Source organism: Heterodontus francisci, chromosome 35 (assembly GCF_036365525.1).
Source record: "Heterodontus francisci isolate sHetFra1 chromosome 35, sHetFra1.hap1, whole genome shotgun sequence".
In the NCBI taxonomy this organism is placed as follows: domain Eukaryota; kingdom Metazoa; phylum Chordata; class Chondrichthyes; order Heterodontiformes; family Heterodontidae; genus Heterodontus; species Heterodontus francisci.
The window spans coordinates 47,296,945-47,438,800 of record NC_090405.1 but is presented as its reverse complement, the minus strand read 5'-3'; the positions used below and the strand labels follow the sequence as shown (position 1 = coordinate 47,438,800).

General features: G+C 44.0%; 2 protein-coding genes across 6 annotated transcripts; both read right to left on the bottom strand.

Annotated features, from left to right (window-relative positions):
- Positions 1-61,880: 61,880 nt before the first annotated feature.
- LOC137350659 (sorbitol dehydrogenase-like) lies at positions 61,881-90,556 on the bottom strand. Of its 5 annotated transcripts, none has more exons than XM_068015468.1 (10): positions 90,471-90,556; positions 83,467-83,629; positions 79,750-79,783; positions 78,718-78,882; positions 77,546-77,705; positions 74,204-74,322; positions 70,633-70,698; positions 69,573-69,754; positions 64,881-65,002; positions 61,881-62,626 (listed from the first exon to the last, which is right to left on the bottom strand). In XM_068015468.1, the coding sequence occupies exons 2-10, from the start codon at positions 83,521-83,523 to the stop codon at positions 62,461-62,463; spliced, it is 1,071 nt and encodes a 356-aa protein (XP_067871569.1). In that variant the 5' UTR covers positions 83,524-83,629; positions 90,471-90,556; the 3' UTR covers positions 61,881-62,460. The 5 variants fall into 5 exon arrangements, with proteins under 5 accessions (XP_067871569.1, XP_067871572.1, XP_067871571.1 ...); XM_068015471.1 differs by lacking the exon at positions 90,471-90,556 and adding an exon at positions 85,656-85,737; XM_068015470.1 differs by lacking the exon at positions 90,471-90,556 and adding an exon at positions 84,362-84,453.
- A 3,399-nt stretch (positions 90,557-93,955) lies between these two features.
- LOC137350538 (sorbitol dehydrogenase-like) lies at positions 93,956-116,259 on the bottom strand. The gene is made up of 9 exons (XM_068015198.1): positions 116,209-116,259; positions 114,973-115,006; positions 113,474-113,638; positions 112,683-112,842; positions 110,884-111,002; positions 108,834-108,899; positions 102,943-103,121; positions 97,772-97,893; positions 93,956-94,262 (listed from the first exon to the last, which is right to left on the bottom strand). The coding sequence occupies exons 1-9, from the start codon at positions 116,257-116,259 to the stop codon at positions 93,956-93,958; spliced, it is 1,203 nt and encodes a 400-aa protein (XP_067871299.1).
- Between the last annotated feature and the right edge of the window lie 25,597 nt (positions 116,260-141,856).

Genomic DNA, 141,856 nt, shown 5'->3' with positions numbered 1-141,856 from the left:
AGTGTTAGTGCTGTGTGTTCTATGAAATCGAGAGTGTTAGTGCTGTGTGTTCTATGAAATCGAGAGTGTTAGTGCTGTGCGTTCTCTGAAATCGAGAGTGTTAGTGCTGTGTGTTCTCTGAAATCGAGAGTGTTAGTGCTGTGTGTTCTCTGAAATCGAGAGTGTTAGTGCTGTGTGTTCTCTGAAATCGAGAGTGTTAGTGCTGTGTGTTCTCTGAAATCGAGAGTGTTAGTGCTGTGCGATCTCTGAAATCGAGAGTGTTAGACTGAGCGTTCTATGAAATCGAGAGAGTTAGTGTTGTGCGTTTTCTGAAATCGAGAGTGTTAGTGCTGTGTGTTCTCTGAAATCGAGAGTGTTAGTGCTGTGTGTTCTCTGAAATCGAGAGTGTTAGTGCTGTGTGTTCTCTGCAATTGAAAGTGTTAGTGTTGGGTGCTCTCTGAAATCGAGAATGTTAGTGCTGTGCCTTCTCTGAAATCGAGAGTGTTAGTGCTGGGTGATCTCTGAAATCGAGAGTGTTAGTGCTGGGTGCTCTCTGAAATCGAGAGTGTTAGTGCTGGGTGCTCTCTGAAATCGAGAGTGTTAGTGCTGGGTGCTCTCTGAAATCGAGAGTGTCAGCGCTGTGCGATATCTGAAATCGAGAGTGTTAGTGCTGCTCATTCTCTGAAATCGAGAGTATTAGTGCTGTGCGATCTCAGAAATCGAGAGTGTTTGTGCTGTGCATTCTCTGAAATCGAGAGTGTTAGTGCTGTGTGTTCTCTGAAATCGAGAGTGTTAGTGCTGTGTGTTCTCTGAAATCGAGAGTGTTAGTGCTCTGTGTTCCATGAAATCGAGATTGCTAGTGCTGTGTGTTCTCTGAAATCGAGAGTGTTAGTGCTGTGTGTTCTCTGAAATCGAGAGTGTTAGTGCTGTGTGTTCTCTGAAATCGAGAGTGTTAGTGCTGTGCGATCTCTGAAATCCAGAGTGTTAGGCTGAGCATTCTATGAAATCGAGAGAGTTATTGTTATGCGTTTTCTGTAATCGAGAGTGTTAGTGCTGTCTGTTCACTGAAATCAAGAGTGTTAGTTCTAAGTGTTCTCTGCAATCGAGAGTGTTAGTGCTCTGTGTTCCATGAAATCGAGAGTGCTAGTGCTGTGTGTTCTCTGAAATCGAGAGTGTTAGTGCTGTGTGTTCTCTGAAATCGAGAGTGTTAGTGCTGTGTGTTCTCTGAAATCCAGAGTGTTAGGCTGAGCATTCTATGAAATCGAGAGAGTTATTGTTATGCGTTTTCTGTAATCGAGAGTGTTAGTGCTGTCTGTTCACTGAAATCAAGAGTGTTAGTTCTAAGTGTTCTCTGCAATCGAGAGTGCTAGTGCTGTGTGTTCTCTGAAATCGAGTGTTAGTGCTGTGTGTTCTCTGAAATCGAGAGTGTTAGTGCTGTGTGTTCTCTGAAATAGAGAGTGTTAGTGCTTTGTGTTCTCTGAAATCGAGAGTGTTAGTGCTGTGTGTTCTATGAAATCGAGAGTGTTAGTGCTGTGTGTTCTCTGAAATCGAGAGTGTTAGTGCTGTGTGTTCTCTGAAATCGAGAGTGTTAGTGCTTTGTGTTCTCTGAAATCGAGAGTGTTAGTGCTGTGTGTTCTATGAAATCGAGAGTGTTAGTGCTGTGTGTTCTCTGAAATCGAGAGTGTTAGTGCTGTGTGTTCTATGAAATCGAGAGTGTTAGTGCTGTGTGTTCTATGAAATCGAGAGTGTTAGTGCTGTGCGTTCTCTGAAATCGAGAGTGTTAGTGCTGTGTGTTCTCTGAAATCGAGAGTGTTAGTGCTGTGTGTTCTCTGAAATCGAGAGTGTTAGTGCTGTGTGTTCTCTGAAATCGAGAGTGTTAGTGCTGTGTGTTCTCTGAAATCGAGAGTGTTAGTGCTGTGCGATCTCTGAAATCGAGAGTGTTAGACTGAGCGTTCTATGAAATCGAGAGAGTTAGTGTTGTGCGTTTTCTGAAATCGAGAGTGTTAGTGCTGTGTGTTCTCTGAAATCGAGAGTGTTAGTGCTGTGTGTTCTCTGAAATCGAGAGTGTTAGTGCTGTGTGTTCTCTGAAATCGAGAGTGTTAGTGCTGTGTGTTCTCTGAAATCGAGAGTGTTTGTGCTGTGTGTTATCTGAAATCGAGAGTGTTAGTGCTGTGTGTTCTCTGAAATCGAGAGTGTTAGTGCTGTGTGTTCTCTGAAATCGAGAGTGTTAGTGCTGTGTGTTCTCTGAAATCGAGAGTGTTAGTGCTGTGTGTTCTCTGAAATCGAGAGTGTTAGTGCTGTGTGTTCTCTGAAATCGAGAGTGTTAGTGCTGTGTGTTCTATGAAATCGAGAGTGTTTGTGCTGTGCGTTCTCTGAAATCGAGAGTGTTAGTGCTGTGTGTTCTCTGAAATCGAGAGTGTTAGTGCTGTGTGTTCTCTGAAATCGAGAGTGTTAGTGCTGTGTGTTCTCTGAAATCGAGAGTGTTAGTGCTGTGTGTTCTCTGAAATCGAGAGTGTTAGTGCTGTGTGTTCTCTGAAATCGAGAGTGTTAGTGCTCTGTGTTCCATGAAATCGAGAGTGCTAGTGCTGTGTGTTCTCTGAAATCGAGAGTGTTAGTGCTGTGTGTTCTCTGAAATCGAGAGTGTTAGTGCTGTGTGTTCTCTGAAATCGAGAGTGTCAGCGCTGTGCGATATCTGAAATCGAGAATGTTAGTGCTGTGCGTTCTCTGAAATCGAGAGTGTCAGCGCAGTGCGATATCTGAAATCGAGAGTGTGAGTGCTGCGCGTTCTCTGAAATCGAGAGTATTAGTGCTGTGCGATCTCAGAAATCGAGAGTTTTTGTGCTGTGCATTCTCTGAAATCGAGAGTGTTAGTGCTGCGTGTTCTCTGAAATCGAGAGCGTTAGTGCTGTGTTTTCTCTGAAATCAAGAGTGTTAGTGCTGTGTTTTCTCTGAAATCGAAAGTGTTAGTGCTGTGCGATCTCTGAAATTGAGAGTGTTAGTGCTGTGTGATCTCTGAAATGGAGAGTGTTAGTGCTGAGTGCTCTCTGAAATCGAGAGTGTTAGTGCTGTGTGTTCCATGAAATCGAGAGTGCTAATGCTGTGTGTTCTCTGCAATTGAAAGTGTTAGTGTTGGGTGCTCTCTGAAATCGAGAATGTTAGTGCTGTGCCTTCTCTGAAATCGAGAGTGTTAGTGCTGGGTGATCTCTGAAATCGAGAGTGTTAGTGCTGGGTGCTCTCTGAAATCGAGAGTGTTAGTGCTGGGTGCTCTCTGAAATCGAGAGTGTTAGTGCTGGGTGCTCTCTGAAATCGAGAGTGTCAGCGCTGTGCGATATCTGAAATCGAGAGTGTTAGTGCTGCTCATTCTCTGAAATCGAGAGTATTAGTGCTGTGCGATCTCAGAAATCGAGAGTGTTTGTGCTGTACATTCTCTGAAATCGAGAGTGTTAGTGCTGTGTTTTCTCTGAAATCGAGAGTGTTAGTGAAGTCTGTTCTCTGAAATCGAAAGTGTCAGCGCTGTGCCATCTCTGAAATCCAGAGTGTTAGGCTGAGCATTCTATGAAATCGAGAGAGTTATTGTTATGCGTTTTCTGTAATCGAGAGTGTTAGTGCTGTCTGTTCACTGAAATCAAGAGTGTTAGTGCTATGTGTTCTCTGCAATCGAGAGTGTTAGTGCTGTTTGTTCTATGAAATCGAGAGTGTTAGTGCTGTGTGTTCTCTGCAATCGAAAGTGTTAGTGCTGTGCGATCTCTGAAATCGAAAGTGTTAGTGCTCTGCGTTCTCTGAAATCGAGAGTGTTAGTGCTGTTTGTCCTCTGAAATCGAGAGTGTTAGGCTGAGCGTTCTATGAAATCAAGAGTGTTCGTGTTGTGTTTTCACTGAAATCGAGAGTGTTAGTGCTGTGTGTCCTCTGAAATCGAGAGTGTTAGTGAAGTCTGTTCTCTGAAATCGAGAGTGTTAGTGCTGTGTGCACTCTGAAATCGAGAGTGTTAGTGCTGTGTGTCCTCTGAAATCGAGAGTGTTAGTGAAGTCTGTTCTCTGAAATCAAGAGTGTTAGTGCTGTGTGCACTCTGAAATTGAGAGTGTTAGTGCTGTGTGTTCTCTGAAATCAAGAGTGTTAGTGCTGTGTGTTCTCTGAAATCGAGAGTGTTTGTGCTGTGTTTTCTCTGAAATAGAGAGTGTTAGTGAAGTCTGTTCTCTGAAATCAAGAGTGTTAGTGCTGTGTGCACTCTGAAATCGAGAGTGTTAGTGCTGTGTGTTCTCTGAAATCAAGAGTGTTAGTGCTGTGTGTTCTCTGAAATTGAGGGTATTAGTGCTGTGCAATCTCTGAAATCGAGAGTGTTTGTGCTGTGCATTCTCTGAAATCGAGAGTGTTAGTGCTGCGTGTTCTCTGAAATCGAGAGTGTTAGTGCTGTGTTTTCTCTGAAATCGAGAGTGTTAGTGAAGTCTGTTCTCTGAAATCGAAAGTGTCAGCGCTGTGCGATCTCTGAAATCCAGAGTGTTAGGCTGAGCATTCTATGAAATCGAGAGAGTTATTGTTATGCGTTTTCTGTAATCGAGAGTGTTAGTGCTGTCTGTTCACTGAAATCAAGAGTGTTAGTGCTATGTGTTCTCTGCAATCGAGAGTGTTAGTGCTGTGTGTTCTCTGAAATCGAGTGTTAGTGCTGTGTGTTCTCTGAAATCGAGAGTGTTAGTGCTGTGTGTTCTCTGAAATAGAGAGTGTTAGTGCCGTGTGTTCTCAGAAATCGAGAGTGTTAGTGCTGTGTGTTCTATGAAATCGAGAGTGTTAGTGCTGTGTGTTCTATGAAATCGAGAGTGTTTGTGCTGTGCGTTCTCTGAAATCGAGAGTGTTAGTGCTGTGTGTTCTCTGAAATCGAGAGTGTTAGTGCTGTGTGTTCTCTGAAATCGAGAGTGTTAGTGCTGTGTGTTCTCTGAAATCGAGAGTGTTAGTGCTGTGTGTTCTCTGAAATCGAGAGTGTTAGTGCTGTGCGATCTCTGAAATCGAGAGTGTTAGACTGAGCGTTCTATGAAATCGAGAGAGTTAGTGTTGTGCGTTTTCTGAAATCGAGAGTGTTTGTGCTGTGTGTTCTCTGAAATCGAGAGTGTTAGTGCTGTGTGTTCTCTGAAATCGAGAGTGTTAGTGCTGTGTGTTCTCTGAAATCGAGAGTGTTAGTGCTGTGTGTTCTCTGAAATCGAGAGTGTTAGTGCTGTGTGTTCCATGAAATCGAGAGTGCTAGTGCTGTGTGTTCTCTGAAATCGAGAGTGTTAGTGCTGTGTGTTCTCTGAAATCGAGAGTGTCAGCGCTGTGCGATATCTGAAATCGAGAATGTTAGTGCTGTGCGTTCTCTGAAATCGAGAGTGTCAGCGCAGTGCGATATCTGAAATCGAGAGTGTGAGTGCTGCGCGTTCTCTGAAATCGAGAGTATTAGTGCTGTGCGATCTCAGAAATCGAGAGTTTTTGTGCTGTGCATTCTCTGAAATCGAGAGTGTTAGTGCTGCGTGTTCTCTGAAATCGAGAGCGTTAGTGCTGTGTTTTCTCTGAAATCAAGAGTGTTAGTGCTGTGTTTTCTCTGAAATCGAAAGTGTTAGTGCTGTGCGATCTCTGAAAATGAGAGTGTTAGTGCTGTGTGATCTCTGAAATGGAGAGTGTTAGTGCTGAGTGCTCTCTGAAATCGAGAGTGTTAGTGCTGTGTGTTCCATGAAATCGAGAGTGCTAATGCTGTGTGTTCTCTGCAATTGAAAGTGTTAGTGTTGGGTGCTCTCTGAAATCGAGAATGTTAGTGCTGTGCGTTCTCTGAAATCGAGAGTGTTAGTGCTGGGTGATCTCTGAAATGGAGAGTGTTAGTGCTGAGTGCTCTCTGAAATCGAGAGTGTTAGTGCTGTGTGTTCCATGAAATCGAGAGTGCTAATGCTGTGTGTTCTCTGCAATCGAGAATGTTAGTGCTGTGCCTTCTCTGAAATCGAGAGTGTTAGTGCTGGGTGATCTCTGAAATCGAGAGTGTTAGTGCTGGGTGCTCTCTGAAATCGAGAGTGTTAGTGCTGGGTGCTCTCTGAAATCGAGAGTGTTCGTGCTGGGTGCTCTCTGAAATCGAGAGTGTCAGCGCTGTGCGATATCTGAAATCGAGAGTGTTAGTGCTGCTCATTCTCTGAAATCGAGAGTATTAGTGCTGTGCGATCTCAGAAATCGAGAGTGTTTGTGCTGTGCATTCTCTGAAATCGAGAGTGTTAGTGCTGTGTGTTCTCTGAAATCGAGTGTTAGTGAAGTCTGTTCTCTGAAATCGAAAGTGTCAGCGCTGTGCGATCTCTGAAATCCAGAGTGTTAGGCTGAGCATTCTATGAAATCGAGAGAGTTATTGTTATGCGTTTTCTGTAATCGAGAGTGTTAGTGCTGTCTGTTCACTGAAATCAAGAGTGTTAGTGCTATGTGTTCTCTGCAATCGAGAGTGTTAGTGCTGTGTGTTCTCTGAAATCGAGAGTGTTAGTGCTGTGTGTTCTCTGAAATCGAGAGTGTTAGTGCCGTGTGTTCTCTGAAATAGAGAGTGTTAGTGCTGTGTGTTCTCTGAAATCGAGAGTGTTAGTGCTGTGTGTTCTATGAAATCGAGAGTGTTAGTGCTGTGTGTTCTATGAAATCGAGAGTGTTTGTGCTGTGCGTTCTCTGAAATCGAGAGTGTTAGTGCTGTGTGTTCTCTGAAATCGAGAGTGTTAGTGCTGTGTGTTCTCTGAAATCGAAAGTGTTAGTGCTGTGTGTTCTCTGAAATCGAGAGTGTTAGTGCTGTGTGTTCTCTGAAATCGAGAGTGTTAGTGCTGTGCGATCTCTGAAATCGAGAGTGTTAGACTGAGCGTTCTATGAAATCGAGAGAGTTAGTGTTGTGCGTTTTCTGAAATCGAGAGTGTTAGTGCTGTGTGTTCTCTGAAATCGAGAGTGTTAGTGCTGTGTGTTCTCTGAAATCTAGAGTGTTAGTGCTGTGTGTTCTCTGAAATCGAGAGTGTTAGTGCTGTGTGTTCCATGAAATCGAGAGTGCTAGTGCTGTGTGTTCTCTGAAATCGAGAGTGTTAGTGCTGTGTGTTCTCTGAAATCGAGAGTGTTAGTGCTGTGTGTTCCATGAAATCGAGAGTGTTAGTGCTGTGTGTTCTATGAAATCGAGAGTGCTAATGCTGTGTGTTCTCTGCAATTGAAAGTGTTAGTGTTGGGTGCTCTCTGAAATCGAGAATGTTAGTGCTGTGCGTTCTCTGAAATCGAGAGTGTTAGTGCTGGGTGATCTCTGAAATGGAGAGTGTTAGTGCTGAGTGCTCTCTGAAATCGAGAGTGTTAGTGCTGTGTGTTCCATGAAATCGAGAGTGCTAATGCTGTGTGTTCTCTGCAATTGAAAGTGTTAGTGTTGTGTGCTCTCTGAAATCGAGAATGTTAGTGCTGTGCGTTCTCTGAAATCGAGAGTGTTAGTGCTGGGTGATCTCTGAAATCGAGAGTGTTAGTGCTGGGTGCTCTCTGAAATCGAGAGTGTTAGTGCTGGGTGCTCTCTGAAATCGAGAGTGTTAGTGCTGGGTGCTCTCTGAAATCGAGAGTGTCAGCGCTGTGCGATATCTGAAATCGAGAGTGTTAGTGCTGCTCATTCTCTGAAATCGAGAGTATTAGTGCTGTGCGATCTCAGAAATCGAGAGTGTTTGTGCTGTGCATTCTCTGAAATCGAGAGTGTTGGTGCTGCTCATTCTCTGAAATCGAGAGTATTAGAGCTGTGCGATCTCAGAAATCGAGAGTGTATGTGCTGTGCATTCTCTGAAATCGAGAGTGTTAGTGCTGTGTTTTCTCTGAAATCGAGAGTGTTAGTGAAGTCTGTTCTCTGAAATCGAAAGTGTCAGCGCTGTGCGATCTCTGAAATCCAGAGTGTTAGGCTGAGCATTCTATGAAATCGAGAGAGTTATTGTTATGCGTTTTCTGTAATCGAGAGTGTTAGTGCTGTCTGTTCACTGAAATCAAGAGTGTTAGTGCTATGTGTTCTCTGCAATCGAGAGTGTTAGTGCTGTGTGTTCTCTGAAATCGAGTGTTAGTGCTGTGTGTTCTCTGAAATCGAGAGTGTTAGTGCTGTGTGTTCTCTGAAATAGAGAGTGTTAGTGCTGTGTGTTCTATGAAATCGAGAGTGTTAGTGCTGTGTGTTCTATGAAATCGAGAGTGTTTGTGCTGTGCGTTCTCTGAAATCGAGAGTGTTAGTGCTGTGTGTTCTCTGAAATCGAGAGTGTTAGTGCTGTGTGTTCTCTGAAATCGAGAGTGTTAGTGCTGTGTGTTCTCTGAAATCGAGAGTGTTAGTGCTGTGTGTTCCATGAAATCGAGAGTGTTAGTGCTGTGTGTTCTCTGAAATCGAGAGTGTTAGTGCTGTGTGTTCCATGAAATCGAGAGTGCTAGTGCTGTGTGTTCTCTGAAATCGAGAGTGTTAGTGCTGTGTGTTCTCTGAAATCGAGAGTGTTAGTGCTGTGTGTTCACTGAAATCGAGAGTGTCAGCGCTGTGCGACATCTGAAATCGAGAATGTTAGTGCTGTGCGTTCTCTGAAATCGAGAGTGTCAGCGCAGTGCGATATCTGAAATCGAGAGTGTGAGTGCTGCGCGTTCTCTGAAATCGAGAGTATTAGTGCTGTGCGATCTCAGAAATCGAGAGTTTTTGTGCTGTGCATTCTCTGAAATCGAGACTGTTAGTGCTGCGTGTTCTCTGAAATCGAGAGCGTTAGTGCTGTGTTTTCTCTGAAATCAAGAGTGTTAGTGCTGTGTTTTCTCTGAAATCGAAAGTGTTAGTGCTGTGCGATCTCTGAAATTGAGAGTGTTAGTGCTGTGTGATCTCTGAAATGGAGAGTGTTAGTGCTGTGTGTTCTCTGAAATCGAGAGTGTTAGTGCTGTGCGATCTCTGAAATCGAGAGTGTTAGACTGAGCGTTCTATGAAATCGAGAGAGTTAGTGTTGTGCGTTTTCTGAAATCGAGAGTGTTTGTGCTGTGTGTTCTCTGAAATCGAGAGTGTTAGTGCTGTGTGTTCTCTGAAATCGAGAGTGTTAGTGCTGTGTGTTCTCTGAAATCGAGAGTGTTAGTGCTGTGTGTTCTCTGAAATCGAGAGTGTTAGTGCTGTGTGTTCCATGAAATCGAGAGTGCTAGTGCTGTGTGTTCTCTGAAATCGAGAGTGTTAGTGCTGTGTGTTCTCTGAAATCGAGAGTGTCAGCGCTGTGCGATATCTGAAATCGAGAATGTTAGTGCTGTGCGTTCTCTGAAATCGAGAGTGTCAGCGCAGTGCGATATCTGAAATCGAGAGTGTGAGTGCTGCGCATTCTCTGAAATCGAGAGTATTAGTGCTGTGCGATCTCAGAAATCGAGAGTTTTTGTGCTGTGCATTCTCTGAAATCGAGAGTGTTAGTGCTGCGTGTTCTCTGAAATCGAGAGCGTTAGTGCTGTGTTTTCTCTGAAATCAAGAGTGTTAGTGCTGTGTTTTCTCTGAAATCGAAAGTGTTAGTGCTGTGCGATCTCTGAAATTGAGAGTGTTAGTGCTGTGTGATCTCTGAAATGGAGAGTGTTAGTGCTGAGTGCTCTCTGAAATCGAGAGTGTTAGTGCTGTGTGTTCCATGAAATCGAGAGTGCTAATGCTGTGTGTTCTCTGCAATTGAAAGTGTTAGTGTTGGGTGCTCTCTGAAATCGAGAATGTTAGTGCTGTGCGTTCTCTGAAATCGAGAGTGTTAGTGCTGGGTGATCTCTGAAATGGAGAGTGTTAGTGCTGAGTGCTCTCTGAAATCGAGAGTGTTAGTGCTGTGTGTTCCATGAAATCGAGAGTGCTAATGCTGTGTGTTCTCTGCAATCGAGAATGTTAGTGCTGTGCCTTCTCTGAAATCGAGAGTGTTAGTGCTGTCTGTTCACTGAAATCAAGAGTGTTAGTGCTATGTGTTCTCTGCAATCGAGAGTGTTAGTGCTGTGTGTTCTCTGAAATCGAGTGTTAGTGCTGTGTGTTCTCTGAAATCGAGAGTGTTAGTGCTGTGTGTTCTCTGAAATAGAGAGTGTTAGTGCTGTGTGTTCTATGAAATCGAGAGTGTTAGTGCTGTGTGTTCTATGAAATCGAGAGTGTTTGTGCTGTGCGTTCTCTGAAATCGAGAGTGTTAGTGCTGTGTGTTCTCTGAAATCGAGAGTGTTAGTGCTGTGTGTTCTCTGAAATCGAGAGTGTTAGTGCTGTGTGTTCTCTGAAATCGAGAGTGTTAGTGCTGTGTGTTCCATGAAATCGAGAGTGTTAGTGCTGTGTGTTCTCTGAAATCGAGAGTGTTAGTGCTGTGTGTTCCATGAAATCGAGAGTGCTAGTGCTGTGTGTTCTCTGAAATCGAGAGTGTTAGTGCTGTGTGTTCTCTGAAATCGAGAGTGTTAGTGCTGTGTGTTCTCTGAAATCGAGAGTGTCAGCGCTGTGCGACATCTGAAATCGAGAATGTTAGTGCTGTGCGTTCTCTGAAATCGAGAGTGTCAGCGCAGTGCGATATCTGAAATCGAGAGTGTGAGTGCTGCGCGTTCTCTGAAATCGAGAGTATTAGTGCTGTGCGATCTCAGAAATCGAGAGTTTTTGTGCTGTGCATTCTCTGAAATCGAGACTGTTAGTGCTGCGTGTTCTCTGAAATCGAGAGCGTTAGTGCTGTGTTTTCTCTGAAATCAAGAGTGTTAGTGCTGTGTTTTCTCTGAAATCGAAAGTGTTAGTGCTGTGCGATCTCTGAAATTGAGAGTGTTAGTGCTGTGTGATCTCTGAAATGGAGAGTGTTAGTGCTGTGTGTTCTCTGAAATCGAGAGTGTTAGTGCTGTGCGATCTCTGAAATCGAGAGTGTTAGACTGAGCGTTCTATGAAATCGAGAGAGTTAGTGTTGTGCGTTTTCTGAAATCGAGAGTGTTTGTGCTGTGTGTTCTCTGAAATCGAGAGTGTTAGTGCTGTGTGTTCTCTGAAATCGAGAGTGTTAGTGCTGTGTGTTCTCTGAAATCGAGAGTGTTAGTGCTGTGTGTTCTCTGAAATCGAGAGTGTTAGTGCTGTGTGTTCCATGAAATCGAGAGTGCTAGTGCTGTGTGTTCTCTGAAATCGAGAGTGTTAGTGCTGTGTGTTCTCTGAAATCGAGAGTGTCAGCGCTGTGCGATATCTGAAATCGAGAATGTTAGTGCTGTGCGTTCTCTGAAATCGAGAGTGTCAGCGCAGTGCGATATCTGAAATCGAGAGTGTGAGTGCTGCGCGTTCTCTGAAATCGAGAGTATTAGTGCTGTGCGATCTCAGAAATCGAGAGTTTTTGTGCTGTGCATTCTCTGAAATCGAGAGTGTTAGTGCTGCGTGTTCTCTGAAATCGAGAGCGTTAGTGCTGTGTTTTCTCTGAAATCAAGAGTGTTAGTGCTGTGTTTTCTCTGAAATCGAAAGTGTTAGTGCTGTGCGATCTCTGAAATTGAGAGTGTTAGTGCTGTGTGATCTCTGAAATGGAGAGTGTTAGTGCTGAGTGCTCTCTGAAATCGAGAGTGTTAGTGCTGTGTGTTCCATGAAATCGAGAGTGCTAATGCTGTGTGTTCTCTGCAATTGAAAGTGTTAGTGTTGGGTGCTCTCTGAAATCGAGAATGTTAGTGCTGTGCGTTCTCTGAAATCGAGAGTGTTAGTGCTGGGTGATCTCTGAAATGGAGAGTGTTCGTGCTGGGTGCTCTCTGAAATCGAGAGTGTTAGTGCTGTGTGTTCCATGAAATCGAGAGTGTTAGTGCTGCTCATTCTCTGAAATCGAGAGTATTAGTGCTGTGCGATCTCAGAAATCGAGAGTGTTTGTGCTGTGCATTCTCTGAAATCGAGAGTGTTAGTGCTGTGTGTTCTCTGAAATCGAGTGTTAGTGAAGTCTGTTCTCTGAAATCGAAAGTGTCAGCGCTGTGCGATCTCTGAAATCCAGAGTGTTAGGCTGAGCATTCTATGAAATCGAGAGAGTTATTGTTATGCGTTTTCTGTAATCGAGAGTGTTAGTGCTGTCTGTTCACTGAAATCAAGAGTGTTAGTGCTATGTGTTCTCTGCAATCGAGAGTGTTAGTGCTGTGTGTTCTCTGAAATCGAGAGTGTTAGTGCTGTGTGTTCTCTGAAATCGAGAGTGTTAGTGCCGTGTGTTCTCTGAAATAGAGAGTGTTAGTGCTGTGTGTTCTCTGAAATCGAGAGTGTTAGTGCTGTGTGTTCTATGAAATCGAGAGTGTTAGTGCTGTGTGTTCTATGAAATCGAGAGTGTTTGTGCTGTGCGTTCTCTGAAATCGAGAGTGTTAGTGCTGTGTGTTCTCTGAAATCGAGAGTGTTAGTGCTGTGTGTTCTCTGAAATCGAGAGTGTTAGTGCTGTGTGTTCTCTGAAATCGAGAGTGTTAGTGCTGTGTGTTCTCTGAAATCGAGAGTGTTAGTGCTGTGCGATCTCTGAAATCGAGAGTGTTAGACTGAGCGTTCTATGAAATCGAGAGAGTTAGTGTTGTGCGTTTTCTGAAATCGAGAGTGTTAGTGCTGTGTGTTCTCTGAAATCGAGAGTGTTAGTGCTGTGTGTTCTCTGAAATCTAGAGTGTTAGTGCTGTGTGTTCTCTGAAATCGAGAGTGTTAGTGCTGTGTGTTCCATGAAATCGAGAGTGCTAGTGCTGTGTGTTCTCTGAAATCGAGAGTGTTAGTGCTGTGTGTTCTCTGAAATCGAGAGTGTTAGTGCTGTGTGTTCCATGAAATCGAGAGTGTTAGTGCTGTGTGTTCTATGAAATCGAGAGTGCTAATGCTGTGTGTTCTCTGCAATTGAAAGTGTTAGTGTTGGGTGCTCTCTGAAATCGAGAATGTTAGTGCTGTGCGTTCTCTGAAATCGAGAGTGTTAGTGCTGGGTGATCTCTGAAATGGAGAGTGTTAGTGCTGAGTGCTCTCTGAAATCGAGAGTGTTAGTGCTGTGTGTTCCATGAAATCGAGAGTGCTAATGCTGTGTGTTCTCTGCAATTGAAAGTGTTAGTGTTGGGTGCTCTCTGAAATCGAGAATGTTAGTGCTGTGCGTTCTCTGAAATCGAGAGTGTTAGTGCTGGGTGATCTCTGAAATCGAGAGTGTTAGTGCTGGGTGCTCTCTGAAATCGAGAGTGTTAGTGCTGGGTGCTCTCTGAAATCGAGAGTGTTAGTGCTGGGTGCTCTCTGAAATCGAGAGTGTCAGCGCTGTGCGATATCTGAAATCGAGAGTGTTAGTGCTGCTCATTCTCTGAAATCGAGAGTATTAGTGCTGTGCGATCTCAGAAATCGAGAGTGTTTGTGCTGTGCATTCTCTGAAATCGAGAGTGTTGGTGCTGCTCATTCTCTGAAATCGAGAGTATTAGAGCTGTGCGATCTCAGAAATCGAGAGTGTATGTGCTGTGCATTCTCTGAAATCGAGAGTGTTAGTGCTGTGTTTTCTCTGAAATCGAGAGTGTTAGTGAAGTCTGTTCTCTGAAATCGAAAGTGTCAGCGCTGTGCGATCTCTGAAATCCAGAGTGTTAGGCTGAGCATTCTATGAAATCGAGAGAGTTATTGTTATGCGTTTTCTGTAATCGAGAGTGTTAGTGCTGTCTGTTCACTGAAATCAAGAGTGTTAGTGCTATGTGTTCTCTGAAATCGAGAGTGTTAGTGCTGTGTGTTCTCTGAAATCGAGAGTGTTAGTGCTGTGTGTTCTCTGAAATAGAGAGTGTTAGTGCTGTGTGTTCTATGAAATCGAGAGTGTTAGTGCTGTGTGTTCTATGAAATCGAGAGTGTTTGTGCTGTGCGTTCTCTGAAATCGAGAGTGTTAGTGCTGTGTGTTCTCTGAAATCGAGAGTGTTAGTGCTGTGTGTTCTCTGAAATCGAGAGTGTTAGTGCTGTGTGTTCCATGAAATCGAGAGTGTTAGTGCTGTGTGTTCTCTGAAATCGAGAGTGTTAGTGCTGTGTGTTCCATGAAATCGAGAGTGCTAGTGCTGTGTGTTCTCTGAAATCGAGAGTGTTAGTGCTGTGTGTTCTCTGAAATCGAGAGTGTTAGTGCTGTGTGTTCTCTGAAATCGAGAGTGTCAGCGCTGTGCGACATCTGAAATCGAGAATGTTAGTGCCGTGCGTTCTCTGAAATCGAGAGTGTCAGCGCAGTGCGATATCTGAAATCGAGAGTGTGAGTGCTGCGCGTTCTCTGAAATCGAGAGTATTAGTGCTGTGCGATCTCAGAAATCGAGAGTTTTTGTGCTGTGCATTCTCTGAAATCGAGACTGTTAGTGCTGCGTGTTCTCTGAAATCGAGAGCGTTAGTGCTGTGTTTTCTCTGAAATCAAGAGTGTTAGTGCTGTGTTTTCTCTGAAATCGAAAGTGTTAGTGCTGTGCGATCTCTGAAATTGAGAGTGTTAGTGCTGTGTGATCTCTGAAATGGAGAGTGTTAGTGCTGAGTGCTCTCTGAAATCGAGAGTGTTAGTGCTGTGTGTTCCATGAAATCGAGAGTGCTAATGCTGTGTGTTCTCTGCAATTGAAAGTGTTAGTGTTGGGTGCTCTCTGAAATCGAGAATGTTAGTGCTGTGCGTTTTCTGAAATCGAGAGTGTTAGTGCTGGGTGATCTCTGAAATCGAGAGTGTTAGTGCTGGGTGCTCTCTGAAATCGAGAGTGTTAGTGCTGGGTGCTCTCTGAAATCGAGAGTGTTAGTGCTGGGTGCTCTCTGAAATCGAGAGTGTCAGCGCTGTGCGATATCTGAAATCGAGAGTGTTAGTGCTGCTCATTCTCTGAAATCGAGAGTATTAGTGCTGTGCGATCTCAGAAATCGAGAGTGTTTGTGCTGTGCATTCTCTGAAATCGAGAGTGTTAGTGCTGTGTGTTCTCTGAAATCGAGTGTTAGTGAAGTCTGTTCTCTGAAATCGAAAGTGTCAGCGCTGTGCGATCTCTGAAATCCAGAGTGTTAGGCTGAGCATTCTATGAAATCGAGAGAGTTATTGTTATGCGTTTTCTGTAATCGAGAGTGTTAGTGCTGTCTGTTCACTGAAATCAAGAGTGTTAGTGCTATGTGTTCTCTGCAATCGAGAGTGTTAGTGCTGTGTGTTCTCTGAAATCGAGAGTGTTAGTGCTGTGTGTTCTCTGAAATCGAGAGTGTTAGTGCCGTGTGTTCTCTGAAATAGAGAGTGTTAGTGCTGTGTGTTCTCTGAAATCGAGAGTGTTAGTGCTGTGTGTTCTATGAAATCGAGAGTGTTAGTGCTGTGTGTTCTATGAAATCGAGAGTGTTTGTGCTGTGCGTTCTCTGAAATCGAGAGTGTTAGTGCTGTGTGTTCTCTGAAATCGAGAGTGTTAGTGCTGTGTGTTCTCTGAAATCGAGAGTGTTAGTGCTGTGTGTTCTCTGAAATCGAGAGTGTTAGTGCTGTGTGTTCTCTGAAATCGAGAGTGTTAGTGCTGTGCGATCTCTGAAATCGAGAGTGTTAGACTGAGCGTTCTATGAAATCGAGAGAGTTAGTGTTGTGCGTTTTCTGAAATCGAGAGTGTTAGTGCTGTGTGTTCTCTGAAATCGAGAGTGTTAGTGCTGTGTGTTCTCTGAAATCTAGAGTGTTAGTGCTGTGTGTTCTCTGAAATCGAGAGTGTTAGTGCTGTGTGTTCCATGAAATCGAGAGTGCTAGTGCTGTGTGTTCTCTGAAATCGAGAGTGTTAGTGCTGTGTGTTCTCTGAAATCGAGAGTGTTAGTGCTGTGTGTTCCATGAAATCGAGAGTGTTAGTGCTGTGTGTTCTATGAAATCGAGAGTGCTAATGCTGTGTGTTCTCTGCAATTGAAAGTGTTAGTGTTGGGTGCTCTCTGAAATCGAGAATGTTAGTGCTGTGCGTTCTCTGAAATCGAGAGTGTTAGTGCTGGGTGATCTCTGAAATGGAGAGTGTTAGTGCTGAGTGCTCTCTGAAATCGAGAGTGTTAGTGCTGTGTGTTCCATGAAATCGAGAGTGCTAATGCTGTGTGTTCTCTGCAATTGAAAGTGTTAGTGTTGGGTGCTCTCTGAAATCGAGAATGTTAGTGCTGTGCGTTCTCTGAAATCGAGAGTGTTAGTGCTGGGTGATCTCTGAAATCGAGAGTGTTAGTGCTGGGTGCTCTCTGAAATCGAGAGTGTTAGTGCTGGGTGCTCTCTGAAATCGAGAGTGTTAGTGCTGGGTGCTCTCTGAAATCGAGAGTGTCAGCGCTGTGCGATATCTGAAATCGAGAGTGTTAGTGCTGCTCATTCTCTGAAATCGAGAGTATTAGTGCTGTGCGATCTCAGAAATCGAGAGTGTTTGTGCTGTGCATTCTCTGAAATCGAGAGTGTTGGTGCTGCTCATTCTCTGAAATCGAGAGTATTAGAGCTGTGCGATCTCAGAAATCGAGAGTGTATGTGCTGTGCATTCTCTGAAATCGAGAGTGTTAGTGCTGTGTTTTCTCTGAAATCGAGAGTGTTAGTGAAGTCTGTTCTCTGAAATCGAAAGTGTCAGCGCTGTGCGATCTCTGAAATCCAGAGTGTTAGGCTGAGCATTCTATGAAATCGAGAGAGTTATTGTTATGCGTTTTCTGTAATCGAGAGTGTTAGTGCTGTCTGTTCACTGAAATCAAGAGTGTTAGTGCTATGTGTTCTCTGCAATCGAGAGTGTTAGTGCTGTGTGTTCTCTGAAATCGAGTGTTAGTGCTGTGTGTTCTCTGAAATCGAGAGTGTTAGTGCTGTGTGTTCTCTGAAATAGAGAGTGTTAGTGCTGTGTGTTCTATGAAATCGAGAGTGTTAGTGCTGTGTGTTCTATGAAATCGAGAGTGTTTGTGCTGTGCGTTCTCTGAAATCGAGAGTGTTAGTGCTGTGTGTTCTCTGAAATCGAGAGTGTTAGTGCTGTGTGTTCTCTGAAATCGAGAGTGTTAGTGCTGTGTGTTCTCTGAAATCGAGAGTGTTAGTGCTGTGTGTTCCATGAAATCGAGAGTGTTAGTGCTGTGTGTTCTCTGAAATCGAGAGTGTTAGTGCTGTGTGTTCCATGAAATCGAGAGTGCTAGTGCTGTGTGTTCTCTGAAATCGAGAGTGTTAGTGCTGTGTGTTCTCTGAAATCGAGAGTGTTAGTGCTGTGTGTTCTCTGAAATCGAGAGTGTCAGCGCTGTGCGACATCTGAAATCGAGAATGTTAGTGCTGTGCGTTCTCTGAAATCGAGAGTGTCAGCGCAGTGCGATATCTGAAATCGAGAGTGTGAGTGCTGCGCGTTCTCTGAAATCGAGAGTATTAGTGCTGTGCGATCTCAGAAATCGAGAGTTTTTGTGCTGTGCATTCTCTGAAATCGAGACTGTTAGTGCTGCGTGTTCTCTGAAATCGAGAGCGTTAGTGCTGTGTTTTCTCTGAAATCAAGAGTGTTAGTGCTGTGTTTTCTCTGAAATCGAAAGTGTTAGTGCTGTGCGATCTCTGAAATTGAGAGTGTTAGTGCTGTGTGATCTCTGAAATGGAGAGTGTTAGTGCTGTGTGTTCTCTGAAATCGAGAGTGTTAGTGCTGTGCGATCTCTGAAATCGAGAGTGTTAGACTGAGCGTTCTATGAAATCGAGAGAGTTAGTGTTGTGCGTTTTCTGAAATCGAGAGTGTTTGTGCTGTGTGTTCTCTGAAATCGAGAGTGTTAGTGCTGTGTGTTCTCTGAAATCGAGAGTGTTAGTGCTGTGTGTTCTCTGAAATCGAGAGTGTTAGTGCTGTGTGTTCTCTGAAATCGAGAGTGTTAGTGCCGTGTGTTCTCTGAAATAGAGAGTGTTAGTGCTGTGTGTTCTCTGAAATCGAGAGTGTTAGTGCTGTGTGTTCTATGAAATCGAGAGTGTTAGTGCTGTGTGTTCTATGAAATCGAGAGTGTTTGTGCTGTGCGTTCTCTGAAATCGAGAGTGTTAGTGCTGTGTGTTCTCTGAAATCGAGAGTGTTAGTGCTGTGTGTTCTCTGAAATCGAGAGTGTTAGTGCTGTGTGTTCTCTGAAATCGAGAGTGTTAGTGCTGTGCGATCTCTGAAATCGAGAGTGTTAGACTGAGCGTTCTATGAAATCGAGAGAGTTAGTGTTGTGCGTTTTCTGAAATCGAGAGTGTTAGTGCTGTGTGTTCTCTGAAATCGAGAGTGTTAGTGCTGTGTGTTCTCTGAAATCTAGAGTGTTAGTGCTGTGTGTTCTCTGAAATCGAGAGTGTTAGTGCTGTGTGTTCCATGAAATCGAGAGTGCTAGTGCTGTGTGTTCTCTGAAATCGAGAGTGTTAGTGCTGTGTGTTCTCTGAAATCGAGAGTGTTAGTGCTGTGTGTTCCATGAAATCGAGAGTGTTAGTGCTGTGTGTTCTATGAAATCGAGAGTGCTAATGCTGTGTGTTCTCTGCAATTGAAAGTGTTAGTGTTGGGTGCTCTCTGAAATCGAGAATGTTAGTGCTGTGCGTTCTCTGAAATCGAGAGTGTTAGTGCTGGGTGATCTCTGAAATGGAGAGTGTTAGTGCTGAGTGCTCTCTGAAATCGAGAGTGTTAGTGCTGTGTGTTCCATGAAATCGAGAGTGCTAATGCTGTGTGTTCTCTGCAATTGAAAGTGTTAGTGTTGGGTGCTCTCTGAAATCGAGAATGTTAGTGCTGTGCGTTCTCTGAAATCGAGAGTGTTAGTGCTGGGTGATCTCTGAAATCGAGAGTGTTAGTGCTGGGTGCTCTCTGAAATCGAGAGTGTTAGTGCTGGGTGCTCTCTGAAATCGAGAGTGTTAGTGCTGGGTGCTCTCTGAAATCGAGAGTGTCAGCGCTGTGCGATATCTGAAATCGAGAGTGTTAGTGCTGCTCATTCTCTGAAATCGAGAGTATTAGTGCTGTGCGATCTCAGAAATCGAGAGTGTTTGTGCTGTGCATTCTCTGAAATCGAGAGTGTTGGTGCTGCTCATTCTCTGAAATCGAGAGTATTAGAGCTGTGCGATCTCAGAAATCGAGAGTGTATGTGCTGTGCATTCTCTGAAATCGAGAGTGTTAGTGCTGTGTTTTCTCTGAAATCGAGAGTGTTAGTGAAGTCTGTTCTCTGAAATCGAAAGTGTCAGCGCTGTGCGATCTCTGAAATCCAGAGTGTTAGGCTGAGCATTCTATGAAATCGAGAGAGTTATTGTTATGCGTTTTCTGTAATCGAGAGTGTTAGTGCTGTCTGTTCACTGAAATCAAGAGTGTTAGTGCTATGTGTTCTCTGCAATCGAGAGTGTTAGTGCTGTGTGTTCTCTGAAATCGAGTGTTAGTGCTGTGTGTTCTCTGAAATCGAGAGTGTTAGTGCTGTGTGTTCTCTGAAATAGAGAGTGTTAGTGCTGTGTGTTCTATGAAATCGAGAGTGTTAGTGCTGTGTGTTCTATGAAATCGAGAGTGTTTGTGCTGTGCGTTCTCTGAAATCGAGAGTGTTAGTGCTGTGTGTTCTCTGAAATCGAGAGTGTTAGTGCTGTGTGTTCTCTGAAATCGAGAGTGTTAGTGCTGTGTGTTCTCTGAAATCGAGAGTGTTAGTGCTGTGTGTTCCATGAAATCGAGAGTGTTAGTGCTGTGTGTTCTCTGAAATCGAGAGTGTTAGTGCTGTGTGTTCCATGAAATCGAGAGTGCTAGTGCTGTGTGTTCTCTGAAATCGAGAGTGTTAGTGCTGTGTGTTCTCTGAAATCGAGAGTGTTAGTGCTGTGTGTTCTCTGAAATCGAGAGTGTCAGCGCTGTGCGACATCTGAAATCGAGAATGTTAGTGCTGTGCGTTCTCTGAAATCGAGAGTGTCAGCGCAGTGCGATATCTGAAATCGAGAGTGTGAGTGCTGCGCGTTCTCTGAAATCGAGAGTATTAGTGCTGTGCGATCTCAGAAATCGAGAGTTTTTGTGCTGTGCATTCTCTGAAATCGAGACTGTTAGTGCTGCGTGTTCTCTGAAATCGAGAGCGTTAGTGCTGTGTTTTCTCTGAAATCAAGAGTGTTAGTGCTGTGTTTTCTCTGAAATCGAAAGTGTTAGTGCTGTGCGATCTCTGAAATTGAGAGTGTTAGTGCTGTGTGATCTCTGAAATGGAGAGTGTTAGTGCTGAGTGCTCTCTGAAATCGAGAGTGTTAGTGCTGTGTGTTCCATGAAATCGAGAGTGCTAATGCTGTGTGTTCTCTGCAATTGAAAGTGTTAGTGTTGGGTGCTCTCTGAAATCGAGAATGTTAGTGCTGTGCGTTTTCTGAAATCGAGAGTGTTAGTGCTGGGTGATCTCTGAAATCGAGAGTGTTAGTGCTGGGTGCTCTCTGAAATCGAGAGTGTTAGTGCTGGGTGCTCTCTGAAATCGAGAGTGTTAGTGCTGGGTGCTCTCTGAAATCGAGAGTGTCAGCGCTGTGCGATATCTGAAATCGAGAGTGTTAGTGCTGCTCATTCTCTGAAATCGAGAGTATTAGTGCTGTGCGATCTCAGAAATCGAGAGTGTTTGTGCTGTGCATTCTCTGAAATCGAGAGTGTTAGTGCTGTGTGTTCTCTGAAATCGAGTGTTAGTGAAGTCTGTTCTCTGAAATCGAAAGTGTCAGCGCTGTGCGATCTCTGAAATCCAGAGTGTTAGGCTGAGCATTCTATGAAATCGAGAGAGTTATTGTTATGCGTTTTCTGTAATCGAGAGTGTTAGTGCTGTCTGTTCACTGAAATCAAGAGTGTTAGTGCTATGTGTTCTCTGCAATCGAGAGTGTTAGTGCTGTGTGTTCTCTGAAATCGAGAGTGTTAGTGCTGTGTGTTCTCTGAAATCGAGAGTGTTAGTGCCGTGTGTTCTCTGAAATAGAGAGTGTTAGTGCTGTGTGTTCTCTGAAATCGAGAGTGTTAGTGCTGTGTGTTCTATGAAATCGAGAGTGTTAGTGCTGTGTGTTCTATGAAATCGAGAGTGTTTGTGCTGTGCGTTCTCTGAAATCGAGAGTGTTAGTGCTGTGTGTTCTCTGAAATCGAGAGTGTTAGTGCTGTGTGTTCTCTGAAATCGAGAGTGTTAGTGCTGTGTGTTCTCTGAAATCGAGAGTGTTAGTGCTGTGTGTTCTCTGAAATCGAGAGTGTTAGTGCTGTGCGATCTCTGAAATCGAGAGTGTTAGACTGAGCGTTCTATGAAATCGAGAGAGTTAGTGTTGTGCGTTTTCTGAAATCGAGAGTGTTAGTGCTGTGTGTTCTCTGAAATCGAGAGTGTTAGTGCTGTGTGTTCTCTGAAATCTAGAGTGTTAGTGCTGTGTGTTCTCTGAAATCGAGAGTGTTAGTGCTGTGTGTTCCATGAAATCGAGAGTGCTAGTGCTGTGTGTTCTCTGAAATCGAGAGTGTTAGTGCTGTGTGTTCTCTGAAATCGAGAGTGTTAGTGCTGTGTGTTCCATGAAATCGAGAGTGTTAGTGCTGTGTGTTCTATGAAATCGAGAGTGCTAATGCTGTGTGTTCTCTGCAATTGAAAGTGTTAGTGTTGGGTGCTCTCTGAAATCGAGAATGTTAGTGCTGTGCGTTCTCTGAAATCGAGAGTGTTAGTGCTGGGTGATCTCTGAAATGGAGAGTGTTAGTGCTGAGTGCTCTCTGAAATCGAGAGTGTTAGTGCTGTGTGTTCCATGAAATCGAGAGTGCTAATGCTGTGTGTTCTCTGCAATTGAAAGTGTTAGTGTTGGGTGCTCTCTGAAATCGAGAATGTTAGTGCTGTGCGTTCTCTGAAATCGAGAGTGTTAGTGCTGGGTGATCTCTGAAATCGAGAGTGTTAGTGCTGGGTGCTCTCTGAAATCGAGAGTGTTAGTGCTGGGTGCTCTCTGAAATCGAGAGTGTTAGTGCTGGGTGCTCTCTGAAATCGAGAGTGTCAGCGCTGTGCGATATCTGAAATCGAGAGTGTTAGTGCTGCTCATTCTCTGAAATCGAGAGTATTAGTGCTGTGCGATCTCAGAAATCGAGAGTGTTTGTGCTGTGCATTCTCTGAAATCGAGAGTGTTGGTGCTGCTCATTCTCTGAAATCGAGAGTATTAGAGCTGTGCGATCTCAGAAATCGAGAGTGTATGTGCTGTGCATTCTCTGAAATCGAGAGTGTTAGTGCTGTGTTTTCTCTGAAATCGAGAGTGTTAGTGAAGTCTGTTCTCTGAAATCGAAAGTGTCAGCGCTGTGCGATCTCTGAAATCCAGAGTGTTAGGCTGAGCATTCTATGAAATCGAGAGAGTTATTGTTATGCGTTTTCTGTAATCGAGAGTGTTAGTGCTGTCTGTTCACTGAAATCAAGAGTGTTAGTGCTATGTGTTCTCTGCAATCGAGAGTGTTAGTGCTGTGTGTTCTCTGAAATCGAGTGTTAGTGCTGTGTGTTCTCTGAAATCGAGAGTGTTAGTGCTGTGTGTTCTCTGAAATAGAGAGTGTTAGTGCTGTGTGTTCTATGAAATCGAGAGTGTTAGTGCTGTGTGTTCTATGAAATCGAGAGTGTTTGTGCTGTGCGTTCTCTGAAATCGAGAGTGTTAGTGCTGTGTGTTCTCTGAAATCGAGAGTGTTAGTGCTGTGTGTTCTCTGAAATCGAGAGTGTTAGTGCTGTGTGTTCTCTGAAATCGAGAGTGTTAGTGCTGTGTGTTCCATGAAATCGAGAGTGTTAGTGCTGTGTGTTCTCTGAAATCGAGAGTGTTAGTGCTGTGTGTTCCATGAAATCGAGAGTGCTAGTGCTGTGTGTTCTCTGAAATCGAGAGTGTTAGTGCTGTGTGTTCTCTGAAATCGAGAGTGTTAGTGCTGTGTGTTCTCTGAAATCGAGAGTGTCAGCGCTGTGCGACATCTGAAATCGAGAATGTTAGTGCTGTGCGTTCTCTGAAATCGAGAGTGTCAGCGCAGTGCGATATCTGAAATCGAGAGTGTGAGTGCTGCGCGTTCTCTGAAATCGAGAGTATTAGTGCTGTGCGATCTCAGAAATCGAGAGTTTTTGTGCTGTGCATTCTCTGAAATCGAGACTGTTAGTGCTGCGTGTTCTCTGAAATCGAGAGCGTTAGTGCTGTGTTTTCTCTGAAATCAAGAGTGTTAGTGCTGTGTTTTCTCTGAAATCGAAAGTGTTAGTGCTGTGCGATCTCTGAAATTGAGAGTGTTAGTGCTGTGTGATCTCTGAAATGGAGAGTGTTAGTGCTGAGTGCTCTCTGAAATCGAGAGTGTTAGTGCTGTGTGTTCCATGAAATCGAGAGTGCTAATGCTGTGTGTTCTCTGCAATTGAAAGTGTTAGTGTTGGGTGCTCTCTGAAATCGAGAATGTTAGTGCTGTGCGTTTTCTGAAATCGAGAGTGTTAGTGCTGGGTGATCTCTGAAATCGAGAGTGTTAGTGCTGGGTGCTCTCTGAAATCGAGAGTGTTAGTGCTGGGTGCTCTCTGAAATCGAGAGTGTTAGTGCTGGGTGCTCTCTGAAATCGAGAGTGTCAGCGCTGTGCGATATCTGAAATCGAGAGTGTTAGTGCTGCTCATTCTCTGAAATCGAGAGTATTAGTGCTGTGCGATCTCAGAAATCGAGAGTGTTTGTGCTGTGCATTCTCTGAAATCGAGAGTGTTAGTGCTGCGTGTTCTCTGAAATCGAGAGTGTTAGTGCTGTGTTTTCTCTGAAATCGAGAGTGTTAGTGAAGTCTGTTCTCTGAAATCGAAAGTGTCAGCGCTGTGCGATCTCTGAAATCCAGAGTGTTAGGCTGAGCATTCTATGAAATCGAGAGAGTTATTGTTATGCGTTTTCTGTAATCGAGAGTGTTAGTGCTGTCTGTTCACTGAAATCAAGAGTGTTAGTGCTATGTGTTCTCTGCAATCGAGAGTGTTAGTGCTGTGTGTTCTCTGAAATCGAGTGTTAGTGCTGTGTGTTCTCTGAAATCGAGAGTGTTAGTGCTGTGTGTTCTCTGAAATAGAGAGTGTTTGTGCTGTGTGTTCTCTGAAATCGAGAGTGTTAGTGCTGTGTGTTCTATGAAATCGAGAGTGTTAGTGCTGTGTGTTCTATGAAATCGAGAGTGTTTGTGCTGTGCGTTCTCTGAAATCGAGAGTGTTAGTGCTGTGTGTTCTCTGAAATCGAGAGTGTTAGTGCTGTGTGTTCTCTGAAATCGAGAGTGTTAGTGCTGTGTGTTCTCTGAAATCGAGAGTGTTAGTGCTGTGTGTTCTCTGAAATCGAGAGTGTTAGTGCTGTGCGATCTCTGAAATCGAGAGTGTTAGACTGAGCGTTCTATGAAATCGAGAGAGTTAGTGTTGTGCGTTTTCTGAAATCGAGAGTGTTAGTGCTGTGTGTTCTCTGAAATCGAGAGTGTTAGTGCTGTGTGTTCTCTGAAATCGAGAGTGTTAGTGCTGTGTGTTCCATGAAATCGAGACTGCTAGTGCTGTGTGTTCTCTCAAATCGAGAGTGTTAGTGCTGTGTGTTGTCTGAAATCGAGAGTGTTAGTGCTGTGTGTTCTCTGAAATCAAGAGTGTCAGCGCTGTGCGATATCTGAAATCGAGAATGTTAGTGCTGTGCGTTCTCTGAAATCGAGAGTGTCAGCGCAGTGCGATATCTGAAATCGAGAGTGTAAGTGCTGCGCGTTCTCTGAAATCGAGAGTATTAGTGCTGTGCGATCTCAGAAATCGAGAGTTTTTGTGCTGTGCATTCTCTGAAATCGAGAGTGTTAGTGCTGCGTGTTCTCTGAAATCGAGAGCGTTAGTGCTGTGTTTTCTCTGAAATCAAGAGTGTTAGTGCTGTGTTTTCTCTGAAATCGAAAGTGTTAGTGCTGTGCGATCTCTGAAATTGAGAGTGTTAGTGCTGTGTGATCTCTGAAATGGAGAGTGTTAGTGCTGAGTGCTCTCTGAAATCGAGAGTGTTAGTGCTGTGTGTTCTCTGCAATTGAAAGTGTTAGTGTTGGGTGCTCTCTGAAATCGAGAATGTTAGTGCTGTGCGTTCTCTGAAATCGAGAGTGTTAGTGCTGGGTGATCTCTGAAATCGAGAGTGTTAGTGCTGTGTGTTCTATGAAATCAAGAGTGTTCGTGTTGTGTTTTCACTGAAATCGAGAGTGTTAGTGCTGTGCGATCTCTGAAATAGAGAGTGTCAGTGCTGTGTGATCTCTGAAATGGAGAGTGTTAGTGCTGAGTGCTCTCTGAAATCGAGAGTGTTAGTGCTGTGTGTTCCATGAAATCGAGAGTGCTAATGCTGTGTGTTCTCTGCAATTGAAAGTGTTAGTGTTGGGTGCTCTCTGAAATCGAGAATGTTAGTGCTGTGCGTTCTCTGAAATCGAGAGTGTTAGTGCTGGGTGATCTCTGAAATCGAGAGTGTTAGTGCTGGGTGCTCTCTGAAATCGAGAGTGTTAGTGCTGTGTGTTCTATGAAATCAAGATTGTTCGTGTTGTGTTTTCACTGAAATCGAGAGTGTTAGGCTGAGCGTTCTATGAAATCAAGAGTGTTCGTGTTGTGTTTTCACTGAAATCGAGAGTGTTAGTGCTGTGCGATCTCTGAAATCGAGAGTGTCAGCACTGTGCGATATCTGAAATCGAGAGTGTTAGACTGAGCGTTCTATGAAATCGAGAGAGTTAGTGTTGTGCGTTTTCTGAAATCGAGAGTGTTTGTGCTGTGTGTTCTCTGAAATCGAGAGTGTTAGTGCTGTGTGTTCTCTGAAATCGAGAGTGTTAGTGCTGTGTGTTCTCTGAAATCGAGAGTGTTAGTGCTGTGTGTTCCATGAAATCGAGAGTGCTAGTGCTGTGTGTTCTCTGAAATCGAGAGTGTTAGTGCTGTGTGTTCTCTGAAATCGAGAGTGTTAGTGCTGTGTGTTCTCTGAAATCGAGAGTGTCAGCGCTGTGCGATATCTGAAATCGAGAATGTTAGTGCTGTGCGTTCTCTGAAATCGAGAGTGTCAGCGCAGTGCGATATCTGAAATCGAGAGTGTAAGTGCTGCGCGTTCTCTGAAATCGAGAGTATTAGTGCTGTGCGATCTCAGAAATCGAGAGTTTTTGTGCTGTGCATTCTCTGAAATCGAGAGTGTTAGTGCTGCGTGTTCTCTCAAATCGAGAGCGTTAGTGCTGTGTTTTCTCTGAAATCGAAAGTGTTAGTGCTGTGCGATCTCTGAAATTGAGAGTGTTAGTGCTGTGTGATCTCTGAAATGGAGAGTGTTAGTGCTGAGTGCTCTCTGAAATCGAGAGTGTTAGTGCAGTGTGTTCCATGAAATCGAGAGTGCTAATGCTGTGTGTTCTCTGCAATTGAAAGTGTTAGTGTTGGGTGCTCTCTGAAATCGAGAATGTTAGTGCTGTGCGTTCTCTGAAATCGAGAGTGTTAGTGCTGGGTGATCTCTGAAATCGAGAGTGTTGGTGCTGGGTGCTCTCTGAAATCGAGAGTGTTAGTGCTGTGTGTTCTCTGAAATCGAGAGTGTTAGTGCTGTGTGTTCTCTGAAATCGAGAGTGTTAGTGCTGTGTGTTCTCTGAAATCGAGAGTGTTAGTGCTGTGTGTTCTCTGAAATCGAGAGTGTTAGTGCTGTGTGTTCTCTGAAATCGAGAGTGTTAGTGCTGTGCGATCTCTGAAATCGAGAGTGTTAGACTGAGCGTTCTATGAAATCGAGAGAGTTAGTGTTGTGCGTTTTCTGAAATCGAGAGTGTTAGTGCTGTGTGTTCTCTGAAATCGAGAGTGTTAGTGCTGTGTGTTCTCTGAAATCTAGAGTGTTAGTGCTGTGTGTTCTCTGAAATCGAGAGTGTTAGTGCTGTGTGTTCCATGAAATCGAGAGTGCTAGTGCTGTGTGTTCTCTGAAATCGAGAGTGTTAGTGCTGTGTGTTCTCTGAAATCGAGAGTGTTAGTGCTGTGTGTTCCATGAAATCGAGAGTGTTAGTGCTGTGTGTTCTATGAAATCGAGAGTGCTAATGCTGTGTGTTCTCTGCAATTGAAAGTGTTAGTGTTGGGTGCTCTCTGAAATCGAGAATGTTAGTGCTGTGCGTTCTCTGAAATCGAGAGTGTTAGTGCTGGGTGATCTCTGAAATGGAGAGTGTTAGTGCTGAGTGCTCTCTGAAATCGAGAGTGTTAGTGCTGTGTGTTCCATGAAATCGAGAGTGCTAATGCTGTGTGTTCTCTGCAATTGAAAGTGTTAGTGTTGGGTGCTCTCTGAAATCGAGAATGTTAGTGCTGTGCGTTCTCTGAAATCGAGAGTGTTAGTGCTGGGTGATCTCTGAAATCGAGAGTGTTAGTGCTGGGTGCTCTCTGAAATCGAGAGTGTTAGTGCTGGGTGCTCTCTGAAATCGAGAGTGTTAGTGCTGGGTGCTCTCTGAAATCGAGAGTGTCAGCGCTGTGCGATATCTGAAATCGAGAGTGTTAGTGCTGCTCATTCTCTGAAATCGAGAGTATTAGTGCTGTGCGATCTCAGAAATCGAGAGTGTTTGTGCTGTGCATTCTCTGAAATCGAGAGTGTTGGTGCTGCTCATTCTCTGAAATCGAGAGTATTAGAGCTGTGCGATCTCAGAAATCGAGAGTGTATGTGCTGTGCATTCTCTGAAATCGAGAGTGTTAGTGCTGTGTTTTCTCTGAAATCGAGAGTGTTAGTGAAGTCTGTTCTCTGAAATCGAAAGTGTCAGCGCTGTGCGATCTCTGAAATCCAGAGTGTTAGGCTGAGCATTCTATGAAATCGAGAGAGTTATTGTTATGCGTTTTCTGTAATCGAGAGTGTTAGTGCTGTCTGTTCACTGAAATCAAGAGTGTTAGTGCTATGTGTTCTCTGCAATCGAGAGTGTTAGTGCTGTGTGTTCTCTGAAATCGAGTGTTAGTGCTGTGTGTTCTCTGAAATCGAGAGTGTTAGTGCTGTGTGTTCTCTGAAATAGAGAGTGTTAGTGCTGTGTGTTCTATGAAATCGAGAGTGTTAGTGCTGTGTGTTCTATGAAATCGAGAGTGTTTGTGCTGTGCGTTCTCTGAAATCGAGAGTGTTAGTGCTGTGTGTTCTCTGAAATCGAGAGTGTTAGTGCTGTGTGTTCTCTGAAATCGAGAGTGTTAGTGCTGTGTGTTCTCTGAAATCGAGAGTGTTAGTGCTGTGTGTTCCATGAAATCGAGAGTGTTAGTGCTGTGTGTTCTCTGAAATCGAGAGTGTTAGTGCTGTGTGTTCCATGAAATCGAGAGTGCTAGTGCTGTGTGTTCTCTGAAATCGAGAGTGTTAGTGCTGTGTGTTCTCTGAAATCGAGAGTGTTAGTGCTGTGTGTTCTCTGAAATCGAGAGTGTCAGCGCTGTGCGACATCTGAAATCGAGAATGTTAGTGCTGTGCGTTCTCTGAAATCGAGAGTGTCAGCGCAGTGCGATATCTGAAATCGAGAGTGTGAGTGCTGCGCGTTCTCTGAAATCGAGAGTATTAGTGCTGTGCGATCTCAGAAATCGAGAGTTTTTGTGCTGTGCATTCTCTGAAATCGAGACTGTTAGTGCTGCGTGTTCTCTGAAATCGAGAGCGTTAGTGCTGTGTTTTCTCTGAAATCAAGAGTGTTAGTGCTGTGTTTTCTCTGAAATCGAAAGTGTTAGTGCTGTGCGATCTCTGAAATTGAGAGTGTTAGTGCTGTGTGATCTCTGAAATGGAGAGTGTTAGTGCTGAGTGCTCTCTGAAATCGAGAGTGTTAGTGCTGTGTGTTCCATGAAATCGAGAGTGCTAATGCTGTGTGTTCTCTGCAATTGAAAGTGTTAGTGTTGGGTGCTCTCTGAAATCGAGAATGTTAGTGCTGTGCGTTTTCTGAAATCGAGAGTGTTAGTGCTGGGTGATCTCTGAAATCGAGAGTGTTAGTGCTGGGTGCTCTCTGAAATCGAGAGTGTTAGTGCTGGGTGCTCTCTGAAATCGAGAGTGTTAGTGCTGGGTGCTCTCTGAAATCGAGAGTGTCAGCGCTGTGCGATATCTGAAATCGAGAGTGTTAGTGCTGCTCATTCTCTGAAATCGAGAGTATTAGTGCTGTGCGATCTCAGAAATCGAGAGTGTTTGTGCTGTGCATTCTCTGAAATCGAGAGTGTTAGTGCTGCGTGTTCTCTGAAATCGAGAGTGTTAGTGCTGTGTTTTCTCTGAAATCGAGAGTGTTAGTGAAGTCTGTTCTCTGAAATCGAAAGTGTCAGCGCTGTGCGATCTCTGAAATCCAGAGTGTTAGGCTGAGCATTCTATGAAATCGAGAGAGTTATTGTTATGCGTTTTCTGTAATCGAGAGTGTTAGTGCTGTCTGTTCACTGAAATCAAGAGTGTTAGTGCTATGTGTTCTCTGCAATCGAGAGTGTTAGTGCTGTGTGTTCTCTGAAATCGAGTGTTAGTGCTGTGTGTTCTCTGAAATCGAGAGTGTTAGTGCTGTGTGTTCTCTGAAATAGAGAGTGTTTGTGCTGTGTGTTCTCTGAAATCGAGAGTGTTAGTGCTGTGTGTTCTATGAAATCGAGAGTGTTAGTGCTGTGTGTTCTATGAAATCGAGAGTGTTTGTGCTGTGCGTTCTCTGAAATCGAGAGTGTTAGTGCTGTGTGTTCTCTGAAATCGAGAGTGTTAGTGCTGTGTGTTCTCTGAAATCGAGAGTGTTAGTGCTGTGTGTTCTCTGAAATCGAGAGTGTTAGTGCTGTGTGTTCTCTGAAATCGAGAGTGTTAGTGCTGTGCGATCTCTGAAATCGAGAGTGTTAGACTGAGCGTTCTATGAAATCGAGAGAGTTAGTGTTGTGCGTTTTCTGAAATCGAGAGTGTTAGTGCTGTGTGTTCTCTGAAATCGAGAGTGTTAGTGCTGTGTGTTCTCTGAAATCGAGAGTGTTAGTGCTGTGTGTTCCATGAAATCGAGACTGCTAGTGCTGTGTGTTCTCTCAAATCGAGAGTGTTAGTGCTGTGTGTTGTCTGAAATCGAGAGTGTTAGTGCTGTGTGTTCTCTGAAATCAAGAGTGTCAGCGCTGTGCGATATCTGAAATCGAGAATGTTAGTGCTGTGCGTTCTCTGAAATCGAGAGTGTCAGCGCAGTGCGATATCTGAAATCGAGAGTGTAAGTGCTGCGCGTTCTCTGAAATCGAGAGTATTAGTGCTGTGCGATCTCAGAAATCGAGAGTTTTTGTGCTGTGCATTCTCTGAAATCGAGAGTGTTAGTGCTGCGTGTTCTCTGAAATCGAGAGCGTTAGTGCTGTGTTTTCTCTGAAATCAAGAGTGTTAGTGCTGTGTTTTCTCTGAAATCGAAAGTGTTAGTGCTGTGCGATCTCTGAAATTGAGAGTGTTAGTGCTGTGTGATCTCTGAAATGGAGAGTGTTAGTGCTGAGTGCTCTCTGAAATCGAGAGTGTTAGTGCTGTGTGTTCTCTGCAATTGAAAGTGTTAGTGTTGGGTGCTCTCTGAAATCGAGAATGTTAGTGCTGTGCGTTCTCTGAAATCGAGAGTGTTAGTGCTGGGTGATCTCTGAAATCGAGAGTGTTAGTGCTGTGTGTTCTATGAAATCAAGAGTGTTCGTGTTGTGTTTTCACTGAAATCGAGAGTGTTAGTGCTGTGCGATCTCTGAAATAGAGAGTGTCAGTGCTGTGTGATCTCTGAAATGGAGAGTGTTAGTGCTGAGTGCTCTCTGAAATCGAGAGTGTTAGTGCTGTGTGTTCCATGAAATCGAGAGTGCTAATGCTGTGTGTTCTCTGCAATTGAAAGTGTTAGTGTTGGGTGCTCTCTGAAATCGAGAATGTTAGTGCTGTGCGTTCTCTGAAATCGAGAGTGTTAGTGCTGGGTGATCTCTGAAATCGAGAGTGTTAGTGCTGGGTGCTCTCTGAAATCGAGAGTGTTAGTGCTGTGTGTTCTATGAAATCAAGATTGTTCGTGTTGTGTTTTCACTGAAATCGAGAGTGTTAGGCTGAGCGTTCTATGAAATCAAGAGTGTTCGTGTTGTGTTTTCACTGAAATCGAGAGTGTTAGTGCTGTGCGATCTCTGAAATCGAGAGTGTCAGCACTGTGCGATATCTGAAATCGAGAGTGTTAGACTGAGCGTTCTATGAAATCGAGAGAGTTAGTGTTGTGCGTTTTCTGAAATCGAGAGTGTTTGTGCTGTGTGTTCTCTGAAATCGAGAGTGTTAGTGCTGTGTGTTCTCTGAAATCGAGAGTGTTAGTGCTGTGTGTTCTCTGAAATCGAGAGTGTTAGTGCTGTGTGTTCCATGAAATCGAGAGTGCTAGTGCTGTGTGTTCTCTGAAATCGAGAGTGTTAGTGCTGTGTGTTCTCTGAAATCGAGAGTGTTAGTGCTGTGTGTTCTCTGAAATCGAGAGTGTCAGCGCTGTGCGATATCTGAAATCGAGAATGTTAGTGCTGTGCGTTCTCTGAAATCGAGAGTGTCAGCGCAGTGCGATATCTGAAATCGAGAGTGTAAGTGCTGCGCGTTCTCTGAAATCGAGAGTATTAGTGCTGTGCGATCTCAGAAATCGAGAGTTTTTGTGCTGTGCATTCTCTGAAATCGAGAGTGTTAGTGCTGCGTGTTCTCTCAAATCGAGAGCGTTAGTGCTGTGTTTTCTCTGAAATCGAAAGTGTTAGTGCTGTGCGATCTCTGAAATTGAGAGTGTTAGTGCTGTGTGATCTCTGAAATGGAGAGTGTTAGTGCTGAGTGCTCTCTGAAATCGAGAGTGTTAGTGCAGTGTGTTCCATGAAATCGAGAGTGCTAATGCTGTGTGTTCTCTGCAATTGAAAGTGTTAGTGTTGGGTGCTCTCTGAAATCGAGAATGTTAGTGCTGTGCGTTCTCTGAAATCGAGAGTGTTAGTGCTGGGTGATCTCTGAAATCGAGAGTGTTGGTGCTGGGTGCTCTCTGAAATCGAGAGTGTTAGTGCTGTGTGTTCTCTGAAATAGAGAGTGTCAGTGCTGTGTGTTCTCTGAAATCGAAACTGTTAATGCCGTGTGTTCTCTGCAATTGAGAGTGTTAGTGCTGTGTGTTCTATGAAATCAAGATTGTTCGTGTTGTGTTTTCACTGAAATCGAGAGTGTTAGGCTGAGCATTCTATGAAATCAAGAGTGTTCGTGTTGTGTTTTCACTGAAATCGAGAGTGTTAGTGCTGTGCGATCTCTGAAATAGAGAGTGTCAGTGCTGTGTGTTCTCTGAAATCGAGAGTGTCAGCACTGTGCGATATCTGAAATCGAGAGTGTTAGTGCTGTGTCTCCTCTGAAATAGAGAGTGTTAGTGCTGGGTGTTCTCTCAAATCGAGAGTGTCAGTGCTGTGTGTTCTCTGAAATCGAAACTGTTAATGCCGTGTGTTCTCTGCAATTGAGAGTGTTAGTGCTGTGCGTTTTCTGAAATCGAGAGTGTTAGTGCTGTGCGATCTCTGAAATCGAGAGTGTTAGTGCTCTGTGTTCTCTGAAATCGAGAGTGTTTGTGCTGTGTGTTCTCTGAAATTGAGAGTGTTAGTGCTGTGTGTTCTCTGAAATCGAGAGTGTTAGTGCTGTGTGTTCTCTGAAATCAAGAGTGTTAGTGCTGTGTGTTCTCTGAAATCAAGAGTGTTAGTGCTGTGTGCACTCTGAAATCGAGAGTGTTAGTGCTGTGTGTTCTCTGAAATCAAGAGTGTTAGTGCTGTGTGCACTCTGAAATAGAGAGTGTTAGTGCTGGGTGTTCTCTCAAATCGAGAGTGTCAGTGCTGTGTGTTCTCTGAAATCGAAACTGATAATGCCGTGTGTTCTCTGCAATTGAGAGTGTTAGTGCTGTGCGTTTTCTGAAATCGAGAGTGTTAGTGCTGTGCGATCTCTGAAATCGAGAGTGTTAGTGCTGTGTGTTCTCTGAAATTGAGAGTGTTAGTGCTGTGTGTTCTCTGAAATCGAGAGTGTTAGTGCTGTGTGTTCTCTGAAATTGAGGGTATTAGTGCTGTGCAATCTCTGAAATCGAGAGTATTTGTGCTGTGCATTCTCTGAAATCGAGAGTGTTAGTGCTGTGTGTCCTCTGAAATCGAGAGTGTTAGGCTGAGCGTTCCATGAAATCAAGAGTGTTCCTGTTGTGTTTTCTCTGAAATCGAGAGTGTTAGTGAAGTCTGTTCTCTGAAATCAAGAGTGTTAGTGCTGTGTGCACTCTGAAATCGAGAGTGTTAGTGCTGGGTGCTCTCTGAAATCAAGAGTGTTAGTGCTGTGTGCACTCTGAAATTGAGAGTGTTAGTGCTGTGAGTTCTCTGAAATTGAGAGTGTTAGTGCTGTGTGTTCTCTGAAATCAAGAGTGTTAGTGCTGTGTGTTCTCTGAAATCGAGAGTGTTAGTGCTGTGCGTTCTCTGAAATCGAGAGTGTTTGTGCTGTGTGTTCTCTGAAATCGAAAGTGTCAGCGCTGTGCGATCTCTGAAATCGAGAGTGTTAGTGCTGTGTGTTCTCTGAAATTGAGGGTATTAGTGCTGTGCAATCTCTGAAATCGAGAGTGTTTGTGCTGTGTTTTCTCTGAAATCGAAAGTGTCAGCGCTGTGCGATCTCTGAAATCAAGAGTGTTTGTGCTGTGTGTTCTCTGAAATTGAGAGTGTTAGGCTGAGCGTTCCATGAAATCAAGAGTGTTCGTGTTGTGTTTTCACTGAAATCGAGAGTGTTAGTGCTGTGTGTCCTCTGAAATCGAGAGTGTTAGGCTGAGCGTTCCATGAAATCAAGAGTGTTCCTGTTGTGTTTTCTCTGAAATCGAGAGTGTTAGTGAAGTCTGTTCTCTGAAATCAAGAGTGTTAGTGCTGTGTGCACTCTGAAATTGAGAGTGTTAGTGCTGTGAGTTCTCTGAAATTGAGAGTGTTAGTGCTGTGTGTTCTCTGAAATCAAGAGTGTTAGTGCTGTGTGTTCTCTGAAATCGAGAGTGTTAGTGCTGTGCGTTCTCTGAAATCGAGAGTGTTTGTGCTGTGTGTTCTCTGAAATCGAAAGTCTCAGCGCTGTGCGATCTCTGAAATCGAGAGTGTTCGTGCTGTGTGTTCTCTGAAATCGAGAGTGTTTGTGCTGTGTTTTCTCTGAAATCGAAAGTGTCAGCGCTGTGCGATCTCTGAAATCGAGAGTGTTAGTGCTGTGTGTTCTCTGAAATTGAGGGTATTAGTGCTGTGCAATCTCTGAAATCGAGAGTGTTTGTGCTGTGTTTTCTCTGAAATCGAAAGTGTCAGCGCTGTGCGATCTCTGAAATCGAGAGTTTTTGTGCTGTGTGTTCTCTGAAATTGAGAGTGTTAGTGCTGTGTGTTCTCTGAAATCGAGAGTGTTTGTGCTGTGTGTTCTCTGAAATTGAGAGTGTTAGTGCTGTGTGTTCTCTGAAATCGAGAGTGTTTGTGCTGTGTGTTCTCTGAAATCGAGAGTGTTAGTGCTGCGTGTTCTCTGAAATCGAGAGCGTTAGTGCTGTGTTTTCTCTGAAATCAAGAGTGTTAGTGCTGTGTTTTCTCTGAAATCGAAAGTGTTAGTGCTGTGCGATCTCTGAAATTGAGAGTGTTAGTGCTGTGTGATCTCTGAAATGGAGAGTGTTAGTGCTGAGTGCTCTCTGAAATCGAGAGTGTTAGTGCTGTGTGTTCTCTGCAATTGAAAGTGTTAGTGTTGGGTGCTCTCTGAAATCGAGAATGTTAGTGCTGTGCGTTCTCTGAAATCGAGAGTGTTAGTGCTGGGTGCTCTCTGAAATCGAGAGTGTTAGTGCTGTGTGTTCTATGAAATCAAGATTGTTCGTGTTGTGTTTTCACTGAAATCGAGAGTGTTAGGCTGAGCGTTCTATGAAATCAAGAGTGTTCGTGTTGTGTTTTCACTGAAATCGAGAGTGTTAGTGCTGTGCGATCTCTGAAATAGAGAGTGTCAGTGCTGTGTGATCTCTGAAATGGAGAGTGTTAGTGCTGAGTGCTCTCTGAAATCGAGAGTGTTAGTGCTGTGTGTTCCATGAAATCGAGAGTGCTAATGCTGTGTGTTCTCTGCAATTGAAAGTGTTAGTGTTGGGTGCTCTCTGAAATCGAGAATGTTAGTGCTGTGCGTTCTCTGAAATCGAGAGTGTTAGTGCTGGGTGATCTCTGAAATCGAGAGTGTTAGTGCTGGGTGCTCTCTGAAATCGAGAGTGTTAGTGCTGTGTGTTCTATGAAATCAAGATTGTTCGTGTTGTGTTTTCACTGAAATCGAGAGTGTTAGGCTGAGCGTTCTATGAAATCAAGAGTGTTCGTGTTGTGTTTTCACTGAAATCGAGAGTGTTAGTGCTGTGCGATCTCTGAAATCGAGAGTGTCAGCACTGTGCGATATCTGAAATCGAGAGTGTTAGACTGAGCGTTCTATGAAATCGAGAGAGTTAGTGTTGTGCGTTTTCTGAAATCGAGAGTGTTTGTGCTGTGTGTTCTCTGAAATCGAGAGTGTTAGTGCTGTGTGTTCTCTGAAATCGAGAGTGTTAGTGCTGTGTGTTCTCTGAAATCGAGAGTGTTAGTGCTGTGTGTTCCATGAAATCGAGAGTGCTAGTGCTGTGTGTTCTCTGAAATCGAGAGTGTTAGTGCTGTGTGTTCTCTGAAATCGAGAGTGTTAGTGCTGTGTGTTCTCTGAAATCGAGAGTGTCAGCGCTGTGCGATATCTGAAATCGAGAATGTTAGTGCTGTGCGTTCTCTGAAATCGAGAGTGTCAGCGCAGTGCGATATCTGAAATCGAGAGTGTAAGTGCTGCGCGTTCTCTGAAATCGAGAGTATTAGTGCTGTGCGATCTCAGAAATCGAGAGTTTTTGTGCTGTGCATTCTCTGAAATCGAGAGTGTTAGTGCTGCGTGTTCTCTCAAATCGAGAGCGTTAGTGCTGTGTTTTCTCTGAAATCGAAAGTGTTAGTGCTGTGCGATCTCTGAAATTGAGAGTGTTAGTGCTGTGTGATCTCTGAAATGGAGAGTGTTAGTGCTGAGTGCTCTCTGAAATCGAGAGTGTTAGTGCAGTGTGTTCCATGAAATCGAGAGTGCTAATGCTGTGTGTTCTCTGCAATTGAAAGTGTTAGTGTTGGGTGCTCTCTGAAATCGAGAATGTTAGTGCTGTGCGTTCTCTGAAATCGAGAGTGTTAGTGCTGGGTGATCTCTGAAATCGAGAGTGTTAGTGCTGGGTGCTCTCTGAAATCGAGAGTGTTAGTGCTGTGTGTTCTATGAAATCAAGATTGTTCGTGTTGTGTTTTCACTGAAATCGAGAGTGTTAGGCTGAGCATTCTATGAAATCAAGAGTGTTCGTGTTGTGTTTTCACTGAAATCGAGAGTGTTAGTGCTGTGCGATCTCTGAAATAGAGAGTGTCAGTGCTGTGTGTTCTCTGAAATCGAGAGTGTCAGCACTGTGCGATATCTGAAATCGAGAGTGTTAGTGCTGTGTCTCCTCTGAAATAGAGAGTGTTAATGCTGGGTGTTCTCTCAAATCGAGAGTGTCAGTGCTGTGTGTTCTCTGAAATCGAAACTGTTAATGCCGTGTGTTCTCTGCAATTGAGAGTGTTAGTGCTGTGCGTTTTCTGAAATCGAGAGTGTTAGTGCTGTGCGATCTCTGAAATCGAGAGTGTTAGTGCTCTGTGTTCTCTGAAATCGAGAGTGTTTGTGCTGTGTGTTCTCTGAAATTGAGAGTGTTAGTGCTGTGTGTTCTCTGAAATCGAGAGTGTTAGTGCTGTGTGTTCTCTGAAATCAAGAGTGTTAGTGCTGTGTGTTCTCTGAAATCAAGAGTGTTAGTGCTGTGTGCACTCTGAAATTGAGAGTGTTAGTGCTGTGTGTTCTCTGAAATCGAGAGTGTTAGTGCTGTGTGCACTCTGAAATGGAGAGTGTTAGTGCTGTGTGTTCTCTGAAATCAAGAGTGTTAGTGCTGTGTGCACTCTGAAATCGAGAGTGTTTGTGCTGGGTGCTCTCTGAAATCAAGAGTGTTAGTGCTGTGTGTTCTCTGAAATAGAGAGTGTCAGTGCTGTGTGTCCTCTGAAATAGAGAGTGTTAGTGCTGGGTGTTCTCTCAAATCGAGAGTGTCAGTGCTGTGTGTTCTCTGAAATCGAAACTGATAATGCCGTGTGTTCTCTGCAATTGAGAGTGTTAGTGCTGTGCGTTTTCTGAAATCGAGAGTGTTAGTGCTGTGCGATCTCTGAAATCGAGAGTGTTAGTGCTGTGTGTTCTCTGAAATTGAGAGTGTTAGTGCTGTGTGTTCTCTGAAATCGAGAGTGTTAGTGCTGTGTGTTCTCTGAAATTGAGGGTATTAGTGCTGTGCAATCTCTGAAATCGAGAGTATTTGTGCTGTGCATTCTCTGAAATCGAGAGTGTTAGTGCTGTGTGTCCTCTGAAATCGAGAGTGTTAGGCTGAGCGTTCCATGAAATCAAGAGTGTTCCTGTTGTGTTTTCTCTGAAATCGAGAGTGTTAGTGAAGTCTGTTCTCTGAAATCAAGAGTGTTAGTGCTGTGTGCACTCTGAAATCGAGAGTGTTAGTGCTGGGTGCTCTCTGAAATCAAGAGTGTTAGTGCTGTGTGCACTCTGAAATTGAGAGTGTTAGTGCTGTGAGTTCTCTGAAATTGAGAGTGTTAGTGCTGTGTGTTCTCTGAAATCAAGAGTGTTAGTGCTGTGTGTTCTCTGAAATCGAGAGTGTTAGTGCTGTGCGTTCTCTGAAATCGAGAGTGTTTGTGCTGTGTGTTCTCTGAAATCGAAAGTGTCAGCGCTGTGCGATCTCTGAAATCGAGAGTGTTCGTGCTGTGTGTTCTCTGAAATCGAGAGTGTTTGTGCTGTGTTTTCTCTGAAATCGAAAGTGTCAGCGCTGTGCGATCTCTGAAATCGAGAGTGTTAGTGCTGTGTGTTCTCTGAAATTGAGGGTATTAGTGCTGTGCAATCTCTGAAATCGAGAGTGTTTGTGCTGTGTTTTCTCTGAAATCGAAAGTGTCAGCGCTGTGCGATCTCTGAAATCAAGAGTGTTTGTGCTGTGTGTTCTCTGAAATTGAGAGTGTTAGTGCTGTGTGTTCTCTGAAATCGAGAGTGTTTGTGCTGTGTGTTCTCTGAAATTGAGAGTGTTAGTGCTGTGTGTTCTCTGAAATCGAGAGTGTTTGTGCTGTGTGTTCTCTGAAATCGAGAGTGTTAGTGCTGTGTGTTCTCTGAAATCGAGAGTGTTTGTGCTGTGTGTTCTCTGAAATCGAGAGTGTCAGCGCTGTGCGATCACTGAAATCGAGAGTGTTTGTGCTGTGTGTTCTCTGAAATTGAGAGTGTTAGTGCTGTGTGTTCTCTGAAATCGAGAGTGTTTGTGCTGTGTGTTCTCTGAAATCGAGAGTGTTAGTGCTGTGTGTTCTCTGAAATAGAGAGTGTTAGTGCTGTGTGTTCTCTGAAATTGAGAGTGTTAGTGCTGTGTGTTCTATGAAATCAAGATTGTTCGTGTTGTGTTTTCACTGAAATCGAGAGTGTTAGGCTGAGCGTTCTATGAAATCAAGAGTGTTCGTGTTGTGTTTTCACTGAAATCGAGAGTGTTAGTGCTGTGCGATCTCTGAAATAGAGAGTGTCAGTGCTGTGTGTTCTCTGAAATCGAGAGTGTCAGCACTGTGCGATATCTGAAATCGAGAGTGTTAGTGCTGTGTGTTCTCTGAAATCAAGAGTGTTAGTGCTGTGCGTTCTCTGAAATCGAGAGTGTTAGTGCTGTGTGTTCTCTGAAATCGAGAGTGTTAGTGCTGTGCGTTCTCTGAAATCGAGAGTGTTTGTGCTGTGTGTTCTCTGAAATCGAAAGTGTCAGCGCTGTGCGATCTCTGAAATCGAGAGTGTTCGTGCTGTGTGTTCTCTGAAATCGAGAGTGTTTGTGCTGTGTGTTCTCTGAAATTGAGGGTATTAGTGCTGTGCAATCTCTGAAATCGAGAGTGTTTGTGCTGTGTTTTCTCTGAAATCGAAAGTGTCAGCGCTGTGCGATCTCTGAAATCGAAAGTGTTCGTGCTGTGTGTTCTCTGAAATCGAGAGTGTTAGTGCTGTGTGTTCTCTGAAATTGAGGGTATTAGTGCTGTGCAATCTCTGAAATCGAGAGTGTTTGTGCTGTGTTTTCTCTGAAATCGAAAGTGTCAGCGCTGTGCGATCTCTGAAATCGAGAGTGTTAGTGCTGTGTGTTCTCTGAAATCGAGAGTGTTTGTGCTGTGTGTTCTCTGAAATTGAGAGTGTTAGTGCTGTGTGTTCTCTGAAATCGAGAGTGTTTGTGCTGTGTGTTCTCTGAAATCGAGAGTGTTAGTGCTGTGTGTTCTCTGAAATCGAGAGTGTTTGTGCCGTGTGTTCTCTGAAATTGAGAGTGTTAGTGCTGTGTGTTCTATGAAATCAAGATTGTTCGTGTTGTGTTTTCACTGAAATCGAGAGTGTTAGTGCTGAGCGTTCTATGAAATCAAGAGTGTTCGTGTTGTGTTTTCACTGAAATCGAGAGTGTTAGTGCTGTGCGATCTCTGAAATAGAGAGTGTCAGTGCTGTGTGTTCTCTGAAATCGAGAGTGTCAGCACTGTGCGATATCTGAAATCGACAGTGTTAGTGCTGTGTGTCCTCTGAAATAGAGAGTGTTAGTGCTGGGTGTTCTCTCAAATCGAGAGTGTCAGTGCTGTGTGTTCTCTGAAATCGAAACTGTTAATGCCGTGTGTTCTCTGCAATTGAGAGTGTTAGTGCTGTGCGTTTTCTGAAATCGAGAGTGTTAGTGCTGTGCGATCTCTGAAATCGAGAGTGTTAGTGCTCTGTGTTCTCTGAAATCGAGAGTGTTTGTGCTGTGTGTTCTCTGAAATTGAGAGTGTTAGGCTGGGTGCTCTCTGAAATCGAGAGTGTTAGTGCTGTGTGTTCTCTGAAATCGAGAGTGTTAGTGCTGTGTGTTCTCTGAAATCAAGAGAGTTAGTGCTGTGTGTTCTCTGAAATCAAGAGTGTTAGTGCTGTGTGCACTCTGAAATGGAGAGTGTTAGTGCTGTGTGTTCTCTGAAATCAAGAGTGTTAGTGCTGTGTGCACTCTGAAATCGAGAGTGTTAGTGCTGTGTGTTCTCTGAAATCGAGAGTGTTAGTGCTGTGTGCACTCTGAAATGGAGAGTGTTAGTGCTGTGTGTTCTCTGAAATCAAGAGTGTTAGTGCTGTGTGCACTCTGAAATCGAGAGTGTTAGTGCTGTGTGTTCTCTGAAATCAAGAGTGTTAGTGCTGTGTGTTCTCTGAAATCGAGAGTGTTAGTGCTGTGTTTTCTCTGAAATCAAGAGTGTTAGTGCTGTGTTTTCACTGAAATCGAGAGTGTTAGTGCTGTGCGATATCTGAAATCGAAAGTGTCAGTGCTGTGCGATCTCTGAAATCGAGAGTGTTAGTGCTGTGTGTTCTCTGAAATAGAGAGTGTTAGTGCTGGGTGCTCTCTGAAATCGAAAGTGTCAGCGCTGTGCGATCTCTGAAATCGAGAGTGTTAGGCTGAGCGTTCTATGAAATCGAGAGTGTTAGACTGAGCGTTCTATGAAATCGAGAGAGTTAGTGTTGTGCGTTTTCTGAAATCGAGAGTGTTTGTGCTGTGTGTTCTCTGAAATCGAGAGTGTTAGTGCTGTGTGTTCTCTGAAATCGAGAGTGTTAGTGCTGTGTGTTCTCTGAAATCGAGAGTGTTAGTGCTGTGTGTTCTCTGAAATCGAGAGTGTTAGTGCTGTGTGTTCCATGAAATCGAGAGTGCTAGTGCTGTGTATTCTCTGAAATCGAGAGTGTTAGTGCTGTGTGTTCTCTGAAATCGAGAGTGTTAGTGCTGTGTGTTCTCTGAAATCGAGAGTGTTAGTGCTGTGCGATCTCTGAAATCGAGAGTGTTAGACTGAGCGTTCTATGAAATCGAGAGAGTTAGTGTTGTGCGTTTTCTGTAATCGAGAGTGTTAGTGCCGTCTGTTTTCTGAAATCGAGAATGTTGGTGCTGTGTGTTCTCTGAAATCGAGAGTGTTAGTGCTGTGTGTTCTCTGAAATAGAGAGTGTTCGTGCTGTGTGTTCTCTGAAATAGAGAGTGTTAGTGCTGTGTGTTCTCTGAAATCGAGAGTGTTAGTGCTGTGTGTTCTCTGAAATCGAGAGTGTTAGTGCTGTGTGTTCTCTGAAATCGAGAGTGTTAGTGCTGTGTGTTCTCTGAAATCGAGAGTGTATGGCTGTGGATTATCTGAAATCGAGAGTGTTAGTGCTGTGTTTTCTCTGAAATCGAGAGTGTTAGTGCTGTGTTTTCACTGAAATCGAGAGTGTTAGTGCTGTGTGTCCTCTGAAATCGAGAGTGTTAGGCTGAGCGTTCCATGAAATCAAGAGTGTTCGTGTTGTGTTTTCACTGAAATCGAGAGTGTTAGTGCTGTGTTTTCTCTGAAATCGAGAGTGTTAGTGCTGTGTTTTCTCTGAAATCAAGAGTGTTAGTGCTGTGTGCACTCTGTAATCGAGAGTGTTAGTGCTGGATGCTCTCTGAAATCAAGAGTGTTAGTGCTGTGCGATCTCTGAAATCGAGAGTGTTAGTGCTGTGAGTTCTCTGAAATTGAGAGAGTTAGTGCTGTGTGTTCTCTGAAATCAAGAGTGTTAGTGCTGTTTGTTCTCTGAAATTGAGAGTGTTAGTGCTGTGCGTTCTCTGAAATCGAGAGTGTTTGTGCTGTGTGTTCTCTGAAATCGAAAGTGTCAGCGCTGTGCGATCTCTGAAATCGAGAGTGTTCGTGCTGTGTGTTCTCTGAAATCGAGAGTGTTTGTGCTGTGTGTTCTCTGAAATCGAGAGTGTTTGTGCCGTGTGTTCTCTGAAATTGAGAGTGTTAGTGCTGTGTGTTCTATGAAATCAAGATTGTTCGCGTTGTGTTTTCACTGAAATCGAGAGTGTTAGGCTGAGCGTTCTATGAAATCAAGAGTGTTCGTGTTGTGTTTTCACTGAAATCGAGAGTGTTAGTGCTGTGTGTTCTCTGAAATAGAGAGTGTCAGTGCTGTGTGTTCTCTGAAATCGAGAGTGTCAGCACTGTGCGATATCTGAAATCGAGAGTGTTAGTGCTGTGTGTCCTCTGAAATAGAGAGTGTTATTGCTGGGTGTTCTCTCAAATCGAGAGTGTCAGTGCTGTGTGTTCTCTGAAATCGAAACTGTTAATACCGTGTGTTCTCTGCAATTGAGAGTGTTAGTGCTGTGCATTTTCTGAAATCGAGAGTGTTAGTGCTGTGCGATCTCTGAAATCGAGAGTGTTAGTGCTCTGTGTTCTCTGAAATCGAGAGTGTTAGTGCTGTGTGCACTCTGAAATTGAGAGTGTTAGTGCTGTGTGTTCTCTGAAATCGAGAGTGTTAGTGCTGTGTGCACTCTGAAATGGAGAGTGTTAGTGCTGTGTGTTCTCTGAAATCAAGAGTGTTAGTGCTGTGTGCACTCTGAAATTGAGAGTGTTAGTGCTGTGTGTTCTCTGAAATCGAGAGTGTTAGTGCTGTGTGCACTCTGAAATCGAGAGTGTTAGTGCTGTGTGTTCTCTGAAATCAAGAGTGTTAGTGCTGTGTGCACTCTGAAATCGAGAGTGTTAGTGCTGTGTGTTTTCTGAAATCGAGAGTGTTAGTGCTGTGTGCACTCTGAAATCGAGAGTGTTAGTGCTGGGTGCTCTCTGAAATCAAGAGTGTTAGTGCTGTGTGTTCTCTGAAATAGAGAGTGTCAGTGCTGTGTGTCCTCTGAAATAGAGAGTGTTAGTGCTGTGTGTTCTCTGCAATTGAGAGTGTTAGTGCTGTGCGTTTTCTGAAATCGAGAGTGTTAGTGCTGTCTGATCTCTGAAATCGAGAGTGTTAGTGCTGTGCGATCTCTGAAATCGAGAGTGTTAGTGCTCTGTGTTCTCTGAAATCGAGAGTGTTTGTGCTGTGTGTTCTCTGAAATTGAGAGTGTTAGGCTGGGTGCTCTCTGAAATCGAGAGTGTTAGTGCTGTGTGTTCTCTGAAATCGAGAGTGTTCGTGCTGTGTGTTCTCTGAAATCGAGAGTGTTAGTGCTGTGTGTTCTCTGAAATCAAGAGTGTTAGTGCTGTGTCTTCTCTGAAATCAAGAGTGTTAGTGCTGTGTGTTCTCTGCAATTGAGAGTGTTAGTGCTGTGCGTTTTCTGAAATCGAGAGTGTTAGTGCTGTGCGATCTCTGAAATCGAGAGTGTTAGTGCTGTGTGTTCTCTGAAATCGAGAGTGTTAGTGCTGTGTGTTCTCTGAAATAGAGAGTGTTAGTGCTGTGTGTTCTCTGAAATCGAGAGTGTTAGTGCTGTGTGTACTCTGAAATCGAGAGTGTTAGTGCTGTGCGATCTCTGAAATCGAGAGTGTTAGACTGAGCGTTCTATGAAATCGAGAGAGTTAGTGTTGTGCGTTTTCTGTAATCGAGAGTGTTAGTGCCGTCTGTTTTCTGAAATCGAGAATGTTAGTGCTGTGTGTTCTCTGAAATCGAGAGTGTTAGTGCTGTGTGTTCTCTGAAATAGAGAGTGTTCGTGCTGTGTGTTCTCTGAAATAGAGAGTGTTAGTGCTGTGTGTTCTCTGAAATCGAGAGTGTTAGTGCTGTGTGTTCTCTGAAATCGAGAGTGTTAGTGCTGTGTGTTCTCTGAAATCGAGAGTGTTAGTGCTGTGTGTTTTCTGAAATCGAGAGTGTTAGTGCTGTGTGCACTCTGAAATCGAGAGTGTTAGTGCTGGGTGCTCTCTGAAATCAAGAGTGTTAGTGCTGTGTGTTCTCTGAAATAGAGAGTGTCAGTGCTGTGTGTCCTCTGAAATAGAGAGTGTTAGTGCTGTGTGTTCTCTGCAATTGAGAGTGTTAGTGCTGTGCGTTTTCTGAAATCGAGAGTGTTAGTGCTGTCTGATCTCTGAAATCGAGAGTGTTAGTGCTGTGCGATCTCTGAAATCGAGAGTGTTAGTGCTCTGTGTTCTCTGAAATCGAGAGTGTTTGTGCTGTGTGTTCTCTGAAATTGAGAGTGTTAGGCTGGGTGCTCTCTGAAATCGAGAGTGTTAGTGCTGTGTGTTCTCTGAAATCGAGAGTGTTCGTGCTGTGTGTTCTCTGAAATCGAGAGTGTTAGTGCTGTGTGTTCTCTGAAATCAAGAGTGTTAGTGCTGTGTCTTCTCTGAAATCAAGAGTGTTAGTGCTGTGTGTTCTCTGCAATTGAGAGTGTTAGTGCTGTGCGTTTTCTGAAATCGAGAGTGTTAGTGCTGTGCGATCTCTGAAATCGAGAGTGTTAGTGCTGTGTGTTCTCTGAAATCGAGAGTGTTAGTGCTGTGTGTTCTCTGAAATAGAGAGTGTTAGTGCTGTGTGTTCTCTGAAATCGAGAGTGTTAGTGCTGTGTGTACTCTGAAATCGAGAGTGTTAGTGCTGTGCGATCTCTGAAATCGAGAGTGTTAGACTGAGCGTTCTATGAAATCGAGAGAGTTAGTGTTGTGCGTTTTCTGTAATCGAGAGTGTTAGTGCCGTCTGTTTTCTGAAATCGAGAATGTTAGTGCTGTGTGTTCTCTGAAATCGAGAGTGTTAGTGCTGTGTGTTCTCTGAAATAGAGAGTGTTCGTGCTGTGTGTTCTCTGAAATAGAGAGTGTTAGTGCTGTGTGTTCTCTGAAATCGAGAGTGTTAGTGCTGTGTGTTCTCTGAAATCGAGAGTGTTAGTGCTGTGTGTTCTCTGAAATCGAGAGTGTTAGTGCTGTGTGTTCTCTGAAATCGAGAGTGTATGGCTGTGGATTATCTGAAATCGAGAGTGTTAGTGCTGTGTTTTCTCTGAAATCGAGAGTGTTAGTGCTGTGCGATATCTGAAATCGAAAGTGTCAGTGCTGTGCGATCTCTGAAATCGAGAGTGTTAGTGCTGTGTGCCCTCTGAAATCGAGAGTGTATGGCTGTGGATTATCTGAAATCGAGAGCGTTAGTGCTGTGTTTTCTCTGAAATCAAGAGTGTGAGTGCTGTGTTTTCACTGAAATCGAGAGTGTTAGTGCTGTGCGATATCTGAAATCGAAAGTGTCAGTGCTGTGCGATCTCTGAAATCGAGAGTGTTAGTGCTGTGTGTTCTCTGAAATAGAGAGTGTTAGTGCTGGGTGCTCTCTGAAATCGAAAGTGTCAGCGCTGTGCGATCTCTGAAATCGAGAGTGTTAGGCTGAGCGTTCTATGAAATCGAGAGAGTTAGTGTTGTGCGTTTTCTGTAATCGAGAGTGTTTGTGCCGTCTGTTCACTGAAATCAAGAGTGTTAGTGCTGTGTGTTCTCTGCAATCGAAAGTGTTAGTGCTGTGCGATCTCTGAAATCGAGAGTGTTAGTGCTCTGCGTTCTCTGAAATCGAGAGTGTTAGTGCTGTGTGTCCTCTGAAATCGAGAGTGTTAGGCTGAGCGTTCTATGAAATCAAGAGTGTTCGTGTTGTGTTTTCACTGAAATCGAGAGTGTTAGTGCTGTGTGTCCTCTGAAATCGAAAGTGTTAGGCTGAGCGTTCCATGAAATCAAGAGTGTTCGTGTTGTGTTTTCACTGAAATCGAGAGTGTTAGTGCTGTGTTTTCTCTGAAATCGAGAGTGTTAGTGAAGTCTGTTCTCTGAAATCAAGAGTGTTAGTGCTGTGTGCACTCTGAAATCGAGAGTGTTAGTGCTGGGTGCTCTCTGAAATCAAGTGTGTTAGTGCTGTGTGCACTCTGAAATTGAGAGTGTTAGTGCTGTGTGTTCTCTGAAATCAAGAGTGTTAGTGCTGTGTGTTCTCTGAAATCGAGAGTGTTTGTGCTGTGTGTTCTCTGAAATTGAGGGTATTAGTGCTGTGCAATCTCTGAAATCGAGAGTGTTTGTGCTGTGTGTTCTCTCAAATTGAGAGTGTTAGTGCTGTGTGTTCTCTGAAATTGAGAGTGTTAGTGCTGTGTGTTCTCTGAAATCGAGAGTGTTTGTGCTGTGTGTTCTCTGAAATCGAGAGTGTTTGTGCCGTGTGTTCTCTGAAATTGAGGGTATTAGTGCTGTGTGTTCTCTGAAATCGAGAGTGTTTGTGCTGTGTGTTCTCTGAAATCGAGAGTGTCAGCGCTGTGCGATCACTGAAATCGAGAGTGTTTGTGCTGTGTGTTCTCTGAAATTGAGAGTGTTAGTGCTGTGTGTTCTCTGAAATCGAGAGTGTTTGTGCTGTGTGTTCTCTGAAATCGAGAGTGTCAGCGCTGTGCGATCACTGAAATCGAGAGTGTTTGTGCTGTGTGTTCTCTGAAATCGAGAGTGTTAGTGCTGTGTGTTCTCTGAAATCGAGAGTGTTTGTGCCGTGTGTTCTCTGAAATTGAGGGTATTAGTGCTGTGTGTTCTCTGAAATCGAGAGTGTTTGTGCTGTGTGTTCTCTGAAATCGAGAGTGTTTGTGCTGTGTGTTCTCTGAAATCGAAAGTGTCAGCGCTGTGCGATCTCTGAAATCGAGAGTGTTCGTGCTGTGTGTTCTCTGAAATCGAGAGTGTTTGTGCTGTGTGTTCTCTGAAATCGAGAGTGTTTGTGCCGTGTGTTCTCTGAAATTGAGAGTGTTAGTGCTGTGTGTTCTATGAAATCAAGATTGTTCGCGTTGTGTTTTCACTGAAATCGAGAGTGTTAGGCTGAGCGTTCTATGAAATCAAGAGTGTTCGTGTTGTGTTTTCACTGAAATCGAGAGTGTTAGTGCTGTGTGTTCTCTGAAATAGAGAGTGTCAGTGCTGTGTGTTCTCTGAAATCGAGAGTGTCAGCACTGTGCGATATCTGAAATCGAGAGTGTTAGTGCTGTGTGTCCTCTGAAATAGAGAGTGTTATTGCTGGGTGTTCTCTCAAATCGAGAGTGTCAGTGCTGTGTGTTCTCTGAAATCGAAACTGTTAATACCGTGTGTTCTCTGCAATTGAGAGTGTTAGTGCTGTGCATTTTCTGAAATCGAGAGTGTTAGTGCTGTGCGATCTCTGAAATCGAGAGTGTTAGTGCTCTGTGTTCTCTGAAATCGAGAGTGTTAGTGCTGTGTGCACTCTGAAATTGAGAGTGTTAGTGCTGTGTGTTCTCTGAAATCGAGAGTGTTAGTGCTGTGTGCACTCTGAAATGGAGAGTGTTAGTGCTGTGTGTTCTCTGAAATCAAGAGTGTTAGTGCTGTGTGCACTCTGAAATTGAGAGTGTTAGTGCTGTGTGTTCTCTGAAATCGAGAGTGTTAGTGCTGTGTGCACTCTGAAATCGAGAGTGTTAGTGCTGTGTGTTCTCTGAAATCAAGAGTGTTAGTGCTGTGTGCACTCTGAAATCGAGAGTGTTAGTGCTGTGTGTTTTCTGAAATCGAGAGTGTTAGTGCTGTGTGCACTCTGAAATCGAGAGTGTTAGTGCTGGGTGCTCTCTGAAATCAAGAGTGTTAGTGCTGTGTGTTCTCTGAAATAGAGAGTGTCAGTGCTGTGTGTCCTCTGAAATAGAGAGTGTTAGTGCTGTGTGTTCTCTGCAATTGAGAGTGTTAGTGCTGTGCGTTTTCTGAAATCGAGAGTGTTAGTGCTGTCTGATCTCTGAAATCGAGAGTGTTAGTGCTGTGCGATCTCTGAAATCGAGAGTGTTAGTGCTCTGTGTTCTCTGAAATCGAGAGTGTTTGTGCTGTGTGTTCTCTGAAATTGAGAGTGTTAGGCTGGGTGCTCTCTGAAATCGAGAGTGTTAGTGCTGTGTGTTCTCTGAAATCGAGAGTGTTCGTGCTGTGTGTTCTCTGAAATCGAGAGTGTTAGTGCTGTGTGTTCTCTGAAATCAAGAGTGTTAGTGCTGTGTCTTCTCTGAAATCAAGAGTGTTAGTGCTGTGTGTTCTCTGCAATTGAGAGTGTTAGTGCTGTGCGTTTTCTGAAATCGAGAGTGTTAGTGCTGTGCGATCTCTGAAATCGAGAGTGTTAGTGCTGTGTGTTCTCTGAAATCGAGAGTGTTAGTGCTGTGTGTTCTCTGAAATAGAGAGTGTTAGTGCTGTGTGTTCTCTGAAATCGAGAGTGTTAGTGCTGTGTGTACTCTGAAATCGAGAGTGTTAGTGCTGTGCGATCTCTGAAATCGAGAGTGTTAGACTGAGCGTTCTATGAAATCGAGAGAGTTAGTGTTGTGCGTTTTCTGTAATCGAGAGTGTTAGTGCCGTCTGTTTTCTGAAATCGAGAATGTTAGTGCTGTGTGTTCTCTGAAATCGAGAGTGTTAGTGCTGTGTGTTCTCTGAAATAGAGAGTGTTCGTGCTGTGTGTTCTCTGAAATAGAGAGTGTTAGTGCTGTGTGTTCTCTGAAATCGAGAGTGTTAGTGCTGTGTGTTCTCTGAAATCGAGAGTGTTAGTGCTGTGTGTTCTCTGAAATCGAGAGTGTTAGTGCTGTGTGTTCTCTGAAATCGAGAGTGTATGGCTGTGGATTATCTGAAATCGAGAGTGTTAGTGCTGTGTTTTCTCTGAAATCGAGAGTGTTAGTGCTGTGCGATATCTGAAATCGAAAGTGTCAGTGCTGTGCGATCTCTGAAATCGAGAGTGTTAGTGCTGTGTGTCCTCTGAAATCGAGAGTGTATGGCTGTGGATTATCTGAAATCGAGAGCGTTAGTGCTGTGTTTTCTCTGAAATCAAGAGTGTGAGTGCTGTGTTTTCACTGAAATCGAGAGTGTTAGTGCTGTGCGATATCTGAAATCGAAAGTGTCAGTGCTGTGCGATCTCTGAAATCGAGAGTGTTAGTGCTGTGTGTTCTCTGAAATAGAGAGTGTTAGTGCTGGGTGCTCTCTGAAATCGAAAGTGTCAGCGCTGTGCGATCTCTGAAATCGAGAGTGTTAGGCTGAGCGTTCTATGAAATCGAGAGAGTTAGTGTTGTGCGTTTTCTGTAATCGAGAGTGTTTGTGCCGTCTGTTCACTGAAATCAAGAGTGTTAGTGCTGTGTGTTCTCTGCAATCGAAAGTGTTAGTGCTGTGCGATCTCTGAAATCGAGAGTGTTAGTGCTCTGCGTTCTCTGAAATCGAGAGTGTTAGTGCTGTGTGTCCTCTGAAATCGAGAGTGTTAGGCTGAGCGTTCTATGAAATCAAGAGTGTTCGTGTTGTGTTTTCACTGAAATCGAGAGTGTTAGTGCTGTGTGTCCTCTGAAATCGAAAGTGTTAGGCTGAGCGTTCCATGAAATCAAGAGTGTTCGTGTTGTGTTTTCACTGAAATCGAGAGTGTTAGTGCTGTGTTTTCTCTGAAATCGAGAGTGTTAGTGAAGTCTGTTCTCTGAAATCAAGAGTGTTAGTGCTGTGTGCACTCTGAAATCGAGAGTGTTAGTGCTGGGTGCTCTCTGAAATCAAGTGTGTTAGTGCTGTGTGCACTCTGAAATTGAGAGTGTTAGTGCTGTGTGTTCTCTGAAATCAAGAGTGTTAGTGCTGTGTGTTCTCTGAAATCGAGAGTGTTTGTGCTGTGTGTTCTCTGAAATTGAGGGTATTAGTGCTGTGCAATCTCTGAAATCGAGAGTGTTTGTGCTGTGTGTTCTCTCAAATTGAGAGTGTTAGTGCTGTGTGTTCTCTGAAATTGAGAGTGTTAGTGCTGTGTGTTCTCTGAAATCGAGAGTGTTTGTGCTGTGTGTTCTCTGAAATCGAGAGTGTTTGTGCCGTGTGTTCTCTGAAATTGAGGGTATTAGTGCTGTGTGTTCTCTGAAATCGAGAGTGTTTGTGCTGTGTGTTCTCTGAAATCGAGAGTGTCAGCGCTGTGCGATCACTGAAATCGAGAGTGTTTGTGCTGTGTGTTCTCTGAAATTGAGAGTGTTAGTGCTGTGTGTTCTCTGAAATCGAGAGTGTTTGTGCTGTGTGTTCTCTGAAATCGAGAGTGTCAGCGCTGTGCGATCACTGAAATCGAGAGTGTTTGTGCTGTGTGTTCTCTGAAATCGAGAGTGTTAGTGCTGTGTGTTCTCTGAAATCGAGAGTGTTTGTGCCGTGTGTTCTCTGAAATTGAGGGTATTAGTGCTGTGTGTTCTCTGAAATCGAGAGTGTTTGTGCTGTGTGTTCTCTGAAATCGAGAGTGTCAGCGCTGTGCGATCACTGAAATCGAGAGTGTTTGTGCTGTGTGTTCTCTGAAATTGAGAGTGTTAGTGCTGTGTGTTCTATGAAATCAAGATTGTTCGTGTTGTCATTTCACTGAAATCGAGAGTGTTAGGCTGAGCCTTCTATGAAATCAAGAGTGTTCGTGTTGTGTTTTCACTGAAATCGAGAGTGTTAGTGCTGTGTGTTCTCTGAAATAGAGAGTGTCAGTGCTGTGTGTTCTCTGAAATCGAGAGTGTCAGCACTGTGCGATATCTGAAATAGAGAGTGTTAGTGCTGGGTGTTCTCTCAAATCGACAGTGTCAGTGCTGTGTGTTCTCTGAAATCGAAACTGTTAATGCCGTGTGTTCTCTGCAATTGAGAGTGTTAGTGCTGTGCGTTTTCTGAAATCGAGAGTGTTAGTGCTGTGCGATCTCTGAAATCGAGAGTGTTAGTGCTCTGTGTTCTCTGAAATCGAGAGTGTTAGTGCTGTGTGTTCTCTGAAATCAAGAGTGTTAGTGCTGTGTGTTCTCTGAAATAGAGAGTGTTAGTGCTGTGTGTTCTCTGAAATCAAGTGTTAGTGCTGTGTCTTCTCTGAAATCAAGAGTGTTAGTGCTGTGTGTTTTCTGAAATCGAGAGTGTTAGTGCTGTGTGTTCTCCGAAATCAAGAGTGTTAGTGCTGTGTGCACTCTGAAATCGAGAGCGTTAGTGCTGTGTTTTCTCTGAAATCAAGAGTGTTCGTGAAGTCTGTTCTCTGAAATCGAAAGTGTCAGCGCTGTGCGATCTCTGAAATCGAGAGTGTTAGGCTGAGCGTTCTATGAAATCGAGAGAGTTAGTGTTGTGCGTTTTCTGTAATCGAGAGTGTTAGGCTCTGCGTTCTATGAAATCAAGATTGTTCGTGTTGTGTTTTCACTGAAATCGAGAGTGTTATTGCTGGGTGTTCTCTGAAATCGAGTGTTAGTGCTGTGTGTTCTCTGAAATAGAGAGTGTTAGTGCTGTGTGTCCTCTGAAATCGAGAGTGTTAGTGCTGAGCGTTCTATGAAATCAAGAGTGTTTGTGTTGTGTTTTCTCTGAAATCTAGTGTGTTGTGCTGTGTGTTCTCCAAATGCGATTGTTAGTGCTGTGCGATCTCTGAAATAGAGAGTGTTAGTGTTGGGTGTTCTCTCAAATCGAGAGTGTCAGTGCTGTGTGTTCTCTGAAATCGAAACTGTTAATGCTGTGTGTTCTCTGCAATTGAGAGTGTTAGTGCTGTGCGTTTTCTGAAATCGAGAGTGTTAGTGCTCTGTGTTCTCTGAAATCGAGAGTGTTAGTGCTGTGCGATCTCTGAAATCGAGAGTGTTTGTGCTGTGCGATCTCTGAAATCGAGAGTGTTAGTGCTGTGCGATCTCTGAAATCGAGAGTGTTTGTGCTGTGCGATCTCTGAAATCGAGAGTGTTTGTGCTGTGCGATCTCTGAAATCGAGAGTGTTTGAGCTGTGTGTTCTCTGAAATCAAGAGTGTTTGTGCTCTGCGATCTCTGAAATCGAGAGTGTTTGTGCTGTGCGATCTCTGAAATCGAGAGTGTTAGTGCTGTGCGATCTCTGAAATCGAGAGTGTTTGTGCTGTGCGATCTCTGAAATCGAGAGTGTTAGTGCTGTGCGATCTCTGAAATCGAGAGTGTTAGTGCTGTGCGATCTCTGAAATCGAGAGTGTTAGTGCTGTGCGATCTCTGAAATCGAGAGTGTTAGTGCTGTGCGATCTCTGAAATCGAGAGTGTTAGAGCTGTGCATTCTCTGAACTAGATTCGATGTTAGGTGTTACTTCTTTTTGCAGAGCTGTTAACCTCTGGATTAAATTGCCAACACGTTTCCCGACAGTATGTTCACCACAAGTAACTAAAAGAGAACAGGACAAATTCTTGGTTTGGGGGATTATGTCACTCAGCTAGCTCACTGTGGTCTCCTAAAAGTTGATTGCCTTTTATGGCCAGACTTATATTTTTGCGTTTTAAATTGGCCTAAATTTTTTTTATTTTCTCTCGTTTGTTGCATCTTCCAGGAGATTGCATGGCCGTGTGAGGGATTAGGGAAGAAAGGTGAGAAGGTGTGTGGAAGATTCCTTGACATCAGTTGGCACTGCTTGTTGCTGTGGTGAAGGTCGGGTGAAGGTCAGTTTCCAGAAGAGGCTCGCATGCGAAGGCGGTGTGTTATCAGATACACCAAGGTATGTGTGCACTGAGAGCAGATATGGCCCTGTGACTAACATTCCAGTTCAGTGCAGGTGTTATCTCATCCTCCCTCATCATCTCCTCCCAACAACACAAGGATAATGGAATGTGTATCTGAAAAGTTATAAATGCAGCTCCTAAAAGAATCTCAGCCATACGTCTTGGTACAAAGTATAGGAGGAGACACTTCCAAGAAGTACTTTGATACCAGCCTGTAATAAATCTACCCTTAAACTCTTTCATTTTTCAAAACTTCAAATTCATCTAAACACAAAACCTCTCTACAAAAAGCTTATCTTATCTGGCAGAGAGTACTGCCCAGCAGATTCCTGGAACCATGGAAAGTTACAAAAGCTCAGATGTTGGGAATTCTGCGGCGAGTAACTCACCTCCTGACTCTCATAGAAACATAGAAAATAGAAGCAGGAGTAGGCCATTCGGCCCTTCGAGCCTGCTCCGCCATTCATTATGATCATGGCTGATCATCCAACTCAGTAACCTGTTCTGGCTTTTGCCCCATACCCTTTGATCCCTTTAGACCCAAAAGCGATATCTAACTCCTTCTTGAAAACATACAATGTTTTGGCCTCAACTGCTTTTTGTGGTAGCTAATTCCACAGGCTCACCACTGTCTGGGTGAAGACATTTCTCCTCATCTCAGTCCTGAATGGTTTACCCCATTTTCTTAGACTGTGACCCCTGGTTCTGGACTCCCCCACCATCGGGAACATCCTTCCTGCATCTACCCTGTCAAGTCCTGTTAGAATTTTATAGGTTTCTATGAGATCCCCCCTCACTCTTCTGAACTCCAGCGAATATAATCCTAACCAACTGAATCTCTCCTCATAAGTCAGTCCCACCATCCCAGGAATCAGCCTGGTAAACCTTTGCTGCACTCCCGCTTTAGCAAGAACATCCTTCCTCAGATATGGAGACCAAAACTGCACACAATATTCTAGATGTGGCCTCACCAAGGCCCTGTATAATTGCAGCAAGACATCCCTGCTCCTGTACTCGAATCCTCTCGCTATGAAGGTCAACATCCCATTTGCCTTTTTTACCACCTGTTGCACCTGCATGCTTTACCTTCAGCGACTGGTGTACAAGAACACCCAGGTCTCGCTGCATATTCCCCTCTCTCAGTTTATAGCCATTCAGATAATAATCTGCCTTCATGTTTTTGCTACCAAAGTGGATAACCTCACATTTATCTACATTATACTGCATCTGCCATGCATTAGCCCACTCACTCAACTTGTCCAAATCACCCTGACGCCTCTCTGCATCCTCCTCACAACTCACCCACCCACCCAGTTTTGTGTCATCTGCAAATTTGGAGATATTGCATTTAGTTCCCTCATCTAAATCATTAACATATATTGTGAATAGCTGGGGTCCTAGCACCGATTCCCTGCTGTACCCCACTAGTCACTGCCTACCATTTGGAAAAAGACCCATTTATCCCTACTCTTTGTTTTCTGTCTGCCAACCAATTTTCTATCCATCGCAATACACTACCCCCAATCCCATGCGCTTTAATTTTACATGCAAATCTCTTATGTGGGACTTTGTCAAAAGCCTTCTGAAAGTCCAAATAAACCACATCAACTGGCTCCCCCCTTATCAACTCAACTAGTTACATCCTTGAAGAATTCTAGTAGATTGGTCAAGCATGATTTCCCTTTCGTAAATCCATGCTGACTCTGCCTGATTCTACCACTGTTCTCCAAGTGCTCTGCTATAAAATCTTTGATAATGGACTCTAGAATTTTCCCCACTACCGACGTCAGGCTGACTGGTCTATAATTCTCTGTTTCCTCTCTACCTTCCTTTTTAAATAGTGGGGTTACATTAGCTACCCTCCAATCTGTAGGAACAGTTCCAGAGTCTATAGAATCTTGGAAGATGACCACCAATGCATCCACTATTTCTAGGACCACTTCCTTAAGTACTCTGGGATGCAGACCATCGGGCCCTGGGGATTTATCAGCCTTCAATCCCATCAATCTCCCCAATACCATTTCTCCACTCATCCCCATTTCCTTCAGTTCTTCTCTTTCACTAAACCGTGGGTTCCCCAACATTTCTGGTGTGATATTTGAGTCCTCCTTTGTGAAGACAGAACCAAAGTACGCATTTAGTTGGTCAGCCATTTCTTTGTTCCCCATAATAAATTCCCCTATTTCTGACTGCAAGGCACCTCCATTTGTCTTCACCAATCTTTTTCTCTTCACATACCTCTAGAAACTTTTACAGTCAGTTTTTATGTTCCCCGCAAGCTTGCTCTCATACTCTATTTTCCCCTTCTTAATCAATCCCTTGGTCCTCCTTTGCTGAATGCTAAACTGCTCCCTTTCCTCAGACCTGTTGTTTTTTCTGGCGAATTTATATGCCTCTTCCTTGGATCTAATGTTATCTCTAATTACCCTTGTAAGCCATGGTTTGGCTACCTTCCCCGTTTTATTTTTGCGCCAGACAGGAATAAACAATTGTTGCAGTTCATCCATGCGCTCTTTAAATGTTTGCCATTGCTTATCCATCGTCTTCCCTTTAAGTAACGTTTCCCAATCCATCATAGCCAACTCACGCCTCATACCTTCGTAGTTTCCTTTACTAAGTTTCTCCAAAGCCTGTTCACCATCTACAAGGCACAAGTTGTAGTGTGATGTAATATTGTCCACTTGCCTGGATGGGTGCGGCTCCAACAACACTCAAGAAGCTCGACACCATCCAGGACAAAGCAACTTGATCAGCTCCCCATCACCACCTTCAACATTCAGACCCTCTAGCACTGGCGTACAGTGGCAGCAGTGTGTACCATCTACAAGATGCACTGCAACTACTTGCCAAGGCTCCTTCGACAGCACCTTCCAATCCTGTGACCGCTACCCCCTAGAAGGACAAGGGCAGCAGATGCATGGGAACGCCACCACCTGCAAGTTCCGCTCCAAGCCACACACCATCCTGACTTGGAACTATATCGCCGTTCCTTCACTGTCGCTGGGTCAAAATCCTGGAACTCCCTTCCTAACAGCACTGTGGGTGTATCTACCTCACATGGACTGCAGCGGTTCAAGAAGGCGACTCACCCCCACCTTCTCAGGGGCAATTAGGAATGGGCAATAAATGCTGGCCTTGCCAGCAATGCTCACATCCCATGAAAGAATACAAAAAGCACTGATTATGATATGATTATACCTCATTTTGTGAAAAAGCATTCACCTCACATCCCCACCAGTGGTGACAATTGGAAAATGTACCTGATTGGTGCTACACTGAAGCAGCCCAGACAGGGACCCTTATGGGTTAGGGGGAGGGGAGGGGAGGGGAAGGGGGTGGAGTTCTTGGTTTCTGTCAGAAATGTTTTGTCTTGGACACAGCACCACGAGGGGAGAGTTCCTCTGCATGTGATACAGAGACACATATTAATCACATATTTACAATTCTGCTTGCAATGCACCCTTCTTCGCCACAAGGTCAGTGCGTTGCTTTCACTGAACTCTACCTGGTCTCATGTTTTATATTATTCTTCTCCATGGCCTTGCATTATTTTATGTCAATTGATGGAGATTTGTTTGTTTGTTCATAGATCACACTTGTTCTGGCATTATTTGTCACCTTTATCACTGAAAATTTTAAACCTTTTGGGATGTAATATATAGACTCATACAATTCTGTTTTTATTTATGGACTGACAAAAAGCCTTCAATTTATCTTGGCTCAAATGTATTTACCCACATTTGCTAATCTTTGACTTGCCAGTTGCTGTACCATTCAACCTCCCTGACACTAATCTAAAATCCATTCACCTCACTTTTAAGGGATAGCTATAATCATAAATTCACCATGACTTAAACCTCAGACTGTTTGACGCCTGGAGGAGGGTTTCTCGACAACCAAAGACTTCACATTGTGCCCAACTCACAAGAGGAGTGACTTTTTTCCTGGTCCCTCCAAGGTTACATTTTGATCTCCAAACATGATACGGTCAACAATCATATTTGGACATGTTCTGCTGATGTCAAGAGTTTTGATGAAAGGTCACTGACCTGAAACGTTAACTGTGTTTCTCTCTCCACAGATGCTGCCAGACCTGCTGAGTATTTTCAGCATTTTCTGTTTTTATTTCAGATTACCAGTATTCGCAGTATTTTGCGCTTGTATGTTCTGCTGACTCTGTGCAGCTGCCTAGGTAACCTTTCACAGAGCATCTTATTTTTGCAACATCAATCATCTGAGCTCCAGGACATCACTGCAGGAGCTCCTCAGGGTAGTGTCCTAGGCCCAACCATCTTCAGCTGCTTCATCAATGACCTTCCTTCAATCATAAGGTCAGAAGTGGGGATGTTCGCTGATGATTGCACAATGTTCAGCACTATTCGTGACTCCTCAGATACTGAAGCAGTCCGTGTAGAAATGCAGCAAGACCTGGACAATATCCAGGCTTGGGCTGATAAGTGGCAAGTAACATTCGCGCCACACAAGTGCCAGGCAATGACCATCTCCAACAAGAGAGAATCTAACCATCTCCCCTTGACATTCAACGGCATTACCATTGCTGAATCCCCCGCTATCAACATCCGAGGGGTTACCATTGACCAGAAACTGAACTGGAGTAGCCATATAAATACCGTGGCTACAAGAGCAGGTCAGAGGCTAGGAATCCTCAGGCGAGTAACTCACCTCCTGACTTCCCAAAGCCTGTCCACCATCTACAAGGCACAAGTCAGGACTGTGATGGAATACTCTCCACTTGCTTGGATGGGTGCAGCGCCAACAACACTCAGGAAGGTCGACATCATCCAGGACAAAGCAGCCCGCTTGCTTGACACCCCATCTACAAACATTCACTCCCTCCACCACCGACGCACAGTGGCAGCAGTGTGCACCATCTACAAGATGCACTGCAGCAATGCACCAAGGCTCCTTAGACAGCACCTTCCAAACCCGCGACCTCTACCAACTAGAAGGACAAGGGCAGCACATACATGGGAACACCACCACCTGCAAGTTCCCCTCCAAGTCACACACCATCCTGACTTGGAACTATATCGCCGTTCCTTCACTGTCGCTGGGTCAAAATCCTGGAATTCCCTTCCTGACAGCACTGTGGGTGTACCTACCCCACATGGGCTGCAGCGGTTCAAGAAGGCAGCTCACCACCACCTTCTCAATGGCAATTAGGGATGGGCAATAAATGCTGGCCTGGCCAGCGACGCCCACATCCCATGAATGAATTTTTAAAAATTAAATATAGAAACGTTTTGGTCATTGATCACATTGCTGCTTGTGAGAGTTTGTTATGCACAATTGACTGCTGTGCTTCCTATATTACAACAGTAACTGCGCTTCAACAGTAATTAAGTGGCTGTAAGGCACTTTCAGATATTTTGAGGTCATGAAAGGTTCTCCATAGAAAGACTTGCATTTATATAGAGCACCTTTCACAAGCACAGGAAATGCCCAAAGTACTTCACAGCCAATTAAGTACTTTCTGAAGTGTAGTTACTGTTGTAATGTAGGAAACACAGCAGCCAATTTGCACACAGCAAGCTCCCACAAACAGCAACGTGATAATGACCGAATAATCTGTTTTAATGATGTTGATTGAGGGATAAATATTGGCCAGGACACCAGGCAGAGCTCCCGTGCTCTTCTTCAAAATACTTTTGTTTTTTATTTATTTATTTAGAGATACAGCACTGAAACAGACCCTTCGGCCCACCGAGACTGTGCCGACCAACAACCACCCATTTATACACATCCTACATTAATCCCATATTCTCTACCACATCCCCACCATTCTCTTACCACCTACCTACACTAGGGGCAATTTTTAATGGCCAATTTACCTATAAACCTGCAAGTCTTTGGAGGTGGGAGGAAACCGGAGCACCCGGCGGAAACCCACTCAGACAGAGGGAGAACTTGCAAACTCCACACAGGCAGTACCCAGAACTGAACCCGGGTCACTGAAGCTGTGAGGCTGCGGTGCTAACCACTGCGAACCACTGTGCTGCCCAGTACTGGCCATACTGCCACAGGATTTTTTTTATTATTCATTCACGGGATGTGGGCATCACTGGCCAGGCCAGCATTTATTGCCCATCCCTAATTGCACTTGAGAAGATGGTGGTGAGCTGCCTTCTTGAACCGCTGCAGTCCATGTGGGGTAGGTACACCCACAGTGCTGTTAGGAAGGGAGTTCCAGGATTTTGACCCAGTGATCAGTGAAGGAACAGCGATATAGTTCCAAGTCAGGATGGTGTGTGACTTGGAGGGGAACTTGCAGGTGGTGGTGTTCCCATGTATTTGCTGCCCTTGTCCTTCTTGTTGGTAGAGGTCGCGGGTTTGGAAGGTGCTGTCTAAGGAGCCTTGGTGCATTGCTGCAGTGCATCTTGAAAGATGGTACACACTGCTGCCACTGTGCGCCGGTGGTGGAGGGAGTGAATGTTTGTAGATGGAGTGCCAATCAAGCGGGCTGCTTTGTCTTGGATGGTGTCGAGCTTCTTGAGTGTTGTTGGAGCTGCACCCATTCCAGGCAAGTGCAGAGTATTCCATCACACTCCTGACTTGTGCCTTGTAGATGGTGGACAGGCTTTGGGGAGTCAGGAGGTGAGTTACTCGCCTCAGGATTCCTAGCCTCTGACCTGCTCTTGTAGCCACGGTATTTATATGGCTACTCCAGTTCAGTTTTCAGTCAATGGTAGCCCCTAGGATGTTGATAGTGGGGGATTCAGCGATGGTAATGCCGTTGAATGTCAGGGGGAGATGGTTAGATTCTCTCTTGTTGGAGATGATCATTGCCTGGCACTTGTGTGGTGCAAATGTTACTTGCCACTTATCAGCCCAAGCCTGGATGTTGTCCAGTTCTTGCTGCATTTCTACACGGACTGCTTCAGTATCTGAGGAGTCACGAATGGTGCTGAACATTGTGCAATCATCAGTGAACATCCCCACTTCTGACCTTATGATTGAAGGAAGGTCATTGATGAAGCAGCTGAAGATGGTTGGGCCTAGGACACTACCCTGAGGTACTCCTGCAGTGATGTCCTGGAGCTCAGATGATTGACCTCCAACAACCACAACTATCTTTATTTGCGCTAGGTATGACTCCAGCCAGCGGGGGGTTTTCCCCCTGATTCCCATTGACCTCAGTTTTGCTCGGGCTCCTTGATGGCATACTCGGTCAAATGCTGCCTTGATGTCAAGGGCAGTCACTCTCACCTCACCTCTTGAGTTCAGCTCTTTTGTCCATGTTTGAACCAAGGCTGTAATGAGGTCAGGAGCTGAGTGGCCCTGACGGAACCCAAACTGAGCATCACTGAGCAGGATGTTGATAAGCAAGTGCCGCTTGATGGCACTGTTGATGACACCTTCCATCACTTTGCTGATGATTGAGAGTAGGCTAATGGGGCCGTAGTTGGCCGGGTTGGATTTGTCCTGCTTTTTGTGCACAGGACATACCTGGGCAATTTTCCACATTGCCGGGTAGATGCCAGTGTTGTAGCTGTACTGGAACAGCTTGGCTAGGGGCGCGGCAAGTTCTGGAGCACAGGTCTTCAGTACTATTGCCGGAATATTGTCAGGACCCATAGCTTTTGCAGTATCCAGTGTCTTCAGTCATTTCTTGATATCACGTGGAGTGAATCGAATTGGCTGAAGTTTGGCATCTGTGATGGTGGGGACTTCAGGAGGAGGCCGAGATGGATCATCAACTCGGCACTTCTGGCTGAAGATTGTTGCAAATACTTCAGCCTTATCTTTCGCACTGATGTGCTGGGCTCCCCCATCATTGAGGATGGGGATATTTGTGGAGCCACCTCCTCCAGTTAGTTGTTTAATTGTCCACCACCATTCACGGCTGGATGTGGCAGGACTGCAGAGCTTAGATCTGATCCGTTGGTTATGGGATCGCTTAGCTCTGTCTATCACATGCTGCTTACGCAGTTTGGCAAGCAAGTAGTCCTGGGTTGTAGCTTCACCAGGTTGACACCTCATTTTGAGGTATGCCTGGTGCTGCTCCTGGCATGCCCTCCTGCACTCTTCATTGAACCAGGGTTGGTCTCCTGGCTTGATGATAATGGTAGAGTGGGGGATATGCCGGGCCATGAGGTTACAGATTGTGGTTGAGTACAGTTCTGATGTTGCTGATGGCCCACAGCGCCTCATGGATGCCCAGTTTTGCATTGCTAGATCCATTCAAAATCTATCCCATTCAGCACGGTGATAGTGCCACACAACACGATGGACAGTATCCTCAATGTGAAGGCGGGACTTCGTCTCCACAAGGACTGTGCGGTGGTCACTCCTACCAATACTGTCATGGACAGATGCATCTGCAGCAGGCAAATTGGTGAGGACGAGGTCGAGTATGTTCTTCCCTCGTGTTGGTTCCCCTACCACCTGCCGCAGACCCAGTCTAGCAGCCATGTCCTTTAGGACTCGGCCAGCTCGGTCAGTAGTGGTGCTGCCGAGCCACTCATGGTGATGGACATTGAAGTCCCCCACCCAGAGTACATTTTGTGCCCTTGCCACCCTCAGTGCTTCCTCCAAGTGCTGTTCAACATGGAGGAGTACTGAGTCATCAGCTGAGGGAGGGCGGTAGGTGGTAATCAGTAGGAGGTTACCTTGCCCATATTTGACCTGATGCCATGAGACTTCATGAGGTCCGGAGTCGATGTTGAGGATTCCCAGGGCAACTCCCTCCCTACTGTATACCACTGTGCCACCACCTCTACTGGGTCTGTCCTGCCGGTGGGACAGGACATACCCGGGGATGGTGATGGCAGTGTCTGGGACATTGTCTGTTAGGTATGATTCCGTGAGTACGACTATGTCAGGCTGTTGCTTGACTAGTCTGTGGGACAGATCTCCCAACTTTGGCACAAGCCCCCAGATGTTAGTCAGGAGGACTTTGCAGGGTCGACAGGGCTGGGTTTGCCGTTGTCGTTTCCGGTGCTTAGGTCGATGCAGGGTGGTCCGCCCGGTTTCATTGCTTTTTATTGACTTCGTAGCGGTTAGGTACAACTGAGTGGCTTGCTAGGACATTTCAGAGGGCATGTAAGAGTCAACCACATTGCTGTGGGTCTGGAGTCACATGTAGGCCAGACTAGGTAAGGACAGCAGATTTCCTTCCCTAAAGGATATTAGTGAACCAGCTGGGTTTTTACAACAATCGACAATGGTTTCATGGCCATCATTAGACTAGTTTTAATTCCAGATTTTGATTAAGTTCAAATTCCACCTTCTGCTGTGGTGGGATTCGAACCCATGTCCCCAGAGGAATACCCTGGGTCTCTGGGTTACTAGTCCAGTGATAACACCACTAGGCCACCGCCTCCCCTGTAGGATCTTTGACATCTACCTGAGAGAGCAGATGGGACTTCAGTTTAACATCTTATCTGAAAGGTGGCACTCCGACATTGCAGCAGTCACTCCCCCACTACTGCACTGCAGCATGAGCCTAGACTTTGGACTTGAACCCACAACCTTCTGTCTCAGAGACAAGAGTGCGGCCCACTGAGGCGCAGTAGGTAACTGCAAGCAATTTGGTTTTTTTTAGGTCCATAGATGCCCATGGGTTCCTGATGTCGGGAACAAGGGAAATTGTTTTATTTCCTTCAGTAAAAATGAAGAGGTCGCTTGCCTTCATGCTGAAACGTGACTGCCGCCAGAGGTCAGCAGAGAGCTGGAGATTTCTGAACTACTCACACTGAGCTTCCAGATACCAGATGAGCTCCTTCCTTACTGTCTCAATTAACCGCAGCAGGATAACCACACTGCATCAAACTGGCATTTCCCACATCAGTCACTGCGAGGCCTTTCTGCACGAGAGTGTCAATGGGTTTCCACTCCTGAGAAACTGGGTTGCAACTGCAGAACTCCCTTTTCGGATCCCTAAAGCAATCCCTTCACATTCAATTTTGCAATTTAAGCCTGACTTATATTTCACAAGAACGATGCTGGGCGTTCAGAATATGAACGAAACCGAACTGATGGGATCAATGGATATTTCTACCCCTTAACACCTATTGTGCCATGGGCAAGTTAGGAAGGGTCTAGTTATGATGCTCCAGCTTTCATGAGTGAAAATCAGGCTTGATCGACCAGCTGGCTTTTGTAAATATCTGTCAATTTAGTATGTTAGTAGGAAAGGTATAAAAGGGGAAATATATCGAGATTGGGGAGTAAAGTCATAAGATTATTTGTCCACATTATTTATCATCTTTATTCTCTTATTTAATCCTCCAATGAACAGCATGATACTGCTATTCAGTAATTGGTATGTCATAAGAAGCAGCCACAATATTTACCCCAATCAAACATTCCCTCCATGCGTTACAGTGTAACAATTCAAGTTTTGCATCAAATTTCTGAATATTGAAATAACTGAGGTTGAACATTCAGGGTCAATTAGTGCAAGGATTCGAAAAAAATATCTGGAAAAAAAAACTTCAAGTGAATCTTGGGGGCCATGTGACATTAACAAACACAGTGAATTTTACGCACATTGTTCTTGATGTCACCTGGACCCTCCCCCCTTAATTGACTGCTTGTCTCTCTATCCGAGCTGTCACGTATTGCAGCATTAATGAGTGCCGTGGGCACCTAAACTGGTTGACTTTGAATGGAATGGCCATGATATTAAACAAAACTAAGTCCTAACAGTTAGATCATTAACAGGCTTAATTACACATGCACAATTATCTCAGTGTCAGTAGATTGCTATTGAGTGCCACTGAGTGATCACACCTGTAGGTGCACACACTAAAAAAACCGTCTCAGGGATTCTGGTTGTTTGGGTCACACTTTAGCATGACTTTGATTCCCAAGCCTTCCTTTGCTTTTTTAAACGCTTCGAGAGCTTCTTCCAGGGGAAAGCGGTGCGTGACCAAAGGCTTCACATCGATCCTTTTTGAAGCCAACATGTCAATTGCCGCAGGCCACCTAAGTCGACAGGAACAAAGTGGGGGGAGGGGAAAAACAAAGTATAACAGTACTTATTCATGCAATGATTTTTACAACTTGATAATCTTCCATTTTCACCTATTATATTTTTGACTGTGTCATGCAGGCACTTCCATTATTAATATTTTTTTTGAGGCTCGTGTTTAAAAGATTGTGGAAATTGGTTCATTTGAAAGACTGAGGAGATGCCTGGATTTGCTTTTTTTTTTAAAAAGGTTACTGGAAGGACACTTACTGGAAGAGACCATGAAGTGTTAAATAAACAAGATTCTGTGATAAGGAGCCTTGCTGGTTAGTGGAGTTGTTTACAGAGAAGTCACATGTCTGGGGGTGGGGTGGTTTATGGTTGTCAGGGGTCTTTGGCTTTATGATTTGGGCGTGGACTGTTTGAATGCAGTTGGTGTATATCCTGCTAAGAGAGAAGCCACCCAACTCATCTTTTTCCACCTGTGTTGAAAAATCTTCTGAGAATCCAGTGTGATAGCTGAAACCACTGATGTGGTAATTCTCCCAAAAGGTCTGCAAGACTACTCCTCAACGTCTCCTGAACACAACTGCTCCAGAAAGACCCTAGGGACAGTGTCTATGTGCACCTAGACGCCAGACTAAAGGCCACCTGGACCATTCCATATCTTATCCTTTTTCTTCAAGATTTGATAATAACTTGGCCAAAGTATTTTTTTAAAAGTTGATCTCTGCAGACCCAGTTTTTCATTTTTCTTTATTTTTTTCTTTAACGTGCGCGCGTGCGCTTGTGTTAGTTTATTTTAGAAAGGTTGATATTTATACTTGCACATTTCAAACTGTGTGTTAATGAGCTTTGCATCTTTATTGAATAAATCTTGTTTCATAATAAATCAATAATTTTGTTTATTAAAGAAACCTGGTTGGCGGATTTTTATTCTGAAACTAATATAGATGAAGTATAGAATTGGCCGTATCAGTAACTGGGTAAAACATTTAAATATGTGTTGCGACCAGTGGAGTCGTGGAACTGGAGAAAGACTGCATTCCTCCAACCTCGGTCATTACAACTGCAGTTCACTTTTACAGTGAAATAAAAATTTTAAGTTATCTGGTGCCTTTAATGCAAAGAGAAAGTCCCAAAGTATTTCACATATTAATTGTTTCACATTAATTCACATATACTCTAAGAAAAATGGTCAAGATGGGTGAATGAAAGCTTGCTCCAGGAAATGGGCTTTGAGCCTTTTGCCAATATTTGGCTGAATCAATTTGATTGCACCAAAGTGGGAAATGATAAGCTAGAACTTTACTAATATCATTTTTTTTAAATCATCAGGGAAACTCGTGTAATTTCTCCCTTCTCCATTTGTTTCTGGTCTCCCAACACACTTGCAGAGCTGAAAGGATAAACTAGCTGTTCCTTAGTTTCTGTCAGTAACACTCTACAGTAAGAGAAACAGAACATTTACGGCACAGAAGGAAGCCATTTGGCCCATCGTGTTTGTGCTAGCCCGAAAAAGAGATACCCAGCCTAATCTCACTTTCCAGCTCTTGGTTATTATTATTGGTAATTAGCCACTAAGTGTAAATTAATGGATAACGTATTTGAACTGAATATAATTTACTTGAAATTTCAGAAGGAGTTGGAACAGGTTCCCCATATGAGGCTTTTAAGCTATTAAGACGCTCAGTAAGAAATGGTAAAATTAGTTAGTAGAATTGAAATTAGTCCATACAGGCAAGAATATTTTGGAAATATAACAAAATTTCCTGGCAAATTTTGGGTGACGCGTGCAAAGCAGACTGAGGTGCTAGAGGAGTCTCCCTGATATTGCAGCAGTAGTCACATCAGCCAAACTTCTTTAAGCCAGCTTTGGTAATGGAGAAGATGCAGATGTTGCAATTGAAATTGTAGCTGATGGCAAGGATTTTAAGTCTGCGCATGCATTTTTTGCTGGCAATGTTGATGCAATTAACTCTAAGGCATTTAGATAAATTCATTTTTCTTTTGATTGTTTCAATTCGCATCCTGAGCTGGTCAGATCACAGATGCTCATTGACTGGAGGAGTAGAAAAAAGAAAAATCGCCTGGAATTTCCTCAGGGGTTCTCCAGATTGATTAGCTTTGGAGGTAGATCAGGAGAAACGCTGTTTGTGTGTATATCTGGGATTTCCCGCTGAAGTTTGGTCGACCAATCGAGTGAACCCCAAGAGTTTATTGCAAATAGGGTTCAAAATATACATTTCATTTTTTTGTAGTACTTACGTGTTACAATATCGGAAAACTCCTCGGATATCCACCTCTCGAATTATCACATCCAAAATAGGGATGTTTGCCGAAGGTTTTCCCATACCAACAAGAACCAACACCCCTCCAGACTTGGTAGCCTAAGAAAAAATATAAAGTTCGTGTGATAAACAACTTCTCTTCATTCAAAATGTTGGTAGAACATTGAAATTCATCTGTCAAAATTCACCGCCCCCCCCAACCCCGCCGAGGTTTTTGCAGTGTAGAATCAAGGCCTAAAACAAATGATCTCTCTTATTCAAGATGTGACCATCAACTTTCCTTCATTAAAACCAATTTACAAATTCTGCTTTTTTCCATATTCAATAGCTTTTTTTCCCCATTCAGCATACTAAATTATTACAAGGATATGTAACTATTTCCTCGAATCGACTACTCAGGGATGCATCAAGCAAGATACAGAGTCCAGATATCGAGCATAGGTTCTCTAACACAAGAAGGCTCACCAACTCCGAGTTTGCTTTCACGTCTGTGTCCCAGGACATTCAAAATAGGAATCGGAACTCATTTTATTTCAGAAACGCGAATCAATGGCACTCATCAAGTCGCCTTAGTAAGCCACTCAGTTGTAAAACAATCCCTTCTCAGAGCAAACAGGGATTGGCAGTAAATATGACTTGCCAGCATTGCCCACTTCTTGATGTTCTTCATACTTGAGATGGTACCATGTACCATCTGTGTAATGCAAATCAGAGCAGAGTGAAGGTGAAACTTAAAATACCTAAATGTTCAGACCCATTCTTGAGGGCATCAAACTGATAAGAGCTGTTGATAAACAACTGCCTCAACTGTAACAACCGTTGCCTGCATCATCTAGCATATGAATGGTCCCTAATGAGGCTACGAATGGGCTCATTGTCACTGGGTAATTGCAAAGGATACAAAAGCAAATTACTACGGTTGCTGGAAATCTGAAATTAAAACAGAAAACACTGGAAATATTCAGCAGGTCTGACAACATCTGCGGAGAGAGAAACAGAGTTAACGGCCTGAATTTTTATCAGCGTGCTGCGCTCCGCGACTGTGTGCTTTGAAGTTGGCAGCCTTCCGACACGGAAGCACCACCGCAGAGCCCCACGATATTACGCGCCGCATCCCCGGCAACAGTGTCCGGCGCCACCACGCAGGCGCCAGTGCCATTTTTAAAGGGCTTCAAGCCCTTCAGGTAAATTTAAATGCTTAAAGGAACCAGTTCAATGACAATGTAAATACAGCTTTATCCACACGTGCAATCCCCACTCCCACCCCCTCCCACTGCAATGCATAAATAGTTTTTGGCCAATCCCCCCCACCCCCTCACAAAAGTGAGAACTCACTCACAACCGTTCCCCCCGGAACTTTATTCCCTTTGACCCTAAACCCCTTCCCAGCATCCCCACAGCCAATGGAAAAGGTTTTCTCCGCTTCACCCCACCTCACCCTGATAATCTCAACCCTCCTCCCTCCCCACCAGTGTCTCGCCTCGGAACTCCCTTCAGAGTTCCAAAGGTGCGCGGGTTGTGGCCGGCGATCATAAAATCGGCGTGGGAATGCCGCCAGGAGCAGCTAAGTTAATTAACATTGATTTTGCATAATTTCAATATTTAAATGAAGGCCCCGCCACTTGGCGACGTGGGGGGCCGCACCGAGGCCTCACCAGCGCCGTTAACATACGGTGGGACCTTCTCGGCGTAGTGGGTCACAGCGGGTCACTCCCGCAAGCATTTTACGGGCCTCCCCGCTACGATGCCAAAGGGCTGGTAAAATCCAGCCCAATGTTTCAGGTCGATGACCTTTCATCAGGGCAGAAACCATGGGCTGAATTTTACAGCCCCCCCCTCGTCACTCAGCAATGGGACCGCCATTTAAATATTTAAATAAATTAAAATTAATGAATTAAATAGTCGTTTGGTAGTACAGAACTTGAGTATTGCTGAAAACAGAGACATTTTGTTGAAACCTTTCGTCTTGCACTCATCAGGACAATCACAAGAATACCAATGTAAGGGAAGCAACAAATTTATACTGTTTGAGAAGACAGTGCTGATTGGTTGGCAAGTGGACTCTGATTGATAGAGGCATTGCCCTGGAGAACGCACCAGTGTTTGGTGACTGACAGTTAACTGCCTAGCTTTGTTTGAAATTTAAACCAGGCAGCTTGACTCTGATTGGTAAAGACATCGCCCTGAGGAATGAACCAGAGAACAGCTGTCACTTATTGTGTTTAGCTGAAACAGGCGCAATGTGTGTACATGTTCTTTCCGTCTGCAAAAAACAGGGCCTTGTGTATTAATATATGTAGCTTCCCGTACGCGCAAATGCGCCACACTGCGAGCCCGACTGACAATCTTAAATTGATTGTTAGTGTAATTCTTGGCACATTGCGGATTATTTAGCAAATGTTGTCCAATCACGGAATCACAACTAATGTTGGACACTGCGTTTTGAGTTTTACAAGCACAGGCTGGTTGGGTACGGTCTGTACCTTGCCTCAGCGGAAGGGACATGCTGTTTGATACGATCTGCCAGTATTTGGGACGTAAGACCTAAGGCTGTCATTTGTGACCCTGAGAAGTGTCCAGTCTACCTCAGATTACCCCGGAAGAGTAATGTATCCCAAATATTTGAACAACAGGTGAATATAGCTGTTTCACACTGCTACTAAGCAGTAGTAACACGTGCGGTGTTCATCACGAACAGGATGCTGCCGTCAAGCCAAAAAGACGTTCTGTCTATCACACAAATGAGGAATGAGGTACATGAATATCAATGCCAGTGTGATGCTAGGTGTATCGGACTTGTAAAATTCAGCCAGTTAACTCTGTTTTTCTCTCCACAGATGCTGCCAGACCTGCAAAGTAGTTCCAGCATTTTCTGTTTTTTTTTTAAACTATATAGACTGGACTTGGCCCCATTCGAACTTGCACTCAAAATAACTGAGCAGTGCTCCACTCAGGAGAATGCAGGTTTTTGGCTGAGGGCAAACAATGGAACCAAATAATCGCACTAATATTCTAAAGCAGCTCGTTAATCAACCATTTCAAGTGTTGTTAAGTGTTGAGCAGTACTGCTCATTAGACATGATGATCTCAGATCAGTAGGACATAGTTACCTTCTACTGATCAACCAGTTACAGTGATCATTTGGGCTACTGCTTAAATTGATCACCATAGTTAATGAAGTGTCCTAAGGCGCTTCACAGGAGCGTTATAAAGCAAAACTTGATACCGAGACACGGGGCAATATTAGGGCTAAAAGCTTGATCAAAGAGTTACGTTTTAAGGAGCATCTTAAAGGACGAAAGTGAGGTGGAGAGGTTTAGGGAGGGAATTCCAGAGCTTAGGGCCCAGGCAGCTAAGGCTCGGCCACCAATGGTGGAGCGATTAATATTGGGGATGCTCAAGAGGCCAGAATTAGAGGAGCGCAGATATTTCGGAGGGTTGTGGGGCTGGAGGGGATTTTAGAGAAAGGGAGGGATGCGGCCATGACACAATTTGAAAACAAGAGTGAGAATTTTAAAATTGAGGTGTTGCTTAACCAGGGACCAATGTAAGCACAGGAATGATGAGTGCAATGTTGCCTGGGCTGGAGTATTTCAGCTATGAAGAGAGACTGAAAAGGCTGGGATGGTTTTCCTTAGAGCAGAGAAGGCTGAGGGGAGATATTATTGAGGTATACAAAATTATGAGGGGCATTGATAGGTTAGATAGGAAGAAACGTTTTCCCTTAGCGGAGAGGTCAATAACCAGGGGGCATAGATTTAAGGTAAGCTGCAGGAGGTTTAGAGGGGATTTGAGGGGAAAGAAATTCACCCTGAGGGTGGTTGGAATCTGGAACGCAATGCCTGAAGGGGTGGTAGAGGCAGGAACCCTCACAACATTTAAGAAGTATTTAGATGAGCACTTGAAACGCCATAGCATACAAGGCTACGGGCCAAGTGCTGGAAAATGGGATTAGGATAGGTGCTTGATGGCCGGCACAGATACGATGGGCTGAAGGGCCTATTTCTGTGCTGTATAACTTTATGACTCTAATGGGACTTGGTGTGAATAATGACACGGGCAGCAGAGCTTTGGATGACCTCAAGCTTGCGGATGGTAGAATGTGGGAAAAGCTTCTGCAGGCAGGCTAGTAGAAGTATTCCAGCATCTCAGTTTCTTCTTTCCTTGGGCCAATGTTCCTCAAAGGACTGACTCTTCCTCGGGTACACCTCTACCGATATCATGCACATAAGCGGCTAGTGCTCATTTGTGAGTATTCACTGTGCGTGCCAGCGTTTTATCACTGGGGATGACAGCTGAGGCCAGACCTGTCCTCAATTGCTGTATAGATATGTTCACTAGCAGCGGGGGTTGCTGCATAGCAATCCAGCTCAGGGTGCTGTGGCCAGTTGTAAATCCCAACCCCAAGTTCTGGTTGAGATCAGCAACTCAGCACAAAGTAGGGATGGGACCCGCAACCTTCTTAGCCTATATGACTCAGCTGCCGTGCCGGCTAAACTCAAAGAGCACACTGTCCTTTCCTTAATCCCAACACGCGTTTTAGGATTTTATTTTGGCTGCTCACCGATCTAATCATAACTTGTATTCAATTACTTTGTTTAAAATTACACAGGTACTCGGATATAAAAACTTTGCACACTGCTATCAGCTGTGCAGCTTCCATACTTACATAGACACCCGCTTGCAAACACAACTCCACTCCAGTGCATTCGATGGATATATCAGGCATTGCTCCACTAAGACCCTGCTTCACCTTCTGGCCCATATCCTTGGCGCTTGTGTTCTTCTCTACTGCAAAGGTGAAACTGGCTCCCATCTGCTTGGCCTTCTCCAATCGGCTCAGTGACAAGTCTGAAATGGGATGTAGTGGGATTTGTTACACCCGTGGCAACATCTGGGATTTTATTTCTATTAATGGTAAATAAAGATGATGGGCCTTTGGAGGGTGGATACAAATTAGTCCATGGCTATCTATTCTTTCTGTCCCATTTTTCTATCTCTTACCTCATTACCAATATTGATATCATGCTGGTGAATGGATGCAATTACACTAGGTTATCCTACATTGCCTTGCTCAAGTTGCCATTGTTCTCTGTCCAAATGCAACCAGCTATTCAATCATTGGGGCATCACCGATAAGCCCTTTTATTTCCAAAGCGATGTAACATTCTGGTGCGTATTGTAAAGCTATAACAAAAGTTGCTTCTTCCGCTCAACCACACTGTCAGGAACACAATAACAGCACTTATATTAACTACTTTTTGGATTTTTAAAAGCAAAAACTGTATAAAGTAAATGGTTTAAAGATATATTTTCAAAGAATGAATAAGAAGCTTGTATGGGGAAAGGGCAAGGGCAGGAGACTAATTTGATAGCTTTTACAGAGAGCTTGCACAGGTACGATGGACCCAATGGCCTCCTTCTATGCCGTAAGATTCTATAGCAGAGACGCCCACAGATCATAAAAAGACAATTCTCTGCATGAAGCTGAGGCAGCAAATAAAGAATTAGTTCTAAGCAGCATGAAAAGATATAAAATTATGTATCTCCTGTGTGCAGGTTTAATCAGTTATACCAATTTCATTTTTGATATCCGTGACAATAATACATGATAGATTAATAATGCACTGATTGTGGGTGGAGCAACCTTGATGGGGTAAATGGCATTTTATTCCCCCAGACTTTCTTTGGCACTTAAAATTCAGGGACACACAAAGCAAGCAACTTACCACAGATCACAATCTGAGACGCTCCCATGGCCTTGGAAACAAGCAGATTCACAAGCCCAATTGGCCCTTGATGTATAAAAGAATTGACTGTTAGAAAATCAGGTGGCAGCTACAGAACAAAATGACAGGGTAAACTTTCCTGGTGCCGGGCCCCACTTAACAGGAGTGAAGTTTGCAGAACTGGAGCATGACGCCCTTGATTCTCTGGCAGATAAAATTCTCCGGCACTTACATTGTTTAGTAGGTTTGGCAGAAATTCTGCAACTGTTTGTTGGGAGTCTTGTAGGATGAAAAACTGTAACGTCCCACACCAGAATAGATATCTATCTTCGCAATATTTTAATTTTAAAAAAAACTATTTTTCTTCACCTCGCTCCCATTCTTCAACAGTGTGCAGTCAGGTGTGCCCCTTTCCAGGCTGCAAGAGGTGCTTGCACTTATTATGGGAAGTGCTTTGTTTAAAACTCAGATTTCTCTTTTTCTAGTTAGCTGCTACAACAACTTGTATTTATATAGCACCTTTAATGTAATAAAATATCCCAAGGTGCTTCACAGGGATATTGTAAAACAAAATATGACACCAAGCCACATTTAGGAGTTATTAGAGTAGATGACCAAAATCTTGTTCATAGAGGTAGGTTTTAAGGAGTGTCTTAATGAAGGAAAGAGAGGTTTAGGGAGGGAATTCCAGAGCTTAGGGCCCAGGCAGCTGAAGGCACGTCCGCCAACGGTGGAGCGATTAAAATCGGGGATATGGAAGAGGCCAGAATTAGAGGAGCACAGATATCTCGAAGGGTTGTGGGGCTGAAAGAGATTACAGCTAGTTGTGTAATCTCCAATCATTATAGTACCTACACTTTAATGCCTGTACAGAACACAAAATCTATAAAGAAATAAATAAAAGGTTTACATTTATGGAGCTCATTTATCACGTCCCTCGGGTGCACCTCAATGTGTTTAAAAGGTTGCTTTGAAATGTAGTCATAATTGTTATGGAGGCAAAGGCTTATTTGCACAGAGCAAGATCACATGAACAATAAGATTAATGACCAGCTAATTTTTTTTTAAAAAGTGGTCTTGTTACAGTGGACAGATCGTTGGCCAGGACATGGGCAGATTCAGAGTGCTGAAAACAGTGGAGGCACTGGAGGAGTATAGAAAGTGTAGGGGGTACTTATAAAAGTAATTAGGAGAGCGAAGAGGGGACATGAAAAAACACTGGCGGGCAAGATAAAGGAAAATCCCAAGGCGTTTTATAAGTATATTAAGGGCAAGAGGATAACCAGGGAAAGAGTAGGGCCCGTTCGGGACCAAAGTGGCAATCTGTGTGTGGAGCCGGAGGACATAAGTGAGGTTTTAAATTATTACTTTTCATTTATGTTCATAATGGAGAAGGACGATGTAGGTGTAGAGATCAGGGAGGGGGATTGTGATATACTTGAACATATTAGCATTGAAAGGGTGGAAGTATTAGCTGTTTTAGTGGGCCTAAAAGTGGATAAATCCCCAGGCCCAGATGAGATGTATCTCAGGCTGTTATGTGAGGCAAGGGAGGAGATTGCAGGGCCTCTGACACAAATTTTCAAATCCTCTCTGGCCACAGGAGAGGTACCAGAGAACTGGAGGACAGCGAATGTGGTACCATTATTCAGAAGGGAAGCAGGGATAAACCAGGTAATTACAGGGCAGTGAGTCTAACATCAGTGGTTGGGAAACTATTGGAAAAAATTCTGAGGATTACTCTCCACTAGGAGAGGCAGGGATTAATCAGGGATAGTCAGCATGGCTTTGTCAGGGGGAGGTCGTGTCTGTCTAACTTGATTGAATTTTTTGAGGAGGTGACGAAATGTGTAGATGAGGGTAAAGCGGTTGATGTTGTCTACATGGACCTCAGTAAGGCTTTTGATAAGGTCCCGCATAGGAGACTGGTTAAGATGATAAGTGCCCATGGGATCCAGGGCAATTTGGCAAATTGGATCCAAATTTGTCTTAGTGGCAGGAGGCAGACGGTGATGGTCGAGGGTTGTTTTTGCGAGTGGAAGCCTGTGACCAGTGGTGTACCACAGGGATCGGTGCTGGGACCCTTACTGTTTGTAGTGTACATTAATGATTTAGACGTGAATATAGGAGGTATCATCAGTAAGTTCGCAGATGACATGAAAATTGGTGGTGTCGTAAATAGTGAGGAGGAAAGCCTTAGATTATAGGACGATATAGATGGGCTGGTAAGATGGGCGGAGCTGTGACAAATGGAATTTATTCCTGAGAAGTGTGAGGTGATGCATTTTGGGAGGACAAACAAGGCAAGGGAATATACAATGGATGGTAGGACCCTAGGAAGTACAGAGGGTCAGAGGGACCTTGGTGTACTTGTCCACAGATCACTGAAGGCAGCAGCACGGGTAGATAAGGTGATTAGCCGAGGCATAAAATATAAGAGCAGCGAGGTTATGATGGAGCTGTATAAAACGCTAGTTAGGCCACAGCTGGAGTACTGTGTACAGTTCTGGGCACCACACTATAGGAAGGATGTGATTGCCCTGGAGAGGGTGCAGAGGAGATTCACCAGGATGTTGCCTGGGCTGGAGCATTTCAGCTATGAAGAGAGACTGAAAAGGCTGGGGTTGTTTTCCTTAGAGCAGAGAAGGCTGAGGGGAGATATGATTGAGGTATAAAAAATTAAGAGGGGCATTGATAGGTTAGATAGGAAGAAACTTTTTCCCTTAGCGGAGGGGTCAATAACCAGGGGGCATAGATTTAAAGTAAGGTGAAGGAGGCTTCGAGGGGATTTGAGGAAAAAAAATTTTCACCCAGAGGGTGGTTGGAATCTGGAACACACTGCCTGAGGAGGTGGTAGAGGCAGGAACCCTCACAACATTTAAGAAGTATTTAGATGAGCACTTGAAACACCAAAGCATACAAGGCTACGGGCCAGGTGCTGGAAAATGGGATTAGAATAGTTAGGTGCTTGATGGCCGGCACAGACACGATGGGCCGAAGGTCCTGTTTCTGTGCTGTGTAACTCTATGACTCTATAACTCTTCTTCATAAAGTGCGATTGGATTGTTAATGTCTACCTGAATCACTTGGCTAACATCTCGTCTGAAGATTGGTGCGGCCAATATCGCACTCCCTCAGCACTGCACTGCACTGCAGTGTCAGCCTAGACTGTGGGCTCAAGTCCTGCAGCAGGCCTTCAAGTCTCAACCTTCTCACTCAAATGTGCTACGGACTGAGGAAGGCTGACACATTTTCAATGAAAGGGAGGGATAACTGTCGTAAGGGATAACTGAAAGTATTGAAAGAAGACACAGAGGTTTATGGCCATTAAATATGCAGTATCACATACAGTGAGGAATCATACATGATTCCCTATATAGCAACTTACTGATGCCAGTCGGAGAGGCACCACTGTTGTCTGCACCTGGACACATCTGTAGTTGCCAGGTAAAAGTCTGTTTGTTTTCCCAACACTTCACTGTGCATGGTGCTTAGCAAGAAAAGGAAAAAATAAATACAAATGGGGAAAAAAAAATTCAAATAAACATAATTTACACAATTAACTGCTTACCTGCCCCTAAAATGAAGACTTTGCTGCCAATTGTCACCCCTCCCCTGCGACAGGCATGCATCGCAACAGAAAGAGGCTCAATCATTGCACCTTCTTCAAAGCTCACAGATTCAGGGAGCCTGAAACAAGGAAACACCATAAACACTAAACGTTCCTCATGTAATTTAATCTCTGCGTGATGGAAAGGGAATGAATGATAGACTTTAGAAAATGCATGCTCAAAACATAGAGCTCCACATCAGACGTCTGGGCACAGAGGCCCCCCATTGTGAATAAAAAAGCATACAAACTCCCTATAGGCATTGCGGTGGTATGAAGCTAAGTGTAATGGGTGCACAATTTCAGGAATAGTGTCCAGAGCTCCGTCAAGCAAAATTTCTCTGTTGTATACTTTTAAAATAAAATGGGATTGAAAACAGACATGAGGCAGCTGTACTTTTAAAACAAAAATGAATTTTTTGGGGCTTTTTGTCACTAAAAAAAAAAATTATCTGATCATAATCACATTGTTCTTTATGGGAGCTTGCTGTGAGCAAATTGACTGCCCTGTTTCCTACAACGGTGACTACACTTCAAAAGTTCTTCATTGGCTGTGACGCACTTTGGGACATCCTGAGATTGTGAAAGGCGCTATATAAATGTAGGCTCTTCCCTTTTGAAGGGAAAGGACAATACATAAATATGGCCCAGGATCTTCTACATTTGTAAGGAAGTCTATCTAACCCAACCAATTTTGCAGAAGAAGGGAATTGAATTTATTCCTCAGCTAGCAGAGGGAGAAGAAGGGGAAATGTGTAGTGCTTTCTCATCCTATATCTGGGCTGGTGATATATTACAGCAAAACATGCTGACATTCCAGGGGAAGCTGTAGGGAAAAATGAAGCAGATGTTTAATTCCCACAATTAATAATATTTAAAACTGCCTTTACAGAAGTTTCAAACCACTAGATTACATATAAATAGCATTTCTCTCAAAATAAATCCCTGTGTGTGCATCAGTAACTGACGAATACAATCTTGAGAATCGATCACTTATAACTAAAGAACATAATGAAGTGAGCATTGTCTACGACGAATTCAAAGACCCTCAAAATGATAATTATCCACAAAAATTCAAATTAATCAATTGTATTAAAATGGTATGGGAGGCTTTTCCAGAATCGTTGCAGTTCAAATTAAATAACTTTGAATTAACACGAACATTTTAAACCCCACCTTAAGTTAGCCAGTTTAGTAAAATTAATATGAAACCATGCTATTTACAGAATGCTGTGTTCTATACTTTGGACTCAGCCAGATGGCCTGTAATGGGCTTTTCTTGAAAAGTCTTTTGTTCATACTTGGAATGTGGCCAGATTAGTGCGTCTGATTTTATGCTGGAGAGGAACTCTGTCCTCCATAATCCTCGGCTTTAACGTGAAGTCTTTAGAACCTCTTATCTCCTCAACAGCCCAGATGCAGTTTGTTTTGATTAGATGTCTAGCACTGCAACATATTATTAGAACAGAGTGTGATTAAACCCCATTGTTAAAAAAAGTCTTAGGCAGGGCAGTGTGAATTCGCCAATTGAGAGTTCCAGTAGGTAGTTGCTTCAGAGAATTGCTGCTATAATCGCGTAACGCTACCTCCTCCATAAGGACACCTACCCACTGGTATCCCTTGGGCATATAAGTTGGACTCACAGGCAGTATAAAACAAGATGTTGTCACCTCCAGATCATTTGAAAACCAGCGGCTAACCTTTAACTAATAAAATCTTTTAAAGTGATTGATTAATCCACGATTTACTGTAATCCACTAGAATTAAGCCATTGCATGTTGTTGGGATAATCCAAAACTTAATAACTGCATTAGTGAATAACTACAACGCTGTTAGGTTCAAGCTCTCCTATCCACTTTAAACATCCAAGAGATAAACCTTGGAAGGAGGTTCTATATTCTTCATTTTCCATTTTGAATCCCAGTTCAAACACAAAAACTGGAAGCAATGCACAGAGGCCACGTTACACGCAGCAAGTGGCACCCACACACGCCCTGGAGGTAATGCTATCGAGGAGGGACAAAATGCACAGGCGATGCAGTAGAAGTTTTGCAAAAGCCTTGATGGTGGGTCAGGGAGGGAGGACCATAGAGTGACAAGCTGAGCAGAACCAGCTGCAGGATTCAGATTTCAATAGAGGGTTTTCAAAAGAGGGAGCATGAACAACACTAGACACACACCAAATGTTTGATGTTCTCCTTGGCTGAGTGAGCAGTTACCTGGCCTGTAGGTTTTTTTTTCTTTTTTTTTTGTAGAGGGAGCTTTACTCTGCATCTAACCCCCGTCCTGTACCTGTCCTGGGAGTGTTTGATGGGGGACAGTGTAGAGGGAGCTTTACTCTGTATCTAACCCCTGTTTTTTTTTTCCCAAGGTGGCCTTTATACCCCAGGCCCCTTTTATACCTGGCCTGTAGGTTGAGTAACCTGCCTCGCAGACTGACTTTTCAAAAGCAGGACTGTACTTCAATGGGTTTTACGGGTGTAAGAATCAGGTCACATTTCTTTGTGCTCGTTAGTTACGGTTTAAATTTAGCTGTAACAGAAGTGGAGCCAAGAAGTGACTCCAGGAGTGGAAAGTCCTACGTAATTCCAATAAGACCCGTAACTGGTAGAGATTAGGTGACAGTTCTCCTTCCAGAAAGAATTTGTTGGAAAGTTCTACAAAATAGACAACCAACAGAAATGATAATGCTTTACAATGAGTGGGGTGTGACCAGAGTTCCACAATAATCAGCTTTAGTCAGTAGTTATAACTACAGTCAAGAGAATTTTCTGTTTAATCTTTTTATGGGCTGATTTCAAATACACGCAGTTACTGGAAATAACGATATGAATAAACTTGTGTGATAGTTTACTCTCATGAAGCTCTGTAATGTGACCAATATTCATCATTCTGTGAAGTGACAGGGGCGTGCAGTGGAAATGCTACATGCAATCCAGAAAATAATAAATGGGTCTATTGTTAACTCAGGGCATGCTATCTCAGATTGCTTTGTGAACAAGAACACGCTTCAGCTCACAGGAATTACGACACTGCCTACAGGAGCTCACTTTTGTGAAGGCCACAATAAAATGTATTTAGTGAAGGCTGAATAGTCATTCACAAGTGCTTAATAGAGAAAATAGGACTTGCACCAGATTAATGTACAAGAAAAAGATTTCAGTATTCTCCATGTATGTGAACAAACTTTCCACTGTCATAAATTCCTATTGTTACCCTCAACCCCCACCCACATGCCCCACAATGTACTGCTTCAAAAAAGAAACCTCCGGAGTCATTTCTCCCCAAGTAATTGAGGCTCACTTGTAACAGTAGCTGGCACTGTGGGTATTGTATCGGCAAAGATTCCCATCGTCGGGAGGAGTAGCAGAGAAGAAAATCGTCGGGGAGAGGTTGTAACGTCCAGTTCTGCAATAGTCATCATTTTCTCTGGGGATTCCAGGCTCAACGGCAACCCTATCACCTGTAGCAGGGGAAACACGTGGACACTCAGTATGCAATCGTTTAACAGCTGCAAACATTAGTGCAGGGATAAACACGGTGAGCGTACCCTTGGACGGGTTACCTTTCTCTTCTATTAGCTTGGAAGACATGATCTTGGTATGATATTTGTCTGTGGCTTCAACTTATTAATCGCTGGCCATCAAAGTGAGTGCCTCAACTCAGGGAGAGGGCGATAATGCCACTCTCCCATATAAGGCATCCTTCCCCTTCTTTGCAGATGTGCCCAAACAAGTACAGAAAAGACACATTTGAGCATTAGCCTAGCTTTGGAACTCCCTGCTTGATTGAGAAAACCACTTCATGGCTCAGAGCTAAAATCTGACAAGTGGAAACCTATAAAGCCCCAGATTCAGACACTGGTTGAGGTAGCTGATCCCAACAGGGACAGCAGTAATGGGACTAAAGTTTAGGCACAGCACCCCAAGTCTGAGAAGGGAAAATCAGCTGCTGGTCCCAATTTGGGCCTCTGCTGGAGGGCACATGCATGAATACTGGACATGGATAGAACCGAACTTGGCTACGATGGTCTCCATACTTGGCCAGCCTGCCTGCACTCATTGACCAATGGCCACTTAGGCCAGGCACCTAAGGGTAGCCATTGCCTGTGGAACCACCTTTCAGCGCGGGGTTCAAAATCTGAAGAAGGGGGAATTGCTGGGAAGAAAATGAGAGAGAAAAAGAATGCGGATCTGGTGACTGCTCATTCCAGGATTGTTGGCCACATATAACATTTTTGGAAAAACGGGACAAAAGGCACCTATCGTATTATAAACCGCCTGCGGGCACTTTCCCCTTTCATTACTCGCAGCCGCGTGGGTGCAGATGAGCTCTTAGAAAATTACCATATATTTGCATATTTCCCCACCCCACATTCAGTGAGTGCATTGTAATTTTGCCCACGAATCCGAGTTGTGTGCATCCGCACCCGCAACTGCTGAGGTCAAACAAACGTTGCTGTTTTGTGGACTGACCTGCCTTAAGATGTTGTACTCCAGATCCCACTTTAATTACAGTCCCTGCAGCCTCATGCCCCAGAACCATTGGTTTCTTTAATACAAAATCTCCAATTCCTCCATTTTGCCAGAAATGGACATCGGAACCACAGATCCCAACAGAATCCAGCTTCAGCAAGACCTCTGAAAGTACAGCGTAGCAAATAAATTATACCCTCAGAAAAGATGCATTTTAGAATCAGTACCAGCCACATTTTGGGATCTTTTGATGACTCCAGGGAAAGGATATGAATACATGGGTCTTGAGGAGCAAGCATAGCATATTCACTCAAGTTTTAAAAGAAGCTCTGATACAATAGATAGGGAGCTCATGAACATTTTGGCTTTTTCAGTCATGTCTTCCAGCTCCACAAGCCTCCAAGATATCTGCTCTTCTCTAATTCAGGTCTCTTGAGCATTCCCGATTGTCATCACTCCACCATTGGCAGCTGTGCCTTCAGCTGCCGTGGCCCTAAGCTCTGGAATTCCCTCCCTAAACCTCTCCGACTCACTTTCCATTTTTAAGATGCTCCTTAAAACTATCTCTTTGACCAGGCTTTTGGTCATCTGCCCTTTTGTGACTCAGTGTCAAATTTTGTTTTATAATGCTCCTCCTGTGAAGCACATTGGGTTGCTTTATTACATTAAAGGTGCTGTATAAATACAAGTTGTTGTTGTTTGCTGTTCAGTGCTAAATATTCATGCATGATGACCATTCATCAGAACTGGAAAATGGCAGCAATGAACCACTTTTAAGCGAGTTCAGAGCCAGGGTTGGCGACCTGAAATGTTAAATCTATTTCACTATTCACTGATGATGCCTGACCTGCTGAATGTTTCCAGTACTTTCTTTTTATTTCAGATTCAGTAGTTCCCTTTTCTTTTAGAATTTGACTTGTTCACCATCGTAAACCAGGGGACACTTACTTCCGACATTTTCCGTTTCAGTTTCAGTGCTGTGCCTAAAAATGAATGAGAATTATTGAGACGGGAAAGAATAAATCTGCTTACCATTCGGGCCTGGTTCTGGGATGGGACGTTTTTCCTGTGAAGAAAGGATGGGAAATGTACTTGAGAAAGGGATACTTCTTGTGACAGAAATCAGAACATTGAGATTCCACTACTGCTGTAATTACAAACAAATGGAACTCCATTGAAAAGCTACAGGGAATTCTCATTCGTCAGGTTTAAACCAAGAAGTCATTTGAGAACCAGCTAGATGCTGGAATGGGAATACTCTCAGCTGCACTTATGGCTTAAGCTAAGAATGATCGAATGTTTTCCATCATCTGCATTTAATGATCTTACAATTAGGCCTATTAAAAGCTGCATGCGTACCTGGATGCACATGAGGGAGAACAGAATAGAGGGTTAAGCTGATAGTAGTAAATAAGGAAGGATGGGAGGAGACTCAAGTGGTGCATAAAAGCCTGCATGGAATGGTCGGGATCAATGGCTGTTTCTGTGCTGTATACTTTATACAATTCCATGAATAAGAAAGAAGAATCATAGAAGTTTACAACACAGAAGGAGACTATACTTTCTATTGCACCTATGCCGTTTCTTTGAAAAACCTATCCAGTTAGTCTCATGCCTCTGCTCTTTGCCTACACTCTTTTTTCAAATACTTATCCACTTCCCTTTTAAAAGCGAGGAGTCCTGCTTCGACCATTGTTTCTGGTAGGGCATTCCATGACCTAACAACCCCGGCAAAAAACACTTTTCCTAACCTTTTCCTCTGTTCTTTTAGAGATGACTGTGTTACGACCAGGTGAGAAAGGGGTCTAGGGGTTCCCTCTCAGCCTTTTCCTGGTTTGGCCGCAACAGGGTTGAGTTTTTAAAAACACCGTGTTTTTAGCTTCCCTCTCAGTGAGTCCTTGCTCACTGCTCTCTAATTGTAATGGCAAAGAAATCAACCAGACAGGTTTTCTCAGATTTAAACAAGAAATGTTTAAGTTTATCAGCCTTAAAACTCTAATTCAATTAAACTACTAAAAATACGCAACACAATCATGCTAACATGTATACACGATAAACACACATGCAAATAGAGACGGAGGAGGAAAAAAAATTGAAGAGGAGAGTTTGATGTAATATGGAGTTCAGTTTTGGGATTCAGTGTAAAACCTTTGATTGCAGTTAGGTCTTGCAGTTCTCGTTGGGGCCCAGTGCACACTTTCACTTATTTAGCTGGCACCAGAAGGCTGCAGGAGTCTTCTCTCTGGAGGCTGGAGTTACTTCTGTGCATCCCTGGTACTTTGTGTGAGAGACAGGGAGAAAGAGAGAGAGAGAGAGAGGTGCTCTCTTCTTCAAATTCAGTTGCAGTCTCATCGTTCTATGTGGCACAATTCAAAAAACTCCAAGTTGGCCAGCAGGGCCATGTTTTCAGCCACTGTTGTAGTCTCTTTAAACAAATCCAGTAACAGTTCAAAATGTTCCATATGACGAAATTAATATGTCCCATTTTTGGTAGGTGTGGTTTTCATCACAACTGTAAATTTATGCCCTTAGTTACTGATTCACCAATCGGTGCAAATGTTTATTCCTTATTTAATTCATCAAAACCTTTCAGAATTTTAACACCCTTCACAGATGGTCAGATCTCCCCTTACTGTCCTCTGTCATAATGAAAAGTGTCTAAGCTACAGCCCGTGCCATTTTGGGACACGATGTCAGGGCCATGTGGGGACTCATGAGAGTGAACTTTCCTCTACCATTCCATGCCATGTAGCCTGGATGCCAGCATTCAGAACCCACCTTTTGAATGCAACTTCAATACAACTCTGGAATGCCATGCTGTAGTAGAAGCTTCAGTAATATAAAGACAATTTTACAACTGCACTCCCTAGCACTGAGCTTCACCCAACCTCAACCCCCACCACGCTGCTTTCCCCCCTCCCCCCCTCCCCTTCCCCTCACACCCTGGAACACATACTGGGAATTCTCAACTATATATGTGCCAGTATAATCTCTTCTACGTACCATGTGACCAAACTGTACAAAATATATGTAAATTAGCCAGCCACTGTAATTTGACAGATATGGGATAGGCAAGGGGTCTGAGAGATTGGTCTTCACTCACTCACTTGTTCCACAGAACTAGTTGGTGGCTAGATCCTGACATTGTGACAGTAAAATTGAACAGGAAACGTTGACGTACAAACTTACAACAGTAAACCTTGGCAGTAAAAAAGTGGCCAACAATGATGAAAACAGGAAATAAGGTATGTGGACAGGAGGTGCATGTCCTAACAAGATTTTGATATTCTTTTCTTAACAAGACAACAAAAAAAGAATCTCCTTCTTGTGTCAGTTTTGTCATCTGCCTTTACATTTATGAGAAATATTTGCAAAGTTAATATGTAACTATGCTCTGACAACATGCTCTGCTAAACATCACTGCATCATTGATCAAGTTTGTTTAGAGTTACAAACATGTGAAAGTTTTCACTGCTAACATTCCTTCGGTTAAAAATCACACAGAGTCGCTGTGTATGCAAAGTACAGACTCCCTCCCGGGCCACCCTTAACACACAAACTCAACAACCTGTCAAGACGATCTGACATCCAAAAAAAAAACACCTATTCCCTTTTTTAGAAAATGTATTTATTCACAGGATGTGGACATTGCTGGTAAGCCGGCATTCATTGCCCATCCCTAATTGCCCTCGAGGAGGAGGTTGTGAGCCACCTTCTTGAACCACTGCAGTCCATTGTAGCACAGAGTGGCTTGCTAGACCATTTCAGAGCTAAGAGTCAACCAAATTGCTGTCGGTCTGGAGTCGCATGTAGGCCAGACTGGGTAATAACAGCAGAGTTCTTTTCCTGAACGACATGAGTGAACCAGATGGGTTTTTATGATAATCTAGTAGTTTCACGGGCCAGAATTTTTCATTGGATGGGGGGCCCTGTCCTCTGGCCGAAAAGGCAGCGTTGAGCCCACCCTCCAACGGGGCTGGGGAGCCAGACCAGGATTTTCCCCTCCCCAGGCCTGGTTTCACAAGGCGGGCTTTTTGGGGCCTCTGCCACCCACCAGCCAAGGGTAAAATACCGCGGCGATGGGTGGAGACCCTTAAGTGCCAGTTAATTGGCCACTTCAGGACCTTGATTGACCTGGGGCGGGCGGGCGGGGCATTTATAGCCGCTGCCGCCCCACATAAATTTGCAGCGGGGGTGGGAGGGGTCAGGAAGGCCCCAGTAAAATTCCAGGCATGGTCACCATTACTGACGCTAACTTTTTGTTCTCGATTTATTTAGATTAATTGCATTTAAAGTCCCCAACTGCCGTGCTGGGATTTGATCTCACAATTCTGCAGCACTGGTCCCTGCCTCTAAATGCCCAGTCCAGCAATACAATCACAATGTTACCATAACCCCACCCGTAGCCCCTATTCCCAAATGTTTAATATTAAAACAGGATAAACAGATTTTCTTCCACAGCATGATTTTTTTTTTTATTTAGTAGGATGAGAATCAGAGATTAATTTGTTAATGTTCCAGTAATTAAAGCAGAATTAAAATAAAGCCCTTTAATATTTACAGGGGATTTCACAATTATCCCAGGATTCACAGGCTAATTGCTCCCTAGCGGTCTTTGATAAAATGCACTGAACTGTTGGCTCTGCATTTGTTTGGCTTTCCCCAGCAAGACCTCCACCGTTCACCAGACCTTCTCACTTCCTGCACAACTACGGTACAAAATGAGACAAAAAGAGATAAATTGGTTACCAGTCTCAGATCATTTTTGTCGTAGAGCACCACAGACAGATTCTCATGCTGTGCCATCTTCAATCCTGCAGGTTAAAAGTGCTTGGCGTTCACTTGTTTTTGCAGTGGATGACCAGTTTTAAATAAGTCCAAAGGCCCTTTTATCGTCGAATGAGTCCTTGAGCTGAAACGTGAATTGCATGCTTTTAAAATTGTTTACTGAAAAACAGCACAAATAGAAACATATGAACACAATTTATAGGTAACAATCTGCATACATGACGATTATCAATTTGTGAACATTTCAGCAATTACAGAAATCCATTCCTACAATGTAAAAACTGCAGACCAAGGTCGTGATCTGAAGTCTGAATTGGATTTAAAATGTTACCATTGTCTAATGAACTCAGTGTTCCTGCCAATCCGTTCTTGCTCCTCTTTTGCCTACAAAAATCCACTGGTTGGAATTTTAAAAATCATTTTCATCTTTTCTTTGTCGTAGGCAAGATAATCCACTACTTTAAAATGTGTCAAAAGTCGGCAGTCATGAATGTGATACAATCATATCAATCCCAACAATTCTGGCACTGCACTGCTTGAAAAATCCAAGTGTTGTTGCGGCTCAGTGAAGGCTGTATGCCCTGAAATGAACGATTCTGGCTAAGTCATGTGTTATACCTCCCTCAAGCAGCCAGTACTATGATTCCCTCTCACATGCCTTTGCTCTGTTTTTGTTTCTTATCTCTCTCAGAGCATTGTTACAGACAGTATCTCCAAGAGGTGTCACCAGGAGCCCCATTACTGTGCTGCCGACTGCAACTGCAGGGGACAACATCACGCCTGTGGTTAACTACTTCTGCAACTTGCACCGGGGCTTGATGTTCTGACAACCTGAATGTAAAGTGAGCTGGCATACCTGACCAAATTCACTTCTTCATCTTCCTGTGATGCCTGTGTTAGCCCTTTTGTACAAATGTCTCCAAAACCTACATACAGCATTAAGTAACAGTAAGGATTTCATCATTTTGGAAATGATATTGCGTCATCATGGTGTTTACTTGATCCAAGTTGTTAGTTTTGGCAGCACACAAAATGTTATGCAAGCCCTTTAATAACCTCAGTCATTCACTGGTACATGTCAAAATGGACTTATGCATTAATGTCAATATCTATTTACACTTCAATAAATTCATACTTTAATCAAGCAAACCACCCAGCCCCAGGGCAATTCGAAATTGTACCAAAAAGCCTGGTGAAGGTCAGCAGGAATTTAAAAAAAAAAAATCGAAGCTACCCAGCAACAATTATTTCATAAAAAGAAACATTATTTCACTGAGCACTCCAGAGACTTGAGTGCATAATCTAAACTGTCAGCACAATACCAAAGGAATGTGCAATATTGGAGGTAAAACCTATTAGATGAGGTGTTAAACCAAGGGCCCTCCTGCATGGCACTATTCAAGAAAGTGATGGGGCAGTTCTCCCAGTGTCCTGGGCATCAGTTATCCGTCAGACAGATGACTAAAACTGATTCACTGCTCACCTATCTCAGTGCTAATCATGGAACCTGTCTATGTGCAAATTGACTGCTGTGTTTCCCTACTATTCAAAACCACTTTATTGACTGTCAAGTGCTTTGGGATATCCTGAGATTGTGTAAGGCACTATATAAATGCAAAATATTTCTTTACTCTGGAAAAGCCAGAAGATGCAACCAACGTTCCCTCTATGTTCTTTCGCGAGCAATTTGTTCAAAAGAGCGGCCCCTTTAAATTTATATGCACGGCCTTCCACGTGCAGTAATTTAAAGGGGCTGACTTGGGCGTGGCCTGTGAGGGACTTTCGGGTTGCCGCACGGCCGCAGAGCTTGGAGGGAACAATGGCTGCAACCGAGGGGAAAGCCCAGATAGAACATGAAACAACATTGGTGCAAGAGATGTCAGAAAAGATAACACAATCAGGACTGCTTTACTATATATATATATATATATATATATATACATACACACGCTAAATACAAGACCCGTAGCACCGTCAGAGAACTTCCAATTCTTGACCACTTTCTCACCCTCAATCCACTTGTATTATATCAGGGATGCCAAACGTATTTTATATGGTCAGCCTGACCCAATATCCTAGCTTTTGGCAAGGCCTACATTCAGCAAAAACCTATTAAAATAGAAATAATGATAAACCATATTGGCACTTACATCTAGGATTTATTTATTGCTGCTCGCTGATACCTGGGGATCAGCTTCTTTTCTGCACTGCCTTCAATGCTTGAACATTTCATTGCTTGCTGAGCAGAACTCGATGTAGCTGTCAAGATGCGGTCTGAACGGAACACTATAAAGTTTGATCATTACTTTCTCTGACTTGCATTTTACTATTTTGGCTATGTAGCTTGTTGTCCTATTGGCTTTGTTGCTTGCTGCTCTGCATTAGTTGATCATGTTTAGTGTCAGGTTTAACAAGGCTCCGAGGTCCCTTTTATCTTCATCCTTAACTGTTTCAACATCATGCACGGTATACACGTCATCTAGTTTTCCTCCTTATGTGTTGCACTTTACACTTGTCTGCATTAAATATTCATCCGCCCCTGTTCTGTTCACTTACATATCTTGTCCAACTCTTTCTAATCTGCTTCCTCTGGTTCCACTGTCCCTCCTAGTTTGGCATCATCTGCAAATGTGACCACTATGCTTTGAGTTTTAGAATCATGGTGGGTTATATCAACTAGAAACAGCAGTGCTCCCAGGACCGAGCCCTGAGGCAACCCAGCCATTAGTTCCTCCTCTCTGACATATCTCCTTTAACAAATGCTCCTTGCTTCCTATGCCTCAAACAGTTCTTTATCCATTCCATTCCCAAGATTTTTCCTGAATCACTGGAGGTTTGAGCTTAATTAACCTGCCTTTCCTTCTGGAAAACAGGAACAGGAGCAGGCTTTTCAACCCCTCCTGCCTGTTCCACCATTCAACTGTGTCATGGCTCGTCTACACCTCAACTCCATTTGCCTATCTTCAATACGCATCCCTTGTTGCCCTCAAAAATCTGTCAATCTCAGTGCTGGAATTTTCAATTGGCCCAGCATCCACAGCCTTTTGGGGAAGAGAATTCTACATTTCCACATCGCTATGTGTGAAAAAGTGCTTCCCAATTTATTTCCTCAAAACCTAAACCCTGTCAAAGGCCTTTCAAAAGTCTAGGCACACCACACGTCACTCACTCAAAGCAGTCGAGAGCGATATGCAATGTCACTATCTAGATTTCACATGTCTTTAATATCTTATTATAATCACTAGAACAGTATGTTCGAACATAAACTAAGGACACTACATGATAACATGGCACAGGTCAAAAATATAGTTAAGTGAATCCAGGGGAAGAACAGGGAGGGAGAGAAAAATCAGGAGAATGGTGAAAAGCCAAATCTCAAGACATTTCTATGCGGGAGTCCCGCTCTGCACCAGCTTTGGACACCTAGTACAGAGGGAAGTGAACGGATCAGAGTGTCCTCTCACAGGTCTGCTCCTGAGCCCGGCAAAAACAGCCATCCACAGGTCCAGGCCGCATGTGGCCCACGCGAACAGTGCTCTTGGTGCTTCTGAGACTGCTGGATATTGCCAGGTATAGAATATGTGCTAAACATAGAGAATAAATAATATTTTGACAAGATTATAAATGTCCCTTTTGTTTACGAGACTTTATGTTCGAGTTATGCCTCCTCACCAGAATTTTCCCCCCATTAGATGACAGTAATGAAACCCAATGCCATTCTTACTGCCAAACATAGGGAATGGTAGCATAGTGGTAAGATTACTGGACTAGTAATCCAGAGGCCTGGACTAATGATCCTGTGACATGAGTTCAAAACCCACCAGAGGCAACGAGGGAATTTGAATGAATAATTAAAATGAAAATTAGGCACAGCATTTCCAACACCCAAGAAAAGAAGACTGGAGAAAATGCTGCAAAAAAAGACTGCCTGCAGAAGAGTTAGGATTGTCTGCCTGAGGGGAATTTTACAGTGTAAACTGAACTCCAAAACTCAATTTGAGAAGTTTCTAGGGAACTGCTGCAGTAACTTCAGCACGGGGCACAGTCCAGGAGAGTCCCTGACCCGCACTGACACAGTCCGGAGAGTCACTGACCCGCACCGGGCACAGTCCGGGAGAGTCACTGACCCGCACCGGGCACAGTCCGGGAGAGTCACTGACCCGCACCGGGCACAGTCCGGGAGAGTCACTGACCCGCACCGGGCACAGTCCGGGAGAGTCACTGACCCGCACCGGGCACAGTCCGGGAGAGTCACTGACCCGCACCGGGCACAGTCCGGGAGAGTCAATGACCCGCACCGGGCACAGTCCGGGAGAGTCAATGACCCGCACCGGGCACAGTCCGGGAGAGTCAATGACCCGCACCGGGCACAGCCCGGGAGAGTCAATGACCCGCACCGGGCACAGCCCGGGAGAGTCAATGACCCGCACCGGGCACAGTCCGGGAGAGTCAATGACCCGCACCGGGCACAGTCCGGGAGAGTCACTGACCCGCACCGGGCACAGTCCGGGAGAGTCACTGACCCGCACCGGGCACAGTCCGGGAGAGTCACTGACCCGCACCGGGCACAGTCCGGGAGAGTCACTGACCCGCACCGGGCACAGTCCGGGAGAGTCACTGACCCGCACCGGGCACAGTCCGGGAGAGTCACTGACCCGCACTGACAAAGTCCAGAGAGTCACTGACCCGCACCGGGCACAGTCCAGGGAGTCACTGACCCGCACTGACACAATCCAGGGAATCACTGACCTGCACCGGGCACAGTCCTGAGAGTCACTGACCCGCACTGACACAGTCCAGAGAGTCACTGACCCACCCCGGGCACAGTCCTGAGAGTCCCTGACCCGCACTGACACAGTCCAGAGAGTCACTGACCCAACCCGGGCACAGTCCTGAAAGTCCCTGACCCGCACTGACACAGTCCAGAGAGTCACTGACCCGCACCGGGCACAGTCCAGAGAGTCATTGACCCGCACTGACACAGTCCAGAGAGTCACTGACCCGCACCGGGCACAGTCCAGAGAGTCACTGACCCGCACCGGGCACAGTCCAGAGAGTCACTGACCCGCACCGGGCACAGTCCAGAGAGTCACTGACCCGCACCGGGCACAGTCCAGAGAGTCAGTGACCTACCCCGGGCACAGTCCAGAGAGTCACTGACCCGCACTGACACAGTCCAGAGAGTCACTGACCCGCACCGGGCACAGTCCAGAGAGTCACTGACCCGCACCGGGCACAGTCCAGAGAGTCACTGACCCACCCCGGGCACAGTCCTGAGAGTCACTGACCCGCACTGACACAGTCCAGAGAGTCACTGGCCCGCACTGACACAGTCCAGGAGAGTCACTGACCCGCACCGGGCACAGTCCGGGAGAGTCACTGACCCGCACCGGGCACAGTCCGGGAGAGTCACTGACCCGCACCGGGCACAGTCCGGGAGAGTCACTGACCCGCACCGGGCACAGTCCGGGAGAGTCACTGACCCGCACCGGGCACAGTCCGGGAGAGTCACTGACCCGCACCGGGCACAGTCCGGGAGAGTCACTGACCCGCACCGGGCACAGTCCGGGAGAGTCACTGACCCGCACCGGGCACAGTCCGGGAGAGTCACTGACCCGCACCGGGCACAGTCCGGGAGAGTCACTGACCCGCACCGGGCACAGTCCGGGAGAGTCACTGACCCGCACCGGGCACAGTCCGGGAGAGTCACTGACCCGCACCGGGCACAGTCCGGGAGAGTCACTGACCCGCACCGGGCACAGTCCGGGAGAGTCACTGACCCGCACCGGGCACAGTCCGGGAGAGTCACTGACCCGCACTGACAAAGTCCAGAGAGTCACTGACCCGCACAGGGCACAGTCCAGGGAGTCACTGACCCGCACTGACACAGTCCAGGGAATCACTGACCCACCCCGGGCACAGTCCTGAGAGTCACTGACCCACACTGACACAGTCCAGAGAGTCACTGACCTGCACCGGGCACAGTCCAGAGAGTCACTGACCCGCACTGACACAGTCCAGAGAGTCACTGACCCACCCCGGGCACAGTCCTGAGAGTCCCTGACCCGCACTGACACAGTCCAGAGAGTCACTGACCCAACCCGGGCACAGTCCTGAAAGTCCCTGACCCGCACTGACACAGTCCAGAGAGTCACTGACCCGCACCGGGCACAGTCCAGAGAGTCATTGACCCGCACTGACACAGTCCAGAGAGTCACTGACCCGCACCGGGCACAGTCCAGAGAGTCACTGACCCGCACCGGGCACAGTCCAGAGAGTCACTGACCCGCACCGGGCACAGTCCAGAGAGTCACTGACCCGCACCGGGCACAGTCCAGAGAGTCACTGACCCGCACCGGGCACAGTCCAGAGAGTCACTGACCTACCCCGGGCACAGTCCAGAGAGTCACTGACCCGCACTGACACAGTCCAGAGAGTCACTGACCCGCACCGGGCACAGTCCAGAGAGTCACTGACCCGCACCGGGCACAGTCCTGAGAGTCACTGACCCACCCCGGGCACAGTCCTGAGAGTCACTGACCCGCACTGACACAGTCCAGAGAGTCACTGGCCCGCACTGACACAGTCCAGAGAGTCACTGACCCGCACCGGGCACAGTCCAGAGAGTCACTGACCCGCACCGGGCACAGTCCAGAGAGTCACTGACCTACCCCGGGCACAGTCCAGAGAGTCACTGACCCGCACTGACACAGTCCAGAGAGTCACTGACCCGCACTGACACAGTCCAGAGAGTCACTGACCCGCACTGACACAGTTCAGAGAGTCACTGACCCACCCCGGGCACAGTCCGGGAGAGTCACTGACCCGCCCCGGGCACAGTCTTGGCGAAGTGCTTCCCTCCGCCCGCCGGAGGCCGAAGCTGGTAAATGAACCGCGGAAGGGGGCGGGATAACGTGGGAAATCCGCCCAATTAAGGGGAGACAGCTCTGTAGCAATTCATTTACCAGGAGCTTTCGTTCTCTCTCTCTCTGTGAGCAGCAGCGGTGCTTCCGGTCAGCACACCAGCGCCTCCACCAGCACTATCAGGCACCGCCCCCATCTCTGATTGGACAGAACTACCGCTTCCTATAGGCTAGGGCAACAGCGCTGCAAGCTCCTCATTGGTCCGTCCCTCTATCAATCGGAAACAATTGTCACTGTATCAATTTTTTTGAGGGCACTTGTTTCATTCACATTGTTACCCACTTGTAGGGAAAATATTCTAGTTCTGAAGAAGGGTCACCGAACTGAAACGTCAACTCTGCCAGACCAGTTGAGTATTTCCAGCATTTCTTGTTTTTATATTCGGGAAAATATTTGCTCTGATTCCCAGTAACTTTTGAGACTTACTTATTTCCTTAACTTGTTTTGCAGGTCCATGCTTGCTTAAGTTAACTAACCTACTCATACCTACATGATCCAGGTTCTCTAATATATGTAAAGCACCACCTGGACGGAGAGGAAAGTCTGGCAAGGAGGTTGGCACCTCCGAGTGGTGCCGCCTGAATATCTTTCCATCCATTGAAATAGAAGGAATGTTGAATGGGATTGGTTATGGACATGCAATCTTTTCTCCCAATTTTCCTCTCAGCCCTGCAACCAGGCTGTACAGATGAAAATCTCTGTACACCACTCACCCCTATCTATAGATTTTGAAAGACGGGAGCAGGTAGGTTATCCCAGATAGCAGAGAAGCAGCTGTGGATGCAAGGAAATGCAAAAATCAACGATTGAAGACAGTACGAGATGATTTCCCTTCTCCCCCAGACTCTAACCTCATCCTCCGCCGCCTGTGCATGGGGGTGACAAGACTGATTCATCAGTTAATACTTTAATTCTTCATTTGATTACAAAAGTAGCGGCCTGAGTAAGTGTTAGCCTGAAAATTACTTTTACAGACTTTAGACAAAGGCGAGAACTGTTCAGATGAACCTACTTTCTCTGCTTTTTAATTGAATTAATAGGAAGTTAATGCAGTCAGGAGAATATTACAACTCATTAGCTGTATTCCAGCTAATATCGTCAGTAGTAATTTCTGGGCTTTGGTAAATGAATGCAAGATTCTAAACATGGGATCTATCTCATTCTAATATGAATGAGTTAAATGGTACTTGGTGTATGTATTTTAAGTTGTTACGTTGACTACAACTGGAGCCAATGGGACAGTTGTTCGCATTTTTTTTGTAGTCGTTGCTGTTTTAGGTGGCCCACTGCAATTAACATGTTGGCTTCCAAGAAATCTTTGATCACACATTGATTCTTCCGTCGAAGCATTTGAGTTGAAAAAGATTCGACTCTCAAGGTGGTTGTGCAGTGTGAGGAGCAACAGGAATAGAGGATCAGTGTCAACAACAGTGTCAACAGCCGCACAAAGAACATTGTGGGCGCCGTGTCAGCGGCTATTCCCGAGCTTGTTTGTTTCTCTTGCTCACGGACGTTTGACACTTTTAGCACAGGCCAAATAACTGTCCCAGGTCTGTAATAAACCCTCTGAATGATTCCATTTGCAAGGTTGAGATTGCAAGGAGGTAAAATTTCTTAGGAGTCGAGATTGCGGGGGAGTTGAGTTTGTGTGAAGGGTTGGAATTTTCCCGGCTTTAGCATTATTGAATGGGGGGGTGCCATCACATTTGTATTAGACAGCTGTAGTAGATCATGGTGAACAGACAGAAGCAGAAACATGATGCCGGCTATTTAAAGTCACCAGTGCAGTCCTGTGTAACTATTTTGGTTTCTAAGTATGAAGAAATCTATATCATTTTGTAGGACCATAACTGAGAGTTTGAACTGCTTTGAGGAGTGATTTCTATCCATTAACTAGAGAGTTACCTCCAGGTCTTCAAAACTGTCTCAACGGTCTTAGTCAAACATTCTCAGCTGACTGTGCATGTGTCTGTGTAATGACATACAGATAGAGAGTGGCGCAAACAAGAAATGCTGGAAATACTCAGCAGGTCTGGCAGCATCTGTGGAGAGAGAAGCAGGAGTTAACGTTTCAGGTCAGCGAATGTCTCCAGGTTGAGAAATCCTGAACTTCTTTCTTGCGCTCGAGAACGACTGCACAGTTTCTATGGGTGGTCCCAGAGCCAGTGTCTCTCCTCTACTTTTGAGGGAGAGAGTGTCAAAGCTGGGCCAAAGAGGGAAATTATTTTACCGGGTTAAAAAAGACACCTCCCTGAACACCAACAGAGGTTGGCAGAGCAAGAGTCCTTTCTCCAGATGCCAGTGGGATGTATTATAGCTGTACCAGGCACGGGTAACACTGCACAAACCTGACATTTCTAGTTTTCACACCCATCCAACTTGTGGGATTGCAATGAGATTCTCGGTTGAACCCTCTAGGAACTGAGTCAAGACTACCAAAAATCTTAAGAGCAGAGAGAACAAATTGATGTGGGGGTGGGGAGGGAGAACAGGCAGGCAAAAAAGTGAGAAAAAAACATACTGTTGTATACAATATATAATAAATTCAAGACTGTGGCTGCTTGGCATATTTATTACCTGTGCATACTTACTGAGTAATCTAAGCGAGCACAACCATCTTGAATTTTGTGTTTGAGGAGCAACTGATTTTGAATTCTGAGTCTGTCTTTCTTGATGAGTACTGGACGTCTGGAGAAGAAGCCAGGCCTTTCCACAGAGCGGAGATCATAACCACTGCTCCCAATTTTTAGCACAGCAAGTGCTGGCAATGAATCTGCTGTTGTCAATCACAGCTCGTCTAGACCAATCTTTTGTTCCGATGAAGGGTCACTGACCCGAAACGTTAACTCTGCTTCTCTTTCCACAGATGCTGCCAGACCTGCTGAGTGATTCCAGCATATCTTGTTTTTATTTTTGTTTCTTTATTTGTCCCATTACCGCCTCATTTGCCTTACACCCATCACCTATTTTGTCATTCCACCCTATCACAATCTTCCCTTTTGTTCTTTCCTCCCCTCCCCCACTTTCCCCGCACTAGAACTTGCTTAAAGCCTCTAACATTTTCCACAGATGCTGCCTGACCTGCTGAGTATTTTCAACATTTTCTGTTTATATTTCAGATTTCCAGCACCTGCAGTGTTTTTTTTTGTTGCCTTTCCTAGTGAATCACTGTCTTGTTGATCCTGTCAACTCTTTTTTTAACTGGAGACTTAAATGTCTCCTTCTTTGGTTCGGTATCAATTTTTGTCTGATTACGCTCCTGGGCGCTATATAAATGCACGTTCTTGTAACATAGTTCTTAAGAGCAACAATCAGACTACACGGAGATCCTTAGCTAACCTTGCATCTTCAGGGTGGACCGAACTCGGGAAGGGGATGGAAATCAAGGAATAACGAAGCTTTAGCAAACATGAATCTTACAAATGCAATCAGGGTGTTTATTACAGACTTGGGACAGATACTCGCTGAAAACACTGTGCCGAAAATGTCACACGTTTATGGGCAAAAACCACGAGCACAAACGAGCTCAGGAATGCCCACTGCCTGTCCGCCCACAATGTTCCTTCTGCTCTTTCTGTAGTTGTTGACACTGTTGTTGACACTGCTGCAGCAGCTGTTGGCACTGCTGTTGGCACTGCTCAATAGACTTCGCGTGTTGTTGGTGTTGTTGCTGCTGCTGCTGCTGCTCCTCACACTGAACAATCACCTTGAGCGCCGTACCTTTCTTCACCAACTCAAATGCTTCAATGGACTGTTCCAGTGGGAAGCGATTTGTGATCAAAGGTTTCACATCTACCTTCTTTGAAGCCAACATGTTAATTGCAGTGGGCCACCTGAAATAGCCACAAAAAATAAGGTTAACATTTTAAGCCCATACACCAGGTACCATTTAATTCATTCATATTAGAATGCTACATTCCCCCATATTTAGAATTTTACATTAATTTACCAAAGCCCAGGGCGGCACAGTGGCGCAGTGGTTAGCACCGCAGCCTCACAGCTCCAAGAACCCGAGTTCAATTCTGGGTACTGCCTGCGTGGAGTTTGCAAGTTCTCCCTGTGACCGCGTGCGTTTTCGCCGGGTGCTCTGGTTTCCTCCCACAGCCAAAGACTTGCAGGTGATAGGTAAATTGGCCATTGTAAATTGCCCCTAGTGTAGGTAGGTGGCAGGGAATATCGGATTACTGTCGGGTTAGTATAAATGGGTAGTTGTTGGTCGGCACAGACTCAGTGGGCCGAAGGGCCTGTTTCAGTGCTGTATCTCTAAATAAATTACTACTGACGTTATCAGCTGAAGAACAGTTTTATCAAGACTGTAAAAGTAATTTTCAGGCAGGGTAGCACTTTCTCAGGCCGCACATTTGACTTTTTTTAATCAAAGAATTAAAGTATTAACTGATCAAATCAGTCCTCCTATTATACTTGCGGCAGAGGATGAGATAGAAGTTGGAGTTTGGAGAAATCGTGTACTGTTTTCAATCGTCGATTTTTGCATCTCCTTGCATCCACAGCTGCTTCTCTGCTATATAGGATAACCCACCTGCTCCCGTCTTTTAAAATCTATAGATAGGGGTGAGTGGTGTACAGAGATTTTCATCTGTACTGCCTGGGCACAGCCTGGCTGCAGGGCAGAGAGGAAAATTGGGGGAGAAGATTGCATGTCCATAACCAATCCCAATCAGCATTCCTTCTAGTTCAATGGATGGAAAGATATTCAGGCCATGTAGGGTTTTGAAACTGCAATTGCATTGTGCTTTGAGTACACCTGGACCTGCTGTAGAACACACATGCTAACAAAGGGAAAGTAAAACAGAATAAAGTGCAACAGCTTGCTGCTTTTGTCTCAATCTCTGTCTCACATATCTTATACCAAACTCGGCTAAATCTCACTCAAGTCTCGAGAATATCACAGGTGACTCCACGAGGAGGTGCCAACCTCTTTGCCAGACTTTCCTTTCTGGCCTCTCTCCAGGTGATGCTTTACATATAGTGGAGTAGCTGGATCATGTAGGTATGAAAAAGGTTAGTTAACTTAAGCAAGCATGGAACTGCAAAACAAATAAATCTCAATAAATACTGGGAATCAGAGCAACTATTTTCCCTACTAGTGGGTAGCTATGCAAATAAAGCAGGTGCCCTCAAAAAAAATTAAGACTTTGACAATTAGCAACTTTGGAATAAAATTGGGTGGATAGTTGTTGAAAAATGGGCAATGATAATCACCCTGTGTCAAGCGAACTAATTCCTGCAGAGATCATGGAGATGCCTTCAGTGGAACAGACATTTAAAAAATTTGGTAAAATCAGTTTGAGGTTATGACAGGTTAAGATTTTATAGTAAAAGGCACTATAATGACTTTGATTGCTATTTTTACTGTGAAGAGAATCTATCATTTTAAAAAGGAATCTATGTGACAAGAGATAAAATTCATAGCATTAATCCCCCTTGTGTTCAATTGTAACATTTTATTGTTGAGCCAGGGCTCCCATTTAATTGCTCTTGTTTGTATACCAATGCACTGAAGTCCAAGCTTCCCAGTATAAACTCAATGCTTATAATAGTCAGTTTTTGTCTGTCCAGACTTCTTTGATTGATCATTTTAAGGGGCACATCTGTTGATGGGTTTACTTGCGGGGAGGCAGTGCCTGGTGCACGTGGGGCACGTGTGGCAGTCAAAGGTTGATGGCAGTGGTGGCAGCAGGGTAGGGTATGGGGGCTTGGTGGAGAACAAAAACAGCAGAAGGTAAGGGGAGCCCAACAACAAAGTTATCCTGGCTGGAGAGATGGTTTCTGTTTGGGATGGGATTGATGGGAGGGACAGCATGGGAGGGACAATGGAGTTGGTTAGGTGTGGCAAAATGGTGGGGATGGTTATTTGATACAAATTATTATTCGAAAGCAATTCTTTGTTCCAAACTCCATTCCCTAGCTACTGACTCTATCCCTTTCCCTGGTAACAGTCTGAGATTAAGCCAGTCTGTTTGCAATCTTGGTGTCACATCTGACCCCAACAGGAGCTTCCAACCTCATTTCTATCCCTGTCTCAGCCCATCTGCTGCTGAAACCCTCATTCATGCTGTCGTTACCTCTACACTTGACTATTACAACGCACTCCTGGCTGGTCTCCTACTCTCTATAAACTTGAGGTCATCCAAAACTCTACTGCCCGTGTCTTAACCCACACCAAGTCCCGTTCCCCTATCGCCCCTGTGCTCACTGACTTACAATGGCTACTGGTCAAGCAACAATTTGATTTTAAAATTCTCATCCTTGTTTTCAAATCCTTCCATGGCCTCGCCCCTCCCTATCTCTGTAATCTCCTCTAGCTCCACAACCCTCCAAAATATCTGCACTCCTCTAATTCTGGCTTCTTGTGCATCCTTCATTTGAATCGCTCCACTGTTGGTGGTAATGTCTTCAGTTGCCTTGGCTCCAAGCTCTGAAATACCCTCCCTACGCCTCTCCACCTCACTTTCCTCTCCTTTAAGGCACTCCTTAAAACTTACCTCTTTGACCAAGCTTTTGGTTATCTGACCTAATATCTCCTTTTGTGGCTCGGTATCATACTTTGTTTTATAATGCTCCTTTGAAACGCCTTGGGACGTTTTATTATGTAAAAGGCACTAGATAAATACAAGATGTTATTCTTTGCGCTAAAAATTAAGATGAATTAGATTTGAATGAAAAAGATTTAGAAAAGCTGTCGGGTGAATTAAAAACAAAAAGACTTGCATTTATATAGCACTTTTCATGGCCACCAGACGTCTCAAAGTACTTTTAAAGTGTAGCCATTGTTGTAATATGGGAAACGTGGCAGCCAACTGTGCACAGCAAGCTGTCAGAAACAGCAATGTGATACATACCAGATAATCTGTTTTTTGGGATGCTGATTGAGGTATAAATATTGACCAGGAAACTGGGGCTAACTCCCCTGCTCTTCTTTAAAATAGTCCCAATATAGTAATATCGTGCTTGAATTCCATAGTTAAATAGGTTACACAGTTTAGATGTAGCAAAGAGAAAAGATGTTTCCACCGTGAGGTGTCAATTTCTTTATATTGGTGTTTACGCTCCACCTGAGCCTCCTCCCAATCTATTTACTTCATCTCACTGTCTCAGAATATCCTTCTATCCCTTTCTCTTTCATGTACTTACTTAGCTGCCCATTAAATGTATCTATGCTATTTGCCTTAACCCACTCTCTGCTAATATCAAATTGGATTATGCATGTTACAGTGCTGTAAATTTTATGTGATAAAACAATATCCACAGACCTCAGGCAAAATTTGTGGAACCATTAACTTTTTTGTTGTAAATTGCCTAATTTCTTTTTGATACTTACGTGTTACAGTATCTGAAAACCCCTCGGACGTCCAACTCTCGGGTTGTTGCAGTTATTAGGGGGGCGTTTGTATTTGAGGAGCCCATACCAATAAGAAGCAAAACTCCGCCAGACTTGGTAGCCTAAAAAGAGGAGATAGAACAGGAAAAAGTGACATTTCTTAATTCTAAATTTATCTTTTGTAAGGAAGATCAAACTTTACTATCCTGATAATTCAAAGTTGTTTCTGTGTTAATAAAACTGACATACCAAATAATTTGAATCAATAATGACATGGCAAAATTGAAATTTAGTGCTTAGTTGTACTCATAGTCATCATGTGAAAAACAAGGCGACAAATGTACTTTTCCTGTAATACAAGATCCTTGTTAAATAACAAGCAGTCACCAGACTTTTCTTTCGTCTACATGTCTCCCATCTAGTTAGCCTTAAGATTACGAACAATTAAAAGGGGGGGGGGGGGGAAAAAAAAAAAAAAAAAAAATCGAAAAATAGGCCGCCCACCCCAGGCCAATCAAGGCCCTTAAGTTGCCAATTAACGGCCACTTAAGAGCTATCGCCCACCTCCACGTGGATTTTACACGTGGCAAGTGGGCATCCTGGAGCCTGGAAAGGCTGTCAGGTAAAAGCTGGCAGCTTCTCAGCGCCCCAGGGGTGGGCCTGCTTCCCCAACCATCCCCAGGACCCAACATGTACCCCCTTTCCCCCCCAAATGACTACCCTCGCCTCACCAGGGCCCAACCGATTACCCCCGGCGAGGCAACCAAAACTCACCTGAAATCCCGGCTCCATATCTTCATCTGCCATCGGCTGGGGCTGCAGTCCCAGCAGTGGCCACCGCTCCCAGTGGCGCTGCTGGGACTAAGAGCGGCCGGCCCGCTGAATGGCCGGCAGCTCAATGAAGCGGGACTTCCTCCCTCAAGCAGGTGGAAGTCCCACCTCAGAACAATTAAAGTCTGGGGACTCGTAAAATGGGGGACGGATCCCCAGGCTAGAGGGAAGCAGGTTCGCCACCAACTTTAACGTCGGTGGCCAACTCCTATCCGTCCAATGTAAAATCCAGCCCAATGCCTCCCATACTGATTGCTCAAACAGTCAACTGCAATACATGCTGTGGCTCTGTGCTAAACCGGGAATGTCTCACGCTCAATCCCTGATCTATGCTTAATTATCTCATCTTTAATTGGGTAGTTATGAGGACAGAAGGCAGGGGGCGGGGGTCTAGCTTTGCCTTCCCTGTCCTGTGCTATGGAAAGTTGGGGCAGAAATGTACAGTTGCTGCTCCTGATTGCTATCCTGCATTACATAGTATATTGTTCCTATTGTTACACAAGAGCACAACCAACTCACTCACCATGAGCAAAACCATGGGGAATGTTAAATAGCACAGCAGTGTTACTTATCTATGAGTTTTTTTAGGTTTAATAAAGATCTACGTCTATTACTTAATTTTCTCAAATGGAGCCAATAAAAACTGGTTTACTCCCCAAGAAACACACCAAGCAAGATTCATAACCCTATTGAGGTCACCAAGTAACAGTGTGCTGATGGTTTTGATATCTTTTCCCTCTGGAAGCTGGGCATCCATTCCACCTCCAAGGGCTAGAGAAGATAAGACATTCACAGGTTTATCTCCTTTAGGCTACACACTAACCCAGGTTTCATTCCAAGAGGTGAATGAGCTTTTGTTCCAAGCACTTGCCATTTCTATTCCATTTTACAGTGTGCTGTGTCACCTGAGGAACCAGTGTGCTAGAGTAGAAGTACACTGCATAAAATCTCATGTCTTGTCTCATGTCTTTGGCCTTCTTGTCTCGAGAGACAATGGGTAAGCACCTGGAGGTGGTCAGTGGTTTGTGCAGCAGCACCTGGAGTGGCTATAAAGGCCAAATCTACAGTGACAGACTCTTCCACAGGCGCTGCAGATAAAATTGGTTGTCGGGGCTGTTACACAGTTGGCTCTCTCCTTGCACTTCTGTCTTTTTTCCTGCCAACAGCTAAGTCTCTTGAACTCACCACTCTTTAGCCCCGCCTTTATGGCTGTCCACCAGCTCTGGCAATCACTGGCAACTGACTCCCATGACTTGTGGTCAATGTCACAGGACTTCATGCCACATTTGCAGACGTCTTTGAAGCGGAGACATGGACGGCCGGTGGGTCTGATACCAGTGACGAGCTCGCTGTACAATGTGGCCTTGGGGATCCTGTCATCTTCCATGCGGCTCACATGGCCAAGCCATCTCAAGTGCCGTTAGCTCAGTAGGGTGTATATGCTGGGGATGTTGGCCGCCTCGAGGATTTCTGCGTTGGAGATACGGTCCTGCCACCTGATGCCAAGGATTTTCCGGAGGCAGTGAAGATGGAATGAATTGAGATGTCGCTCTTGGCTGACATACGTTGTCCAGGCCTCGCTGCCGTAGAGCAAGGTACTGAGGACACAGGCTTGACTTTTGTGTTCCGTGTCAGTGCGCTATTTTCCGACACTCTCTTGGCCAGTCTAGACATAGCAGCGGACGCCTTTCCCATGCGCTTCTTGATTTCTGCATTGAGAGACAGGTTACTGGTGATAGTTGAGCCTAGGTAGGTGAACTTTTGAACCACTTCCAGAGTGTGGTCGCCAATTTTGATGGAGCATTTCTGACGTCCTGTCCCATGATGTTCGTTTTCTTGAGGCTGATGGTTAGGCCAAATTCGTTGCAGGAAGCCACAGTCCTGTCGATGAGTCTCTGCAGACACTCTTCCATGTTAATGCAGCATCGTCAGCAAAGAGGAGTTCCCTGATGAGGACCTTCTGTACTTTGGTCTTCGCTCTTCAATGGGCAAGGTTGAACAACCTGCCATCTGATCTTGTGCGGAGGAAAATTCCTTTTACTGCATAAAATAGGTACTGTTGAAATTGGATGCGCTGCCTATCAACGGCTTGCCCAAAAACCTGCAGGCGTTAACTTATTTGGTCTAAATAAAATCAGTCCGCAGAAAGGACCTTTCAATTTAATTCACCAGTAATTTTAGATAAGATCCTGGATTCTTTAACACAAACTTATAACTTCCATATTTGGATGGAATTATTCACTTCTGTTGGTAGGATGTTGAAGAGGACCATTTTACCAGAGAGATCTTTTTTTTGTCATAAGATCCTTTTTTGTGCCACCGACATCTAGAAAACAACATGGTGCTCTTGCAAGGCTGAATGCTTCAAAGTGAAATGCTTCACTGAGTTATCCTTTGATCAAATAGCGGGCTAGCTACACATTCCTTTAAAGATTGGCATAGTGGCACCACAATGGTTATGAGAGATCACTCCACAGCCCTCATAGAGTAAAGAAAATCTAAATTTAATTTCAGAGAGACCCAAAAGAGGCATATGAATATACTCATGTCCCTAAAATAAATCTTTGGGAAGCTGAGTGGCATTGTAAGCAGTGTAGATGGAAACATCAAATTATAAAGTGATATTGATACATTAAGGCAAAATTGTGACAAACAGATTTCAATGTCGGTAAATGCGAGATCATCCACTTTGAACCTATAAAATGACAGAACAGGGTACTTTCTAAATGGTGAAAAGCTAGAAGCAGTGGAGGTCCAAAGAGACTTGGAGGTCCAGGTACATAGGTCATTAAAGTCAGGAACTAGTACAGAAAGTAATTGAAAAGGCTAATGGAATGCTAGCCATTATATATACACAGGACTAAAATGCAAGGGGATAGACGTCTTGTGTCAGGCAAACCCCACCTGCCAAGACTGAGGCACACATTATATCGCCACATGAACATTAAAACTTTAAAAATTGCAATCTCTGACTGGAAGGACATTTGCATAGTACCAGACAATGCGGAAACAAAGGGAGCCAATTCCTGTTCCTCCAATACACAGAAGTGGTTAAATCAGTTTTGATCACATAACTGGCTGTTGCAGAGTTTTTGAACTCCCAAACAAAGGAATTTCCAGACAGACAAAGCCGTGTGCTCATGGAATAAAGACCTTCTCCTGGGACTGAGAACATCTCCTCTCCTGCCTGCCTGCCTTCATCTCTTTCCACAGAACTGAATCTCATGAAAACACATGAAACTCAAAGAGAGAAGGGTTTGCCACATGAACAAAGTTTTAAGAAGATTACTGGGCCCCAATGAATCGCAAGATCATAGCTTCAATCAAGCACTACAGCGAGCTTGAGAAACAGTAACAAGATATTGCCTCAAACTGTTCTACTTATCTTTCCTTCTGCTCTTTTCTATTCCTATGTGCATGCTAGTGTGAGTGCGTCATATATCCGTAGGTGTGAACCGTATTAGAGTTTAAGTTTAAGGTTTTTAATAAATTCCCTCTTTCTGCTTTAAACCAAAGAAAGCCTGTGCGTGCTCAGTTCTGTGCCTTATAATTGGAAACTGTGAACACGGATTCACAAAAGGGGAGCATAAAACACAGTGAGTTTAAAATTAAACCCTGTTACAATAAGACCAGGTGAAGACAGCAAAAGTGCCTTAGATATTGCTCACCTGGTCGTAACACTTGCTTCAGCTATACAAATCCCTGGTTAGATCATGACTGGAGCACTGTGAGCAGTTCTGGGCACCACACCTTTGGAAGGATATATTGGTCTCAGAGGGAGTGCAGCACAGATTTCCCTGAACAACATCTGGACTTTAAGGGTTAAACTATGAGGAGAGATCACACAACTAAATGACCTACCCCTATTCTATGTTCATAAATCAGATGGAATAGACGATGCAGGATAGGAGTGCCCCATTGAGTAAACTTATTTGAAAAAGTTGGGGTACAGCAGTCAAATGGTTATGACCATAGGTTGTGAGTTCACTTCCATTACAGCAAGGAATGAAACTGAATTCAATATATGTTAACTTCTAAGCTGCCACCAGAAAAAAATGACCATGAAAGCCAGCAAACTGTCATAATAACCCAACTGGCTCACAAATCCCCCGCACAGGAGGGAACTTGCCAACCCTACCCCCTGTCTGGTCTAAATATGTGTCCAGTTCTACACCATATGGTTGACTCTTCGTTTCCTTAACACCACAAAGGATGGGTAATAAATGTGGCCTTGCCAGCGTCAAAACAAGTGGGTAGACATCCATTGCTAGCTAATCATGCAAAAGTAGCTGACTGCAAAACATTTGACCAAACATCAATTCTACAGCTTCAATACTTACATAGATAGCAGACTGGACACACTGCTCTGCCCCAGTGCATTCAATAGATACATCTGGCATAGCGCAAAGAGCAGTCTTCACTTTCTGTGCCAATTCTCGAGGGCATGTGTTTTTGTCCATTTTAAAGATGCAAGTGGCACCCAAGCACTTTGCCATGTCCAATCGCTCTTGCACCAGATCTAAAATGATTCAATGAGGCAGTGAGATCCCAAATGATTAGGGATAAATCTGCAGCAGAAGGTTCTCTAATTTTAAATGAGGACTATTTGCCTTTATCATGGATACATTTATAACAAGTGAAATTCTTCCACGCCCTTGAATTCCCCAAAGAGATACTAAAACAAATGTCTTGTTCTTTAAACTATACCACATAAATAGGTTTTATACAGTAAGGGACACCAGATCATAATAAATGTAATTCCGTATACGAGGTTAAGGACATTAAAAATTAGATACCCAAGTATCAAGGAGTATAAAGTTATTTTTGAACTTAAGAAACAGCAGTCAACATCGATTCAGAAGAGGAAGAACCCGCCTGACGCAATTTCTGGACTTCTTTGAGAATTCTCAAATGAATTGTGGTGAGCCTGCTGACTTCTTGTACCTCAACTTTTAAAAAGGATTTGCAGAAGTTCACCATTAAAGAATGTAAAGTTGTGGGAAAACAGGGTAAATCTTGGCTATTGTCATGCTAGTTCCCCACCTGCCAAGAATGAGGCACATTATTTTTGTCATGAACATTGATTTTAAACTGTTACTGGAGTGAAGAAAGGACTTGTTAAACAGATCAGACGTGGCTTGAAAAGTCATTTGCATATTAACAGTGTTTGGAAGGACAAAGCAGCCATTCCCTGACATTCAACCCACAATGGACTTTTGATCACCAGACGTTGAAGGTGGGAGAGCTCGCATTCCAGTTTGAGTGCTAAGTTGGCCAATTACACAAATGGACATGGTCAAACCAGCTAATCACATGACGAACCTGCTGAGCAACCTGAGTTTTTTGAATTTGTACAAACAGTTTGGGCAGAAAGCCTTTTGCTTCTGGATTGAAGACGTCTCCTGGCTGGCTATCCACAGCCTCTCCCGTCTGCTCCTATCTCTTTCTCATGGAACTCCAAACCCACTGAAGACACATGAACCCCAAGAGAGAAAAGTCTCCTACAGTGAACAAGGTTCTCACAAGAATACCGGGCCCCATCGAAAAGCAGGATCTACCTACAACCAAGGACTCTACAGTGAGCTCGAAGATCCGCAACCACAACTCTTCAGATATTGCCTCAAACTTTCACTTTATTTTTCTTCTGCTCTTCTCTGTCTCTATTTGCATGTGTGTATCGTGTATGCATGCTAGCGTGTGCCGAAAGTATTGATAAGACAGAGGGTCACAGAGAATAACTGGCAAGGAGGTCATGGGGCAAAGACAAAGAGTGTGTTAATGGTGTAGTGAAAGACAAACCATTAGTGCAGAGAGGGTGTTAAATGACAGAATAATGAAAGCCCTAGCCAAAAGCAAAACATGAAAAAAGTGGGCAAGCACAAGGTAAAAAAAATTGTAATGATGAAACAATCTAAAATAAAATGAAATAAAAATAAAAAGTACAAAGTAAAGCTAAAAAAAAAAAGGTAAAACTAAAGTGGGGCCCGTCATGCTCTGAAATTACTGAATTCAATGTTCAGTCCGATAGGCTGTAGTGTGCCTAATCGGTAAAAGAGATGCTGTTCCTCAAGCTTGCATTGATGTGCACTGGAACACTGCAGCAATCCCAGGACAGAGATGTGGGCATGAGAACAGGGGGGGGGGGGGGGGGGGGCATGTTGAAATGGCAAGCCACTGGAAGCTCGGGGTCATGTTTTCGAACTGAGCGAAGGTGTTCCGCAAAGCAGTCGCCCAATCTGTGTTTGGTCTCCCCAATGTAGAGGAGACCGCATTGTGAGCAGCGAATACAGTATACTACATTGAAAGAAGTACAAGTAAATCGCTGCTTCACCTGAAAGGAGTGTTTGGGGCCTTGGATAGTGAGGGGAGAGGAGGTAATAGGACAGGTATTACACCTCCTGCGATTGCATGGGAAGGTGCTGTGGGAAGGGGAAAAGGTGGTGGGGGTAATGGAGGAGTGGACCAGGGTGTCGCGGAGGGAACAATCCCTTCGGAATGCTAACAAGGGAGGGGAGGGGAAGATGCATTTGGTAGTGGCATCAGGCTGGACGTGGCAGAAATGGCGGAGGATGTGGTGGCTGATGGGGTGGAAAGTGAGGACAAGGGGAACCATGTCGTGGTTCTGGGAGGGAGGGGAAGGGGTGGGAGCAGAGTTGCGGGAAATGGGCCAGACATGGTGGAGGGCCCTGTCAACCACAGTGCGGGGGAATCCTCGGTTAAGGAAAAAGGAAGACATATCAGAAGCATTGTTGTGGAAGGTTGCATCATCAGAGCAGATGGGTCAGAGATGGAGAAACTGGGAGAATGGAATAGAGTCCTTACAGGAGGCAGGGTGTGAAGAAGTGTAGTTGAGGTATCTGTGGCAGTCGGTGGGCTTATAATGAATATTAGTAGACAGCCTATCCCCAGAGATCGAGACAGAGAGGTCGAGGAAGGGAAGGGAAGGGAAGTGTCAGAAATGGACCATGTAAAGGTGAGAGAAGGGTGGAAATTGGAAGCAAAGTTGATAAAGTTTTCCAGTTCGGGGCGGGAGCAGGAACCGGCACTGATACAATCATCAATGTACCGGAAAAATAGTTGGGGGAGGGGGCCTGAGTAGGACTGGACAAAGGAATGTTCGACATATCCCACAAAAAGACAGGCATAACTAGGACCCATGCGGGTACCCATAGCAACACCTTTTACTTGAAGTGAGTGGAGTTGAAGGAGAAGTTGTTCAATGTGAGAATGAGTTCAGCCAGGCAGAGGAGGGTGGTGGTGGATGGGGACTGGTTGGGCCTCTGTTCAAGGAAGAAGTGGAGAGACCTCAAATCGTCCTGGTGGGGGATGGAGGTGTAGAGAGATTGGATGCTCACTACTGACTTTTTTTTTTAAAAATGAGCTCAGTAGGAACAAAGACCCTAGGCAGCCATAGAAATGGGCAAACAGAAGGGAAACTTCCCAGAAAAAAGAACCACATGTTTATTGGGATGCCAAAAAGGAGGAAAGACTGGAGAATCTTGGCCTTGAAAAAGAGGCACCTGCAAAGTGATCTTAACAAAGTGTAAACTGCATGGAAAAGGTAAGATTGGAAAATTACTTGAAATTAAACTGAAAAAAAACTAGTATAAGGCAAATTTACGACTAAAATCATGAAGTTCTTTTCACAAATAAAATGATTAATACATGGACTCCCAATTGGAATAGCAGCACTGGCACTAAGAGAAGACAGGCTGTAATAAGTTTTAGGATTTATGAATGAATGGGAATGAATGAGAGAAATGCATGGGTTTTTCTGTATCTTAATTTTTTTCCTCGACCCTTTTAATGAAATGTGCTTTTCCCAAAGTGTGGAGGTGTCATTCTAGGCCCCCACCTGCCAAGAACAGGGCACATTTATTTTGTCATTGATTTTAAACTGTTACTGGAATTAAGAGAAGACTTGTTGAACAGATCTGCCGTGGCTGGAAAGGACATATTAACAGACAAAGCAACCATTCCCTGACATCCAACCAACAATGGACTTTTGATCCGGTTGACTGCTAACATGGCCAAATACACAAACGGACATGGTCAAACCAGCTCGTCACATAACTAACCTGCTGGGCAACCTGAGTTTTTTTGAATTTGTACAAACTTGTACAAAAATTTGGGCAAAAATCTGTTTGCTCCTGGATTGAAAAGACCTCTCCTGTCTGCTCCTATCTCTTTCTCACAGAACTCCAAAACCCACTGACGACACAAGAACCCCTACAGTGAACAAGTTTAAGAAGAATACTGGGCCTCAACAAAAAGCAAGATCTACCTACAATCAAGGACTCTACAGTGAGCTCGAAGAACCTTAACCACAACTCTTCAGATATTGTCTTAAACTTTTCCACTTTATTTTTCTTCTGGTCTTTTCTGTCTCTATTTGCATGTTTGTATCATGTATGCTTGCTAATGTGGGCATGTCGCATATCCGTAGGCGCTAACCGAATTATGAGTTTAATAATTTTCAACTTTTCTTCTTTAAACCTAAGAAAGCCTGTTTGTGCTGGTTTCTTTGCCTTATAATTGGAAAGCAGTGAACAAGGATTCACCAAGGGGAGAGCTAAAAACACTGTTTAAAAATAAAACCCTCTTACGGTAAGACCAGGTGAAGGCAGAAAGGGAACCCTAGACCTCTTTCTCACCTGGTCGTAACAGGTATGGAAAAGAAATTGGTTGAAGAGCAGAAAATGTTTGACAAGTTATTCTGGGGTAGGGTGTGGGATACTCAGGAAGGATCAATTTACATCAATGATAATTAACCATAATCATACAGGATGTTATATGTGGTCATGCCACATCTTAAGTATTGCATCCAGTTCTGGTAACTGAGACTCAAGGGAGACTTTCCCGCATTGGAGACAGTGCAGAGAACAGACATATGGCTGATTCTTAGCATTGGAACCTGAACTATGAGGAAAGACTGGAGAGACTTGGTCTTGAAAAAGAGGCACCTGCAAAGTGATGTTAACAAAGTGTAAAATGCATGGAAAAGGTAAGGTTGGAAAATTACTTGAAATTAAACTGAAAAAAAACTAGTATAAGGCAAATTTAAGATTGAAATCATGAAGTTCTTTTCACACATAAAATGATTAATACATGGACTCCCAGTTGGAATAACAGAGACAAAAACCTTAGAGACATACAAAATTATGAGAGGCATAGATAGGGTAGATAGCCAGAGTCTGTTTCCCATGGTAGGGGTGACTAAAACTAGAGGGCATAGATTTAAGGTGAGAGGGAGGAGGTTTATAGGGGATCAAAGGGGTAAATTTTTCACACAAAGAATAGTGGGTATCTGGAATGAGCTGCCCGAGGAGGTGGTGGAGGCAGGAACAGTAGCAACATTTAAGAGGCATCTGGACAGGTACTTGAATGAGCAAGGCATAGAGGGATATGGAATTAATGCAGGCAGGTGGGATTAGTATAGATAGGCATTATGGTCGGCATGGACGCAGTGGGCCAAAGGGCCTGTTTCTATGCTGTACGACTCTATGACTCTCTCTGACTCGATGACATTCACCTGAAATTAAGTGAAAGTTACAAACCCCCATTTCTGTAAACATTCTGAGGTCAATTTATCATTTTAAAAAACTGCTAATTTTTCCAGAATTTTTTTTTTTTGAGGTGCTATTGCCAATTAGACTTTTGGGGATAAGCAGTGAGCGAATAGGTAAATAACGTTGAAACACGGCATTTATGACCTGTAATCTGTACAACAATGGATCAAGCTTTATTCCCCATTCCTAATTTTGCTACAGTAGTGTTCAATCTTTTCATCTTCATTGACCTCTTCGTTACTCATTACTGCGTCTCACCAGCCACATGTAAAGTTATAGAAATTATGTAAAGTTCCATTTATCTGCATTTGTTTCAAGCTGCTGATATTAACAGATGTTTCGATTTAGTGTTTACCCACAAATGAGGCAGTAGCAAAGAGCAGTCCTTCCCAAACCGCCTGACGAAATCAAAATTAAAACAGGAAAATCCAAGTGGGAATTAAATGCACAGATAGAACTTAGTTGCCTGGGCTTTGCAAGCTGGGAGTGGGCCCAAAAGCTATGGTTTGGACAGCATCACCCCTTAAGTACACAAGCTCCTCTCTGCTTCATTGCTTCACCACAGAACAGCAATGTTATAAGATAAGCCAAAAAGACATAACATTCAGATATTTTAACAAGAAAAAGAACATTTTTTAAAATCACACAAAAAATATTCTTACCACAAACCACAATTGGACCTGCCCCCATAGACTTGGCAACAAGCAGATTCATAAGTCCGATTGGCCCTAAATGAAAGATTGACAGATCATTTGCAAAGTACTGGGACAGAGCTGTATTATTTATGCAAACAGAGATATCTAACATGTGAATGTCAGCTTATTTTGCTTGTTTCACGAACAGTATTTTTTTCTTCCCTTTCCCTTTATTTGTCTCCCACAATATGCATCACCCCAAAGACAAAGTCTGGGAAAACACCTTCCTCCAAGACAACAAGAGATGCATGGCCAGTGAGAGAAGAGCACCCCCTCACAGTGGGACACAACAACATAATAGAAAACAAGAGTAACTGCGAGAAATAACAGGTACTATTTCACCGGGACACTGAGCTCTTTAGTCTCATCTTTGTTTGATTCAGAAAGCTTTTCATGTCATTCCTTTACGTTTGGCATCTCTTGACATTGCCTGGAACTATCGGATGGTGGCCCACTTGGAAACAGAATATGGTGGTCTTGCCAGCTTACTTCATCCCTGGCTATCTCCACTTACCATATTCAATGCATGGCCCTGCCCACTGGAGCAGATTCCCATTCAGGATTACAGTATAAATACACGCAGTGCATTAACTGCAAGCAGACTGGAGTTGAAACTTTTTACTTTGAGTCGCAGTGCTGTAACCACAAGATCAGAAACGCTCTGAAAAATCACTCAATTAAGTTTATTTCAGAAGTTGGGAGACTGCAGGGCGCATCAAGTGACACACTTCAGAAGGGTCACCAGAAGCAGGTTTGTAAAATTAGCCCTATTTTCTATCTATATTATGGCTCAACTATCACCAGTAACCTGTCTCTAGATGCAGAAATCAACAAGCGCATGGGTAAGGCTTCCACTGCTATGTTCAGACTGGCCAAGAGAGTGTGGGAAAATGGCGCACTGACACGGAACACAAAAGTCCGAGTGTATCAGGCCTGTGTCCTCAGTACCTTGCTCTACGGCAGCGAGGCCTGGACAACGTATGCCAGCCAAGAGCGACGTCTCAATTCATTCCATCTTCGCTGCCTTCGGAGAATACTTGGCATCAGGTGGCAGGACTATATCTCCAACACAGAAGTCCTTGAAGCGGCCAACATCCCCAGCTTATACACACTACTGAGTCAGCGGCGCTTGAGATGGCTTGGCCATGTGAGCCGCATGGAAGATGGCAGGATCCCCAAAGACACATTGTACAGCGAGCTCGCCACTGGTATCAGACCCACCGGCCGTCCATGTCTCCGTTATAAAGACGTCTGCAAACGCGACATGAAATCGTGTGACATTGATCACAAGTCGTGGGAGTCAGTTGCCAGCATTCGCCAGAGCTGGCGGGCAGCCATAAAGACAGGGCTAAATTGTGGCGAGTCGAAGAGACTTAGTAGTTGGCAGGAAAAAAGACAGAGGCGCAAGGGGAGAGCCAACTGTGCAACAGCCCCAACAAACAAATTTCTCTGCAGCACCTGTGGAAGAGCCTGTCACTCCAGAATTGGCCTTTATAGCCACTCCAGGCGCTGCTTCACAAACCACTGACCACCTCCAGGCGCGTATCCATTGTCTCTCGAGATAAGGAGGCCCAAAAGACAAAGACAAAAGATTATGAACATCTACACTGAGCTAACCAAAATCTAGAGGTAACCTGCAATTAGGGATGAGGGCGCCATTGTAATCCATCACAAACACCAACATTTCTCTGCAGACATCACATATCAACAAATCGATTTAAGAACCTATGCCATATTTAGTCCATATTGTGAATCATCGACGCAGTCATCTCCATTGCTGAGCCTTCAACCAAAGCTATGGTCATACTATCTGGCAGTTTCTGAAATTGGTTTATCTATGTTTGTTTTTGGCTTATTCCAAATTCTTTTTCGATTGACTAAGGGGGATCCTCCCCGCAGCGGAGTCTTTTCCTTCTTGATCTCAACTTAAGACAAGGCCAAAATTTGTGACAATTTCTCATAAATCCATTTAGTTGCTGATATCAGTGACAAGAAATCTGCATAAGCAACTGCCTACCTGCCCCAAAGATGAGGACCTTTTGACCCATACACACTCCACCTCTACGACAGGCATGAATGCCAACAGAAAGAGGCTCAATCATTGCACCTTCCTCAAAGTTCACACATTCAGGAAGCCTGAAACAAGGAGACACTACAAATGTTAACATTTCCTTACCATTTGTTATGTAGGAAGTTTTTCAAGTCATTCCTTATGTTTAGCATCTGTTGTCATCTGGAAAAGTATCAGATGATGGCCCACTTTGAAATAGAATGTCTACAGAAGTGCTGATGGTGTCTAGCTTCATCCCTGGTTATCTCTGCTTACCCATATTAAATGCATGGCCTTACCCACTAACACTGTTCATTTAATGAGAAGGAATATAGTAGTGTGGAATTGTGACAGAGAGGAGGTAGAGCCTCTTTTAGAATGTTGATGCAAAACTATTTTAACTAATATATTTGATGTTGTACTTTATGTGGCTTTGATAGTCCATTCAAATATCAATTTGAGGGAATACAAAATAAAAATAAAATAGTCCACTGGTTGGGGTTGTTTCAAGGGTATACATCGCAGGTTCATGTTAATAAACTGTTCATTGTTTCAGTGTCTTACTGTAGCTCATTACTCCAATGAAAAATGCATGAATGAAATGTACATGCATATCATTGTGATCCTACCCTCGGAAAATATGTTTGGCATTTTGTTTTTTAAATTTGGCAATTAAAAAAAAAAATTAATAAAAAAGGAAACATTTTCGGGGGTATGGGGAAAGAATGGTTTTGGGAGCTGGCACAGGCACAGTGGGCTGAATGTCCTAAGATATGATTCCACAAATGTTTTATCTTTTAAAAGTCATTATAATTTACCAGGGATGTGGACAGTTTTCCAAATATTTCCCAGCATTCTCGGCACTTTGAAGTCCAGTTCACCTAATTGATTTTTTTTCACTTTTCACAATCTGGTGTCCATTTCCTGCTGTCATATATTTATATAAATACGATATATTTATAGACGGGAAGAGATCATTTGATACAATGTAAAGAACACTGAGGGGGTGCAGTTTGCAGTCCATCGCTGGTCATTGGGGACGGATATAAAAGTGAGTGTTTAGCGACGTATTCAGTCTCTGATTAAAATAAAGTCTGGGTTGGTGGAAGGGAGGGGGATAGCTGAGCAACGTACAGATAATTTTACAATAGAGACAGAATGTACTCTATACCATGGATTAGCTCCTGGGATAGTTAATTTGGTCTGGTCTTGCTCCTAATGTTGCAATAAGGGTTAGTACTCATTACAATTTGAGGTCTTAAAGTACTGCAATTTGTTTTCAATGATCATGCTCAATACCCATAATTAGCTGTTATACTTAATCTGCACATGTAGATAGTACATTACCTGGAACTAATAACTTTCCCAAATGCAGCCATCTATGTACTTCATACAGACTTGTGCTACATTTTTAATTACACTGTTTCCAGTTTAATGAGCTAATGTATTTATTTGCAGCTTAAACACATAGTAGTATTAATAGAAAATTACTAAGGATACAATAATCACAAGTATACAACTCTATTCTTAAGGGCCTAATTCACGCTCTTGATCTCACAAGTGAGCACAACAGTCTTTTCACCTAATAATCACTGTTAACATTGATCCAATATCCATGCATAAACACTTTCAACAGGAGCCCCTAGAAAATGGTCAGGAACAGCCCCGGCTACATTCCCAATTCCCAAACTCAGCAATGCTGAGGTCAAGTGTAGTAACCCCCTACCACCAGGGGGAAGACAAGTAAATATAAATGAGGAACTCACTTGAAACAGTAGTTGGCATTGTGGACATAGTACCGACAAAGAGTTCCATCATCAGGAGGAGTAGCACAGAAGAAAATCGACGGAGAGAGATTGTAGCGTCCAATTTTGGAAAACTCACAATTTTCTCTTGGGACACCAGGCTCAATAGCAACTCTGTCACCTATAGCAGAGGAAACACTTGTGAACCATACTTTTTTTTTTCCCTTTTGAGCAGCTACTCTTTGTGAAAAGAAGTTATTAGTGGTGTGGAATAGAACAGTCCTATTCCCATATAGATGTAGTGCATCAACAATGCACCTTATCAGCCACCTCAAAAGAGCACCAGTGTGACATTTTCTTTCCCCCTCAATTAGACATTGTTACTGTCCTTTCAAAGTGAAACCATCTATTTAGTGTCAAACTATCAGCAGTTTTGTGCCTGTCCAGAGACAGAATAATCTAGGATGACGTCATAACTGAGAGTGCTGCAGACCAAAGCCCTGTCTTGGTCTCTCAGCTGAATATATTTTTAAAAACCCCATGGCACTATTCAACGAAGAGCAGAGAAATTCTCCTCGGTGTCCTAGCCAATGTTTATCTCGAAACCAACATCATTAAAACAGATTATCTGGTTACCTCATTGATCTTTATGGGACTTTATTGTGGCTGCTGTATTTCCTACAACAGTAACTACACATTAAAAAGTAATTAATTGGCTTGAAAGCATTTTGGAACATCCTGCGGTGGCAAAAGGCGATATATAATTACAAGTTCATTCTTTCTTTTTGATAATGTGTCTTTAGTGGACTGACCTATTTTCAGGTTTTGTACTCCAGCTCCCAATTTATGTACAGTCCCTGCAGCTTCATGCCCCAGAACCATTGGTTTCTTTACAACAAAATCTCCAATTTTTCCATGTTGCCAGTAATGGACGTCGGAGCCACAGATCCCGACCGAATGTATTTTTAGCAGGACCTCTGAAAGTACAGCACAGCAAGAAAATTAAAACAATTGTTTCAAACCAGAATCCAACCCTCAGCAGAAGAACATTTAAAATTAAAGCTTGGATGCAAATCCTTTCAAACATGAGACATGCCTTAAAAAAAGATACATTTTAAGGTTTAATGGAAGTGGTGCAATTAAATTGGTAGCATTCTAAATTATTCAAATTTGCTTTCTGTGAAGAGAATTGGTATGATTCAATATTGTTTCTATCAACCATGCTTGATGCTGTATGCACTGATGAAAAACTATCTAGGAGAGAATACACAGATCAACTTGGGGTCTTGCAAAAGGAGATCTTTCAACTAATAAAAATTCCATGTTAGCAATCAAACAGCCCCTGTAGCGTTGACGACGTCTCCCCTTGTAACTGAAAGTACAAGGAATAGCTGGCTGTTAATCTGCAGCATGCGTTAAGTTCCTAAAGCAGCAAAGGTCACAAGAAATGGGCATCTCTGTAAATTTTGTGCAGGAACAGGTAAAAGAAGGAAACCAGACAGCATACAGTCATTCCATTTATAGTTTATACGTGACTAAACCAACGGGAAAAAAAATTGCTGTGCAGTAGCGCAACAGGTTAATCAAGGGTGTGGCAGTAAAGAATAGTTGTCGAGCTGCATCCCATAAGGATATAATGATGTATTGCCTTGCAGTTGGGTTTACTTTGCTTGGTTACCAGAGTTTGCAGAGCTGACAAGAATTTTCCACTGGGGGATTAGCAAAGAATCTCGCTTGCTTTTGAGCAACTAGGAAACAGCTTTAGGAAGATCATTTCTCAATAATCCACTTCTCCAGGTCATCAACCTGCATCAGCTTGCATGAAACTGTGTTCTCATTATTTACACCCATCAGTATAATGCTTCAAGCATCCTGACCAAGTCGTAGGGGAATCTTACTCTAAAACATATAGAACTTTTTAAAACAGGGAACAGGAGTGCTAAAACTCTACATGCCATTCTTCAAGAACTGTTACAGAAGGTAGCAAATCTTATGACAAACATGTAGTACCCAGTAATAATGAAGCACTTATTCCAATCCAACTATTACTTAACCTTGTGCCTGAAGCATCTTCTTCAATATTTGAGAATGGTGGAATTACAATTAATGATTTGAAAATCCTGCAACACATGGTATAATAGTACTAAAGTCTGCACTGTATTACTGTCCTATAGGCCAGGGCAGTAACCTGTGCTTTTTTGTACAATGAATGTCTCTAAGATAGGCTGCAGAGCCTGAAAAAGGTAAAATAAACAATTCAAAAGAACAGAGGAAGACTTTGTTCGGGAAATCTTTTTAAGAGCATGCTTACCACCAGCGCCTGGTTCCGGAATGGGACGATTTTCCTGTGGAGAGAAGAAATGTACTTTGTGATGGGAACAAACAGAGATTTTAGTACCAATTTTCTTTTTAGCATGTTTTACATCAGCAGGCCTGCTAGCCTGAATGGTGAAAACCGTGTGACCTCCTCCTCCACCTCCAACTTCTCCTTCGGGTCATCACCACCTCCCAACCTCCAGCACCTTCCACAAAAATTTAAATGCAACAGGATCACAATGGCAGTAGCTGGCGGGAGTCTACACACAACTTTATGTAATTTTATTTTAGTAGCATGCAATTAAGTAAATCCAAAGAAACAGTCTCAGTTTAAATCATTATGAAAGTCTTGGTAAGTGTAATAACATGGAATTCCAGTCACCAACTATCATAAGAATTGATTTTAGCTAAAGTAACTCCCACTGCACACAAGTCCATCAATAATCAAACACTGCACCAAATTAAATATTTTTCCTCTTGCAACATATGTATTCTTCCACATATGTTTCTATGAACAGTTGCATAAAACATTCACATAGACTATCTTCAGCCCTCCTGTTTCAGTAAATTGCAGCCTTTTAAAAAGCAACAACAATGGAATGCATCTCTCAGAAGCCCATTTGCAGGATAACACAAGTACGATACGCACACGATCACAATCCGAGTACAGGATATATATGAGATCATAATCTGAGTATGTGATCTGCATCACAATATAAGTATATGATATCATAGCATTGTACAGAAGGAGGCCATTTGGCCCATCAAGTCTGCACCAGCTCTTTCAAGGAATAACCCAGTTAATCCCACTCCCGGCACCTTTCCCTATAATCCCCACAATTTTTTCTCCTTCAACTAATTATCCAAATTCCCAATGAAGGCTACTATTGGATCTGTTTTCACCAGCCTATCAGGCAGCACATTCCAAATCTTAATGATTGGTGGTAGAAAACACTTTCCCTCATGTTGCCTCTGGTTCTTTTGACAGGCTCCTTAAATCTATGCCCTCTGGTTATTGACCCTTCAGCCACTGGCTCTTCATAATTTTAAACACCTCCATCAAATCTCCTCTGAGCCTTCTCTGCTCTAAGGAGAATAACCCCAGCCTCCCCATGTAACTGTAATCCCTTATCCCTGGAACCATTTGAGTAAATTCCTTCTGTACAGAACAAAGATCACAATGTGAGTACATGATAGACAAGATCTTCAGCTTTCAAGGCAAAGAGGTTACCAGTTTTAAATCGCCTGGTCCATGGACCACCACACTTAAATTCTCCGACATCTTCAATTTCTTAGCCCTGTGACTCGTGGTTTCTGAATCGGTTGGAAGGGAATTGGAGTAGGAAGTTCAGCTGCAACGTTCCTTTCCTATCGAGATAACGTTATCATTGGTCAGTTTTTCCCGTTTTCTGCGTTTTTTCCCCTCTTCTTTCGCCCAAGCTTATAACACACTCACTCTCACTGCACTGTTTTGACGGTATAACCCATCCGGTCCAACGCCGGGTATTTTAAGACAATTTGCGTCACAAAAACTATCACGGTTACCTTTCAGGCGTGGCAAGTTTACACCTGTGACATCTCCCACGTCATCCTTTACAACGGTGGGCCTTGATTGGCTGAAACCTGGCCCCTTTTCTGCCAGTCAAGAGTCCAAAATGTGCAATGTTGGGGGACATAGACTAAACTAACTGTTTTTAAACGAGCAAAATCTAAAGATGATACTGTTTCCCTACTTGTTTCCAGTTCGGGGACACCCAAAGCCCTGTCAGTATTTGCAAAAGCCCATACAGAAAAATGTATTTAAATCACAAAATATAAATTTAGAAAATAACATCCATATTTGATAAGGGGGCATAAAAACTGCAAGGCACTCTCGTCCATTCAATGAACTACTTTTTCCAAGTGCGATCAAGGAGACACGCACTGACTGGTCACAAAACAGCAGCCAGAACATTTTGTGTTGATTAATGGATGGAGGATGACCAGGCCATTGGGAGAGCCACTCTACGAACTGTCGCGTAGATCCATCATGATGAATCTTCAGAGCAAGCAAAGGTGTCAAAGGATGAAATCCCTAATAATGCATCAACCTCGCTTAAACTCAGCACCTTCTGAATTAGACGCAACTCTGCTCCCAGATCTCACTGATTGATCATGAATATTCTGGGATGAGTGATGGCAGTGAATGTCTGACTTGGCACATCCGTGTCCAGTCCCAGATGTTGCTTTTCCAATGCAAGGATGGAAAATGTCAGGTGGACGGAGCTGGAATGGGGTTTTGATGATCTGGGTCTCCCATGGTTCAGGATGCAACATCTATGTCGATAAAGAAAACGGGAATGTGCACAGCAGAGAGGAAGATAAAGAGAGAATTAATGAGAGAGAGAAAAGTACTGAGAGAGCGAGAAAGGAAGAAACAACCAGGCAGATTCCCAATATCTGCAACTCTGGCTGAAATTGCTTGTAATTGAGGATGTTGGTTAACAATAGGGTTGCGTTTGGTTGACATGATTAGTCTATATATGAAGGAAACTCGGGCAATGCATAGAGAGGCTGTAGTCGTTTTTACCCCCAATTGCCACTGTCTTCAGGCAAAGATGGAAATAAAGGCGATTAAACTGGAAAATAGGAGATCTAACTATTATGTAGACAGAAAATGTTGGAAACTCTCAGCAAGTCAGGCCCCATCCGTGGAGAGAGAAAAACAAGAGATGGGGCGGCGCAGTGGTTAGCACCGCAGCTTCACAGCTCCAGGGACCCGGGTTCGATTCTGGGTACTGCCTGTGCGGAGTTTGCAAGTTCTCCCTGTAACCGCGTGGCTTTTCGCCGGGTGCTCCGGTTTCCTCCCACCGCCAAAGACTTGCAGGTGATAGGTAAACTGGCTGTTGTAAATTGCCCTGAGTGTAGGTAGGTGGTAGGAAATATGGGATTACTGTCAGGTTAGTATAAATGGGTGGTTGTTGGTGGGCACAGACTCGGTGGGCTGAAGGGCCTGTTTCAGTGCTGTATCTCTAAATAAAATAAAATAAAACATTTCAGGTCTGTGACCTTCCGTCAGAACTGTTCATTGGACTCGGTGACATTGAGGTGTAGTCCAAACACAAATCACAGAAGGAGCTGAGGTCTTTACGATCTATTGGCTCCACTTCATCCTTTGCTACTCGATTTCACCTTTTAGCTTCAAGTCTTTTTCTAAAGCAATAGAATCTTAGGCGACTCGACTCCATTCCCCCTTACATTGAATACCGACGTGACCTTTTGCTTGGGCCTCTCATTGGGAAAACAGCCCATGACATATAGTAATTGGTCATATTTGGAAGAGTAGATACTAGGAACCAGTTCTGTTGCATGAAGACGAGGGGAAAATATGCACGCCCTGCCCTCAAATGAAAGTCTGGTATATTGACCCTTGACATATGGCAAGTATTCCCAAAGCTCTCAAGACTTCACTGGTGAGGCTAGGGGAAAACCGAGTGCAAGGCCCATTAAGATTAGGGAACTGACAGGAGTTATATATCCGATTAAAAAGAATGTAGCAAGTTGTAAACACATATTAAACCACAAGAAACGGCATTTGTTTTGAAGTGAGACATCAAAAAGGTCACATTTGTGGAGGCAAATGTGTGTAAGTTGGTAGGTAGGTGCGATTTCCATTAGAACTTCCCCACTACCCCCGAAAACTTACATTTATATCGATAACGGTCAAAAGCAGAAGGATAGCAAAGCAAAGTAGCTTTAAGGAAGAATTTCAAAAGCGACGGAAACATTACCCACCTACAGTGGAGCAGAGTGAAGCAAAGGAGCGAATATAAATTTCACCAATGCAACTATCCGTTTATTTGAGATTTATTCGGAGAGAATAGGCAAAACACGAACACTGTGAACCCCGCAGCAGCAGTTTCCCTCAGCGACACTGAAACAGACATGGTAACATGGTGCAGCAATTTCTACATAGGCTCCCAATAGGTTGCATTATGATGCAATTGATTTATGATATGCTGCTGAGACGAACCACAAGTCAATTGAGACTTGAAAGGTCACTGACCTGAAATGTTAACTCTGCTTCTCTCTCCGCACATGCTGCCAGACCTGCTGAGTATTTCCAGCACTTTCTGTTTTTATTTCAATTGAGACTTTGTTGGTCTTGAGTTTACAACTGGGCCCACTAACCATATAACAACTTGCATTTATACAGCGCCTTTAAGGTAATTAAGAAAAGTGCCAAAGTGCTTCAGGGGACTTCAAAAATTTGACACTGAGCCACACAAGGAGATCTTGGCCCAGATTTTGCATTATGAATAGGCCAACAGCACTCACTATTATTGAGTAAATCAGACAGCAACTTCCAGAGTCCACAGATGCGCAGCTAGTCGTGGAAATCCAGAACTTGCTATCGGAGTTGCCCTGCTCCTCCACACGCTATGCTATAACAGAACTTTGGTGATAAATGCAGCATTGAAATCCACGTGACAACGTGACAAGTTACCTAAATACATGGCAAAAAACTTTAGGGCTGGTTCTTTCAGGTGCAAGTGGATTTTTAATGGTGTGATAAGTTTAAATTACTGCCAGCCAACTATTCTGGTCCTGAAAATTAAATTTTACAAGTGTGGAGTCTCATTCTTTCCGAATTTGATTATTGTTGATTTTTTAAAATGAAATTATAATTTAAAACTTTTTCCTTTCTGCCTTTTTTTCTTTGCGTCATATTATATCTCTTTTAATCCTATCTTTCTTTCCCTCTGTTTATTTTGCTTTCTGTGCATGATTTTATAATTAATTAAACATTTTAATTTATACTTCCTGGTTTTGACTCTGCATAGCTCAGCGAGGATTCTTCAATCTGGTTGAAGAGTCACACTACTGCTTGCTCTGCTCACACATGCTGCAGGATGCCTGTAGTGGGTACTGCGCTGGATCAGACGCTGATGATAGCAAGTTGCCACTCAAAAGCTTGTCTATGGGCAACTGCTGACTTAATGAACAATGAGTGCCATTCCTGTCTGCAATATCCAGGCCATTATGACAGCTGAGTAAAAGCTCAATCAAAAAAGTAAGTTTGAAGGAGTTCCCTGAACGAGGAGATAGAGGTAGAGAGGTTTAAGGAAGGAATTCCAGAGATTAGGACTGAGGCATCCTCCCAACACAATGTCTGAACACTGGGGAAACATGAGGTGGGACACTCCTTGGCTCCAATTTCAATGTCAGCACTTTCCATCATTGATTGACACCACCTCATGCAATTCCCACACACCAGGGTACAGCTTTATTTCCCCTGTCCCCTGCCAGAATCATTCCTTGCCGCAACCCATTTGAGCTGCAGAGTTTAGATTCATCTGCTCTCGTAAAAACATATTTCGTGTTATGAGACATCTTTTTAAATCTTTTTTTTTTTGTTTACATTGTTGGCTGCAACTTAACCTAAATCATTGACTGAAATTTAGCCTAAATGTTTTACCATTCATTGAATGGCATGTCACATGGAGTCACCAGCTAGCTGCAACTAGAGCATACTATAATAATGTTTTTTTTAAAACTAAGTTTGAAGAACCCTTCTTGTTTTTATAATAATAATGAAATCACCCTATCCTATACCAGCTTTAGCATGAAATTGCTCAGTCTGTTACTTTAATGAAAGCTCGACATCATCCAGGACAAAGCAATCCGCTTGATCGGCACACCACGCACCAACTTTAACAACTACTTCACCACCACCAGCGCATTGTGACTGCTGTACTATCTACAGGATGCATTGCAGCAACTCACCAAGACTTTTGGACTGGACCTCCCAGACACATGACCTCCAACACCTAGAAAGAGACGGACAACAGATGCATGGGAACACCATCACCTCCAATTTCCCCACCTTGCTGACTTGGACTTATATCAGCTGTTACTTCACTGCTGGTGGATCAAAATCCTGGAATGTCCTACCCAGCAGCAATGTGTGAGCATCTTTACCACATGTACTGCAATGGTTGAGAAAGGTGGTCCACCACCATCTTCTCAGGGGAAACAAATGTTAACCAAGTCAGTGACGCCCATACCACCAGCATGAATTTAAAAAAAGCATTAAGCCATTTTAAAATAAATGACTAACCGCTAATATGCATAGTGCAATTCACTTCAATGTATATCCTTTACAAGGGGGGGGGGGTTCAGTTAGCTCAGTTAGCTAGAGTAAGCTGCAGAAAAACGCCAACAGTGCAGGTTCAATCCATGTATCAGCTGTGGTAATTCGTGGTGACCTGCTTCCTCGCCTTGCCCCACACTTGAGGAGTGGTGACCCTCAAGCTATACGTCACCAACTGTCTCTCTCTAATGGGGCGAGATGCCTATGGTCCTTTGAGACTATGGCTAGAGCAAAAGCAAATCTTCTTTATAAAAGATGGTTAGAGAAACCATGCTGTTTTCAGACTTTATCTTTGGTATAAAGAGTCTTTGTTTTTGTGTTGATGAACTCCAGTCTTTTCATCGTTGCTGTGGAATGCTATTTTAATTTGGCATATTCTGATCAAGCAGGTCCTTCAACAGAACCAGGATTCAATCTGGATTATGAAATCATAATACTTCCTTTACATTCCCACAGTTTCCAGATCTAAGCTACAATACCATGTTGATGACTAAGAGACACTGAGCAAACAAAATTGCTGCAGTGGTTCCAACAACTCTTCATGACCTGTGAACCTTCATGGTTCCCAAGTGATTGATATACCAGTATCAAATGACAATATTCTCATTCCCTCCACCTCTCTGGCAGGAAACCCAATGGCCCTGGTAAAAGTAGGCCTATTTGTCCCATAGCTACTTCTCCATTGCTGTATCAAGTCTGTAGCTATCTGTAGACAAGTTAAATGAAGTAATAATAATTTTCTAGACAACATCAGTACTTGCAGCATACATGAAGCATTCAACACTGATCAAATATTTAAAATGTTTGAACACTAAAAACAAATTAAATATGTAAAGTGTATCTGTTACGATATGCAATAAGTTTCCACATAGCTTCAGTCAGAGTTTATGTTTAGACTTGCCAGTTACATGACTACTATGCCAGTTCATCCTCCCTCCTTCATCTCAGAGTTACCCTTGGATTTGCTTACAATTGTGTGTGGCAAACACAAAATGTGGAAGGAAAAATACACCCTCGGCCCACAAAGTCTCATCCTGGCCATCTCCTCAGGCTTTTCAAAGAGCGCATGCACCTTCAGAAAACGTCTACTTTGGTCAAAAAAAACTCAGAATCACAGAATAATACAGTGCAGAAGAGGCCCTTCGGCCCATCAAGTCTGCACCGATGCATTAAAGACACCTGACCTGTCTACCTAATCCCATTGGCCAGCCTTTGGCCCATAGCCTTGAATGTTATGACGTGCCAAGTGCTCATCCAGGTACTTTTTAAAGGATGTGAGGCAACCTGCCTCTATCACCCTCCCTGGCAGGGCATTCCAGACCGTCACCACCCTCTGGGTAAAAATGTTCTTCCTCAAATCCCCCTTAAACCTCCCGCCCCTCACCTTAAACTTGTGACCCCTTGTAACTGACCCTTCAACTAAGGGGAACAGCTGCTCCCTATTCACCCTGTCCATGCCCCTCATATTCTTGTACACCTCAATCAGGTCACCCCTCAGTCTTCTCTGCTCCAGCGAAAACAATCCAAGTCTATCCAACCTCTCTTCATAGCTTAAATGTTCCATCCCAGGCAACATCCTGGTGAATCGCCTCTGCACCCCCTCCAATGCAATCACATCCTTCCTATAATGTGGCGACCAGAATTGCACACAGTACTCCAGCTGTGGCCTTACCAAAGTTCTGTACAACTCCAACATGACCTCCTTGCTTTTGTAATCTATGCCTCGATTGATAAAGGCAAGTGTCCTATATGCCTTTTACACCACCCTATTAACCTGCCCTTCTGCCTTCAGAGATCTATGGACAAACACGCCAAGGTCCCTTTGTTCCTCGGAACTTCCCAGTGTCAGGCCATTCATTGAATACTTCCGTGTCACATTACTCCTTCCAAAGTGTATTACCTCACACTTTTCAGGGTTAAATTCCATCTGCCACTTTTCTGCGCATTTGACCATCCCGTCTATATCTTCCTGTAACCCAAGACACTCCACCTTACTGTTAACCACTCGGCCAATCTTTGTGTCATCCGCGAACTTACTGATCCTACCCCCCACATAGTCATCTATGTCGTTTATATAAATGACAAACAATAGGGGACCCAGCACAAATCCCTGTGGTACGCCACTGGACACTGGCTTCCAGTCACTAAAACAGCCGTCTGTCATCACTCTCTGTCTCCTATAGCTAAGCCAATTTTGAATCCACCTTATCAAGTTACCTTATATCCCATGTGCATTTGCTTTCTTGATAAGTCTCCCATTTGGGACCTTGTCAAAGGCTTTGCTGAAATCCATGTAAACTACATCAACTGCACTACCCTCATCTACACACCTGGTACATGCTCAAAAAATTCTATCAAATTTGTTAGGCATGACCTCCCTCTGACAAAGCCATGCTGACTATTCCTAATCAAATTTTGCCTCTCCAAGTGGAGATAGATTCTCTCCTTCAGAATTCACCTTTTTTTTCTACAATGGTGACCAAGGTGACCAATGGCACAAAAGGACATCATTTAATGCAAAGCGCTTTGGGACATACTGAGGTTGTGACTAGCACTATATAAATGCAATTTTTTCTTTATATCAGACAGGTGTGCAAGCATCATGTGCAATGTAGGGCGTGTCTCACTTCGGATCGGAGCTGTACTCCACAAGTAACAGGAATGAGTGACTCAACATCAAATAATGTGTAAAAACAGTAATTTTATTGAGTAATTATTAAGTAATTATTAAACAATTATTAATGACAAAAAAGGAAAGAAAGATAACTTCATTAAAAAGAAAGGAAGGAAAGACAAAAAAAAAAGCTTATAGCACACTGCTATAACACCAAATTAGTCTGTTCACGACAGCTCCTCAAATTAGTACCATTTCCGTTTGGGACATACACCACCAAGTCTCCGGAGAACCTCGTACGGGGGTGGACTCTCCAGTCAGTGACTCCATTGACGTCCCTTCCGCCGTAGTCTTCAGTGGTTGACTAGTCCACTCCGACTGCAGCCCCGAACGCTGGATGCTGTGCCCCTTTAAGTCCAATTTCTGGCTTCATTCCAGCTTCTCGATGTTTCCGTCCAGACTGTCTCTAAACAAAGGTCGATCAAACATGAGTCCTTATCAACTTCCTCCCACGGGCACTAAGAGGCCATTCAGGCTGTTGATTCATCCTTTGATGGTGTCTCCACCGGGTTATACTGTCCGTCAATTAAACTCCATCTTCTGACTTCGCACCATAGTGGACCACCCCATGTGCAAGGTTATCCATTGTCCTGGCTTGTAGTTCAAGGGTCATCGAATACGGTAAGAACTGATATCTGTTTAAACAATGAGAATGCAAATGTTATTTTCCAGAAGAGAAAAACAGTAGCTTAGACAAAACAGCTCTGCATGGCCTACACTGACCAGCATGAAAACAAAAGGAAAAGGTTTTTGGGGAAAACAAGTTCAGACTATTGATTGTCATTGATTACATAATTAATTAATTACTTGACTCTGAGTACAATCACACTTAGTTTTAAATCAATGTCGACAAAGTAACCTTTAAAGATTCACTACAGGTTCAGTACAGGTTTTTTTTTAAAGTCAAAAGCAAAGCAAGAGCAAGGCAGAAGTAAAACATATCTAAAAAGTACAAAAAGTAATGCCTGCAGGCCTCAGGCCTACACCAGCATCACCTGACATCAGAGTATGCTCAAGGTCTGGCTCAACTGCAGTGATATTGTAGGATGCACCTTCAAAGAATAAAGACACTCCAAGGCTGGACAATATTCTTTTCTGAGGGTTTTCACAATCGATCCCATCTTTAAAAATTGGTGTTAACAGGTGAAGTGACAAACAGCCCCTAACATACTCAGTCATTTCTCAGAATTAATATAATTTTCTTTGGTAGTCTGCAAATATGTTTTATAACAATTGGTAGAAAAGTACAATCTGACAGGATTAAATATAAATGGGATTATTTAAAAAATCAGTTTGTGTTTAGATATTCTGTGGATAGATTCTATTACATCTCATCTGAGGATAAATTTATTTCAAAGAAGACTTACATTAAAAGTTAAGAGTATAGCACGCAAGCAGTCTGCTGTTTTCAAAATCACAGCTATGATTACAGTTTATGACATAGAAACATAAGAATGTACAAGACCAGGAAAAAAACATCAGTCTGCTGCCAATCGGCAAAATATTACAGTATTTTTCCAAAAATTTCTCTACCAAGTTTTTCTCCGGGTGCCTATCCAACTCTCTCAAATTCACTGAGATGATCAGGCCCCATTACCTGCACATTCTGTACACCCACTATCAATGCTTTCACCAGCACTTTGTTTACAGCACCACCGTGTGGGGCAATGTTCTCATTCCAACTGCAAAACATTTCGATCATATTGTCAGTGAGCTGTTTGTCCCATGATCGCTTTCATGAAAGAACTTGCATTTACATAGCGCCTTTCACAATCTCAGGGAGTCCCAAAGTGCTTTACAGCCAATTAAGTTAATTCATTTTGTTGCATTAGCTTTTTTCAGGACTGATACAGTTTGTTGCCTTTTACACAGTGTGTGTTCCTTGCAAATCCATCTTTGTAACTTTTTAAATGAAATGCAACTAAAATGTCAAATCCTTCACTCTTAACTTTTGCAAGTTGTATTTCTCAGCTACACTACAGAAATGGGGTTAATTTAAGACTCCCATCAACTAATACATCAAGGGTGTAATTTCTACTGTGCAGCACTGCAGAAATGACAGTATAACTCAAGTCCGATTCCAATCTGTTGTCCTTGATTTAATTTGTAATAGCTTTTTTAAAAAAAAACACATAAATTAGCCAACATGCAATTAATTGAGACAAAGTAAGGATAGATTTTTATAAATAAACCTAATTGTTGATCTTCCATGGCTTTGCTTACACAAAGTCAGAATGAAGGAAATTTCTCACAGTGCATTAGTGATGGTGTGAGTACAGGTTTAGGGATCTGCAGCTTCTTAGGACTATGAAGCTCAAATTTATTGACAGAAGTGTGCATATCCCTGAATAGTGTGGAACCTGTATAGCAAATTTAATATTGATATATGAAGGCGTTAACAAGTTGTCAAAATATTAAACTAGCCACTAAATGTAAAACATCTGAAGCCTTCTTGGTAGTTTGATGTTAATGTTCTTAGTGTCACAATGTAACTTAAGCAACAGGGTGTTATGGCAGAATACCTGTGCTATGTCTTAAAAAGTGTCTCAACAAAGGGGTTCTCAGAATGGGATTTTCAGCAGCTGGGCTGAACACAGGAAAAGAGCTAACTCCAACTACCACAGATGCTCAAAGTAAAGGGCTTTCACAGAATTGGCGGATCTCAGCTGTAAAGGTCGCAGCTTAGAGATAGCGTGTTGGGAGATAATGCCACTTTATCTGGAGTTGTTTAGCTGCCCAATCTAATCCCACCTCCAGCACCTGGTCCGTAGCCTTGCAGGTTACAGCACTTCAGGTGCAGGTGCAGGTACATTTTAAATGAGTTGAGGGTTTCTGCCTCCACCACTGATCCAGGCAGTGAATTCCAGACACCCTTCACCATTTGGGCGAAAAAGTTTTTCCTCATGTCTCCTCTAATCCTTCTACCAATCACCTTAAATCTGTGCCCCCTGGTAATTGGCCTCTCCGCTAGGAGAAACAGGTCCTTCCTGTCTACTCTATCTAGGCCCCTCATAATTTTGTTCACCTCAATTAAGTCACCCCTCAGCCTCCTCTGTCCTAAGTAAAATAACCCTAGCCGATCCAATCTTTCCTCATAGATGAAATTTTCCAGCCCTGGCAACATTCTTGTAAATCTCCTCTGTACTCTCTCCAGAGCAATTATGTCCTTCCCGTGATGTGGCGAACTTTTGGCAGTTTACGGGCTGGATTTAGTGAGCTCGTTGTGGGTCCCAGCAGTGGACCCAAAACTGGGTGTCATTCCTGCTAGTCACGTGGGCATCTGGCCCACTGCGATCAAGTGGTGGATGGACACTTTACAGAATGGAGGAGCAGGGCCCGGCCAATCACATGGCGGGGGTGGGATGCGAGATGCCAAATTTGGCATCTAATGACTTTGGAGCAGGTGATGGTGCCATTTTTAAAGTCCTGCTTGCATTGCTGCCTTGGAGTCATTTGTTGCTAGCTCGTCACACAGAGAGCAGAGTTGCAGTGATGCTGGACCCCCCACCTTCACTCCCTCCCCCCAGCCCAGAGGCAGATGCCCGGGACTTGACCCCATGGCTGCTAACCTCCTCAGCTATCTCCATCCAGGCTTGCTTGGTAGGGCGGGAGGACCTATTCTTGCCATCGCTGGGAAAGAGGACCTCCCGCCTTTCCCTTGCAGCCTGAGGGAGAATCTGAAGGGAGGCATCACTGAACCTTGGGGCCACCCTGTGTCTTGCCTCTGTCATCCCGCGGGTTCCTCGGCCAGCATATCTGTAGTGCCTCCATTCCCATGTCCCACTTCCTCCTGCGTAGACATTTGCAATTCCTAAAAAGGCAAGGTATGGAGCAGTCACCTTGGCAGAAAGCAGGAAGTTGTTGACCCTCTTGCAGCACTGTACCCAGGTTAGGCATCATCTCAGCCTGACAGATGCCTGACTGCATCTCAGCCACAGGCCACCTTCTTTCACAGCTCACTCCCATTAACCTCCCTGAGACTGGACAGGAGCATGAGCTATATAATTTAAGGTAAGGGACAGAAGGTTTAGAGGGGATTTGAGGAAAACATTTTTCACCCAGAGGGTGGTTGGAATCTGGAACACACTGCTTGAAGGGGTGGTAGAGGCAGTATTTGGATGAGCACTTGAAACGCCATCGCATACAAGGCTACGGGCCAAGTGCTGGAAAATGGGATTAGAATAGATAGGTACTTGATGGCCGGCACAGACACAATGGGCCGAAGGGCCTGTTTCTGTGCTGTATAACTCTATGACTATATAGGATACCCCAGTAGAGGACGAGGGGCTGACACTAGCAGAACTGTCATGTTGCTCTCTTTGCGGGGTATGACTACTTCCCTCTTTCCACTTACAGGACAAGAGGGCCCATAACCAGAGGGAGACAGCCCGGACTGCTGGAGGCATCCCAGATCTTCAGCCTTTCTCCACAGCAAAAGAGGAGGCATTAGAATTGGCCAGGACCCAGAGCAGCCGCTCCATATCAGATGGAGAAACTGGAGTCTCCACGCAAGAGAGAGAACTGTCTTCCATTGACAAACAGTTCATTTCTGGAGATCTACATCATGTATGGTTGGCACGATGAGCTCTGCACAGCCTATACCACACAGGTTTGTGTTCTCTCACGCAGACCGGCGTCCACAGGAAACTCAAGCAGAAGGGGGACAGCCGTCAACCTGTGAGGAGGAACCGCAGTCAGAGGATGCGCCATCCCATGACCCTCCTGCACCTTCCACCAGCACAAATACTTTCACCTCGGTAAGTTTCTGCTTATCTGTCGAATCAGGGTGACATGCTGGCAAGAGCACTGCACACGCGCCCGAGCAGCTGGCTGAGGCTGAGACAGCTGAAGCCTCTGACAGTCAGAGGGCTGTGGGTTGCCAGGCCCATGCTGAGCCCCAGGCTGATGATGAGCCTCTGGAGTCAACAGCACAGGGCATGCTGGAGCTGCAGGGAGAGGCAAGGCAACATTTGGCGGAGATGCCAGAAGCCATGCACAGCCATGAGCAGATGATGGAGGTATCCATCCATGCCATGACTGCTGCCATGTCTCAGGCATGTGAGCGCATGGCTTCCACCATCGAGAGGTTATTGACCCTCATGGAGAGCCAGATCCCACAAATGCGCGTAGACCTGCACACCATCACCTTGGCCATGAGCTCGATGCAGCCATAGCAAGGCAAGAGAAGGACAAGGCGCCTGGAGTTTTCTCCAGCTCTTCATCCTTCTCTGGTCAGCAGGAAGGTTCAAGGGTGAAAGGGAGGAGAGGCTGACCTCCACGTCTGGTGGCGCCCCTCAGGGTGCTCCGAGTTTGAGCAGCGGCTCCTCCTCAGTCCCTCCACCACTGAGCCCAGCTCCACCAGCCACAATGCTTGAGGAGAGTCCTGCACCAGTGCAGGAAACCTTCAGGCAGCCAGGGGCCCTCCAGGCCTCAGGCAGCCAGAGGACGTCCGGCAAAGCCATCATAAGCCAAGGGGGCAAGCCTGATCAGCAGCCTGCCTCTAGCCCAGAGGCTAACGCAAGTGTCACACCACGTAGAAGCACTCGTAAACATATAAATAAAACCACATAGAGACACTTGGGGGGTTCATGGGTTTTGAAATTTGACATATGCTCCATCATATAAAATTCTTTTGTTCGAGCCAATAACATTCATTGTGTAAAAGTGATTATTCTATCATGCATTAATTGTGAGCTGCTGACTTTACCCTTCCCCATTAGTGGATGCCAATGTAGACACAGCTCTCATTTGTATATGATCTCCCAGGGGCCGCAGCACGTGGTTCTGCTGGGCGCTAGGCACGGAACGCAACTAGAAAGGAAGCGACAGACTGCTTGTATTGAGGTGAGTCTTTATTGTTTTTACTCTGAGTGGCCATCAGGGTGGCGGTAAGTGTATTTATGAGATTGTCTCTTACTTCCATGGTCTGTCGCTCAATCTGTCTGGCCTCCTGTACAAGGGCTTCAACATCCAGTGCTGTCCCCCAATGGCCTGCTAGATGGTCGCTCAGGTGGACGCGTGACAAGTGTTGTACCTCCCCTCTGCTGCATTGTGAGGGTCCCTCACAGGTGTCAGTAGCCGTGTCTTCAGTGGGTAGCCCCTGTCCCCAAGAATCCATTCCTGAAGGCGAGCGGGAGGGCCTGAAAAGCTGTGGCACCTGGGACTGACGAAGTCTATAAGTGTTGTGGGCACACGCCTGCAGGAAGCACTTTCAGTTGACTGAATGGAAGCCCCTCCTGAAGACCACAGGCTGGTCTGGTGGAACCTTGATGGCCACATGCGTGCAATCTATCACATCTTGCACCCAGGGGAATCCAGCGATGGCCCCAAATCTGATGGCCCTCTCAGTCTGACTGTCAGGGTCGGTCCAATAGCGCACATAATCGCCGGCCCTCTTGAACAGGGCATTGGTCACCTCCTTGATGCATCGGTGGGCTGCTGCCTGGGAAACCCTACACATGTCCCCGGTGGATCCTTGGAATGATCCAGACATGTAAAAGTTTTGTGCCACTGTCATCTTCAGGGCCACTGGCATGAGGTGACCACTCAATCCCATAGGTCGCTACTCGTCCAGCAGCAGGGAGCGTCAGTCAGTGATGGCCTCCCTGGAGAGGCACAGTCGCCATTGACAATGCCACTTAGACATTTGGAGGTAGTTCATTAAAGTCTGGTACAGGTGGGCCCTTCGTGGCATGGCCAGCTGCTGTTGCTCTTGTCATGGAGCTTCACTGGCAGGCGCAGCTGCCTCCTGGACCGCCTTCCATCCGAGGCGCCGCAGCACGCCACAGGGGTCCAGAAAGACAGGGTGTATAAGACCCATGCCAGGTGACCAGTGGGCCTCCAGAGCACTGTCGATGCAGAGACGACCCTGCCCTGGTAACTGTGCCTTTGCTACTTATCCCAGCAGATTCCCTAACGGCCCTCAGTGCCCACCCTTGCTGATAGCAAACCCTCTCATCCAGCAGTATGGGCTACCAAACCTCTCACCCAAAGGTCTGGTGTCCCTCTTCCACATGCAGTGCTGGTCATGGTTGCCTACCCGTCGTGGCACTGAGCCCCTCACCTCGGTGCTGCCAGCTTTCAACAGTTGGGAATCCGACGGCATGTGAGGGCCGCTCGTTGACCACTTAATCCCAAGCCCCCTGCTGAATTGCGATGAATTAAATACCAATGTATGAAAAGTAAGTGTTCTACAATTTAAATTACAATCCCGTTGTGTTGGGGCAGTGACACCGCCTTGATGCTTTCTCTCCGCTGACTAAATTCAGAACCAACGTCATAACAGCATATTTCCGGGCAGACGCTACCGACGCGATTCTCCAGCCCCTCCCCACCACCCCCCCCCCCCCCCCGCCTCCATTCCCGCTCCAAATGGCCGCACTAAATTCAGCCCTATGTATCACTCAGATTATCCTAAAGACTTTCCATTTGAGGCTTTTCAGATCATCGTAACAGATTAATTATTGTGTATGAACACAAGTTACGAAGCTAATTATTGCGTGCTTTCTTCCTTAAAAATCCATCGAACAGAATTGCAAGGGACTGTGGTTATTTTTGGTGAAATTGTTTGTCTGACTGTATCGTAGCACTGCAATGCTGTGATATGCTTCTTGCGTATTCACTAACTCCCCATCCTACCCATAATATATGGCAAAAATGTCGGGGGTCTTAAAATCACCAGCGGTATTTTGCACAATGGATTATAGCCCTTCACTCTGTTTTTTCATTGTGTGGAATAGGATAGAGGTAACAATAAATAGCTGCTGTAGATTTCATAGCTGGTGAGATAGTGTTATAGCTGCCAGATTCCATCAGTTACACCTACAAATAACAATAGGTTTCAGATAGTAATTAACATTTTTCTAAATGACTATTCATGGGTTCATCTGAAGGTCATTTCTGTAAGGGAGACTTAAATGAATGGGTCGGAAATAGCAAAGCAGTTCTGATTGGGTTGTGGGACTAGTCAGCCTCCTTAAAGGTAAAATCTAGAGGACCTAGTGAATGGCGAAACAAATAATACAGTCACATGTCAACCATTCCCTATTTGTTCTTCGATGAGTCTCTTTCATGTTATTATTTATAGAATTTGAATTAAATCAGGTGCAGGTTATGGTGCTGCATTTTATGTGGGCAATTCACTGTGGTACAATCTTGGCCAGTCGTGCTATGTCCTAGTGAAGCACACTGTCATTTACTTGGCTTTCACTTATTGGACATGACCTCACCCTTCCCTATCTCTCTAACCTCTTCCAGGCCTACAAGCCTTTGCGATCTCTGCACTCCTCCAATTCTGGCATTTTATGCACCACCGATTTTAATTGCTCCACCATTGGAGGCAGTATTTTCAGCTGCCTGGGCCCCAAGCTCTGGAATTCCCTACCTAAACCTCTCCACCTCTCTCCTTCTCTCCCATCCTTTAAGACGCTCCTTAAGACTTACCTCTTTGACCAAGTTTTTGATCACCTGTCCTAATACCACCTTCTGTGGTTTGGTGCCAAATTATGTCTGATAGTACTCCTGTGAAGCACCTTGGGGAATTTTGTTACACTAAAGGTGCTATACAATTGCAAGTTGTTGTTTTCCCTAGTTATCCTACTCCTTTCTTGTGGGATCATATTTACGCCTTAATTATACTTTCTTCCTGTTCTTCTTCTCTGGTATTCTCTTTGTGGTTTATCTCAGATGAGCTTGGCTTGTTCTGGGAATGTAGTGCTTCTTCTTGGTCCACGGCATTCTTCCCACTTTTTTGCTCCTTCCGTGCAGTCTAAGGGGTAGAGGGCATATAAGATGTGTGAAGTGATTCATTTTGGGAGGAAGAATGAGGAGAGGCAATATAAAATAAAGGGTACAATTCTAAATGGGGTGCAGGAGCAGAGGGACCTGAGGGTATATGTGCACAGATCAATTAAAGTGGTAGGGCAGGTTAAGAAAGTGGTTAATAAAGAATATGGAATCCTGCGTTTTATAAATAGGGCATAGAGTACAAGAACAAAGAAGTTATGATAAACCTGTATAAAACACTGGTTTGACCTGAACTGGAGTATTATGTCCAGTTCTAGGCACAACACTTTAGGAAGATTATTAAGGCATTAGAGAGGGTGCAGAAAAGATTCACAAGAATGGTTCCAGGAATGAGGAACTTCAGGTACATGGATAGATTGGAGAAGTTGGGGCTGTTCTCCTTGAAGAGAAGCTGAGAGGAGATTTGATAGAGGTGTTCAAAATCATGAGGGATCTGGACAGAGTAGATAGAGAGAAACAGTTCCCATTGGTGGAAGGATCGAGAACCAGAGGACATTGATTTAAGGTGATTGGCAAAAGAAGCAACAACGAGGAAAAACTTCTTTCTGCAGAAAATAGTTGGGATCTAGAATGCACTGTCTGGGAGTGTGGTGGAGGCAGATTCAATTGTGGCTTTCAAAAGAGCATTGGATAATTATCTGAAGAGAAAAAATTTGCCGGGCTACAGGGAAAAGAGCGGGACTCAGAGAGTTGAACTTGCAGAGAGCCAGCACAGACATGATGGGCTGAATGGCCTCCTTCTGTGCTGTAACCATTCTGTGATTCTATATTGGAAAAAAACTATTGGGGTCTAGGTAAAAGGATGTTTCCCTGACGGGGCTAATGTCTAGAGGAGTTGCATCCTCAATTGCACCTCTGATGAGTGGTGTTCAAGCCTAGTTGATCTGGATAGTATTATTCATGACCTCTCCTATTCTATCTTTGTGCTTTGCATATTCAGGCAGTACCACAATACATGGTTACCCAAGATTCATTTATAGCCCCGTGTAGGTTGGATTTCACAAGACCTGTCAATACACTATGAAGCTCAGCTCCCTATCTCAGAAGACTAGGCATATGGAAATTGGGTCTGCGATTCTGCTGGGGCCTCTAGTTTCCAACCATGGAGACTGGGCAGGAGGATGTACAGTGCAACACCTTAATTTTAATTTACTGAAAGTGGGGGAACGATTTGCATCTTCCCATATTGCCTACACGTTGATTTCTTTCCAATGACCCTTTCTTATCTCTCCTGTGTTGTGCTGTAAGTACCCTTCCCTCTTCCTCCTTCCCCCAAGTGTGAAACAGCAAATCATTTATGAAAAGTGTAGCCTTAACGCCACCAAGGTTTTGTTAATGGCAACAGTAATTACCAGTTTATGCTTCCAAATGAATAATTTTGAAGATGTGGGCACATTGCACTGCCATTGACCCTCCTAATTAATGCAGTCATGGTCTCAAAGAAACCAACCACTGTGCCAAAGAGGACAAAGAGACTGTTAAATCTAGCGCAAAACAACAGAACAAAGCACACTTACTGTTAATAAAATGAAAATTAAATTAAGATAGCGGCCATTGGATCTACATTAGATTGTGTTCAAGATTCCCAAACTGTTGAGGAGTTTGCACATTGAATTACAATGGCAGTTATATCATGAATTCCAAATTAAAAATGAAAAGAAAAATCTCTTTTGGGAGCCTTTTGCTCTGCATCAAATTAATCTGTGAAATGAACAGAGAAGGTATTCTATAGGTCCAGAGTTTGAGTATTAGGACTTAACGTAAAACTTTCATATGAACCGTATGTATTACGGGATTGATGCCATTGATAGGTTTTCTCGAAAACGAGGAAAAACAAAGCACGTTGGAACTAAATTGTGGAATTCTATTGCATTCAATGGGTATGTCTGGTGATGTTATGATCTTGGTAATCAAAATGCCTCTTGTTATGATGCGGCACCTTTCTAGGCATCAGTGATGTGATTTTAACCTTCCCATCAATACAAACTTGTTCCAAAACAATCTGAGCAGTTTCATTTGCATAGGTTATTAAAGGGTTCGACAGGGTAGACATAGAGAAGACATTTCCAGTTGCGGGGAAAACCAAAACTACAGGCCATAAGGATAAAAAATTAAATATTAATATTATATTAATATTATATATTAATGGTAAGAATGGAACTCACTACCACAAGGAGTAGTCAAGCAAATAGCTTTGATGCATTTAAGGGAAAACTAGATAAACACAAGGGAGAAAGAAATAGGATATGTTGATTGGGTTAGATGAAGAGGAGGCTTGTGTGGAGCATAAATGCCAGCATGGGTCTGTTGGGTTGAATGGCCTGTTTCTGTGATGTAAATACTATGTAATATCAATGAACATCTCAGATTACATATACTTGTCAGTAACTGTTCTGAAATACGCATCCAAGCACAAAGGAACAGCATTCTAATCTAATTCAATCATGTCATGGAGTCATAATGGTGCAGAAGGAGGCCAGTTGGCCCATCAAGTCCATTGTAGCTCTCTGTAGAGCAATCCAGTCAGTCCCATTCCCCCACTCTATCCCCATAGCCCTGCATGTTTATTTCCCTCAACTGCCCATCCAGTTTCCTTTTGAAATCAATGGGCTGAAATTTATACTTCTGCCACAGATTAAACAATGGCGGCCTGCACGTCGTGGACCTTCCACGATATTAAGCAAAACCTAACCTATCAATGGCATCAGTTGATGTGGTCTACATGGATTTTAGCAAGGCTTTTGACAAGGTCCCACATGGCAGACTGGTTAAAAAAATAAAATCCCATGGGATCCAGGGAAATGCAGCAAGGTGGATACGAAATTGGCTCAGTGACAGGAAACAAAGGGTAATTAGCGACTGGAGGGCTGTTTCCAGTGGCGTTCCCAGGACTGGGTCCCCTGCTTTTTATGGCATATATTAATGATTTAAACGTAAATGTAGGGGGCATGATCAAGAAGTTTGCAGACGACACAAAGATTGGCCGTGTGGTAGAAAGTGAGGAGGTTAGTGACGAAGGGGCCTAGATTTAAAGTGATTGCTAGAAAAATTAGAGGGGAGATGAGGAAAATCTTTTTCACCCAGAGGATGGTGTTGGTCTAGAACTCACTGCCTGAAAGGGTGGTTTAGGCAGAGACCCTCAACTCATTCAAAAGGAGTCTGGAGAGGCACCTCAAGTGCCATAAGCTGCAGGGCCATGGACCAAATGCTGGAAGGTGGGATTAGAATAGGGGGATCGTTTTTCGGCCAGCACAGACACGATGGGCCAAATGGCCTCTTTCTGTGCCTTAAACTTTCTATGATTCTATGAAAAGGCACTGGATACAGCAAAGGCTATGGGACATATGCAGTGCTGAAGACTTGTGCTCCAGAACTAGCTGCACCTCTAGTCAAGCTATTTTAGTACAGCTATGACACTGGCGTCGACACAACAAAGTGGAAAATTGCCCAGGTATGTCTATTCACAAAATGCAGGAAGTATCCAATCCAGCCAATTACTGCCCCATCAGTCTACTCTCAATCATCAGTAAAGTAATGGAGGATCTCATTGATGGTGCTATCAAGTGGCACTTACTCACCAATAACCCGCTCACTGATGTCTAGTTTGGGTTTCGCCAGGACCACTCGGTGCCAAACCTCATTATAGCCTTGGTCCCAACATGGACAAAGGAGCTGATCTCCGGAGGTGAGGTGAGAGTGACTGCCCTTGACATCAAGGCAAAATTTGACCGAGTGTGTCATCAAGGAGCCCTAGTAAAATTGAAGTCAATGGGAAATCAAGGAGAAAATGCTCCACTGGCACAAAGGAGAGCAATTATCTCAGCCCCAGGGCATCATTGCAGGAGTTCTTCAGGGTAGTATCCAAGGCCTAACCATCTTCAGTGCTTCATCGATGATCTTTCCTCCACCATAAGGTCAGAAGTGGGGATGTTTACTGATGATTGCATAACCATCTCCCCTTGACATATTACCATTATTGAATATCCCACCATCAAAATCCTGGGAGTCATCATTGGCCAGAATCTTAACTGGACCAGCTATATAAATATCATTCCTACAATATTAGGCTAGAGGCTGGGTATTCTGCAACGAATGACTCATCTCCTGACTCCCCAAATTATTTCCCCCATCTACAAGGCACAAGTCAGGAGTGTGATGGAATACTCTCCACTTGCCTGGATGCGTGCAGCTCCAATAATACTCAAGAAGCTCAACACCATCCAGAAAAAGCAGCCTGCTTGACCAGTACCGCATCCACCTTCAACATTCACTCCCTCCACCGCCAGCGCACAGTGGCAGCAGTGTGTAGCATCTACAAGATGTACTGCAGCAACTCACCACGCCTCCTTCAACAGTACCTTCCAAACCCGTGACCTCCACCGCATAGAAGAAGGGATTTCTGTTTGCCTTTTTCAACTTGCTCAACTTCATTAGTTTCTGTTTCTCTGCTTGTGTTTGATCAAGTGTCTGCCACCAACTGCAAGTCACACAGCATCCTGGATTGGAAATATATTGCCGTTCCTTCATCGTTTCAGGGTCAAAAACTTGGAACTCCCTACCTGACAGCACTGTGGGTGTATGTACACCATACAGACTGCAGTGGTTCCAGAAACCGGCTTACCACCACCTTTTCAAGGGCGATTAGGGATGGACAAGAAATGTTGGCCTAGCCAAGGATGACTGCATCTGTAAAGTAAAAAAGTGGAATAAAAAAAGATCAAGTTTTTTTTATACTACTGAATAGTAAACAATAGGATAATACCCAATTATATTTTAATTTAAAAAGTAAAACGATTAACCAACCATTCACCTCACAACTGTTTGTGCAATCTTAGTGTGTGGGAAGGTGTAAAATATGGTTAAATTCATTAAAAAGATGTAAAGATATTTAAATTCATGTTTGATTGGAAAGACTAAAATATGTTTAAAATCATTTATGAAAAGGTTTTTTTTTATTGAAAGGATTGTTGTATTAGTAGTTTTTAAAGATGTTTTGGTTAAAAAGTCTTTTTATGAGGATTTAAGTTGTTCTGTACTGTTGCAAAAGGACACTGAAACGGGTACAAAGAATCTGGGGAGAGAAAGAAGCCAATCAAATAAGTCGGTTATGAAAAAGGTATCAGAATTGTATCATGGCAGGAAGGGGAAACAAGTGCAGAGCTGCAGAGAATGTGCAGTTTGACACGTAGCCAGCTCTGAAAAAAAGGACCACAGTTCACGCATACACAGGCAGAGGCACCGGAAGACACGCAGGGGAACAAGAAACACAGAAGAACTCGCACAGAAGAAGAAGACAGAGTAGAAGATGACATCAGAGCAGGACCAAAGACAACATCACCTGTGTCCAGGAAGCTTCAAGGAGCAAGGATCAAAAACGGCTTGTCTACTATCGCCTATTATTAAGTATTTTAGTTTTAAGCATTTACTTAATAAATTCTGTTGACTGAAACCATTGTCTGTTGCCATTTTGGCGTGTCCAAGGACTCGGCTAAAGTCAGGGAAGTGACAAGCGTGCAAAAATGTTGCAGTGAACTGTAACATAACAGCAACTACTGCAAATTAATTCATTTACGTCAAGTGTGCAAAGGCATTTCTAAAAGAGAAAATAAAATGTGAGATAAATACAAGTCTTCCTGTTTGGTGTGCATTTTGCTACATTGCAACAGTGACTACACTTCAGAAGTATACGAATGTAATTTCTTTCTTTCCTTCATATATTGTTACCAGAGCTGAAATTAGGGAACTCACAAAAATTAAAGGAATGTCAAACTCCGGCACAGGTCTCCGCTTTGAAGCTTCCACGTGCCTGCACCACAACAGTAGATAGATACAAAGTAAAAGAAAGTGCTGGAAAACACTCAACAGGTCAGGCATTCATCTGTAGCGAGAGAAACGGAGATGACATTTCAAAATATGGCCCTGAAAGCCAGTTTTAGCAGGCACTTGTAGGGCGGCACAGTGGCGCAGTGGTTAGCACCGCAGCCTCACAGCTCCAGCGACCCGGGTTCAATTCTGGGTACTGTCTGTGTGGAGTTTGCAAGTTCTCCCTGTGTCTGCGTGGGTTTCCTCCGGGTGCTCCGGTTTCCTCCCACATGCCAAAGACTTGCAGGTTGATAGGTAAAATTGGCCATTAGTAATTGCCCCTAGTATAGGTAGGTGGTAGGGAAATATAGGGACAAGTGGGGATGTGGTAGGAATATGGAATTCGTGTAGGATTAGTATAAATGGGTGGTTGATGGTCGGCACAGACTCGGTGGGCCGAAGGGCCTGTTTCAGTGCTGTATAACTAAAACTAAAAAACTAAACACAAGCAGACAAACAGAAACTAATGAAGTTGAGCAAGGTGAAAAAAGCAAACAGAAATCCTGTTGGAGAGAAGAGCAGAACTTCAAGATGGGCATTCCTGGACGATTACGGAAAGGATTCACGAGAATGGTTCCAGGGATGAGGAATTTCAGTTATGAAGATAGATTGGAGAAGTTAGGACTGTTTTCCTTGGAGAAGAGAAGGCTGAGAGGTGATTTGATAGAGGTATTCAAAATCATGAGGGGTCTGGACAGAGTAGGTAGAGAGAAACTGTTCCCACTCATGAAAGGATCGAGAACGAGAGGGCACAGATTTAAAGTATTTGGTAACAGAAGCAAAAGTGACATGAGGAAAAACCTTTTCACGCAGCGAGTGGTTAAGGTCTGGAATGCGCTGCCTGAGAACGTGGTGGAGTCAGGTTCAATTGAAGCATTCAAAAGGGAATTAGACAGTTATATGAAAAGGAAGAATGTGCAGGGTTATGGGGAGAAGGCAGGGGGGTGGAACTGAGGGAGTTGCTCTTTCAAAGAGCTGGTGTGGACACGATGGGCCGAATGGACTCCTTCTGCGCTGTAACAATTCTGTGATTCTGTGGGAAGTGGCAGCAAATTAAACACTGACACAAAAGCAAAATCCCACAGATGCTGGAAATCTGAAATGAAAGTGTTAAGCTGCCTGACCTACTGCACGTTTTCGAGCATTTTCTATTTTAAATTCAGAATTTCAGTATCTGCAGTATATGAATCCAATATATTTCATTTCATTTTCTTTCACTCTCTATCTTTCTTTCTAATTCCTACCAATGATATTATCTAAATACTGAGGCAACACTGGTGGTTTCATGGACAACTAGTCCAACATTTTTTGACATTGAGCCAAGGGGCTTACTTTTAAATCTCATTTTTGTTCCCAACTAAAACTTTTCATTTCAAATAACCTTTATCTAGCATTTACAACTTCACATCAGTATTAAAATAACTCAGTAGAGATAATTCCTGTAATTTAGCAGCAATTGTGCACAAGGTAATCAGGTGGCTCTTCAAACACCTCCTACGATTTGGAGTGGGAAATCCAAAGTTGTATATCTAGGCTTGTTAAATTAATAATGCAGGATAATTCTACAGCTTAAGGCTTAGACGGCTGAAAGAACGACCATCAATGGTGGAGCAAAGATGGCTGCACAAGAGGCCAGAGTTGGAGGACTGCAGAATTCTCTGGAGGTTGTAGGCTGGAGGAGGTTACAGAGATAGGGAGAAGGCTGAGACTGCTGAATCCTCTCCCACCAATTGGGGAGCAGAGGGAATCTGAGGTGACCAGAGGGTGCCAGCTAGGGGGTGGGGGGGGGGGGGGGGTGAGGGGCGTAGGGCTGAACAAAGCATGATCTCACAAATTCATAGGATTACACTGGAAATACAGCACAGGAGGCCAATCAGCCCAACCAGCTGCATATCAGCATTTCTGCTCCACTAGAGCTTTCTCTCGTCTTCCCTCATCTAAATCTATCAGCATAACCCTCTATTCCCTTCCCCGTCATATGCTTATCCAGCATCTATACTATTTGCTTCAACCACTGTGTGTGGTAGCGAGTTTTGCATTCTCACCACTCTTTGAAGTGTCATCTGAATTCCTGATTGGCCAACAGTGACCAAAAGTCTATTCATTTTCAACAATGAAATTAGCGACCTGGTAAACTAATGAGGGCGTGGACCAGGAATCAAGTACATCAAATTAAGAAATTAAGAATATTATGAATAACTTTGTACAAATCCTCTGCATCAAGATTATAGCTTGCCACATGATATTTCATGGCACAAAGGCGCAAAATAAAAACAGTCATAATATTCATTTATGTTGAATTGTTTAGTGGCATTAAATTTAGGCCAATGCAACTATTCCTTCTTCCACCCCCACCAGGCCACCCCAACTTTTTTTCAAACAAGACCCAGTCTCTATCAACTTATGTAACTCTTTGGGACTGTAATGTCCCACAAGAAGGAGGGCTCCTGCTCAGATAGGATAAGCCTGTTTTTTTTTATATAAAGTGAAATTTAGGAGTTTATGCTGCCCTATTGCTTTGTTTGCCTTGGGCAATTTGGTCCCAATGCAAAGCAAGCAGTCCAGGGAGATGTCTGAAGCTACCTCAGCTATTCCCTAAGCCATCCATTGACCTCAGGGGACACAGCTTGCCTCCTCATCAAATAACTTCCTTCATTTGATTGCTATGTGGCTTAATTCATTTTACCACACCCAAAAGTATCTGTAAATTCTTCCAAAACCTTCGTCATAGAAACAACTTTTCATTTTGATCTGCAGAAATTAACATAATCTATCAGGCCTGAACAAACATGTTGCAAGGAACGGACTGACTTGCAACTTCAAAAAAAGTGAGCTTTTTTTTGGTAAAATGAATTTATATATAAATGCACAGGGAGAGGGAAAAGAGAGTATCACATCACATCGCTGAATCATTGCAAAATCTTTAGGGTGCAGCAACTGGAGTTATGTGGGAAAGTGTATCAGCAGTTGCACACCAACAATATCTTTCACATAACAGCCAAATTAAGGACCTGTCAAACTGGTTATTTGATGAGGAGGCATGTCGACCAGAGAATCAGGAATAAAGTACATCAATTTAAAAATGTTATGAATGTAGAAGCAGTAAAATAAATCCTTCACAATAGTATTACAATTTGCCATGTTAGATTTCAGGCTATATAAAGGCACAAAATAAAAACATCATGCATGTTGGTTCAGTGTTGCTTAATTGTTTTAATGGTATTACATTTAGGTCTATGCAGCTGTTCCTCCTTCCCTACCATACTCCCTTACTCCATTCCAATTAGGGATGGGCAATAAATACTGGCCTTATCGGCGAACATCCCAGGAGTGAATTTTTAAAAAAAATGTCACCCCTATCTGGACAAGCCTCATAACTCCAGCACTGCAGCAATGAACTATCTG

Excerpts from the sequence above, each read along its gene's own strand:
- LOC137350538 (XM_068015198.1), bottom strand. The coding sequence starts at position 116,259 with ATGTCGGAGAATTTAAGTGTGGTGGTCCATGGACCAGGCGATTTAAAA. Across the intron at positions 112,843-113,473 it reads AGTACAAAACCTGAAAATAG|GTGACAGAGTTGCTATTGAG; the intron begins GTCAGTCCACTA and ends CCTCTGCTATAG. Across the intron at positions 111,003-112,682 it reads AATGCCAACTACTGTTTCAA|GCTTCCTGAATGTGTGAACT; the intron begins GTGAGTTCCTCA and ends TCCTTGTTTCAG.
- LOC137350659 (XM_068015468.1), bottom strand. The coding sequence starts at position 83,523 with ATGGCACAGCATGAGAATCTGTCTGTGGTGCTCTACGACAAAAATGAT. Across the intron at positions 79,784-83,466 it reads ACAAAAATGATCTGAGACTG|GAAAAACGTCCCATCCCAGA; the intron begins GTAACCAATTTA and ends CTTTCTTCACAG. Across the intron at positions 78,883-79,749 it reads CCCAGAACCAGGCCCGAATG|AGGTCTTGCTGAAGCTGGAT; the intron begins GTAAGCAGATTT and ends CTGTACTTTCAG.